At 40.9% G+C, this 142,143-nt stretch overlaps 2 protein-coding genes across 8 annotated transcripts; one reads left to right on the top strand and one right to left on the bottom strand.

Moving 5' to 3' along the window:
* Window positions 1–33,474: 33,474 nt before the first annotated feature.
* CAPN7 (calpain 7) lies at window positions 33,475–68,878 on the top strand. 7 transcript variants are annotated; one of them, XM_074900625.1, is made up of 21 exons: window positions 33,475–33,979; window positions 38,210–38,318; window positions 39,977–40,134; window positions 42,373–42,440; window positions 43,405–43,605; window positions 45,127–45,213; window positions 46,068–46,194; window positions 46,886–46,971; window positions 47,877–47,970; window positions 49,562–49,708; window positions 51,409–51,515; window positions 52,630–52,750; window positions 53,023–53,167; window positions 54,991–55,090; window positions 56,747–56,882; window positions 57,335–57,410; window positions 59,718–59,863; window positions 60,563–60,625; window positions 63,257–63,387; window positions 64,585–64,677; window positions 64,755–68,878. In XM_074900625.1, exons 1-21 carry the CDS (start codon window positions 33,878–33,880, stop codon window positions 64,897–64,899), a joined length of 2,442 nt encoding a protein of 813 aa, XP_074756726.1. In that variant the 5' UTR covers window positions 33,475–33,877; the 3' UTR covers window positions 64,900–68,878. The 7 variants fall into 7 exon arrangements, with proteins under 7 accessions (XP_074756726.1, XP_074756732.1, XP_074756728.1 ...); XM_074900624.1 differs by lacking the exon at window positions 33,475–33,979 and adding an exon at window positions 34,304–34,665; XM_074900626.1 differs by lacking the exon at window positions 43,405–43,605 and having other exon boundaries at window positions 33,796–33,979.
* A 1,128-nt stretch (window positions 68,879–70,006) lies between these two features.
* Window positions 70,007–124,221, bottom strand: SH3BP5 (SH3 domain binding protein 5). The gene is made up of 9 exons (XM_074900632.1): window positions 124,071–124,221; window positions 121,894–121,956; window positions 111,746–111,874; window positions 90,051–90,215; window positions 82,221–82,351; window positions 78,315–78,357; window positions 76,131–76,350; window positions 72,188–72,445; window positions 70,007–71,464 (listed from the first exon to the last, which is right to left on the bottom strand). Exons 1-9 carry the CDS (start codon window positions 124,149–124,151, stop codon window positions 71,283–71,285), a joined length of 1,272 nt encoding a protein of 423 aa, XP_074756733.1. The 5' UTR covers window positions 124,152–124,221; the 3' UTR covers window positions 70,007–71,282.
* Between the last annotated feature and the right edge of the window lie 17,922 nt (window positions 124,222–142,143).

Genomic DNA, 142,143 nt, shown 5'->3' with positions numbered 1-142,143 from the left:
AAAAGCATAAAAAAATTTCCTTTTTAAATTATAACTACGCTACATTTTAAACATTAATCACTGTTTTAAACACCAATTTTTTGCTCAGATTTTAGTTTTGCTACCATGTGTCTTTTATATCTCTCTCCCTTTCACCATTCAACAATAACAGTTCTTAAAGAAATGGAAAATACATTTTCTGTGAATTTTGCTGTTCAGCATATGTATTGAAAGGGAAATACTATTTCTCTTCAGTTTTGTAGCTCCTAGAATGTTCAATTTCTGAACCAGGTTTTTGGAGAATTAAGAGTTACCAGAAGCATAGCTTAATCAAGAAATAACTCTCTATTCAATTGTTCAATGACATAAAACCAAGACGTTTCCTAAAAAAGGCTCCACCAGTTCTATAGAAGTGAAATTGAATGTACTTCATAGAATGTGTGAATCTGACCATTAAATTCTTTGCAATACATTAAGGCTCAGCTTCAGAGAGCACTGAACATTAGCTTGCCTTCTTATTTTAACAATTAAACCTCGCTGACTTCAGACACTGAAATGTGTTAAAAAGAACAGGGATGTCATCCTGAACTGCAGCTTAACTCAAAATTAGCCCCATTGTTTTCAGTCATGTTACATGACAGTAACACTGATGTAAACGACATCACAAGACCTTTGGGAAACTTTTGCTTTGTAATCAAAAGTGCAATACCAAATTTGAAAACGCTAAATCCTGTGACTTATCTTGCTTTTGGTGGTCTTATAATTGTAAGAGATTTTCATTGCTTTTTAAAATATGGAACCTCAGCATGCATGAACAAAACCAAATTTTAATAAGCTGTTGCATTTAATTTTGCAGGTTTTTAGGACAACTCTCCTATCCTAGTTTAAATATATGTATAAAAACATACCACGTTATCCCTAGTTATACAAAGAATAAACTGTCATCAATTCTTCATCTCCCTCTGGCACTGGGTATAAATGGAAAAAATTAGTTTTGCTATCAACTTGAAGAAGAATCATTTCTTTAGTGTATTACCAGTCTGCTGTGCATCTATAGAGCAGAGGGTGAAAACAAAGAGCAGAACAAGAAGTGGTTTCCAGTCATCCATTTTGAAAACTTCCCTAGAAAAAAACAAACAAAGACATTAAGAAATACAAAGCATAATTTCCTCAGAAAGAGATTTTTAATTATGGAGGAATGGGTAATTACATTTTACTAACGACATGGAGGCTTACTAGCTGTGTGCAATTTAAAGAAGCACTTTAAATTCATATTTTCTTCCCTCAGCTTTTAACATACAGGCTTTGAACACAGAGTTGTTAGAGTTTGACACTGATGTACAGCACATAACCAAAATGAACTGTTCACTGCTCTGCTCTCACAATCGTGCTTTGTTCTGATTCACACAGCTATATTTACCACGATCCAAAATTCAGCTAAAAGCAAGCTATTCATAGTGCAAGATTAATGGGAGTTATGCTTCTACGATTCCCCTCTAGCCTTGAAATTTCCCACCCACACATCGATTTAAAAGAAAAGTTTGGTGGTAGTATCTATGTACAATACACATAGAGAAGAACAAGTATTCATTTACAAATTAAATATGCCAGTTGGCCAGTAATGAAGACACTTGCCATATAATAGTGCCACAACTCAATACTGTGGGAAATGGGAATGAAAATCTCTCTGCAAGAAAGTACAAAATTAAGCCATGTTGAGCTTAAGTGCACTAAACAAGTGAGAACAAAACAGTTTTGAAAAACTTTCAGTTCTAGAACATAGGAATACTAAATAGCTTAAAGAATAAGAAGAAATAATAAGCCAGAGCCTTGGAGGCCAAGCATGCAAAAAAGGATGAATAGGAAAAGATTTCATATGTTGTTTTTCTTTGGAGCTAAGTTTGCTTTCTTTTCTGACTAGTTCCAGATGCTCTTTTCCTAGTTCCACCCTCACATTCTGTCCAAGATCAAGACTGAGCTGTGTAGCACAAAGCTGATGTCAGCAGGTGGAAGAAAAGATTTTTGTTAAAATTTATGAATATAAAGGCCAAATACTTCTGCATGGTGACATAAGTAGCAGAGAATCAGGTTGGCTGGATATGTTCAGCAGGAAAGACAAGAAAACCAGGTATAGTGTTCATTTATTCGATGACCTTTGATTATTCAAGTATTTAAAACAGAGGAGTAAAAAATTCCACTGCTGCATTTCAGCTAGGCAAAGTCACTCTTTTCATCAGCCCTTTGTAGCTGGTTCTCTGTCAACTGAGATCATATCTCTTCTTGTTCTAGGGGAAAGAATAGGTTGACAGAGATGCTGTCCATGTTGTATTTTTCCCATGGATGTGCATATCAGAGGTAATGCTGTTCAAATGTTGTATGTAGTCTCTTCCTCAGGCCTCCAAAACACACCTGCTGGCAGCAAGGATTCTGTGGAAATTAGACTGAAGAGGAGTGACTGAGGAATAAGTGACTGTGGAGGGCGAGATAAAATGCAGCAAGTTGTCATAACTCAGATATTATGCTTAAATGCTCAGTGACTGAAATCCCATTGGGGCTACCCTAAGAATTTCATACTTAATACTGCCTATGTTAGAGGTATACTGGCGTGGAAGATGCATGACTTATGTGCTACCACATGTTTATTACCAAAATTTTATACAAAGCTCTGCTGAGCTACCAGTAATATAGAATAAGCCAAACACTGATCTGTCTCAGGCTAACTTTTGAACCTATTGGTTGATGCTGGCAGACATCAACCTGAAATGAGATCAGAAGAGATACCCTAAGACACTTACACTCCAGGCTTGGTTTTGACACAGAGTGCAACCTCAGTAAACCCAGGATCATGGCTTGGCTGCTTTTTTATATTTGTAAAGGTTTCAGGGCTTCTGGAATTCTGAGAACAATTAATCTGGAATTTCATTTTGGAGCTGATTTGCACACAAATTTCTGTAGCATCTGTGTCTCTGCCATTGCTTAACATCTAATACTTACATTGGCATGAATACTGCCTAAACTTGTAAGTAACAGAGAGAGAAATGTATGTGAACACACACAGAAGCAATCAGACAGCTTGGCAAAACCCAAGCTAGTTCATCCTTCCAGCAACTGGAGAGCTTCCTAGGCACGCTTGTTGGAACCCAGGAGCATCCTTCTCAGAATCAACCAGTTGCAGACATAGAAAAATTCACCTTGTGGAAGAATGTGGGACTGAATCTATATAGATGGAGAGGCTATCCAAGCGATGGCTACAGCATAACAGGTTAATCCACACATTAGTCTTCAGTATCTTCAAGGTATGTGCTGGGGGCAGGGTATCTACTTATACATGCAGATTTCTCCTCTTTATTTCTGTCACTTCTGTTTGATAAACTTCCCTTTACCACTAGTCATCAAAAAAAGGACTAGTGATCAGAACAGAAGGCCATCTTGCCCAATCCCTTATCTTTGACAATGGTCATTAGCTTAAGGAAGGAGCATAAAAGGAAAGTTAAGGAATGTAGGCATCTTCTCCCATACAGACTGGTTTAAAGGTTTCCAGGTTGTATTTGGGTGAAGACCATACTTCCACAAATTCTTCTAATCTCTTTTGAAGACAGCTGTACTTTTATATTAAAATCACAAGCCAATTAGATTATCAAATGTTCCTGTTAACAATTCATTATACTGGTTTTTAAACTATACTTTGGATCTGCAAAAACAATTTATGGAAAGGCTACAGCTGGTCTAACGTCATAGCACAGGGTTCAGTTCCAGGTTCTTAGGGTAACAGTATGTAATATTACCCTAGATCTTGTAAATAACAAAAAGTAATGAATAGAAATCATCTGCTTGAATGTACTTTCTACCCTCAGGCAATAGCAAAACTTCATTTCCAAGTATCACCACACCAAGCCCCATTGTAGCTCCTGAAGGGTTCTTCGGAACCTTCTTTTGTGGGGAGGAAAAAAGCCACATTTCCTATATTTCAAGATATTTCTCTCATACTGGCACTCTTTACTATTATTAGTACTGAAGTAACACAGAGACTCCAGATGTAGCTGAGGTCCCTATGCAACAAAAGAGGTTGCAGGTACTGTGGGGTCCTTCAAAAGTACAGAAGGCAATGCTGGGGTTCCTGCACTGTGGAAACCCTCTTCATGGCTCTGCACATTGCAGTTTTCTTTAATAAGCACCTCTAACATATCATATGTGAAACCATAGAAAATAAAAATGTTTTGCAATCATCTTATGTGCCACTCTCACAATTAAATTTTGTCCTGGATTTAATTAATTTTTCTGTATATATTCCTCAAAGTTACTGAACCTCTCAAGAGTTCTTCTTGATTACTTTGACAGAGATTTGATTCCCAGATATCTATTTTCACTACTATGCCCCATGACATCAGCCTCTTTTTTAGACGTTAGTAAGCAAAAAGCTTATACTGAGAGACAAATATTTTCATGGTATCCAAAATTTAAAATAATCATGATTACTAACCTTCATTACTGTATTACACAGTACGTACTTTGTGCCACTAAGCATCTTGAACTGTTTGGTTTTACTAAATTGCACATAGATCTATAGATGCAGCTAGAAACATACATATTCAAGGGCAAGTAAGTAAAATGCTGCTGGTATTTCCAAAGACTTTAGTTGGTGTTCTGCTCTAAAATTTTCCACCACTGTGAGCTTGTAAAAAAACCTCAAAGGCACCAATATCACCATGTTTCCAGAGTGTATGTGGCTGCCCACCGTCAGAGGAGCAAAATAAGTTGCTGTTTTAGCAAGGAGCTAGGTTTTCCTCAGTAGTGTAAATACTCGAATTTTGTACCAAAGTAGTCTAGCTCTTACTGTTACACCATACATAATAATCAGTGACTATCGAGCTATGAACTATTTCTGTACCTCCCAAGAGCTGTAGTCTCTGCCTCCTTCAGCTTCTTCCAACCTTAAGAGTCAAGAATGTTCCCTGCTCATAGGGTCAGATACCCTACACCTGCAAAATCTTTCCCACTCTTCCTAAACATGAGTGCAAATGGGAACTTATTTCCCACTTGCTCTTTACTTTTCCCCTTTAGTATCCCCTACTGACATCAGGCAGCTTCTTTAAATACACAGGGACACTGCAATTTAAAATTGTGTGCAGACTAATTTCTCTACTTGTACCATTTATCTTGCTTTATCTGCACGTAGGAAATTCCAGTCATGCACTACAAGCTGCATAAACAGAGGTACTTTTAATGGGTATTCTTTATTATTTGTTAAAGTAAAAATGAAAGAAGTAATTTAATGTAAAACTCATGTCATACCGCTCCATAGATACTATGGATCAAAGCCTAAATAAACTTACTCAGAAACATGCTGTGTCACAGAGCATTACAAAATCTGCATATTAAGATAGCAATATGTTAATTCCAAAACTTATACAAACATAAAACAGCATATGCAAGGTCCTAGTATAAGCTACTTAAATATGCATATCTGTAGGGTTTTTATATAAATATATAGACATAATCTACACAAGATGCTAAGACAGCAATATCTAAGACTTCTTTACACTTTAATGCCATTTTCGGAGTCAACAGTATAGAAATTATTAAAAGCCCTTAGAAAACAGTATAAAAGGATACATATTTTAAAGCTTATTTCACTGCCAGCATTTTTCCTTCTTTGTTTCCAGAGACCTACCAATATGTATACAATAAATCTCAAAGGAAGAAAAAGATTAACAGTACTCCAAAATTCTTTAAATGCTTCACAAAGATTGCTTGCAACTATGTTTTGATTATTCTTTTTTAATCAACTAATGTCCCAATTTTATCTTCAGCTACTTCAACATTTTACACAGGTAAAAGAAAGTCATTCTGTAGGTGTTTGCTTCCAGAGCAAAATGCATGGTCAAATGTTAATACACCTCTTGAGCACACTATCAAAAGCATGGATATTTTGAGGCAACATCTGGTTTTCACCTATAACTTATAAACATGTTGCATGCAGGATCTCCCTGCACAGCCTGGTTTGGGGACATTTTCACTCTTCCATTTGTATATACCAAGAGAAGGAACACAATCTTTCTTGTGACAACCTCAAACCCCACCTCTACCAGTGCAAACAAATGTGATTATGTAGCTTTCTCCTACCTACTGAAGTACTCCAGTTAGATTTCTTCAGCCTTTACATGCTTTCATTCCTTCTGAAGTCTTTGGAAAAAGCCTGAGTCCTGGAGTGCAGCAGAGAGACAGCTTCAGTTCACATGCCCCAGTTAGTTATCCCTTTCCTCCGCCACCCCCTTTTCTCTCATTAAAGCAAATTTGAAGCCTGGATTCCATCTGTGGAACTTCCTGGTTTCACCAGATAGTAAAACCAGGAGAAATCCATTCCACCCTCCCGCCTCACCACTCTCCTTTGCATGTCCACATGCTGAACTTTCACCATTAAGACACCTGTATTAACCAGAAGAAGGATAAATGTTGCTGTAAAAATAATGCAAAATATTTTCTAGATGTCAGCTCTTTATGTAACCAACAAAAAGATTTCTTCATTTGTCTCTTCTCTACAGGCACATTTTTTCCTACAAGTACATTACCTTTTCGTTAGCACTGAAATGTCTTAGGACAAAAGCTGCAGCTTTACTTGCTGCAGGTTTCTCAGAGAAAGGACTCTCTTAATGATTCCAGGTACAATCATATGGCCAGACACTGATCCAAGAAAGGAGACCCTGGATGACTTACCTGACTTAGGAAGTCAATGTGATCAACATGAGGTTCCAGATGTTCCAAAGAGTGGTTTTGTTTAGAAGGGCAAGCAGCCACAGCTGGAAAGGATGTGGCCACAAAGATAGGAACACCCCCACACCGACATACGTACATACAAGCACACAACCAGCCCATTAGGTGTCTACATAAATGCAAAAACTGACTGACATTAAAAGTCAATTTCATTTACTGTTAGAATTGGTGTCTGCCTGTCTGCAAGCTAGTGGGATGGATGTTTACATGCTGACTTGATTTTAAAGAATGGAAAGACATAATGATTTTCCATTTTAGTATTTGGTGCACTTTTTATAAGTCTATTGTCTATTTTTCTTTGCTGAGTAAAGCTTAATAATTAGCATGTTATTCTGTTATCCTTAAACATTCATTATCATTCATACTTGTATCTTCCTGATGGCTTAAACAGCACAAATTGCAATGAGTACACGTTAACAGAAAATTTTAAGTGGACCCTAGTATTCTAGTAGCCTCAAACAGCTATTAACCTGCCATGAAATTAAAAATCAAATTATAGGTTCTCTCATCAGTCAGGAGGATCCCCCAAAACCAAAGCATCTATCAGAGAACCCAGCTAATTATGATGTCTCCATATCTGAAGTAACCATACCCATGTAGTCCCTCCTGAAGTCAAATGTGTTGAATGTATTAAGTATATATTTATATCCCCTCAGGATCAAGACCTGAGCTCTCAACACCCTTCAAAAACCTGCTCTACCTACCCACCTTCCCCCAGGTCAGCATGACCAGCCTGCACTTCCCACAACGCGTTGCAGTCTCTCCTCCTCCAGGAAGAGATAAAGCAGGTAGACAAGCGGAGCTGTCTTTGCTGCCTGACAGGCAGCAGAACTAAAAATTCTGTAAGATTCAAACAAAATTTCTGAAATTGTTCTGGTGCCTGGCCCAACCCCCAATACTTTGCTTTTGGGAAGTCTTCAGTGAAAAGTCCCTTTTTTTTTTTTCCCCCCCCAGAAAGCTAATCTTTACCACAGAATAAAATAAAACAAATAGCTGAAAACCCAGTTGGTTGAAAATAAGATCTAACCAGAATCCTTACCTCATCTCTCTAAGATCACAGCTGGCTATTCTGAGGGCCTGACAAGCTTTCACTTCTTCACTTTGCACACCCTCTAAATAACTATTTACTAATCACATCCTCATTTAATTGCTATACTCAGTTGAAGTTAATTAAAGTTTGCCTTTAAGTGTATGAATTCAATGAGACTATACCATGCTGTCATTAAATTATGAACAATACTATACCATGGCTTTAGACTTTTCTCCTGGTTTAGTTTCCTCAAGAAAGAAGTCAGGCTGAATGTTACCTTTCACCTTTCATCCCAGATGGGTGAAAGAATTTGAAAATCAAACCCTGTAAATGGAGCTGTGAAAGTGAAGTCTCTTAACCTTGTTAAATGAGTTCTTACCCAGCAATGACTCATTCTGACCTAGAGCAAGTTCACTTTCAAACTCCTAACCATTTTGCTCTTTGGTCTCAATAAAAGAAGGGCATAAGGGGACCTCATATGATAATTTGGGATTGTAATCAATAACGTGTATATATATATTTCTACGTATTTCACAGCAAGGTGGGTTTGCCTCCTCCTAAGGGAGTAAAGGAGGTCAAAAGAGCTCCTTTGTACAAGGAGTACTTTTCCCAAAACAAGAAGTCCTTATGGAGCAGGAGAAGCATTTATTATTGTTTTTCCCTCTTTCCTGTCAATCCTGGCTTTAGACCTACTTCGCGTGAGACATGTAGTATCATGGCAGTACCAAGGATCAAGTTTGTTTGCTTATAGAAAAGAATACAAAGGTGAGCAATAAAAAGCATTAAAGCAGGAAACCAAAACCATTTGACAGGTCTTGTAAAATGGGCCAGCTAAATCTGGAGGATGATACAAGTAATTTGTCATATCCTTAACAGTTCCTTTGACTGTAAAGTAGACAAATGTGAACAGCATGAAGACTAAGAATATCAACTTTACCCACATGTGCTTCAGTGACTCATTCAGTAAAGGATATTAAGTGAACTAAACACAAACATTTCATTCATGAAAGCAGCTTCTCAAAGCCAAAAGTGCTTAATAAAACTAGCAGATGTGAGTCTCCTGCTCCCAAGAACACTGAGTGGGAAAGCATCCTATACACAGGAGTAAGTACTCAAACCCAGTCTCATCTGGAACAAATTATTTGTATAAAAAGTCCTGCTTTAGAATACAAATAATGTAAGTCACCTCATGTTGAACTACCACAAAGTGGGGAATTCAAAATTGAGGGCAACAGTTTACATGTAACTTCACAGAAGTTTTTGAACCACCAGTGCATTATCTGCTAATATATGCTAGACATAACTTTGAAACGGGACTCTAACAATCTGAGCTTACTGGTGGTGGCAAGATGCAGGTTTTTGCTTTATAAAAGCTTGACATAAGAAAACTGTAACCTTGCAATAATCAATAGATGTAAAACTTCTGCTAACATCACTTGTCTAAAAGAACCTAATTGTCCTCTCAGTTCTAATGCTGAAAATCATGTAGTTTTACCACAATCTACCACTTTTGATAGCAGGAAAACATGAAGCTAGAAAGAACCAAGGCTTTTGCTTGTAAATATCTTCACAAAATCTGCCCTGAAAACAACTGCAAAACTGTAATGTTACAGCCACAAATGTGAGGTATATCTCCTCTTTCTTGCCAGTTCTAGGCTTATAATTGCTTATAACCAGTCTTTTAGAGTAAGTAAATAAAATTTAAACCAAGCTTTCAGTAAGATGCAAAAAATATATACCTCCTGTAATAAGAAATAAAGAAAGCAAGATGTTGTTCATTTTAACATTACCTCTGAAACTTTTCAGTGCTTTTCTCATTGTCATAACTCTCGAAGAAATGAAAAAACAACAGCTTTTCTCATCCTATCTTTCCTTACTGCAAACCACTAAAATTACCATATCACCCATAATTAGCTCAAAGCTCATCATGTCTTGTCAAATGAAATGTCTTTGTAATATCAATAAAGCAGAGATTTTAGCCCAAGGACATTACATATACATTTCTGAAGCATCCTAATATTATTATTAGGTGCATATTTTACTTTGAATCATTTGGAACAAATTTTGTTTATCCAAAGGCTCTTTGCTTATTGACTGAAGCAAATGGGGTTTGTTTGACTGAATGATATTATATTTGGATTTGAATCTATGGAAGAATTATGTAAATTGCATGCAGGCAAATCAGAGCTGAATGGCTTTATGCCTATCATCTTTACAACTACAGCTGTTGCAAAAGCAATGAAAACTAAACATCACTCTTTATTATATATTGCCACATCATCAGAACAAACCAAAGTAAATGCTAGAAGTATGGAAAGGTAACACTTTCTCAGGTGTCTAAAGTACTTATGCAGGTAACTTAGAAAATGCTTTTTATGATACTCACCATGCACTAGATATAATGTAAGTTAATGTATATGCAAACATTTGTTAATAATCCTCAGAAATGGTATCAATATATTGGAGCTCTTAGTAGGCAAAACAGTTTTTCAAGGAGCTAGGGAACTTTAAAATGTGGCTTCACACTGAACCAAAATAAGAGCCAAAAATTCCAATTTCTCCTTGAAGGGAAATGAATCTGAAAATAATTTGGCATCCCTTAAAGCACTGTGTTTTTTCAAAAAGTAGTGTCCACTGATTTTTTGGAAATACTATAATACCAAGCTTTTAAATGCTGAAATGAGCTATATCACATTTTAAAAATGAGCATGCTTTTTGCCTCATTTTACAGAGGGAAGCCAAGGAACCAAATTGTTAAGAAGAAAAATACCTGCTGATACTGTGTACTCACCTTCAGATGTGGCATTTCAGAATACCTAGCAGTCAAAGAACAGCTTTTGCTGACCTCAGTTAAAAAAAAAGCTAGACTCAAGCGTATAAAAAAAAAAAACAACCACAAAAAACCCCACAAAAAACCACGCAACAAATCAGGCATGCAGAGAAAAAAAAAAAAAAAAAAAAAAAAAAACACAAACTCCTAGAACACACAATAAGAGACCACCTGTGAAAAGTTTGTCATATCTAATTATTCAGTATTACACAGGACTACTTGGCAGATGTAGGAGTATCATTTGGGTCTCTAGAGTGGTACTGGAGGTGCTGAGTCCTCTTCCTTCAAAGCCCTGTCCCTTTTGTCCCCAAAAAAACAGCAAGAACTGTGCACATAACCTCCTCTACTACTTTTTTTCTTTTTTTAAATTCACAAAGCCAGTTCATGCACACCAAAAAGTCTATGTAGGAAAGATACCTTGAGATAACATACAGTTAAACACTGGTTTATACTGCATATGCACAGGGAGTCAGTCATGAAATTTGGCCTCTACAGCATCATCTACAAAAAAGAATCCTGTGTTTCCTAAGGACCACACAAAAGAAAACAACAAATATAGCATCACTGTTCTTTCCCTGAGTGATACTAAGATTTTCTGGCCAATGTTTCAGTTCAAGACTACCATATGCCTTTATTGACTTATTGGAATTCTTACATGAGCAATTATGTTTCTGTAAGCTAATTTTGCCACAGAAGGTTGTAAGTTCAGTTCAGTTGCAGTAGAGCTTCTGAACAAATGCTTATACTTTGTCTGATGTCAAGAAAGCCAAAAAACCTGGAATCTTACACACTGTATTGTCCAAGATAGCAACATATGGATAATTTAACTGCAGTTCAGTCCCTTCTTAAAGCATGATAATTATTTCCAAACACTGAAAGCAGAGCTCTTCAGATCCTCTGAAAGTTAAGCATGGAAGTGCATCTCACTCCCACCTGGTGATGCTGACCTCAATAGACAGTAAATAGCCCTTCAATGAAAGGGAGACAGCAACAACTAGGTAATCAAATCTATCTGGATTTTTTCTAGGTAATAAAAATTCTTGTACACACTACAGAAATATTTTCAGACATTTCAAACTTAAATTGGAAGGAAAATGCTGAAAGCTACAGTATTAAAGCAACAGTCTTCCTAGATATCTTTTCACTTAAATACACAGATCACCAAGCTTGTGTTCATCAGCTATGTATAGTACAGCTACATCTGGATACAGCTTTTCTTTCAGATTCTTTAATTAATGGATTGGGGATGGAAAAGCACAAAACTCTTCAGAATTGTTTCCACAGGGGTTATGTTGTCCCTTACCACCTTTTTATAATGTACTCATCAAATGCAGCACTTAAAAATATGTGTCCTGGCTTCCTACTCCCTATTAATTACTCTAGTCTCAGGATACAGAATATGTAATAGTCACATCCTGTAATGCTTGGAAGAGGAAAAAAAAAAAACAAAAACAAAAAAAAAAACCACCCAAACAAAAAAAAAAAAAAAAAAAAACACCACACCAACTAACCAACAAAAAGAAGAAAAAGATCAAGCAGAATGACAGAAATAAAGGACTCATTTATGTTCTGAAGCTCACAGAAAGTTTCTAGAAACCGTACTGCTGTCAACAGCTAATAAGAAAAATCCCAGATCTTTGCAGTCAACAAATGCATTGTATTTCAGAGTTTCAAAGTGTTTTGAGAGCTTTATGAGGAAATTAGAGGTTCATCCATTTAAAAAAAAAAAAAAAAAGAAAAGAAAAAAAACCTGGAAAAACTTTAAAAGATTGACTAGCAGAACAGCAGCAGTCAAGACGTCCATAACTTCATGTGGGTCCATCACAATTTAATTCAATAGGTATCACTTACATGAAAATCCCAAAAGAGTCTACTAAAAATGATAAATTTTGTCAACAAAATCTCATCTGTGGATTAGGGTGATATAAACCCTGTATCACTTATTCTTCCACCTACTAAAGCAGACAGCCTCTACAGTTGTAACCTGACAATTTAAAAGCATAGATATAACTACTGGCTTGACCAAAATATATAGAGATGAAGGTAATCAACTGGAGGAGAATTTTCAGGTCATTTCAATGCTACCTTTTAACAGAACAGACAGAAAAAGTGACCCCAATTTCCAACTGCTTGCTCAGGATATTTCTAGTAACTTGTCAGAGATTTGCTGTGCTAGTAGGGCTATCTTTAGCACACTGTCAGACCATCTGTGCAGAGGTTCTTCTTCTAGAGTTGAACAGCTCTGGTTTGAAGTAACCATTCCAAGAAAAAGTCTGAGGACACTCTCTTCCTTTTGCTCCTGGGAGAACAGGAAGCAGTACTGAAAATGCAGCAGGAGAGAGGCTGTCTCTATACCTTCTCCCAGTAGTAAATATACACAGCACCTTTGTTCCTAAGCACAAGTCCCTTTGAGCTAATCCACTGATGAGTAGATTCTGCAGCCATATGAATTTAACATTTACATCTGTGGATAGTGAAAGCAAAGAACAGCCAAATCTCACTGTGCTCCTTTCCTGAATACTCACAGACAGCTCCCTACCATAAAATCTGAAAATTTAGCATGTTTAAGGCTTTCATATCAGCTGAGGATGACTCCTGCAAAGGAGATAAATAATAAACCCACTGAGATAGCTACGATAGTGCCAATAATTTTCCTGAGCATTTGAGATGCCACTAACTCAGAATCAGTCATAAGTTTCCATCAGGATCAAAGAAATACAAAGATGTGTCATGCACCATCCTAAACCTCATATCACCATGTCCTTGAGCTGTGACCCAGGATTAGGCTCAATATTGGAAACTGCAATTATAACCAGGAAGAGTCAGGAGTGAGCTTTCAGTATCAAATCCGCATTTCCTAACCTGTAAACACCAGGTTTACTCTAACAATCCCACACACAGCCATTTAGGGGATTTTAGGAATGGAATAAGTATTCTACTCTGCTATCCCATATTGGCACGTTTATTATAACAGCTACCTATGCAAATACTAACATTATTTACTCTTAAGATAAACTGTTGCCAAAATACAGTGCAGATGTCAAACACGCACTGCTAAGACAATCAAGCCTACCCATGTAACTTACCAATGCGATTCACATTCATGTTCTTTCTGGTACGCATGAAGATAAACAAGACTAAGGGACATCTTCATCTGTCACATCTCTGGTACCAGTATTCACATTTCAGAGGAACAGAAATTTTTATGAGGAATATCACTGAAGTCATGAATTCAGTGAAGCATCATTTCAAGAATTTTAGTCTCCCTGACCTCTGACTTCAGTGACATTCTAATTTCAACTAACCGAAAAGAGCTAGCTATGATGATGCTCTACAGTAAAGCCTGAACTTAGGCCCACCAACTTCAACTTGAAAGGGTGAGAGTGGGGTGCTTTATCGTAGAAGTAGTCTCACTGTCAAAAATTACTTTTTTTTCTTCTGCAGGTACTTCTCAGCTTGATCATTTCCTTAAGCCAGTTCATCATAAGGCTGCAAAAAGCACTTTCGCCTGATGGGGACAAGCCCCAAAATGATAGCAAGCTGTTGGAGGCAATAGGATTTGGAGGACAGGGATTGTTTGAAAGAGCTTAAAGAGAAGGCACATGGTGCTAACAACTCACAGCCTCTGAAAGGTATTCTTGCTCCTGTCTTCCATGACACATCCTGCACTGTTGACTACCATTGCTTAACTTGCCTCAGACCCTTGCTTGAGCCAAATTCACCCACTAAAATAAACTCAAAAAAAAAGCAGAGAGAAAAAGAAAAAAAAAAATTTAAAGTACAGCTTGCTACTGTTTGAGTGAGCAAAAGTGGCAAATGGAAGCTTCTGGCAAAGGCTAGAACCAATACAGGTAAAAGGGGGCAGGACTATGTGGTCTGGAGTGGAAAAAGGAATAAATGAGAGAAGGGTGGGGGTCATGTAGCAAGTCACCGATGCAGCTGTCGCAGGAGCTGCAGCCTAAAGCATTAGCAACTGAGAATTAGCTATACAATACAAACAGTTCATTTATCATGGATTCCCACAACCCAAAGAAACAGATCACTACTCATCTGAACAACGCTTGTGAATCCTGGGAGCGCTCAGTTAGCGGAGCACATCAGGTAGCTCAGCCTGGGGGACAAGTAAAAGATGCACTGATCACAGAAAGCTTACAGAAAAAGAGGGTGACATCACAGCTACAGAAAACTTTGGGGTTTTTTAAACGGGAGAACAAGATAGTTTCTACACTCACTCGAAAAGTTCTTCCCCTATCTCCTCCACTCTCTGAACTACCTGGGATGTGGTTTTCCACAAGGCAAGGATCTTGCTGACCACTCTGGTAAGATACTTTGCAGTCACCCAGGTATTGTCAGTTATCTCTGAGTACAAATCTATGCACCCATCACTGCCCCAGAGGAGTGGAACTGTGGGAGCCTGTGAGAAAAGAGAAGGGTTTTTTTAACACAATCTCACCAGTAGGATCTTTCTCTGAAGTAAAATACTCTGCAACAAAAACTATCAAAACTTTACTTTTGTGGAACTTCTTATGTATCACCATAGGCCTGAGAAAGACCAGAGCTTGTAAAAAAATACTGTTACAACAGCTTGATAACAAGGTTATTTACATGCTCCACTCCTTCAGAAAGCAATGGCCCTACCATATGATACCCCACCATATTTTCTACTTCCTGAACAAATCATATCTCAAGTTGTTTGTGGTAAGGGTTCTGGAATTCAACAATAAGCCTGTTTTCGATCATTAAGCAATGTTTTAAGGGATGGAATTTTTCTACAGTGGAATATAAAACCATTTAAACTACATTAATAAGCTTAACTAATAAACTTGTAAGGTTGTCTCGCAGAAAACTTTTTGATTTTGAAATCATGCTAAGGGTCACAACACACTGTCTGCATAGAGCATTTACTCAATGAAGGGAGAAGGCTGGAATAATCACAGAATAGTTTGGGTTGGAAGGGACCTTAAAGACCACCTAGTTCCAACCCCCTGCCATGGGCAGGGACACCTTCCACTAGATCAGGTTGCCCAAAGCCCCGTCCAACCTGGCCTTGAACACTGCCAGGGAGGGGGCAGCCACAGCTTCTCTGGGAAACCTGTGCCAGGGCCTCACCACCCTCACAGGGAAGAATTTCTTCCTTATATCTCACATAAATCTACCCTCCTTTAAGTTTAAAACCATTATCCTTTGTCCTATCCCTACACTCCCTGATATAGACTCCCTCCCTATGTTTCCTGTAGGACCCATTTAAGTACTGGAAGGCCACTATAAGGTCTCCCCGGAGCCTTCCCTTCTCCAGGCTGAACAACCCCAACTCTCTCAGCCTGTCCTCATAAGGGAGGAGCTCCAGGCCTTCTCTTGACCCACTTGAGCAAGTCCCTGTCTTTCTTATTTTGGGGGCTCCAGAGCTGGACACAGCACTGAAGGTGGGGTCTCAACCAGGGTGGAATAGAAGAATAGAATCCCCTCCCTTAACCTGCTGGCCACACTTCTCTTGATGCAGCCCAGGACACGGTTGGCTTTCTGGGCTGTGAGTGCACGTGGCTGGCTCATATAGTCAGTTTTCCATCCACCACTACCCCGAAGTCCTTCTCCACAGGGCTGCTCTCAATCCACTCATTGCCCCGTCTGTATTTGTGCTTGGGATTGCTCCGACCCCAGTGCAGGACCTTGCACTTGGCCTTGTTGAACTTCATGAGGTTCTCACAGGCCCACCTCTCCAGCCTGTCCAGGTCCCTCTGGATGGCACATCCCTTCCCTCCAGCATGTCAACTGCACCACACAGCTTGGTGTCATCAGCAAACATGATGAGGGTCCCCTCAATACCACTGTCCATGTCACTGACAAAGATGTTAAATAATACTGGTCCCAATATGCTGTAACCCCATTGTAAAAGGGCACCAAATTTGTCAGGCACATTTTGCCCTTAGTGAAGCCATGTTAGCCACCACCAATCACCTCCATATTTCACATGTGCCCTAGCACTGTTTCCAGGAGGTTCTGTTCTATGATCTTACCAGGCACAGAGGTGAGACTGACCAGCCTGGGTGTTCTTTTTTTCCCCTTTTTAAAAATGGGGGTGGGGGGCGGGTGTACATTTCCTCTTTTCCGGTCACTGGGAACTTCATCAGACTGCCACAACTTCTCAAATATGATGGACAGTGGCTTAGCCACTTTATCTGCCAGTTCCCTCAGGACTCTCACATCCATCTCATCATGTCCCATGGACTTGTGCACTTTCAGGTTCCTCGGATGGTCTCAAACCTGATCACCTCTTAAGGTGGGCAGTTCTTCATTCTCCCAGCCCCTGTCTTTGAATTCTGTGAATTGGGCAGTTTAACTAGAGCACTTGCCAGTGAAAACCAAGGCAAAAATGTTGTTGAGTACCTCAGCTTTCTCAATGTCAGTTGTAGCCAGGTCTCCCGTTTCTCTCATGGGGGCTGAAGGGGTTGGGGGGTGCGGGCAGGCAGCGTACAGTTTCTTTCTCTGTTGTCTCTTTCTTTGTTGCCCTACGTACCTGAAGAAACCATTCTTGTTATTTTTCACATCACTAGACAGGTTCAGCTCCAGCCGTGCCTTGGGTCTCCTGATACCCTCGCTGCACCCTGACAATTTCTCTTTAGTTCTTCATTTTATTTTCTACTTGCTTTAACCTACAGCTGTGTCATCTTGTTTTCCAGGAAACATCTTGTATGTATCAGAGTCTCAAAACCCACACACTTTTTGTTTTCTTCTGCTTTATAGCAATCAGCTGTCTCAGGAAATACAGGCAGCAATTTTGCTTTTTTCCAGTTTATTTCCTATTCAACATATCCCTTGGGATATGAATCAGCAAAGGACCACTGACTTCAATACCAGAGTTTACAGTAGACAAGGATCTGGCGTACAGATGGAGCTTTCATTCCAACCTCTCCAGTAATCTCTTTCCTTAGAAGATAAAAGAAAAGCTATTGCACTTTAGACTGCCTGGCACTGGCAATGACCAGCTATTGTAAGACTGACTCTACCGGCCACACTACTTCAAGGTACCAGAGAGATCTTTTGGTTCATTTCCAGTGAAAGAAAGATTCAGTAGAAAAGCCCATGCCTTCTGAACACAGTAATGAAAAGGTGTAAAAAGCAGGATGAGATGCAGCCATAATGTGGATGAGCTAGTAATGTTACTGTAAGCAACCTAATGCTGAAACAGAGATCACAGATTCACCAGAAACATTAACTATCTCTGCTCACATCACAAGCTGATCTACACAGTGTGGACTACAGCACACTAAGTAACAGGGCAACTGCACTGTTGGGTTTTTTTTTAGAGAAAATGTAGTGCTTTTAATTTAAAAAAAAAAGCATTCCTTCCAGTTTGCTGGCAGAAGCATGCCAGTCTGTGAGATGATGATACAAATTCTTCTACTTTTGGATTATGGAGATGCAAAAGAAGGAAATTTCTTATAATGAGGCAAAAGAAGCAGTAAGTTAAACTATGTAGTCCACTGCTTATAACAGATTTTCCTAACTGAGAAAAGAATCCCATCATGACACAGATTCCAGGCCCCAGATTTTAAGTTGTCCTTCTTCATAACTCTTCTTTTATTCTCTACATACTCAATCCATCAAAACTACTGCTGTCATCACTGTCAACTTAAATTTGGAAATTTACATGCCATGGGCAAAACTACCACTAAATTTACAAGCCTGAAGGCTGGTCATGAGAAAAACTAGCTAATCCACTTGAAAAATTTAAGAATGCAGAGAGAAAGGACTAAATGGTGGCAAATATACACTATCTCTGATTAAAACATCCTTCCTGTGACTGCACATTCACATAGGTACACTTCTGCAAGTCTACTTTTTTCATACTTCATTTACACCACCTTTTTTTTCATGAGGCTGGGCAGATCTCAGACAGCTTTTAAGGTAGACAGACAAACAAGTACCTATACTTAAGGAAGCACATTTAAGCAATTTTTTGTGCTCTCTTTCTGCGGAGATGTTTAGCAATGAAAAATAGGTCACAGCAAATGAGGCGAGTCTGCTCAGGATTCTGCTAAGTAGTTTAATATTTTACTTAAGGGACACTGTAGTTGCCCAACACTGTTCAGGATCTGCATCAGAATCTTTAACCCCAGAGTATACCTTTAAATGCATAATATTTTTTATTATTTATTTTTTTAATCAATGGACAAGATGAAGATATATCAACCAAGCATCTGGAAGTGATAAATCACACAAATTTTAAGTTGGACAGAAATTGTCTCAGTTTACATGACGATAAGTACAGATGTGAACAGACTAAACAAAGTAAAAGTTTTGTGTTTATTAACTTCTACATCTGCCCTCAAAGGGCAGCTTTTGCACATGTACATGTACCACGTATAGTACAAATGCACATGAAGACAAGGCCCGTCAGTCTGTCACAACTGCTTTGTTTTAGACAGCTCAACCCTAACATGAACTTGAAACTATGAGCAAGAGCATCAGTTTATTAGTCAGAGTTGCATCATTAAGCTCACCTAATAAACTCCATGTGGTATAATTTCTACTGTAGTTTCATCTCATTTCATAAACCCTATTTATAGAATAAATAAAATCGAGGCTAAATTAAAGGATAATGGAAAAACTATCTTCCTTTTTTCCTGTAAATCACAAGATACCGGTCTGTCAAAGGTGGAGAAGCAGACCTATAACCCATTCACTAAATGCCAATTTCCTATAAAACAATAAAAGTACTGATACAAATTTGAACTGGCAACACTATAGTGAGCTACAAAGTTTTCTAAAATCAATCTGACACCAGGTAACAACAAAAAACCGACATTTGCTCCAAGGCAAGCTTCTCACCTGAAAGGGTGATGTTCAGTTTCATCAGCCTGACGCATCACCATTTACACTCCATTGTCCTAAAAGATAATAAAGGCTCATCTGCCATCACTTTCATTCCAAAGGCATCTCAGCTCTATCACTAGCTATAGCAGGCTAAATTATTATTGCAGCACAGTTTCTATTTTATTGTGCCTTTTATTGAACAACTGATTTCAGGTCTCAAAACTATAGCGGTTTGCTACTCTCTCCTCTACCTGGGGGGTAGGGGGCCCACTGGTCAGTGCATGGGACTGGCACTACTGAATGTTTGCCCTTCCCAACAGATCATTCAAACTGTACCTACCAGCAGAATACCTGAAAAAGTTTCTGGACAACAATGGTCCTGTGGCACATTCATGGGATGACAGTACACAAGTGGTGCCTTAATTCTGTAGAGATAAATCTTCATTCCCTAGAAAAATCATATTTGATACATCAGCAAGGTGAAAATTCTTTATAAAAACACATTTTAAAAACTGAATTTTTAAACTTCTTACAAATATCACTGGCTCATTTTTCAACCCTGCAGTGACATCTCATGGCTTCACGGTAGTTCCAGCAGCAACTGCATGTTGTCAAAGAACAGTGACAGAAGTGGGAAACGTATATGTAGGAAACTGGGTAGCTGCCATTACTTGGTAACACCAAACTCACTGATCCTCCCAAATAAAGCCAATACAAAATACTGCCTGTTACAAGGGACTTACATCTATTTGCACACAGGGTTACATCACATGTCAAGAATAACAGTTTTAAATAAAAAGAAAGAATGGATGAGGTGAATGAAAGTATAAGAAACTAGGCAGGGCTTAGTGAAGTTAAGGAGCAGGGCCAGAAGAACAATATTAGCTGCTGGAAAAACTTTCCCACCTTTTCTAACACAGACAAGATACCATGCCAACAATCTGATGCCTTAGGTGCCCACCTGATTTAAGTAGAAGAAAAGAAGACAGTCTCATAGTTCCAGAAGATTGAAGCCATCACATGAATATCATTACAGGGGGCTTTTCTATCTGCATTGCAGAAGTCAGCAAGAGATTAATTACTGCTCTGTATTAATAAAGTTAACGCATTCTTACGAAACAATTTATTAAAATGCTCCATCAAAACTAAGTCCTAGGACTAAACCAATTCCACTCTAACAAATCACTGCATCTGTATACTCTTTCAGTATTAAATGCAAAAATCAGTCTTTATTCCTTAATTAAAGCACAGTATTGTTTTCTGGGTCAGAAGAAAACTACTATAGAATTGATTTTCTTATGATGAATAGCAAAGCTTTTAACTAGGTCTCTTGGGAGCTTGGTTTCTTCTTGCATACGTTGCTGGAAATGTTAATGTACTTCACAGATAGAAGCAAACTGGGGCGGGGAAGTAACAGGCAGGCTTATCTTGTTGTTAAGGTTAGGCTTTGAGCTCAGTACAATTTTTGTGTGATTATTTGTGACAGGATCAAACTCGGGCTTATGGTGAAAACTCAACTGCCCTTATCTGCACATTACCATGCCCCCCCTGCATCATTACATTTTCTCTCCAGCAAATTAAATCTTCATCATGTGTTTAGGGTCTTGATCTGAATGCATGTGCACCATCTAAAAGAACATATATTGAGCTAATAAGCTATATTTCCATTTGATTAGTTTTGTGTCCTACTACAGATACTGAAAAGTCTGAGTATTTAAAAACAGGAAATGGTAAAAGTAAAACCTCTACAGCTTTAACAGGGGGGAAAGTATTCTAAAATTTAAGGCTATGCATTCTACACGATCTCTAAACTCAACTTTTGAAAGAGGTAATTACTGAAGTCAAACCTCATTGTGGAAATTTTTGGTATTTACTGACTATAATGGGGACTTCAACCAGAGGACACAAAAAAAATCCTTAGACATCCCCATCTTTTACGGAAATATGTTTTCCTCCTCTGGCAATCAGTAGTTTTCATACAAAAGAAAGGAAATTAGAACATCTGGCAAGATGACCTTTGCAATGTTCCTAAAAATGAAGGGCTTACTGAGTTCTTTTATATAAACTGGAACGCTTCCGATTTGATTGGTACATAAAGATGAAATGAGACAAGATCAAGTTAATAAAACATTCACAACAGCACAACCTTACTAGTCTCTTGATTTTCCTTTAGTGTTTGACAACCCGTATTCACCCTCACCTAAATGTTGATTTTGCTATTTTTTTACTTCTGTTCTTGTGACATTGTTTTTTTATACTTAGATTTACTGAAGAGCCTAAGCTTATCGCAGAGTGTCATATGAGAAAGAAGCAGCAGTGTTTGCATAGTTGCCTCTAGTTATAGGAGAATTTGACTGGACAACTCTGACTTTTCAAGCCCATGTGTTCTTTTTCCTGCTCTTCTTTTCTCCCACATAATGAAATCTCCATGTCTCCAGTGGAGTAAAGTAACAGTGACTTCACAAACAAGCAATAACTCAGCCAATTCATCTAAGCACAAAGCAGGGTAAAAGGGCTAAATGAAAGGTATAGAAAGACTTCCGAGTGAAAAATGTCTATTCAGTCTAGTGCAAAAAAGGCAACTGAGTAAAGATATGACATATGTTTATATAAAGCCATGAGCGGCTTGGAGACAATGTCTCTTCAACAAAGGGACAGGATATCAAGGGAAGCTAGATGCTGACAGTTCACAGCAAGCAAAATGGAGGCTCACACATTAGGTGGTTAAGTTGCAGCAGGATGTTATGCATGCCAAGACTTCAGATAAGCACAAAGTAAGAGATGATAAATTGAAATTAAAGTATATCAGAGGTCATTAAACCTAAAGATGCCACAATTTAGTTCTAGGAGTCCCTGATCCTGAATATCACTACATTTCTGCTGTGTTCTTGTACTCTTTATAATGCTGCATTTGTTTGTCAGAGACAGGATAGCAGCTTAGAGAGAGGCATTTTGTCATATCAGTTATTGCCATTCACACTTTTATGCCTAGTTATGCAAATGCTGAAATTGCCATAAAAAGGTAAGCAAGCTGTCCAGCCCTGTGGATCAAGTACATCCCTGTTGTAGAATTTTATTGCCTCTGAAAAGCAAAAGAGTATGCCTGTTAAAGAATAACACTATTTTTTTACCAAATGGCACTCATGCCTGCCTAAGAACAAGAGCTCTTCTAGCAGCACATCCCTCACACAGACTTCTGGGAGCAGGGGGGAATAATTGGAAAAATTTTTGCTAAACCAAGGATCTGATAAATTTATCATCATACAGAAGGATTCCTTTTAGAACTCAGGTTAAAGATCACCGCAGAGAGCCCAAAGTTAAGCTCTAAAACAGTACAGTCCACTTTAAAAAAAGCACATGTACAAGTCACTTATAAAACAGAGCAGAAAGACAATTTCCTGCAAAGAACACTGGGGATTGTGTCCTAAACAGTTATAACTTCCAGACTGCTCCAGTTCCAGCTCTAAACTGCTCTTTTGTCTGTTTCTAGGCAGCAAAACAGGCAAAGAAGTGTTCATCTACCAGTATTGCTGGAGGTCCCAGTTCTGGTTTCCAGACCGTGTTCAGTGCCAACTTCCTTGCCTTCAGTACTTAAAAAATAAACAAAGCGCAAGAATTGTCTTAGTTCCGAGGGACATTTTCATATCATACTTCACTCAGTCTTCTGAGGTAGATGTTATTTCACTGAAAACCAAATATCCTTTTGGCTTTACACTTTAAAATATAGAATGCATAAGTAAAAATGCAATAAAATGAGACAGTCATGTGCAAAGCCACCACCAGGAGGAAAGGTTATAGGATATGACAGCCAGATTGGAAGTAACATTTCCAGGTAACATTTTTCTATCCTTAATTCCTTCTGACTGTACTCACCCATTTTATTTTGGTAGTTCAGAGGAGACATCCTGTAACAAGAAGGACGATAAAGCCCACTACATACTATATTCTACTCAGTGTTATTTTATCACACAGTTAAATACTGCACAATGGTCCCACAGGACTAAAGGGAGACTCTGGTTATGTACAGAAGGAAAAATAAAAGCTGGCTTTTCATTTGTAAAACTGACTAGATTTTTTTTTTTGGCATGCTTGTTTTATTAATAGCTGGAGAGTTATGGTTAAGGGATTCAAATGTAGTGTACATATCTTTTGTTCCAGCTGTACAAACACTTATGTACATGATCAGCTTAATCCTAGTGAAATTTTCAAGGACAAAGTAAACATATAGAATATGCAGCAACTGAATGAAGTCCACCATTACAGTGGTACTGTCCCCAGGACTTCAGTGTCATCATTTTTTCTGCTGCATTCCTCTGCAGTGCAAATGGAATTATTTTAGCACATGTTGTGAGATCTGCCTGCTGCCCGCCTACTTACCTGCTTACAACAGTGTGTCTGGCCTTCTGAAAAAACAAACTCCAACAAATCATGTCACTTGCTCCTCCTTAAAAATGGAAGTTATCTACAGTAAAACACAGCTTGACTGAGCGCAAGCCTATTTATGCACATGGGGAAAGGTGAAGATACAGGCTTGGTATTTACTCCAAATGATATCAAGTTAGTTCTCTACATTGATTCACGAGGACAGTGAACTTTCTCAGTAGAGTGACAGTTACCAAGATGGGTCAAAATGGTCTTGAAGCAACTCCGAGGCATCCTCCCATTACAGTCATTCTGAGCAGTTTTTCCTCATTCCCTCATATACATTTCTTCATTCCTCGATATACACCTTTGTTCTTTCCATCTAGATTTTATAGCACGAGGACATGAAAATGTTTTTACCAGAAAGGTATCTCCAAAATTAAGTCAAATGTCATTAGTACAGTAATGATGTTCATTCCTGAAGGAAAAAGATCCTCAACCATCCAATGTCTTGCTTGCCCTGGAAGACAGCAATAAATAGTATGGGTATTTTATGAAATCCTGCAAGAATTGACTTTACTGAAGAAGCATCCTTTTAATTAAAGCAAAAATTTGTTTCTTAGAGTAAGCATATAGAGCAAAAGAATCAAGATGTTTACAAGGCAATGTTTATGGATCAACTTTATCATCATATTGGCAGGAGGATAAACTAACCAGTCTTCCATCAAACACCAGCTTACTTGTGATCCATAGAGACCATCACTGTGATCCCAAGGATTTCCCAAGAAAATCAGTCTCCCCACAGTCCACAGAGCTGACCTTTTTAACGAAATTCAAATTTCATGAATTTTCTTCAAACCTTCCACATTGTTGGGCACTTTCACACTTAAATGAAAGTTGAAATTTAACTCATTTTGATATATTTGTAATCGATTAGAAGCGTTAAACATGCCTTCAAATCAGAGAGAGTGATCAGAGCTTGAGTACAATGTGATTTGTCTCTTCCTAAAGGGATATGATACAAGTCTTGCAACTGGATGTATATAAATCAGACCAATGAATTCCACCTGCCCAGATTCAGCTGCAAGATTAGGAAGCACCTTTTCCAGGTTCTGGAGTCTCTTTTAGAATGTGTATGCAGTCTCTGAAAAGTGTTTTCCCAAAGTGTTTAAATGTTCGTTATCTTTGTTTTCCAATACCCAAATCAGTAATTAAACATTTACATTAATGGAGAATAAATTAATTTAAACTCCCCAACTGGAGCCTGTTTTGCCAACAGCCGTAACTGGTGAATTATTTCCTTGTCTTTATTTTGACCCATAAGTTTTCTCACTCCTATTCTTCCCGTTTTCTATGTTCCTCTCCCAGCCCTGTCCTGCTGTGGGGGTAGAAGCACACAAGTTTGACTGCTAGCTGAAGCCGACCCATCACAATGAGAAATGTGTATAAAGCTTTAAATTTATAATTCCTTAGGAACACAAATCTTACAGGATAACAAGTTGTTTCGGTAAAGGACTTGCTTAAATTTAAGTCTCTTGAAAATAACATTATTCATGCCAATTAAAAACCCTCAGCAGTGATAAGAAAATAAATAGCACCAAAAGAACACCTTAAAAAGCTCCCCCTACCACCCAATGCATAGAGTCTGAATTATTTACTTTTCTTCAAAAAGGAAAAAAAAAAAAAAAACAACCCAAAAAACAAGCCAATATAAACCCTTTAGGTGTTGCTTCTGGTAAAAATTTGCTATCCTGTAATGATTATTGTTTTGTTTACAGAAATGTTTTTCAACAGATGAGAGAAATACATTTGAACATCTATTTTAGAATCTTTTTGTCCTTTAAACTGAGAAAATTAACTGGGGCTATGATCACCATTTTGATTACTTCTGGCAATTTTGAGGAGTAATGTGGCTATTAATAGCAAGAAACTATCAGTGCTCAGGTGTTAGTTTGTTTCAGAGCACTTCCTTACTGTATAATGCAGCACACAGGAAGGAAAGAAGGCTGCTGAGTGACAACCCAGCTTTTATTAATACACTGTGGTATATACATATCTATTGCAATTCATTTACTGAATGGAGAAAATTAGCATTAAAAAGTAGACAGCGATTGTGATAAAAGTCAGAGGAGATAGCTCATGGCAAGAAACTGAACTAAATTACAAAAAACATACTGCCCAGCATGCTAGATACCTTTGGTGCACAACAGAGTAACTCTTCTGGTCCCACATCAGCACAAATAAGTGAAAAACAGCATAGGAACTACATTTCACCTTTATATTGTACTAACTCTATCGTTACCATACCTGTCACGTCACACTCAAAAAAGAAAATAGCATTTAACAATTTATTTCAGCACTAATGATTCCAGCTAGACTCTTGATTATCAAACACAGTTAAATTAGCCTCTCTCACAGTCCCTAAAAAGGGAAAACTTGTCCCTGGCACAGTCATTCACCAGACTCAAAATTTCACCTCAGTTCAATACATTCATGAAGTGTTAACACATCACAGCTCACTTGAACAAAACTTGGATTCCTCTCCCTACTGCAATCCATAATATTTTTGTATTAGCTTCCTTTAGAAAGCACAACAAAGGTTCTGGCTCTGCTTGGTCAACAGTCTGCACTGCTTCTTAAAATGTTACCAAATTTCATGCAATCCAAACCCAAGTTTTGTAGACTCCTAAAACCACATAACTCATCTTTGAAATCTAAGTAGAGGGGAAAGGACTGAAAGAGTTTCAGGACAATTCTCTGATGACTAAATTCAGAGTCACTAATCCAATAATATTCTGAGTAAATTGAAAAATGCCACCCTGCCATAACTCACTGAAGAAATTTTTCTTACTTTTTATACAAGATTACATCAAACTGTGATCCATGTGATTAATTATATATATATGCATAAATAGCATGTGGAGAACTCTTAATTAATGCAATAATGCATGGGTCATTGGTGCCTGTCATTAAAATTTTGTATTAAATAAATTTGAGTTCATTAAGCTTCTTTTCCTAGTCAACCGAGTCAGAAGAAAGAATGTGCAGATGCAATTCCCAAAGGAAGCGTACTTACTAACTATGAAGGTGAAGAATATTGTTGCTATCAACCTACATTTCTCACTCTTATTCTCTCTTTCCGTAGTTAGGATCACAGTTCCTATCATAGTGACCATTTGCTTCCAAACAGGTGCCACAAATTACAGCCTATAAAAGTTGAGAGCCAATGTTTTAACTGTGTAAGGAGGAACTCTTTACTTCTAGAGAATCATAATACTTTTTGTAAGAAATCAACCTAAGAAATTTTGGAAGACTGCAATAATACCTGCTGAAACAGTGCTACTTAATAAAAATAAATGATCTCCAGAATTGCAGTAACATGATTTTATATTTCATACTGCTATTTCTCTAGTCTTCAGGGAACAGCGAGACCCAAAACTTGTGGACAGTCTGAATGGACTGTAAAAAACAAATCTAAATCTCTTGACTAATTCAAGAAAACTTCAAAACCAAAATGAACCAAAGCTACTTCAGCCACGCTTGTAACTAAACCAGAGCCAAAGTAAAAACATATTTGTTCAATTTCTGTTCTTTTAACCATGCAAAAATTTCCAGCTTCAATCTAACAGTAGATGGACATCTAGTGGTATAATATAATTTACTCCTTTTATCATGTAGCTTCATATATTCAAAGTCTTATCAACAGAAGTGTTTTCTAGCATATTAATAATTACACACACACTTAAAGGTTTTATTTTAAGCTATGTTTTACCTGCCTTCTTAATTTCATGAAAGTACCATCAGTAGAAATCAGGGTTCAGCATTAAGATTCAGATTCCTTTAAGCAAGGAAATTTTCATTTTGGAGTGAAAAGAGTTTAACATAATCAACAGGTGAAGGTTCAGCCCTGAAAACACAACACTTGGGTACTCTATGTAACAATATATTGGTGATATTTAGCATAAGTCAAGATCAGATAGCTATTAGAGAATAGACACAAACTCCAATCATCTGTTAAAAGAGACTTGCTTTGGAACAGCCCAACCAAAGCAAGTCCACAAATACAGATATAAGGAGTTGCTCCTACATAGCTGATAAAAATATAAGCAACATTTCTCTAAATTACTGCAGAATCCATTTAACAATTGTTCAACAACTTACTGATTAAACAGGTATTTTCAATGATGTTCTGAACAAACAGCAGTTATTTAGTGAGCTATTTTACCCTCCTTAACTTCTTGTCACTTTGGTGTGTGCCTCTAAGTTCAAGGTTTTCCCAGGTCTTTAAAATATTAACTATCACATGCCTAAATAATTTTACCTGGTGCTTACTGTACTGAATCAAACTGGATAACACAAACCTACAATCTTTTAATGTAGAATAACAAGATTATTCAACATAATTGACTAAAATAGTGCAAACGACACAAAAGGGGAGGGGTCCAATACAGTGATTAATTTTATTGTTTATTTTACAGTAGTGACAACTTCTATCATAGTCTTGCTGTATTTGGAACTGTAAAAACAGAAGGAAACTACCTATAGTCTGACCAGACATAAAACTGTACCACCCACCAAAGCAATGAGATAACGCTATCCTAGCTATCCAAGAGGGCCAGCATACAAACAACATTTCATGTAGAAGGTTTTGAAAGCACCTTGTGAAAGGAGAGACAAGAGAGTAAGAATTTGGAAGGCAGTTAAATACATTGGGACTTAAAGGTTCCCATACAGTGTCTTTCTTTAACAAGATGACAGAGGAAAATTTAATCATCAATAAAACATATGGGATGCCAGTTCTTAAAATGGCAATGAAGGAGGTCTCTATGGAACTGAACACAGCATGTACAACTTCTGTTTCCAAACGAAGTGGTCAACTACTGTAAAAACTAAGAAATTATCTGGAAACGGCAGGAGATAATAAGGTGAAGAGGTACGCCAGCGATACAAATACTTTGGGTTGTGAAATCCTACTACAGAAAGTTGCGCAAGGATCTCATATCACTGTGTATGTAATAAACAGCCTGTGAAATTAAATACTGTTAAATCACAGGGGAGAAAACACCACATTAACTATATAATGACAGATGCTAAACTATCCTTTCTCAGGAAAGGTGAGTCATTGTGGAGAGTTCTCAAAACTACAGTCAATGCTCAGCGGTGGTTACAAAAGCAAACAGAGCGTTATGAGTCATTATGAAAGAAGGAACAAAACAGTACACCAGGATACAAAATTAATGATACAACTCTAATAGTGTGCACCATTCTAGTCACCCCATCTCAGAGAAAACATAGAGGAGATTGAGAAGAGTCTCAAGGATAAATCAAAGGTATTGAGAGGATTCTGTTCAAACAGAATGTATAAAGAAAGAAATAACTGAAGAAAGAGATGTCAAAGAACACAAACTTACAGGCATCCTAAAAGATGTGAGAGAAGTGATTATAATTTCTTATAAGCAAGGGAGAAGGGACAAAAAATTAAACTTAGCAACAAGAGGGGTTTGGGGTTTGTTTGTTTGTTTGAAGGGAATGTTATTGCATATAACATGTATACAGCACATTCCCACAAAATGTTTTGGATGTCAAAATCAAGATGTGCTAAAGCAACAGTTAGACTAATTCATTGAAAATAAGCCCAGCAAGAGGTAACAGAAGTGATGATGTGCATTCAACCCACAGGCTGCAGGAAGTCAAGACAAAAATCTACTCTGAATTTGCCCTGTTCCTGTACTCTCTTGACAAGCATCAACTACAGAGGAATACAGGACTAGAATGGCCCATGTTACGACTCTGTATTGCCATGATAGACAAAGTCAAAGTAACCATGGATGAATTCATACACAGACACCTGATAGCAATACACATGGAAGACCAAATTATATCAAAGTTCTAGGGCTTTGTTTTTTAATGCCTAGGAGCATTAAAAGCTGTGGCTGTAGTCAAATGAAAATAGGTAAGGCAGTATGAAAAACTTGGGTAAGAACCATCACCAACATGCAAATGTCTACCCCTGCAGCGTATGTTTGGAAAAATGAGGAGAAGAAGAGGCAGAGAAGCAAGAATCAAAATCAGAAGGCTGGAAGAGGAGCTGGAGACAGCAAGTTATAGTATTATGGGAGACAAAAGGAAAAATGGGCTGAAAACATCTCAAAGAGGAAGGACAAATAAGAATGAGCTGATTCTGTCTAATTAATAGCAAAGAAGCATGAAAGAGAAACAAAGACCTGAATTTCTTCGTATGATACTACCTCTGCAAAAAGGCAAAAGCTGGAGGGAGTATGATAAAGACAAGATATACAGCCATGATCTTCTCAGAGCATATTGACGGCAAAAAGCAAGCAGGAAGGAGAGATAAGAAAGCAAGCATTAGATGAGGTTAGGGAGGAAGGCACATAAAGTAAATGGTGGGAAGCAAGGGATACTCAAGCAAAAATATCACCAAAGGTAAGAAAAACTGAGGAAGAGGAGGACCTGGATGTGGAATCTGGATTTGCAGCAGCAGAGAAAGTGATATAACAGGAAAGAATGCCAGGAGACCTGTAGGGATGTTGGAATAAGAATTATAACAATAGGGAAATGGAACAAATTGTGGGGCTGGGGGGTGTGTATAACACTATAATACAAAAGTACAGGGTGGAGAAGGATTAGCAAATTTAAATGCATACAAGCTCAAAGAAAAATAGGGTTCCCCAATATCTGTAGAACAAGCCCTTACCAGGTAGGTGGAATCCTACCCTTGCAGTGAGAAATGTAGGACAACAAGCAATATCACAGGCAACAACCAGAATTTGCTTCTCCAGAGGGTGCTCTTACTTATGGCTGAGTTCTTATCACAGGTGCATGTACTTAACACTTTTTCCAGCCAACATCCGAGTAACTGAAGCAATGAAGCTTCTGCCCATCATCATCAGCCCTAATAATATTTGTCTGCTTCCTATTCCTGCGCAAACAATAACACCATGGGATACTTAACAACCTTAGTAACCGCACAATATCTTGGAAGACAAGAATTAACCATAGATATAAAAATTTAAATCTCTGGGATCCATCAACATCAATGGAAAGAACTGACTCTTCTTCAGCTACAAACAAAAGCATCCAATTTTAATATCTGACCCCAAAACGAAAATGCTACTACAAGCAAAAGGCAAAAACTGATACATATTAAGTCTCAGCCACAGTCAAGACCTCACTAATTTACTGAACTTTTTGTACATTTAAAAGCTTCTTGCATAATTTTACAGCAGATTAATAAGAAACAGAAACACACAGGCCATTTATTATCTGAAGAGGGCCAATCACCAGTGGCCATTAATTAGTGAAAAACTAATTCTCCCAGGTAACATTGCTCAATCCCAATTAGCTAAAAAAGATCCTAGTTTAGGTTACTGAATAAATGTTTTTGACATGCAGATTTAAATAAGGAGTAACATTATTCATTGTTCTGCCCAGTTCAGTCTGCTTTTCATCTTGCATGTCACTCTGGATAACTTCACAGCTCCATTTGATCTGTAAATGTTTTAGTCTGAAGCCATATATACAAATTAATTTTAGGCTATAGAAGAGTTACGCCACTATGTCTGAACATCAAATTGAAGCAGACTTTGACTGAAATTCCTTGTTCATTTTCATGGTGTCATTAAGTAAATATTGAATCAATACATCTTCATTCAGAAAAATCCTTTAGTGTATTCTGAATCTTTCCTGTGCTCAGATAAATAGCATAAAACATACTTCAAAAGGGGAAAAAAAAAAAAACAACCCCAACAACATTATCAGTAGCACAACCACAAGCAACGCTACGAAGAGTACAAGAACTGCCTCTTACATAGCAGATCACAAAAACCAAGTCATCTCTTACACAGAGTATTACTGCATTTTATACCAACACAGTCTGTAAAGCACAAAAAGGATAAGAAAGAGAAAATAGAATGGGAACACTAACTCTGTACGTAAGAAAAACAGAGAAGAAAACTGATAGATTTTAGTATTTCTGCATTTAGCTGCACCTCTTACTAAATCTATCCTCAGAAAACAAGTTGAAAAGTCACACGCTCATAAAGGAGAGCTTTAGAATAAATTGCTAGGCAGTATTTTTACATCTCACAAAACCAATCCCTTGCAATAAGCTGTATTTTCAGGCAGAAATAAAAGCCCATAGAATCACAGAATTGCTCAGGTTCAAAGGGACCCTGAAAGATCACCCGGTCCAAACTTCCATGATAAAAAGAGCATAGCTGAGATGATCTAGCAACCTGCCCAAATACCATCTTGAAAATCTCCAGCAATGGGGACTCTACCACATCCCTGGGGAGCTTGTCCCAACGAATGGTCATTCTTACTATAAAAAATTTCTTTCTTATGTCAAGATTGAACCTCTCCTGATGCAGCTTGTTCCCATCGCCCCATGTCTTCACCATATAGCTCCTTGTGAAGGGACCACACCCCTCAAAATAAGTATAAATTCTGAAAGCACAAACATATGGCTGAAGGGGTTTTCACACTGAAGTGCAATTCATAAATTCACAGACACGTCCCTTCTAGGGCACCTGTCGACACTGCTTCCAGAGGCCTACAGACCAAGGCTTCCCAGCACAGGGCACAGAGCAGCCTCAGGAACTCATCCTGCAACACAAGCTGGGAGAAGGGGAAAGCAGCTACTATCATGAAAACAAGAAATAAAGCACTGGCGACCACCTCCCAGTGAGGGTGGTTTTCCCCTGAACTACTCATGAGGAAGAAAGAAAATATCCTGAACGTCCTAGATAAGAGATCTAGGTTACAAAACCTGAACCACACCAGGGGTGTTAATTTAAGAGGGTCAGTACAATACACATTTTCGTATTTGCTTTCTATTTTATGCTTGTATGACATACAGGTATACACTGAAAATGCTCTCTTTAAGGATAGAAAAGCTAGCCTCAAGAGCAAAACATTAACAATGAACCGGGACTAACACCCACGGCAACAGTTTAGGGCTGCAAAGAACTTACTACGTATTACAAGCACAGGAGAGGGGAAAAGAGGAGAGGGGAAAAGAGGGGAGAGAGAAAAAAAAAAAGAGGAGAGAGAAAAAAAAAAAAGAGGAGAGAGAAAAAAAAAAAAGAGGAGAGAGAAAAAAAAAAAAGAGGAGAGAGAAAAAAAAAAAAGAGGAGAGAGAAAAAAAAAAAAGAGGAGAGAGAAAAAAAAAAAAGAGGAGAGAGAAAAAAAAAAAGAGGAGAGAGAAAAAAAAAAGAGGAGAGAGAAAAAAAAAAGAGGAGAGAGAAAAAAAAAAGAGGAGAGAGAAAAAAAAAAGAGGAGAGAGAAAAAAAAGAGGAGAGAGAAAAAAAAGAGGAGAGAGAAAAAAAAGAGGAGAGAGAAAAAAAAGAGGAGAGAGAAAAAAAGAGGAGAGAGAAAAAAAAGAGGAGAGAGAAAAAAAAGAGGAGAGAGGAAAAAAAAGAGGAGAGAGGAAAAAAAAGAGGAGAGAGGAAAAAAAAGAGGAGAGAGGAAAAAAAAGAGGAGAGAGGAAAAAAAAGAGGAGAGAGGAAAAAAAAGAGGAGAGAGGAAAAAAAAGAGGAGAGAGGAAAAAAAAGAGGAGAGAGGAAAAAAAAGAGGAGAGAGGAAAAAAAAGAGGAGAGAGGAAAAAAAAGAGGAGAGAGAAAAAAAAGAGAGAAAAAAAGAGAAAAAAATGAGAGAGAAAAAAAAAAGAGAGAGAAATAAAAAAGAGAGAGAAAAAAAACGAGGGGGTGAAGAGGAAAAGAAAAGCTCACAGCGCGCCACCGCCCCATCGCGCGGCACGCACGCGCTCCCGCAAAACCCGAGAAGGCCGCCCCGCCCGCGCCCGCCGCGTGCCCGAGCATGCGCAGTACAGCCCTCCCGAGAGGAAAAAGCCCAGGACCCTCCGTACGCATGCGCAGTCGCTCCCCGCGGCGGCGGGCGGGGCGCGGCCGGCCTCGGGTGCCGGGGCAGCCGCTGTCAGGGCAGGGGGGCGGGGCCAAGGGGGAAGGCGGCCGGGATGGGGGCGGGGCCTGCGGCCGTGGCAGGGTCAGGGAGGCGGGGGTTGCGGTGCGTGGGGCGCTGCCGCTGTCGGCGGCACCGGGAGGGAACCGGCCATGGATGCCGCCACGCTGGAGTTAGACGCGGTGAAGTTCGCGCAGCTGGCGGTGCAGCGGGACCACAGCGGGCGCTACCAGGAGGCGGTCTTCTACTACAAGGTGCGGGGCGGGCGGGCGGCCGGCTGCCCGGCGGCTGCCGCCGGTTCCCTCGGGGCGCCGGTGTTCTCTTTCCCCTCTCCGCCCTAAGGCCCCTGAGCTACCGGTAGGTTTGCGCTGTTCACCTCAGCCCTCGGCGGGCCGAGGGAGGGCGGGGTGCCCCGCCGCGCCCCCGCAGCCCGGCCCTGCCGGCTGTGGCCGGTGTGCGCTCCCTCCGCCGCTGCCCGCCCTTGGCCGGTACGGCCTGGAGACGGGAGCGCTGCTTGACTCGGGGAAGACGTGGCGGATCCAGTCGAGAAGGAAGCGGAAGGCCGGGCGTGCGCGTCGAAAGTTTGTGGTATCTCCGGAGTAGCCGCGTCCTTCAGGGAGGGTTGCGAAAGGCGCTTTCCCTGCGTTTTATTTTTAGGTGGGAACAAGCAGTGCCCGTGCGCTGCTGTGTACCGACGGGCGTAGGGGTAGCCCCGCAGCTACGGTGCCCGAGAAGTGGGTGCGGGCATTTCTTCCAGCTGCAGGAGACGCAGCCCCGTCGGTGCTTCTCAGGAAGGCGCGTTGTAACCGGACTAAAACCGCCTCTGCCCCGCTGGTGCTCCGCTTCCATTCCAGGCCTCTTCCCCTACCCCCGCTAGGCCTGACAGACTGTGCAGTTTTATGTTGGAGATGTCAGCACTGAGCGTTTTGGAGAACTGCAGGTGGGCATACCGCAGCTCTGGAGGGTGCAGCTGGAAACTGCTCTGTTGTGTAATCGATCATCAAATAAGTAGAGAAGTACACGGTGAAGTACAAGCTGCTCAGTAGTAAGCTACCTTCAGATCACTAGCAACCAGTGATTCGCTTTTAACCACAGGTGAATATTCTATTAGGGATCCAGTTTTATTATTTCAATACAGCTTCAGATTGGTGTAACCAAGGGTGTGGTGAGGTTGATTCAGTGTCTTGCCCGTTATCTATAGACTTACTACTGATAATTAGTGCCTTCTGTGCAACCATTATGCATTTTTCACCTGTGTAAATTGTCTCTTTTTGTTGGATTTATGTTTTGCAAAGTTACATTAAAGTTCTGTATCCCACTGGCTTTGCTTCTCACCTGTGAGAAGGGCTTTATTTTTTGAAGTTTACTTTATCCTTGTTGCACTAATCATTCCACGTATTCCATTATCCTGCCAAAGTAATTCTGTTCTGTTAACTTGCTACAAACTCTGTAGTCAGCCTTTTACTTCATGAGTACAGGGTGTCTTCGAAATATGTAAAAAGCATAGTTTTGTTATCGTGGTAGCCTATGCATGTAAGTGTGAAGGGATAGGAAGAGGAGTATCTTTTTTTTTAAACCTGGCTGTTAATGTAGAGTGAGCTAAGTTTGTCTATGTAAAGTATATGCAAAAGTTCTAGTTGCCCATAATAATTCTGATAGGCTCTGTGCTTCTGGGCAGCAGTGTCTGTGCAGGGTCTGACAGCAATGCGCAGTACTACTTTATTACAGCACATTTCTCACTATATCTGGAAGAAATTGTCAAAGACTTTTCAGGAGAGAACCGTCTTTTTATGCAAATAATCGCTCTTGTACACTTTTGTACAGTGTATGGAAAATCTTTATCACTTGCTGCACACGGGTGATGTTCTTTCTAAGCGTGAAAATGCATCTCAGGCATTCTTGCCACACATTCTCGCTACACATGATGAAGAGTGTTATCTAGACTATATTTTCTGGTATGCAAGAGCTGGGCCGTGGAGCAGCACATTTATGGACACTGATACATAATAGGAAAGCTTTGAATCACAACTGCAGCTAACGTTTTTGGTATTCAGACAGGTGACTTGGCAGTCCAAGATTAAGTATTGACTCGTGTCAGATTATATGTGAAGGTGTTGGTGTTCGTGTTCAAACCTATTGCAATCAGGAGGAGTGAGAGCAAACTCACCAGATATTGTTAAAGCAGAATTCTTTAGGTATGATTTAGCCTACAGAGGTTTGACTTTCCAGATGTTGCCTAATCAATGTTAGATTAAACAAGAGTAGTTACAATATATCATCTAGTATTTTGGCAGTACATTATGCATTTTTTTGGACAGCGCAAATTGGCTCTGGCCCATCACCAACTTTCTTATCCACTGCTCTAAGCAGTTCAGAGCTCTCTGGTGCAATTAATAAGCAAATGGGAAAGCTCGAGTGCTGTAAGAACTTTGACCTTAAGGATGAAACATGGGAAATGTGACAGTTTGTTGCTAACAGACAACAACAGCCCTGTCTGAATGGAGTTCTAGGGCTAGCAAGTGCTGTTCACTTCCTACTACCATGTCACTTTGATAGATCCCTAGAGGAAGGCTGCATGTGAACTGGCTTAAGGTAACTTGTTAATGGTGCTCTACAGAAATGTCAGAAACTTATTTGGGCACCTGATGACTTCAGCAAAACTGCTGAAAACTTGCTGACTTTAGGTATTGACCGGCACTTAGTAACTTGCAAGCTGATGATCAGTAGTTAGCTTAGTGTGACTGTGGCACACTGCTCCTGCCAAAGAACAGTAGTAGTATTGAATAGATCATAAATTCTAACTCTGAATTGTACATCCGTCTTCGGCGTGATGGTTCTGCACGCAGTTGGTCAACTGCTTCAGTCCTTTAAAGGCTTAATTTTAATTTTAAAGGCTTAAAATACTGTTTTCATTGTTTACATCTTAAAAGCAGGCAAAACAGTAGTGTTTGAAATCACAGAAGAAACATCAATTATGCATTGGTTTTGCAGCACTGATTTGAAAATCTACATTTGTTCTTTGCTTTGTATGTAGACAGCATTGATACAACACCTGTTTTGTCAGTCTGTGTTATGTCACAGACAAATATATACATCCTTTGAGCAAGTATCTGTAGTGTATTTCTTTTCCCCGCAAAAAATAGTTGTGTGCTACACCTTAACGGTAGTTATTTGATACATATATATGTAGCGGTACTCCTATTTACTTTTCTGTTGCTGTGAATATTTTATGTGATGTAATATGGTGATGGGTGTTGACAGAGAGTATGTGGTACTTAGTTCTGTGATGGTTGGCAGTGAAAATCCTGATAACAAATACAGGTGGTGTCAGGATCAGTTTTAAGCTTGGGCAGACTAGCTGATGTGTATGGGAGCAAACTGCAAAGCTGGACAAAAATCATGGCCATAAAGCACACAAGAGAGCCTCTGGCCATGGCTCTGTGCTTGCGGTATACAGAGCAGCCTCTCAGAGCATCGTCTTTGTGGAGCAGCTCTCTAGTTGCTGTTCTGCTTCCTACATACTCAGCCAGCTACATGACCACCTCCTCTCTTCTACTGCTTCTGGGAAGACAAGCACTGTCACAAAAGTGTGGGGTTTTTTCCATGCCAATAATGAGGACAAAATAAGGTTTTTATCCTCATTTTTGTGAGATTTCAGTTCTCCACACGCTTCTGAGACTGTGTCATCTCCAAGTGTTTATTACAGCCCTGCCAAACCTCACGTGTTTTTCATAAGTTTAGTGAATGGATAGACAACTTATGCAACTTAAGGCAGTGTTTCTTGATAGATTTGTGCAGAATGAATAAAAGTCTTAATGTGAATAATGTATTGTGCTTCTGAGCTGGAGGCCTATACTCCCTTCTGGAAGTAGACTTTCAGCAATATCCAATGTGTTGTGTACATACAAACATTTAAAAAACAAAGTTTGAAGAGGTAAGAAGCTTCAAATTTATAGACTTTCCAGGTTTGATAGCTTTATTTGAGTAATACTAAAAGGAAATACTTACTAAAGCAAAATTCTGTGCATTTGATTTTGAAAAGCTTTTATTCTGGTTTACTTTCATTTTTATTAGAGTAAATGCAAATACCTTAAGTGACTCCCCCCCGCCCCCAACCTTAAATCTGCAGCTTTAAAAATAAAAGGCATTTTGTGGCTTGTGAGATTTATTTAACTGATTTGAGTGCATGCTTGAAAAATCTCCTAATTCCATACATTAATATACAGACAGGCCTAAGATCTGGCCTTACAAAACCTCAGAAGATTTTTTGATGGTCTTATACGTTGTCCCATGGGTGAGAAATTGAACATGATCTCATTTATAACTTACAACTTGTTCTTTGCAGCAGAATTTCCCAGCAGCCGCTGAGTCTGCAGCTGTAGGGACTTGCTCTCATGCAACTCATGGCTGCTCTAGGCCCTCTGTTTAAAGAAAGTAATTTTCTAAGCAGCAAACATTAACCTTGTTTCAAATTCTCCCTGCAGGAAGCTGCACAGGCCTTGATTTATGCTGGGATGGCAGGGTCCAACTTGGAAAATATTCAAGAAAAAATAAATGAGTACTTGGAGAGAGTTCAAGCTCTCCATTCAGCAGGTGGGTAAGGAGCTTTCTAATTAAACCCCTGCTTAAATTAATTGAGTGCAAAGCCTTTCAGTGTTGTGAGATACGTGTCAATTATATTTGCTCTGTTCTTCTTCATTCTAATTTTCTTGTCCTTTGTGAAGAACCAAAAATACAATGAGCACATCAGTGCTGTTAATTCTGATACATCAGAAATGAAGCGGAGACTTACTGCCTAAGCACTTGGGTGTGGGTATTCTTTCTTTTTAAATAATGTTAGGAACCACATCTGCAAAGCAAACCTGAGAAAGTAATTAAATACAGCAACAAAAATTGATCATCCACAAATCAGCACTTGCATCTAAGCCTCAGCTGCATGATGGATTTGAAGCAAGTGGGTTCTGGTATTTATGTAGAATAGCTAACTTTGAGAGGGCAAGAGATCTCTTTGCCTTCATAAGGGTTTCCTTGTTTGATCCAGTTTCAGTGTTTGTGCTTAGACCAAAATCTCAAATTTTTGCACACCTGCAGTTTTCAGTTAGAATCATAGAATCATTTGTCCCAAAAGGGACCTTGGGAGGTCTGTAGACCAATCACCTGCTCAAAGCACGGTAGACATTGATTTTTGGACCAGTTTGCTCAGATCCCGAAAATGCCTAAGGACAGAAATTCCCCAGTGCCTCTGGGCCCCTGTTCCAGGGTGCAACTGTCTTTCCAGTAAATTTTTTTTTTAATATATATCTAGTTGGATTCTCCCCTGTTTCAGTTCATAGCCACCAGCTGTCATTCCCTTTCTTTGCACCGCGGTGAAGAGCGTGAATAAAAATTTTTCATAATCTCACAGTTACTGTCAGGTTGCTATTAGGTGCCGCCAAAGCCATCTCTCTTCCTGGCTGGACAAACTGTGCTCCCTCAGCTTCCCAAAAGCCTCAACCGTCATTAGGGACCTTAGATTGGATGCAGTATTCCAGATCGCCTACTAAGTGCTGAGCAGAGGGTGGTAATCACTTCCCCCATCTCCCGGCTGTGCTCCTGCTGACACAGCCCAGGGCACTGTCAGCCTTCATCGCTGCCAGGGACCTGCTGGCTTGTGCTGACCCGGCTGTCCCCAGGACCCCAGGCCCTGCTCCGCAGAGCTGTACCCTGCAGGGCGTTGGTCTGCCCTAGATGCAGAGCATTTGTCCTGGTTGAATTTTCTGTGGTTCCTGTTAGCCCATTACTTTAGCTTGTCTGTGTCCCTTTGAATAGCAGCCGTGTCCTTGAGTGAATCAGTTTGGTGGGCTCTGCAGCCTTGCTGAAGGTGCACTCCATCTTCTCCTTCAGATCATTAACAAAGGTATTAAATAAGAGAGACACCAAAAAAATTTGTTTATTACCATAGGTCATGTTTTTTTCACAAATAATGCAATATTTTACATAATTAAGCGTCCTTGTCCTTAATGTAATGTGGAAGAGAATTCATTTACATTATTTGTCATGTGAAATACGCTGAGAGAGTATCTCTGCTTCAGAGGGGTGGTGGTGATGTGTTCTTGTACCTGCAAAGATGTTTTTAGCAAAGTTTAGAAAGATTTAGTTTCCAGCTGAGAAAAATAGATATTACCCATCTGATTAGAAGTGCTAGTACCATGTTAAGGATGATTTTTTGTGTTTGCTGCTGTAGAAAGCTAAATTCTTCCTTTTGCTTTTAGTTCAGTCACAGAACACAGACCCTCTGAAATCAAAACAACAGTTGGACTTGGAGCGTGCTCACTTCCTAGTTACACAAGCTTTTGATGAAGATGATAAAGGCAATGCAGAAGAAGCTGTAGAGTTGTACACAGAAGCAGTGGAACTCTGTTTGAAAACAGTATGTTAAGCTACAGGTTAACTTGGTGGAATTATGTGATGGTAAGAAATTCTTCCACTTACACAGTGACTGACCCTTAAAGGCTGACTTAAAAATGGAGTACCTGTATTTCTAAAAGCTTTTTTTAATCTTTTTCTCCATTGTTTTTTTAGTGTTTCTTCTAGTCTTTATGTTATGTTGCTATTCAGCACTGTAAATTTATGGGGACTTGTGATTTATGTGTTTTCCCTGTATAATGTGGATTATACTAAAAACTAGAAATATTCTGGAACTTTTTTTCATGTTAATTTTTGCCCTGGAGTGAATGCAACACTAAAACAGAAATTAAAAACAGTTAAAACTGAAGATGAATTGCTAACATGTCAGCTATATTACTTTCTGACTACATTAAAAGAAGTAATTTAAGGGAAATTTTTGTTGGTAACACTTTCTGAAAACAAAACGGTCTACTGATGCTAAAACTAGTAAAAATATGACTTGGTTACTAAGTGCTCAACATTAAAGCTGTTACAAGTTAATTCAATTCATGCTGAAATTAACAGTAAGGGTGAATTGGCCATTACATAAATGATGGAGAATATAATTACAGGTACTGCTTTTTTTCCCCTTAAGTCCAGTTGCCTTAGCTAACTTCTTACAGGAAGAGCTCACCATCATAATGTAACTCCACCAAGTCTGTTTTTCTTTTTCCCTTCTTTTCCCTTTTTATAATGTAAATATATGTGGGTTGTTGGGAGGGGAATGTTACTTTTGCTGCATGTTAGAGTAAAATCTCATTTTCTTCGTATTCTATAAACTGGTTTTATGTAGGCTAAAAAACCCTTGTGATACAGTGCAACCAGATCATGAGCTAGTAGAACTGCTCTAGTTCTTCCACATGAGCTGTTGGAGCAGAACATTTCCAGTCTATTACATAAAATATACTGCAGCAGCATACTGGTTTTCCTCTGCTATGTTCCTCCTTCTGTTGTCAATGCATGCAAATATTACTTACATATACTGAAGTTAGTCTGAAATTATCTCATATTAACAACTGCTTTTATCGGGTATTTCATCAGGTACAGATACTTCTGAAGTTTCTTTTAGTCTTGAGTAGCATATTATTTTAAGATGATGGTAGGCTTTATCCCTCCGGGTGATCAAAAAGTACCTTCTTCCCAGGATGAAAGAAGATTGAAGGAACTCTGCTATCTTGAAGCTTTGCTTCTGTCTTTCTCCTCAGTATGTTCAGGTGTAGAGATCTGTTTCTTCCTTGCCCTTGAAGTACTCAGAGCAGCCATTCCTCCTTTTCTGTGGCTGACTCCTAGATGAGTCTGCTGGTGTTTCATTTCACTGCTTACTTTCATACATCTTTCAAAGTCTTTTCCAACCAGGAACTTTGGAGTGTAATTTATTTGCAAATGAAAGTAGTTGCTTATAGAGGGTGTTTCCAGTCCTGTTTCTTGGCATGAAAGTAAAGCTTGCCTTTTGTTTCCTCAGTTGACCTAGCTGATCTGGGAGAATTGGTCAATGTACAAAGCTAGAACTTGAAACTTGCTTATGGGTGTCGCAGGAGAAGTCATACTTCATATTGTGTCTCTTGCATATCGCTTAGCTGCAGTAGCCATGCTTCATCTGTAAAGGAAAACAAAAGCATGAACTGGTTGTGTGAGTAAGCTATTATAGCTGACCTCCCAACTGGGAACAGAAGTTGGCACTCTTAGTAATCTGGTTTGGTGTCCTGACATAGATTATTTTTTGCCTTAGATGTGCAAGAACAAGATTATTAACTTGCAAGCAATCTTGTTTGTTTGTATTTTATGAAAGTAAGCATTCAAAATTATTTTTTTGCTAAGTTACCATTATTATTTTTCACTCATTTGGGGAAAAGAATTGGATCACATCTAAGCTCAGTAGTATACCTAATATTTGTTTTTGTCTTAGTCCCATAGTATTTTAATATAGTTAATTCTTCTGGCAGTTTTTTTGCATATACAATGTTGCCCATGCTGGAGAATTTTAAATATCACTTTTTTTCCATGAACATTCACTAGAACAGCAAAATGATATTTGCTTACGTAGTATGCTTTTTATGCTGAGATTTAAAAAAAAACCAACTTGCTCATTTCAAAAGGGAATTGGTAAGAATAGCTATTTACTGTTAACTGTAAGATGTAAGTGTGGAAATTGACAAGCTGAGCCTAGAAAACCTGTGGGGTTTTTTGAGTGTGTAGCTTTTTCTTTTGTATTACACTTAAGGCTACTGAAACATCAGAAGCAGGTCTCCAATCAAAACTGAAACAGCTGGCTCGACAAGCACTGGATAGGTGAGTATTGCCAGTGTTAGTAAACATACTTGCTGTTAGGAGTAATCCACTCTGAGTTGGATTCTCAGTCTAATGTGTCTGTTCTGTACTGCAAAGAGTATGGATTCTGGGCAGAGTCCTCCTCCTTGGAGATAGCTGCCAGCTGCTATACCACTGAATATAGCAGCTGTTCTGCCAACCCCTCAGGGAATCTTGGGACATGCAGAATTAGGAAGGGAATGTGTATTTGTTAGTACCAATGCACTGCTTCAGTCTTCAGGGATGTAAATTGGAGTACTCTACTACAATTTTTGGCTTCTGTAAAAATGCTGAATTCAGGCCAGCACGAAGTCAGGGTGTCAGCATCCCTTCATAACGAAGACAGTTTGGGAACTGGGAATGGGTGGATCTCGTGGAGTGGAGTCTGTATCTGAAACAAGTTACATGAGTGTAAGTTTGATGTAACTTTTTAAATTAGCTGTACAATGGTGAATAACGGATTATCTTGGGCTAAGTTTCAGTATAAGCTGTTTTTCAGCACTTCTCAGACTGTGTTCAAAAAAGCCCCCATATTATGCTTATGTGTAACTATCCAGCAGCTTTATGCAACGACAACAGAATATGGCTCCTGAATGGACACAAATAATTTTTCTCTCTGTGTTTTAGTGGTCTTGTTTTGAGGTTCCAGATAATGAACACTTACACAAATTCTCCTATTAGCATAACTTAAAGGCAGCAAAATATGATAAGTTCTGCCAGAAGTAGCTTATGTATGAATTGGAAATTTTAATTTATTCTATAACAGGAAAATAAAGAAGTACTGGCATCAGATATTGATTTTTCTTAGGAAAAGTGTTATTGGTCAACTTGGACATTTGTTTCATGCGATTTAACCTGTGTGGGAATATGAACCAAGTAAATAAAAAGTTGAACCGTAACTGTTTTTATCATTGTTGTAATCAGAATGCGTTTTTATTTGCTTTAGAGCAGAAGCACTGAAGGAATCTGTGTCAAAGTCATCTCAGAAGGAGAAGTCAACTACAGTTAAACCAAATCAACCAGTCAGAACATTCTTTCCATTGGGACCTGATTTTTCTTTAAATGATAAACCACAGACAATAAGAGCAGTACAAGCTAGTGAACCTCAAGGTCAGAGGTACACTGCGGAGGAGATTGAAGTACTCCGGTAAGTTGAAGATGAGTGTTTCTAAAATGTTGTTATTTCTGCTCACGTCCTTTGTATATCTTACACCGTAGACTGAAGTAGCTGAAGTATGGGGTGTATAAACAGAGATTGCAAAAACACCTCTTACAAACCCCGTTCTGGTATTATCTACACATTAATACATTTTTTGTGTTCTCTACCATAATGTAATTAGTGTTTTTTATTCAGAGCATACTTTATAGTGTGTATTTAGAAGACAGTTTCTTGTAGCTGATTGCCAGGATTATTTTTCATAGCCTTATTTTTATATGTTGCACATAGCCTACCTGACTAAGTTCATGAAAAATCTGTCTCTGAGATGCCAAGGTACAAAGATGTGTTTATAGATTATACAACTACAACTTCACTGGAAGTTGAGGAAGCATAATATTTTGTAAGACTGTGATTTTTGTTACATCCGGTTCTTCTTGATTTGATTTTTATTATAGGTGGAATGGGCTACAAATAATCTATAAAACCTTTAGCCTAAATCATGAATTTTGAAAACTGTTGGATATATCTTAAAAAAAAATAAATGCATTGTTTGATAGGTGTTTCAACCTTCCCCTTCCTCCCCATGCAATAAAAAAGATTGTGACAGAGGTGATGCTCAACACTGTTCGGGATTTGATCATAAAACATTTAGTCTGCTTGTTGACTTCAGGGGACTTAAATGGACTGAGCATATAGTCACAAAGATAGAAATCTACCTGTGTCTGAAAAGTTGTAGAGCGTTAAAAATTGCCTTATTAAAATTTCACTTTTTGCTCTCGTAGTGCCTGTGCAGTGAATGTTTCTGGTTTTGTGGATTGTTTGGGGATTTTTCATGCTGGTTTTTGGGGGGTTTTTTGTTTTCTTTAAGTCTTGCAAGAGAACTTCAAGTTGTTTCGCATCTTTAATCATTTGATTTTAAAATATTTTGCATGCCTTTTTCAGTTAACTTCTTGTTCGAAACTTAAATTACATTCACATTTAAATATGATTCCCATTTTCTAGAAAGTGTTCTGTGTGCTTTAGTCAAAAATGTACTAGTAAACACATATAGTATTTTTTATTATTGTTGTTTGACAAAGTGTTCCAGAATACTGCCCCAATTAGATGAAATCTAAGTGTTGCTAATTGTTAGTTGCTGTCAACTTAGGATAAGACTGTCTGTAATGAGCGGCTTATGGGACTTGAGAAAGTCTGTTTAGACAGAAGTAGTTTTAAAAGTGAATTCTAGAACTATGAAGAAGTTTGAGGCTGATAATCATTTCTATCTTGGCGTGGTGATTCATCCACAGGTGTGTACTTACAGGATTAGTGACTGAGCCATCAAGTACTGCATATTTCAGATCCAAATAAAGTGATGGTTTCATTTTCAGAAAATGAAAATGCCTTGGTTTTGGAAGAACTGTGTCTTGTTAGTTTTTAAAAATTAATTTTGTTGTTACCTTCTGGAACTTAGTCTTTGGAAGATGATAGATAGGTTTGTAACTATATTTTTCTTTTTATGACTTGCAGGAAAACTTCAAAAATTAATGGCATTGAATATGTACCTTTCATGAGTGTTGATCTGAGGGAACGCTTTGCCTTCCCTATGCCATTTTCGTAAGTGTAATTCAAATACTGAATTTTTGGTTCTATTTCCAAAGTTTCCTCATATTTGGTATTTCTGTTTTTGCCTTCAGAGTTTAAAGTTGTTTAAGTAGGCTTTTAAGTGTAATTCCAGCAGAGGTATTTAAATACTACCACTTCCTTCTTCCAGTCTGATCTTAAAGCTGTTTAATGTAAGCTGCTCCTGCTCTGCAGTGCTTTTGCATTTATGTCTTCAGGCCTGTAAGGACAAAACTATATTTGGCTTTTTGGAGTATTGGGCTGGGTTGGCAACTTGAGTCCGTTTCCTGATTCTGCTGGATGCTAATGAGTTGAGCTCCCTCTGCCTCAGTTTCCTGTAAAATTAAGGCGATAGCTGTTTCCTCTGTAAAGGTCTATTCCAAGAAAGAGTGATTATGTAGCTGCTAGACCTTCATTCATGAGCAATAATTATGTGTTAAGGTTTTTTTCAATTTTCCACTGAAGGCTTGTCAATCAAGCCTCAGTATTTTTAGAACTAAAGAAACTTTCTGTTATTAGTTCATCACATTGAAATAAAGTGAAGAATTTGAGTTTCTATTGGTGTAGATGGCTTTTTGGGGGTTTCCTTCACCTTTTCAGTCCTGTCTGAAGGATGCTTTTGGGTTTTATTTAATGTTTTTAATATTTCGGCTTTTTTTCCCTAAAAATCACAAACTTAGCAGTAGTGTTCTTTGAAATTGTTTTACAGCTCTGTAAACAAAGATGTGTAATTGTTCTGTGCATAATTTTGCACCATCTATCAGATACGTATAAGACTGGACATACCATGAAAAGCTTTTTCTAAACTGCTCTTGATTTACTTCTACTTTTTTCTCTCTTAAATCTAGTGATAAATGTGGGAAGTTACCATTATCTCCCAAACAGAAAGCGATGTTTGCCAAGTGGGTGCGACCAGATGACATAACAAATAACCCTACGATGATTTATACTGTATCAAGTTTCAGCATAAAGCAGGTAAATTATTCCTAAAGAGAAACATGTGCTGTTAGCAGTTTATTGCAGGGGATATAATACATTCTTGTTCAGAAAGGAATCCCCAAATGTGAGAGTGCTTTCCCTGGCTCTCATGAGATTAAATGAAAATGGTATTTCTTCAGATTCCACACAGAATATACAGGCGTGTTAGCAGTGGAAGTGAAAATCAGAATTTGAATTCCAGCGGAAAATCCTGTTTTCCAGAAATAGTGGTGAAGTTAATATGAAATAAGGCAAGCTGTACTCTGTGGCAAAGATTTTTTTTAAATTTTTATTTGACAGGAAGCAGTGGCCCATTGAGAATAGTGGAAGTGTCTTGTTTAGTGTTAAGTTGCAGATGGCCCAAGCTATTCTGAAATCAGCAATAGATTATGCCACTGGATATGGCTTATATTACACAGTGTGCTTTGTGGAGGAGGGAGTAATTATGAGTGGATGCTGAGGTATCTGCACTTGCCTCTGTCATTAATAATTCTAACTCTGGTTTGCTCTGTAGGGGCCTAATATTGGGCAAGCTTGCATTTCCTGCCTCTTTAGTAGTAACTTGGCTTGTCTTGGTTCAAATCCTTTCCCTTTTGAAGGGAATTACTGACCATTTTCCTTCCCTTCACACACCCTATTTGTCTTTCAGTATATGAGTTATTAGTAAATGTCCTCTTTTTCTTTACAGACAATAGTGTCAGATTGTTCTTTCGTGGCATCACTTGCTATCAGTGCAGCATACGAAAGAAGATATAACAAAAAATTGATCACAAGGTGTGTAGCTGTGGTTTCCTAAGATCTTTTCAGACTTAATACTGCCAAGCTTTTGCAAGATGTTCTCTGACAGTTGGACACAGTAAAAACTAGCATTTGTTTCACCTTCATCTCCCGGGGACTCAGGTGGCTTTAGCACTTCTGAGAGGGAAACCAGCTTTATATAGACGTTGTATGCAGACACTGGAGTCTAACTTGACAGGTGCTTTGAGTAGGGATAAATAGTTTGGAAGGTTTTGTTTGGTTTTTAATAGAAATTTTACTTACAGTGCTTTATATGTTTATTTTCCTACTTTGCTATGCCAGCTGTTGTGCAACAGGTGGTCCATCTTGCATCTCATTGCAGAATTAATGTTAATAACATTATCTTAGTTGCACTTGACTGGCGCCCTGTGATAAATTTGGCATGTGTTTGGCAGACTGCTGGGAGCCCATTGCCGAACCAGTGTTAACGTTTTTGTTTTAACCTGTACTTGTTAGGACTGAACTTGTATTCTTTTCAATAGCAGTGAGTTCTGCAGTCTTCTCCTTCTTCACATGTTTGGCTTGTTTGGCAGGCAGTTACTGTATTTATACTACAGATATGTAAATACTGTTTGTTTAATGGTAAGATAAGTTTGTTGCCTTGCTTCTGTTGGAGAAACAATTAGGTTGCTTATGTTCTTTTTGTTACTATATTAAGCAGAGAACTGCAGCAAGAGCCAGGATTGAAAACTAAAGGCTATTTAAACATCACTATCATTTTTACTAAATTTGAGTTTCTCTTTTCATGAAAAATTCTGTATTTATGTTCAGTGTAAATTTCCAGGAGCAGATTATGTTAATCCCACATTTATAGTGATCAGTGTATGTACAGCTAAGTCATTTATGTCACAATTTCATTGATTTTGGTTTTTTCTTAACAGTATAATTTACCCTCAGAATAAGAAGGGAGAACCAGAATATAATCCATGTGGCAAATACATGGTGAAGCTTCATATCAATGGTGTACCTAGAAAGGTAAATGGTTTTGTGGAGACTCAATACTGTTACTGTTTAAGTCATATATTTTAAAAGCTTGGTCTGCTTCACTGAAGCTATGCCTGCATAGTAAAAACTTCAGATAATTTTCATTGGAAAGTGTTTTTTAATTGTTAAACCTTTTGAGATGAATTTTGGTTGTGAAGTATGTAAAAGAATGTAAGTATTTCTTCTACAGACATTCATGAAAGTAGCCTTATATTAAATGCCTGAAAAAAAAAAAAAAATCTATATTGCTGAAAAGAATTATGAAAACCACCCAGGAACAAAATTATGCATCCCATATTTATGAATAGGGGGTGCAAGTAGTCTGCTTTCCACTCCATCTTAGAAAGGAAGTTACAGAACTAAAAAGTACAGAGAGGGATGTCCTGAAAGAGTATAGACATGGAATGGCATGACTGTGGAGGAATGACTAAAAATGACCACAGACTTTTAGTAAGGGGAGGAGATGCCTGAAGATGCATGAAAACAGCTTCATTTTTTTTTTTCAGTGCAGTGAATAAAGGGCATGAAATAATGTATTTCTTCATATAGTACTTAACTGTAGCATTGATTATTGCAAATCATAGTGATTGATGAATGTTTATGGGAGTTCAAAAGTTGAGTGGTCATATTCCCAGAGCGGGGGAGTGAGAGGAAAGTCCTGAGGCTATTCATGGCTAATATATGACCTCAGGGTCAGGAGGTCCTTGAGTTGCAAAATTCTGGCATCTGAAAGAGTGTTTCAGGGAAGTATCATTTATATACTTGCCTTGCTCATAATACTCTTTCCAAAACATCTCCTAATGGATGCCTTTTTTAGGATGAATGGCCATTTTCTCTTCAGTGAAAAGGAGTATTCATTCCTGCTCGGACAGGATTTGACTAGAAAATGTACTTTCTTGGTAGCCTGTATCTGTAATGGACTAATGTCAGCGTAAAACTGAAACATCTGTTCTGGGAAACTGTTTCAGACCACTACAAATACTGCAGTAACAATCTGCAATAATGCCAAATATATTCTATCTAATTTAAAGAAGAAATGTTAATACTTTCACAACTGCTGCTTTGGGTTGGGCTTTTTTTCCTTTCCAGAGAGAAGCCATTTAAATCTGAAGTAGAGACTATGAAAGTGATGTGACAAGTAATTGATTTCCTCATAGATAAATGTTTATTTTTCTGCTGGCTACCAAGCACAGTCCATACTCTATTTCCTAATTAGGTGAGGGATATTGTTAGGCTTTTCTCTCATTTTTCTAATGCTGGTAATTACACTGAACTTTTCTGTGGCTACCTTTTTCAATTACAAGAGCATATGGTCATCATCCCCATTTTATATAAGGGAAAGCAGGGCAGGTGATCGCAGGTCACCCGGTGGACCAGTGCAAATAAGAACCTGCGATAGAATTTCTTGTTCACTTGGGCAAACCACTGCAGGAGTGACAGAGGTGTCCACATGTAAGAGCGATGGTCAGATCTGTCTGTCTGAGAAGCTGTATGTTAATGAGAGTTTGGCTTTATTTTTTGAAATACTTCCAAAATAATTTATTAGCTTTATGATGATTTTTCACTTGTTTATTTCACACAGGTAATCATAGATGACCAGTTACCTGTTGATCATAGTGGGGAACTTCTCTGCTCTTATTCTAACAATAAGAATGAGTTATGGGTATCACTAATAGAAAAGGCTTATATGAAGGTCATGGGAGGATATGATTTTCCTGGATCAAATTCGGTAAGTACTAAATTATTTCTAAGAGGCAAAAATTCCACTTGGATAATATTAGGTCAAATAGCTTTCCTTCTAGTTGATAAGTAAATTGCTTGGGGAGACAAGTATTGGGTTTGACGTTTTCTTAAATTTTTTTCTATTTCTTTGTTTCACAAATATGCTTAGTTGTACTTGATGAGATTTATTCCATCAAAATAGAATGAGCAAGACATCTTGATGAGCAGAGTTGATCTTAGTTCTCTGACTGCATATAGAGTTATATAGAGTCTAAGTTATATAGAGTTATATAGAGTCTAAGTGAAAGTGTTAGGTAAAGTCGTATTTTTTTTGCCGATAACAATATTGCTGATTTTGGTTTCTAGCTGTCATTCAATAAATAGGGCAGTTCTCCCTCACTGGGTAGGGGAGCCCGCTGGGAAAGGAACGGGCTAGTCATTTAGTACATGTCAATAGGAGGAGCAGGTACTTTGATCTGTGCAAGCTGGTTTATCAGATTGTTCCACTCATTTACATAAATACATATTGGATTCCTATAATGTGGTTACTGAAGAAATAGTCACTGTATTGCTGTTAAACTGATGTGCAAAATATTCTTTCAAAGAGGGACAGCTTACTGAAATGAGTAGCCCGCATAATCTTTGTTCATTACTTAGGAATTATTTCTGATTTTAATTTAAAATTCCTTAAAATTTTAACAGTATATTTTTTATTTCATGGTGCTGATCGCATTCTAGTTGATGTCTTGATAATCGCATTCTTGGAGGGTATACTAGGTAATCATCACCTTTTGAAAACTGATTATGGAGACAAATGTGGCTTTGTATAAGAAGTAAATGTAGCATATGTTCTATGTATGTTTATGTCAGTGTTGGGCTGCTTTGTTTTGGAGGGCAGAAGCTGGTGAGAATAGCTGTGTTTTATTCCCGTTGTCCTACTCGAACTTGCTGTCTGGAAAAACAGCTTGACTTGTGACATTTAATCTCCACCCTTCCCGCCCCGTCTGCTTTCAACTGTATTATACTTCCCTTATATAATCAGGGTTACTTACTGGCAGTGTTGTACTTGTAATTCCTCAAGTTCCCACCCACCAGTGGGTGGTTATTGACACTTCAAGCGTTTATAGTCTCTGCTTTTACTTTGAGGAGTACAAACCAAAAGAAAAGGGAATAAGCAATATTTCAAGGAGATGAAATGGGGAGATTAAAGTGTCTTTTTCTGGAAATACATGTCAGTGTCAGCTTTACCAAAAAGAATAAAAAAACCCCAAACCCTGAGCCTTAAAAGTAAAATTTAAATTATTTAAAATTCATATATAATAGCAAGGTTCCGAACAGGGCTTCTGAGACTGTGCTTTAAAAGTCTGTGAATCAATTAAATAAATAGAACACATCGTAGAATTGAGCACAATTGATCATTCTTTTATGCTTCCATTGCTCTGAAATTCCAGTTTGTTTCATCAGTTCACTTTCCAGCTCCTTTTTTTTTTTTTTTTTTGAGGCTATTTGGAAATGCCCTAAACTAATCAAATTTTTGTTTGTTTGTTTTTTTTAATATAGTTTTAATCTTGAACCTTTTATGTGTAGAGCTATATCGTAACCTGTGTACTTGATTTCTTTCAAGGCACTTTTATAATTTGTGTACAGACACCATATGCTTATAGATGGATTATATATTCTGATTTCTTTTGAATGCTTGCATTTCAGAATATTGATCTCCATGCACTGACTGGTTGGATACCTGAAAGAATTGCTATGCACTCTGACAATCAAGCTTTCAACAAAGATAGTACTTTCAGAATGCTTTATCAGAGGTAGAATTTTGTTCTTTCCTGAGTAATTAAAATGCTTGCGGGGTAGTAGCTGTGTTACCACTGTAAAAGCAGTACAGTCACCACAGATCCTTCGATAGCATTTTGGTAGTACTACATATTATGCTTTAGAAAACCTCCATATGCTCTCTGGAGGAAGAAATATTGAGATATTGATGGCTTTGATAGAACAGAAGAGTAATATATTGTGTAATTCTGTTTGAGGTGATATTTCTTCTTTATGTATGAAGAAAAAAAACATAGTAGCCCATTTCTTGATGAAGAAAACAAAATACAGAGTCAGAGAACAGCAGCTTGGAACCAATATACAAGTTAAAAATATTTTAAAAGTAGAAGGAAATGTATTCTGTGTTCCCATACAGTTCACTAGAACTTTGGCATTGATCTGCTGTCCTTAGCAAGCAGATATAATATAGTATTTCTAATCATATCACAAAATCTTGGATATTATGTATGCCCCATTAGTAAATCTCCTAGAGGAGCAGCAAAAGTCTATCAAAACTGCAGGAGTCTGAACTGATCTTCAGGCCTACTGCAACAATTCTATTCATGGTGAAAGATATACTGTAATTTATAAATGTCAGCTACCAAGTACTTTCATTTCTTTCAAAATGGTTTTGTGCAACCAGTTTCTTATGCATTTCAATGCAGTAGGAAGGGGATATTCTGTTGATTCATGATGAAAGAGCGTGGCTTTTTTCTACAGTGCTTTTGCAGTTGATTAAGAGCTCACAGTTGTTGTCAACAACTTTTCAGATATTCTGGCACTGCAGTTTGGAGGTGTGACTGCAATCAGGATGGGATCTAGCCATTATGGCATCACTACTGTTCACCTGTGCTAGACTGAAAATGTGTTGATCCATAGTCCAATGACCCTGTAAGCTATCTAGGGATGCTGAGTATGTACTTGGATTTTAGCATGGGCTGGGAAACATGCTGGTGTGTTTTTTACAATAATTGTTACAAAATCAACAATTGCAATTCAGAGCAATTGCAGAACTCAGTTCTTATGAGTTACTATTACAGTGTCTGGGAAATATTAACTTGCAACTTGCGATATTTTAATTAAGTTTATTTTTTGCCTCTTTTTGAACAGATTTCATAAGGGAGATGTCCTTATCACAACAGCAACAGGGGTGATGTCTGAAGAGGAAGGAGAAAAATGGGGTTTAGTTCCAACCCATGCGTATGCCGTCTTGGATATAAGAGAATATAAGGTATCAAGTAAAACTGAAGATGTTTTCAAATGCCTGTTTGAAACCTGTCTGTGATGGGCAGCTATTTTTTTTGCTCCAATTGCTACTATGGTTTATTTTGTCTTGAGCTCCATTGGGAAATCCCAGAAAGCTTAATGATGCTGTAACTTATTTTTTTTTTAATCTATTGATCCATATTCCATGTTATATAAATATATATATATGTTTTATATATAAATATAAAAATTACCTTGACAAGATGAATCCAGCAATTTGACTTTGTGTTTCTTTAGGGACTTCGATTTCTTCAGTTGAAAAATCCCTGGAGCCACTTGCGTTGGAAAGGACGATACAGTGAAAATGACACAAGAAATTGGACCCCAGATTTACAAAAATACTTGAACTTTGATCCAAGAACAGCTCAGAAAATAGACAATGGTAATAAGGTTTAAAAAGTCACTATCTTTTCAGATAATACAGATATTTGAGGTGTATCCCTGCAGAAAGGTGGAAATAAATACTTAAGCTCAAATGCTAGAAACTAAATAGCACAAAAGTTTAGGAAAGGTTTGTGTGTTCAAGTCTGTCACTTCATTTTTGTCTGGGGTTTAAGTAATTGCACTGTTTAATATATCTCAAATTCATTGATAAGAAATTACCTCCTTACTTAAGTGTTGCTATCTTGGTATCTGGGCATGGGGGAGTGTAGTGCAAAGATAACTTTCTGACCATAAGCTGTGTAATGCTGCTTTTTAATATGCGAGTAGACTTTTTGTGGGGTTTTTCCTCCAAAATTCGCAAATATCTGTCAACATGTTTACTGTAATCAGTATTTAAATTTGTCTTGCCTGTATTTGAGGTTATGCACTGGAGGCAAGTGGGTTTTTTTTCCCTTGCATTACATTACATTAATAGACATATAAACAAATCTTTGCATACACTCTGTTTCCAGCTGTAAGGGTAGATTGAGATCCGTCTTTGAGACAGTGGTACTACTACATCACTGTCCAGAGAAACCCCTCGGAATGGTGCCCAGTGTTCTTCTATCCCATCTTCCCTAGGGAGCAGCAGAGTGTAGCGTTTGGAAAGTCGGTGTGGGTTTGCTGGTGGAAGGGCAGGTTGCTGACAGTTTAGAAATTCTGCAGAAGCTGCATTTTACATTCAGAAAGAGATGTCTGCTCTTTTTATAGTATCCTAGTTACTCTCTGTGTATCTCTGTGAGGGAGCCCTTTGTTTAGTGCTGCTTTATTTTGATAGCAGCATGCATCCAAACCCATTAAATTATAGCATTGATTGATAAGCCTCATGCAAGTGCATAAGGAAGACTTTTGATTTAAATATAAGAATAGCAGCCCTGGCTTGGTCACAGTTACAAGAGATTAGCTCATTATTTATTTACCGGTTCACTTAGTAAGGAATTTATATCTGTAACATCTAGTAGTTGAAGTTTATATAATTACATCAGTAATTTTAAGGGAGTTGTTTCTTCTGACTGGATTTACAATCTGGTCTTGTTGCCTAATAGCTAGTTATTATCTAGTAGCTAGCATGTGGCTATTATGACTGCTTTTTTTTTTTTTTTAGTGCTGTAAGATCTGCACTTGCATGTGTCAGAGACTTGAGTTATAAGGCCATTATCTTTTTGAGAGTTCATTTCATCAGGAATCTCTCAGCTTGCAGGCACTGTTGTTGGTTGGAGTTGCAATTAAGGGAGCTATGGAGAATTAGAATAAATGCATGAGAATGCTGTAAAGGTGAAGCAGATTCAGAGTGCCAAAGCAAGTCACACAGGTGTGGGATGAGGAAGTGTCTTAGAAACACATTCAAATGTGCTCGCATGTTGATTGAATACATGATTGTTCTGGATGACTACTGAAGTAGGTTGTTGAACTGGGGACTGTGGTATTACTTTTTTCAGAAACCTAGGAAAGGGGAATGCAGGTCAGAATCACCTAATGTTGTCTCCTTCAAAACAACAGATTCTCTCATACCTTCTGCTTAGTGCTTGAAAATGAAAACATTCTGACAGCTTCAGAAAGTTTTTGACTATGAGCAGAGACTAACTTGTTTGTCTTGGTTTAATGTGTTTATTTCAGAGGTTAAGTTTAAATTTAGGTATTTGGGCAATGCAGACATTACTACTAAGTTTTACAGAAATGTTGGTTTATATAAGAGATATCATTTGCCTGGAAAGAGACTTTTGAAAAACATGTAAAATCAAGGTGTCTGGTAAGGAAACAATAACAGCATTTCTTTTTTAGGCATTTTCTGGATTTCCTGGGAGGACCTGTGCCAGTACTATGATGTTATTTATTTGAGTTGGAACCCAAGTCTTTTTAAAGAATCTACGTGTATTCACAGGTTGGTCCAAGAGATAAAACTTTTGTGTCGATATCTCACTAAATGTTCTGATGTTTCCTTCCTTCCATTCTTACTAGTTAGAGCTAGAGGTTGAGCTCCAGCCACACTCTCTTGAGCCTGACTTGTACTATGAAATTCTCAGCCCAGGCTTTGTTTTTGACTATTTCTGTAACATTGTTGAAACTCTGGTGACCGTTGTGGTGCTGCTGTGAACCTAGGGTTGAGTAATCCGATTCTCACCTCAGTCCCACATATCTCTATTGGATTAGAAATCAGATTTTTGTACAGTCCATCTTTAAGTGACCAGACAGCACTTGGGTGACCTAGTTTTTATTTGGAATTCATTTTCCTGGCCAGTTGCAAGTTGTTTGTGCAGTGTGTGTTGTCTTTACAGGGTGTATTCACTGATGTCAGAGTAGTTTAATTCTGGTTTTTACCAGTTGTAGTTATCATAAGTAATCTTCCTTGCCTGCTGATTTTTTTTCTGAACACAATAGTTGTCTCCTACCTAGTGTCCATCACATTCAGTCTTTTTGTCACCCAGTTTGGGGATAAGTGTGTGTCTGGGTTTCAAAAGCAAGGGTTTTTCTATTTTCCCACTCCACTATGCTGCCCTTTGCCACTGCTTCCACACTGTTTCTGTGTATGTTAGCTTTGCACAGGCTCCTTCATCCATAGTGCAACTGTTGAGCATATCTGTAAAGGCTCCTTCCATCTTTGTGTTCAAATTAGTTCTAAAATACACGGTGGTGATGTAGCAAGATCAGGTAATGTGTATGCTAATCTCAAAACTCATCTGCTAGTCTGTCTTTCCTTATATTATTAGTGATTGTTGTACCCCTGTGTAGGGAAATGCCTAGCACAGTGGCAATTGCCATAAAAAGTGGAGTAATTGTGGTGGTAATAATATGAAGGTTAGTTGATAATGCAGCCTTTCACATACGCTGTTCAGTTTTAAAAGTGTGGGAGGGTCAGTGGGACTTAACCAATAGTATTATCCACTTCTGTTTCCAGCGTGGCACACTTTGCATTCAGTCATCAGCACTTTTTATTTTTTCACACTGTATTTTCCTTGTCTAGACAGTTCATGAGGCAGCAGGCAGATTTTGCAATAGGGTACCTCAAAGATCTTTAACATTCCAAACCCGAAACAGATCAAATTTTAAAATAAAAATTACCTCAGTAAAACACTAGAGGAAAAAAATTTGGCAAGTTTCTGAAACCAACCATAGCTTGTATATGGATTTCTGTAGTTACAAAAGTATAGGTGTATTTCACTTGCTGTTGGTGTCTGCAATCATGACTATAATGGGGTAGCCTGGGCTCCTCGAATGGTTCATGTTTTTCTGTGCTTTGTGTTGTTGCAGTCACCATTTAAAAAAAAAAAACCAAAAAAACCAAAAACAAGCTGTTTGTATTTAGCATATTTTATTATCACACTTGTATTGTAGTGAAGTCATTTTATAAAGTTGTAGGATAATACTTCTGACACGATTGTATTATGTAACCACTGTCATAGATTCCAGTAGAAAATCAGCCTGGGGTAACTGTGTTACAGATAATAGGCAGCTCTGTACGGATGTAGGGTTTGAGGTTAGTTTTCGAAGCACAAAATAATATCTCACTCATCTAATAACATGTCTGTATTACCTGCAGTACTTGGGATGCAAAGCAAGGTCCGGTGAAGGATGCCTACAGCCTGGCCAACAACCCTCAGTACAAGCTAGAGGTCCAGTGTCCGCAGGGAGGTGCTGCTGTCTGGGTTCTGCTCAGCCGCCACATCACAGATAAGGTGCCGGGTCCTTTTTCTGTATTACGAGTTCTGCAGCATCTTGCTGAAATCTTTCTGTATAGATTTCTGTTATTAGTATATTTACTGCTTATGTATTCATGTTCAGGTATGCCTGCCTGTGTATATGTATGCATTTTAAATTCAGCATTTACCTACAGACAAGACTGTTGAAATAGACCCAGCGTAAAAATTGAGCTAAGTGATTATATTCCAGGAAAAAGTAGTAACTGAAGTAACTTTGAATCCCGGGGCCTGAACTGTTATAATTGAAATAAGTGGTAGTTTATTTACTTCAAGTATTTTGAAAAGAATTGGATTGGGTATCTCAATAAATGCAAATATCAGATCATGCCATGTGGTGATCAGAGGGGATGACAGAATGTGTACTTGATTCTGATTAAGCATTAGTTACATTCCACAGAAGTGTACAACTCAACTTGTGTTTTTTATAGGATGACTTTGCACACAATCGGGAATTCATTACAATGGTTGTATACAAGACTGATGGCAAAAAAGTTTATTATCCAGGTTAGTGTACCTTAATTGTACATTATGTTAGAAATAATGAAGAATTGCAAAGGATTTTGTGGAGAGGAAAGGCACTTGCTTTAAAACTAGATGCCTCGCTCTAAGAAGTCAGTCTTCTAAAACAGTTTGTTAGCTCTGTTTGACCACATTCAACAGTCTGTGCTGAAGGACTGAACCAAGCTGTACATGCTGGAAGCGTGCTAAGAGGTCTGCATAGTCCTGCTGACACTTTTGCTGCAGCATTTTCTTTATTATTCTGTTTATTTTGCAGTGGTAGTAGTTAATGCTTAGAGGGAACAGATGTTGTGCTTCTGTTTACTTGACAGCATAATTATTTCCCACACTTGTGAAATTATTTCAAGGTTTACAGCTTCTACTAAATGAAAATAATCAAGGTTAATTTTTCTGTGAACTTGGCTTAGTAAAGTACCTAAGCAAGCTCATAGATACAGCTGAACACTTCAACATATTTCAAAGTATCAGGTATGGAATGTTTAAGAAAAACATTTAGATGTTCAGATTTTGTCAAAGTATTACTCTTGGTCATTATAGGTCAGATTCTACTCACCTTGAGAAGGGGCTTGGCTTTTGGAGCTTTGTTGCAGCTGCAAAAAAGCCATGTATGTTTTATTTCAAGACATAGCAGATCTGAAACACAGGTTGAGACACAGGAAGTAAAGGTAATGCCCAGATTGAATGGATAGGGTAGGTTGCAACTTTAAAGTAGAGCTAATAATACCATATTTTTATTATGTAAATAATAATATTTACATCAAGCAGAGATCTTTATAAAAATATCACTTGGAGTAATTCAGTGAAGGTACATCCTAAGACGGGTAGGATTTGGCCTGTCGCTTTTACAGATGGGGAACCTCTTTAGAACCAGGGTCGCATTCTAGTAGCTGTTCATGCTACGGGCAATAGCAACAGTTAGAGAGTAGCTTTCAAAGCTCTTTTCACCAGAAAAATTTGCGGGTTTTTTCCTGTTGGAATGGCTGGTAAGGATTTGCATTGTTCATCTCTGGTCTTGTTCGGTGAACTCTGCCGACCAGTCCCCTAGAATCTTAGCTGTCTTTCTGCAGAAAGCAGTTGTTGAGACCTGACCAAACCATCATCTGGTTTTGTAAGAGCTGATCTTGTTAAAGCATCTGCTTCTCCTTATAGCCTAAGACTTGCTCTGGTGTCACTGGTACTTGTAGCAGTGCTTATTTTACACGTCTTACAGAAAACATTAAGTGGGCAAACCAAACACATTTGTATAGTGGAGGGAATTGTTCAGTTGTGCTTGAGTCTTCCAGCAAGAACCGGATGATTCACAAGTTTTGTCTCGCTACTCAAACTCTTTTATAAACTCTTAATCTTGCGAGCTCAAACTTGTTTAAAACCTTTTTCCATGGAAATAGATTGGTCAGGCTGCTGTATTATTTTTACCATCTGTTAAAATGGGATGAGAATAAAGCGGGTTAATCCTTTGGCAGTGTGGCCGAGATTTCCTATTCCTAAGCTTCTCATTGTTTTACATTAAGCCTTTCCCCATTCCCATGTTGCTTTGTAGAAGAAAATAAAAGGACCTGATCCTGGCCTATTGAAATAATTGGCTAGATTCGTTCCTGCTTCACTGTAATGAAGTCTGGAAAGAACCAACTAGAGACCAAATAACAAATTACATTGTTTATTTGTAAAAGCAAACATTTGGAATGTTTCTAATAAGTACCAAATGTGCATTGGTACTAGGATGCAACTACATCTGGGTAATGATCACAGAGTTGGGGAGAGAGAGAGAGAGGGAAAGTATGTGTGGTTTAGTTAAAGAAATTAATGTGTTTTAAAGTCGTGTTTACTCAGTGGCCAAAGATTTTGTTAGCTTGTATTCCAGAACTGTCCAGCCAACAGAGAAGGAACAGAATCCTTGGAGATTTTTTTTTAAACAGTGCTTAAACATTCCTTATCCTCCTCTTTAAATTTCAGTACAATCATAATAGGTTGTCTTTGAGTAGAGACATTGGTGGGAGATGGATAAGCAGTTCTTGCAAGTCATGGAATTTAAGCTGTCCTTTCAAGTGCAGAATTTGTTTCCTGACATGTGAGATGTCCCTCGCCTGAAAGTGATACTTGCTCATAAGATTATCTGACATTTTTATGATTAAATCCTGAGACTCTATTCTTCTGAGAGCACTCAGGTCTGCTTAGAGTCTAACCTTAGTACCAACAATCTGACAAAATTCACTGATCTAAAATGGCTAAGTTGCTTACCAAGCTGGGGGATTTTCTGATTGGGGGAAAAGCGTTCATCCTTTTCTTTTTCAGCTGATCCTCCTCCGTATATTGATGGTATTCGGATCAACAGTCCTCATTATCTGACCAAGATAAAGCTGACCTCTCCAGGGCCCCATACATTTACCTTAGTAGTATCCCAGTATGAGAAACAAAACACTATTCATTACACCATCAGGGTATGTACTGTTGGTTTCATAATGATTGTAAACAATGAAACTATAAAGTGTTCTTTTTTTGTAAGTTTGCTAAGTGTACTTCTGGACTGATAGGGTTATTTTGGGGAGGGAGGCTATGAATGATAGAGCAGAACCACTGGATGAAGCATTTGATAATGTTCTCCATTTGTAGCTAAGACAATGCAGTGTGTGTGGTTTTTAGTAATGAAATTTTAGTAATGAAATCAGCTAAAAAATAATTTTATTTCATAGAATAAAAAATTAGTATCTGTGTACAGGCAGAGCATCGGCGCTCTACGTATCCAAATTAAGCCTGGTTTAGATCCCAGTTAAGATTTAAGGTTCATTGACTTCTCTAAGTTCTTGGACTCAGTGTTTGGGTTTCACTGTAGCTGCTGAGTCATGTGATGATCAATGCCAGATGTCTGTCTTTGATACTGAAAAAAGTAAAATTCAAATTGTTTCCATTTTGCTTTTTTAAAGAAAAACTAAGTAAAACTAAGTCTTGTTAGTCCCAGCACTATTCTGGATTTTGAGTTTCAGATGGGGTCATCAGATGAGTAATATAGGCATGTAGTGAACAAGTATCTAAAAATGATGTGTAGGCAATTCTCCTTTTTTTTTTTTTTTTAACATGTCATGATTTCGTATGAAAAGTGCAATATGAATGTGTGACTAGCTTCTTATTTTACAACACAGGTGTATTCCTTGTGCAAGTTCACCTTTTCCAAGATTCCTACACCTTACACCATTTCCAAACGGGTAAAGAAATATTTTCTTTTATGAGTCACTGGATGATATTTCTGATTTGGCTTTTCTGTATTTGAGACGTACAAGGTTTTTAAATATATTTTTATACTACTGTTCAAAAATGCCAGCTTAGGCCATATTCTAACAAATGAAACTTCTTAACTAAAGCTTATTCTAAGCATCATTAGCACAAGACCAATCCTGTACTCAAGTTGAGTATGATGTGCCCCACAATTAGGTGTGTTAATATAATTCATACCAACACAGAAGTCCTTGGGCTGTCTCCCTTTGTTCACACGACTCTGTGTGGATGGTGCCTTAACTTCCACTGCCTTTTGGTACGTAAGTTCCACCTTCATTGCAGAAGGGTATTGTTACAGCTCTACCACAGCAGATACACTGTAAAGCCTTTGTAGAATAGACTGGCCTAACAAGCTCTGCCCTAATATGTAATTATTCTGCAGAGATCAGATCGTGCAAGTGCTACTGCAGGGTAAAAACCCTGCAAAAGTGTTGCTCATTTTCCCTTGAGAGAATTGCATGATTTTCTTGGAAAAAAACTCTTGGCATGATGGGACAAAATCAGCAATAACAAACCAAAGGCACCACTAGCGTGACTGTGACAAATGGCCTTAAAATGGCAATATCACAGTACGTTACGGTTTCTAAATTTTGTGAAGACATCTCAAAAGTCTGTATCCATTGGGATGAGCACTCATATTGCCGAACAGGATCAGGGCAACATACTCATGGTACAGTTGATGTAGAAGTGCTTCCTGAGAGTACAGCAGCAGGGGCAAGAGCAAAAAACTTGACTGAAATTAAGTCAGAAGCCCAGGCAGTTTGGGGGCCAGCTGCTGTTTGTATTTCAGCTGTCAACGTGAGCTGCAGTTACACCTTCAGCTAAAGTATAAATATAGCCAAGAGCTCACAGGCTAAAGTAACTTGCATGTATTTTCATCTATTAGCAATTTTATCCTCCGGAAAGAATAAACCAGCAGCTGTTAACTTTAAGCTCTGTACCTACCATGTATACCCTGGGGAATCCTACTATAGGCAGAAGTCTTCTGTCCAAACAGTAACTTCTTTAGGAAGAGAGAAATAGGGCTCTGCTTGGAGCCACAGTGGAACACTCCACTTCCTAGGACGCCAAGGATTACGTTACTTTGTGTGGTCAGGGGGACACACTGGCTTGCAGCTAGGCTCGTGAGGTCAGTGTTTCATATCAGCTGTTATTTCTGGAACAGCCCCTTGAGGCCAGCCTGTTCTGGAGAGCAGTGAGAGCCTAGAGAGATTCCTGGGAACAGTGAGATGATGTGCTTGGTTGTTCCTTCTTAGCTCTTAAAAACTGGGCTTAGTCTGGGGGAATGCTTTAAGAGGTCAAAAACCTCATGGAAGGTGACCAGCCTGTTTGAGGCAGTTTTATGTTGTATTATGTTTCAAAAGAAAATTACGTGGAAACCTCCTGTTAATTATTTGAAGATGCCTGTCTAGTATTCAAAGGCATGTTCTATCTATCTAAGACAAGCTCTATCTTCATGATTCAATACAAAAAATGTTGCCCGTGCCTAATGCTTATTTGGCACTTGCTTAGCTGTCATCACACTTAAAACCAAGCAGAATTCACAGTTTACCAGTAAAAGCAAGTTCTGTTAGATGTCTTATACTGAAGTTGAGTGGTCACCTCTGGAGCTCACTGACCCCCAGGGGGATTCCTGGAACAAAGTGCTTCGGAGACGGAAAAGGCCTGGAAAGCTAACAGCAGTTTTACTTCCTGGGAAGTAGCATGGTGGGGGAGAATTCCCCCTTGTTTCCAAACTTGCCATGTTTGAGGCTTTTGGACACTGAGTAAAGAAATTAAATCACAAGAAAAAAATGTGCTCCTTACTGGTTTGAAAGGGGAGGGAGGTAACAGGAGAAATGGATCTCAGCTATAAATATGTGTGAATGCCTGGCATGTCTTACAAGTCTAACCTTTCAGTTTAATGACTAGCAGGAGGAACTTGCAAGCAGATGGCCTGTTTCTCAAAGCCTGAGCAGCATTTTTCCTCTTGTATGTCTTTGTCCTTACAGAGTCTGTCCTTGCATGTATTTTGTCTCTGTACTGCTGGTTCTCAGTGCCTAGAGGTGAATGGACAGGGCTGGAGGCAGCAATTTCAAAAGCAAAGGTTACAACACAAGTAGTGTTGTACTTCCTATACCACTGGTTTTTCTCATTTAGAGCAACAGAGGAATGTCTGAGTGAAAAAACCAAAAAAAACCAAAAAAAAACAAACAAAAAAACCCCAACCCCTGAATAGTCCAGTAGTCATGGGATAGATGGGAATACTGATCTTCTGTTAGATGCAGTTTGTCAGAAACAGTCACTTGTTACTTATTTAATATAAGCTGCAAGAATACACTTCTAAGGGAGCTAAGGCTTTGATCAAGTTGTGTGGAGGAGTGCAGTGAAGCTTTCTGAATACTTTACTGAATACTGCAACTTTACTGAACACAGTCTTTCATTTGCATTTTAAAAATTAGGAGAGATTACTAAGGTCAGTGACTTATAAAGCAAGAGGAGCCTCTAATCTTGTTTGTGTGTATAAATAAGCAATACAAACCCTCAGGCTATTAGGTATTTTCTGCATTTTGACTTTTCAGGTTAATGGACAGTGGAAAGGTCACAGTGCTGGAGGATGTGGCAATTTCAGAGACACCTACAAAAATAACCCCATTTATCAGTTCCAACTGGACAAGAATGGGCCCTTACTAATTGAGCTACGGGGACCAAGGTTTGTAGAGAATAAGTGCATCAATACAGTGAGAGCGTGACGTGCTAAAGATAAAGCTTTGTCAGTATCCTCTGTGGGGAGGGTGGGAAGCTCCCTGAAAATCCATGACAAGATAGGGGAGGTGGCTCAGCTTTAGTACTGCTTACATGTCTAACTTCACCATCAAGAGTGATTTAAACCTCTGCATTTGCTGCTGAGGAAATCTGTGGCCTACAAGGAAAACAGCAGCCTTCTTTCTCTTTACTTTTGGGGTCTGAGCAAAGCTAGGCCTTGCACAGGAGGGAAGAACATACAAAGGACTTTCTTCGCCTTAAAAATAATGACGATCATAATTCCTTTTCTTTTGTAGTAGAGCTAAGATGCAGGATATTAAACCCCAACAGCCTCTCAGACAATGGCCTGTGCAGCACCTTTAGCTCTGAAAGTGCATTTACTCTGCCACCAGCAGGCCAGGAGAAGTATTGGATGTCAGCAGACCTACACATGTCAAATTTCTTTGGCAAAATTAATATTCTACCTCAAAGTACCAGTATAGAGCGCTTCTAAATAGCAACATCTCCTGCCATTCAGTCAAGTGTTTACCTTTTGCAAAGCTGTACGGTGGGCCACACTAAATGGCAGCACTTTTCTTGCCATCCTCTCCCCTTTGTGGAAAGCCTTTCTCAGGAAATGGAAGATAATGTCAAAGGTACAGCTATACTGTTCCACTAATTGAGCAGCTTTTTATATGCAATTTTTTCTGCACTTGTAGATTATATTTAGGTAGTTTGAATGTCAGGGGCAGTAGTGCCTATCACATGCTTTAACAGGTATTAGACAAACTGTCCTAAGTTATAGTGCAACATGAGAAATTGTGCTGAGATCACCAACACCGATTCCTCTGACAGCAATCAGATCACACCCCAGGATCTGTGGTACAGGACTGTGCCACCACAAGTTTCACTACTTCAGTCCACTCAAATGCAGAGGCAGACATCGAGCAGGCATTTTCTGTATAGTCTAGTTTCAAACCCGAAATGTGTTCTGTCTTCCTCCAAATTCTACATTTATGGCACGGTAAGTTTGACTTAATGCGTCTGTCACAAACGTAACAAAACTTTTAGATGTTTTCCAGTTATACTGGTAGTTTTTAATAAATGGCCCTCTTCCTAGTAATCCTGATGACCCAAATAACTAAGTCTGCCATGTCACTTGCAGGCAATACAGTGTTGGTTTTGAACTTGTCACAGTCTCAACAGTAGGAGATCCTGGTTCCTGTGGCTTTCAGAAAAAGAGCAGTGGTGACTACAGGTAATACTCACTTAATGAAGCCTTAGAGGTTTGAAATGTATATCAGATCTTAGTTCTAACAGTTTCTTTTATCATAGGTGTGGATTTTGCTACTTGGAAGTGGAGAACATATTTGCTGGAGTTTACAACATTATCCCAACCACATTCTTGCCTCAACAAGAGGGTCCTTTTTTCTTAGACTTTAACAGTGCTACTTCTCTTAAGGTATCACAGCTGCAGTGAGGAGCCAGGTCAATGCATTACTGTTTGAGGTGGGTTTGATCTGTCCTAGAGCCTGAGAACAGGTGAATAACTCTTACTACACATATGCATAATAAAAAATGACATCCTAAGTTATAGCCAAAAGCATGGAATCACCGATGGCCAGTTAGTTGTGGTGGACAGCTGTGAGTTTTGCTGCTATGGTATGGGAGTGAGTGCTGCTCAACAGGCTTGTGAATGGGCTAAATGATTCTATTCAAATGAACAGGCAGAACTCAATTTATTGTAATTTTTCCACAGTTCAAATCAAAGTCTAGTGAGTTAAGAGAAAAACTAGCATTGAAATTCTCCCAGAACACAGGGTATATGGGTTTAATATTTTTTTATTCTTAAAAGTAAACATGTAAGAAAGAAATATTCTTGTGTATTCTGCTTATTCAGCCTCAGGACCAAATAGCTTTTACTACATATTTGTGCTGCTGTCTTAAATGTTTTCAGTATTGAACTAGTTCTCACATCTAAATGTAAACTTACTACTGCTAAGCTTGTAGTATTCCAGACTAACATGTTCAGCTTATCTAGAATATGTATATAGGAGTAAAGGAAAAGGAAGACTTCAGCTTTAGCTGTTTCTAAAAGAAAAACAATGTCTTCACTCATCTTACATGTACTCTGAGAGCTGTTATTTCATGTCTGAATTACTTTAGCACATAACATTACAGCACAAGGCACTGTGGCTTTCCTCCTACTGGCTGCAAGACCTGCTTGATGCAGATCAGCAGCAAGAAGAGATGAGCCAGCAGTAGTGTACAGACAGTGCAGCACAGCCTGCGTTTAGCAGGTGGGGAAGGCTTTCATCTGAAGCTGCATTGTAAGATTCCCCGTATTTACTGAGGTAGCCTCATTTGCTGGTGCGAGGAGGTAGGGAACTACCCATCACCAGCATCCCAACTAAGAAATGTTTTATTATTGTCATTTTCGTAAGTACTCAGCCTGTAGGGCAAGGATCATTTAAACCTCTCCCCCTAATAAACCACAGCTGCAAGAAATGCACTTGCTGATCCCATTATGCAAGACTTATTTGCAAAGGTACTTTTTTTCATGTAAGTTGAAACCAGTGAATGAGTTGAGTACTTGGCTAGTGTCATTAAAGAGTCAGAGTTCTTAAGAAAACAGTGGAAGTGGGATTACTGCAGAACAAGATTCTTTTTAGAAGCCTGCTGTGTGTGCTTTTCCTCTAGAAGATCTATATACTTTGTATCTGAAGAGGATTAAAGATGACATGAGTTTTTAATTTAAATACTGCCTCACTGATCCTAAAATGCATTTTTTTGTCTTTTTACAAAGGACAGCCTTAAAATTCCACTATATTTGACAGCTGGGGGAAGAGGGTGTTTTTAAAACAGCCATAGGAAGTTCTTTGCCATTCAGGTTGGTTTGGCAGTTTTCCAAGTAAAAAGGTAGCATTTAATTCTTATTTTAGAGCCCAGGTGCCATTTGGTCATTGGGAAATGAGCACACGTGCTACAGGAGCACCAGAAATATTATTTGTGGGCTAAAGCTCTTCTGATAGAAGTCTGCTATTAGCCCTCTCCAGAAAGTACAAAATCCTTTTGTTTCATTTCCTTCATCAGCCAGCTGTTTAAGAAAGGTCCAGCTTTCAAAGGGCACTGAAACCACACACCTTAGAACTGCAGTTCTCTCTAAGACCATCTGGGCTAGGAGATTTGTGACAGGTTTGTCAGTATTGACTCAACTTACCTTCTTTTGCAAGGAAGTTTCTGATGATTATTGCAACAAATCAACAGGGGGAGCAGCATGGGCACAAACTGAGCAAAAACCAAATGGGGTTCTTTGTAGTTATCCTTGACTTGTGGGAATATGTGCCCAGGACTGCTTCATCCCTACAGAATTAAAATTTCATTTAACTCACATTTTCCCTACAAATTTGTGTTAAGTTTTTAGCTCAGGCTAAAGCAGAGTGGCAGTGGAGTCTTGCATCTATTTTATCACCTAAGACGTGAGAGGCAGTTAGGAAATCTCAACTAAGTGTGTTTTTGACAGTACAAAAGGCAGATGCCAGAACTGCCAGCTTTCAGTACTGAGTTCTTGCACATCCTCAGCTGTTTGAGATCAAGCTGGTAGACTTGCCTACAGTACAATCTGTTGTTGGTCTTCTATAGTTGATTTCTACTCTTCAGGAAGGGGTTTTTGTAGGTGGGTTTTTTTTTTTCTTTTTTCTCCTACAGGCACAAGTTTGTGCCAAAAGCTTATGCTGGGTGAAATGAGCATAAGGCTCAACTTCCATACTGCACTGAACTAAAAGCAAGGAATGTGCTCAATGCCAGAGAAAGGCATTAAGGACAAAGGATCCTGTCCTCGCCAGGATACGCTCACACTTCCTACACACATACAGTACAGTCAGGGGATTGGGCTCATCCCTGTAACTGCTCAGTGCCCTTTATAAGGCAAGTCCTGTTCAAACATTGCAGCTACACAAGCTACCTGGATACCATCACTGTGCCTCACCCTTCAGATGTAAGACAGAACACGCAGGTGGAGTGTTTAAAAGGAAATGCAAAACATTCTTAAAAAGTCTGCAGATTCTGGTTGTGGCAAAGTAATTTTACAACAAAATTTTCTTGCCCCTTTTTCTTAGAAAAAATTGTTCATGTAAGCACTTAATATTTGCTTTGATATTTTCTGTCAAATGAATATATTTTTTCAACAAATAAATCTGGAAAAATTATTGAAGACTGAACTGATCCTTAGATTTTATAACACAGCCTCAGACCAAGAGGTAGGTTAAGCTTTTTTCTCCCCTACACTATTTAGCATTTTTGATCCCTATGACAGAATATTAGATGCTGATGTAAGCATGGAAGTGTTATGCAGAAGACTTACAAGGCAGGTGTGTACAAAAATTGAAGTAGCTGTACAACAGCTTGGCCTGTACCACAGGTACATCAGTCGTGTTACTTCCAGACAGACAGTCATGCACCTCTTGACCCTTAAGTCTTCTCTGCTTGTAAACAAGCGATTCAAGCTTTCAAATGTTAAAATACAAAGCCGCATAAAATACACCACTGGGCATCCTGCGCTCCGAAAGTTGTTGTCACAAACTGCGCAGTTCTGAGCTACAGACCAAAGGGGACAAGTGACAAAATGAAAGCCAGTTGCTGTAACAGGCTTTAAGAGGATTTACATTTTCTTTCATTCACTAAGGGAAGACTACTAGAAAGAAATTATTTTTAATTCTTGATCAGTGGTACAGAGGGATAACTGAGATGATAGCCTCTTCAGAAGTTTTGACATTCTCCTTATTTAGGCACTGCAAAACCTTTTCTCTATTTTTTTTTCTTTCATCATACTTTAAAGCTCCATACAAGACCCCATAATGCTGCTGTTTATAGCTCAGGGTGAGACCCCACCCAAACACCCCCCCATCAGTGTGGTTTGGTTAGGGTGACATAGGTCAGCCCCTGGCTCCACCCATTTCCTAAAGCCTCTGTCAGAGGCGGTACCATGGGTGAATGGTATCAACAGCTTCTGCCCCAGAGTCTGACATTCAGCCGAGGTTTTCTGTAACTGTTTTGTACAGTAATTACACACCTGACCACACCATCTCTGTGGTGTTTGAACAGCAGCTATTTGGAATTAAGTTTGTGCACATATAGTAGAGGTTTTCATCACTTAGGCGAAAAGGAGATTTAAACTGTTTGATAATACCAAAGAGAAGTAGAATTCCTAGGTTAACATTCGCTTCGTACATTCTCACTTCAGGGCAGCTAAACTGATCACATATACTTTGATACACCAGAGGCTTATTTTTATACCCATGAAGGCAGCTACCGTCGTGTTACACTTCAGAACGCATAAAGAGCTCCAACAGAAAAGTAACTGGAGAAAGCTTGTTCGTTTGCCTGTACTCCCTAGCACTGTATGTTCATTTAAGTTTGTCATATTTATAATTACAGCTTTTATGAAGTTTAAAATAAAATGAGTTTTCCATTAATTTATTAGACGCACAGTTGTGCCTATTTGCTTGCATGTTTGAAGGGTGACTTACCTGCTGAGCCTGGGGGTTGTCAAAGGAAGAAGGCTGCAGCAAGATCTTCAAACAAATCTTGCAGAAGTGTGGTGTAAAAGTAAGGGTGTGGTGAGTTCCACACCCTTCGTACTTCCTGATCACTGGATTTGCCTTGCTGGGAGCTGGACCCAATCAGGATGTGTGCAAGGCAACGCACACAGCTATTTTTATATCCTGATGAATATAAAATTAATTCACTGCCTAAATGCAGGGAGTTTGGGTTTCTAGTCAGAACTGGCAAGATGAGAGGAAATCTGATCACAAGAGAGGTTAAAAAAAAAAACAACCAACCACACACACAGCAAACCCCATCAAAAAAAATCCAAACAACGCAGAACAATGTAATAGGGGTGACTAGCAAGTCTGCAGAAATAAGATACTCAGCCACGCATACCTCTGCTAATTTCTCTAACTGTATACAGCACAGACAGTAGCTTAACTACAAAAGCTTAAGCATTTAATACAATGTGGCACTACTACTGCTTTTCATTTCATATTTAACACTGTCAATCCCAGCTTTTCCCCAAGTAATGGTCACACCAGGAGCTGGAACTGCTGACTTCTTTCCTAAGCATTTATTGGGCTGGGAAATGCTAGTGGTGACAGAGTTCAGCCTTTCAGAAGATGTAAATATATAAATATTTAAAGCTATTAGAGCTTAAAAGCTACAGTGTGTTGAATCTAATGTTTATGAAAACAAGTTTCTTTACCTCCAGTTCTGCATGGCCTTACAGCAGATTTCAGCAGCATTAAGTACAGAGGTGTTCAGTAACAAAATGCCTTCCTCTCCTGCATACCATGGGATTTTGGAAAACTTGACCAACGCTGTGATCTCACACAGTTCAGAATAAAAAAGTGAACCATGGATGCAGGGATTCAGGAAGCCGGAAGGAGGTAACATACTGCAAAGGAATCTAATGACAAAGAGGAACAGCAGGCTGCAGTCTTCAACTGGAAGTGGGTATTTAAAGACTAAACTTGCTGCAGAAGATTCGGTTCTTAGCACTTGAGATACACTTAGCTTGCACAGAGTCAAAATGTGGAAAACAAAAATGTTTACTGTAGTGTGAAGAATTTTACATTAACTTGGAGAATAGATACACAAGCTGTGGCAGGGACAAAATACAACAGGACTGCAAAAGCATAGAATAGAAAATACTTGGGGGGCAATACTAAAATTCCCATCAAATTAACAATATAAACTGACATCTTAGATAAAATGGTGCTTTCAGAAATGCTTAGCCACCGAAACTGAAGAGTCCTAGGATTTTTACTACCACTTATTAGCATAATTACCAGATACTACTACTGCCTAACAGCTGCTGGCAAAACATGCCTGTGCCCTTTCTAGTCTTATTGAACACTTTCTCTAGTGCATACTAAAATCCCAAGTCCCTTTAACAGTTATAAAACCCCACACAGTACAACCTACGGGGAAACTTAAGAACACATCGTCAATCTACACTGGCAATTCCTTTTCTTCATGCATATTTCAAGGGCGAATCCCTTATCATAACAGTCCTGAAAACATCTATGACTCCCATTTTCGAGCGGAAAAAAAAAAAAACACCACTTAAAGTGCTGAAAAATAATACTTCACTTTTCAGGGGAGGGGAAGGGCAAGGGGCCAACCAACTCTTTTTGGTCACTGGCATCACCCTCAGAGTCCAAGACAGACTTGGGAAGGTGGCTACAAAGGGCCTACCACCACTGAGCGTTAGCAGCCCCCTCTCTGTCTGTCTGTCTCTTGCTGCCCGTTTTTATAGGCATGACTCATCTTTACCCTTTCTGTGAGCACCAAAGGAAGAGTGAAGGCTTTTAGACCCCACACATGCAACAGCTTTCCTGTATACAAAATATTTCTACAGTTTCAGCATAATACAGACAAATACGGATGTTTAAAGTATATGCCACTTATACTCAAGAGATCCACTGTATCTAAAGAGCATTTCATTCTACAAAACCGAAGCCAAACCGCCCTCTGCAAATGTCTGGCTTGAATTTCAGACCCCCTTCTGGCATGAATTTACACAGGAACATAACGAGTTATTGCTTCAGCCAGGCTGCTACAAAACAATTTACAAGTCTGTGTAATAGGAGCACAGCTTAAACATTTGATAACTTGTCCGGCCTACAAAGGATTTACTGAATAAAAACTTCAGCCCTCCACATCAATTAGACTTCTTAGTGCAGTTTTAAATTCTTAAACGCTTAAGATTTGGCATATATTATTGGCACAATGTTCTTCAAACACTTAGAAGTTCATGTATAAATATTTATACTCCCATTAATCAGGACAGGGCACAAGGAGGACTCAGCCAATCTGGGCAGCTTTTCTGCCTGCGCATATTCCCTCTTTGATTTTCATGCACTGAAGGGAGAGCTGCTTCAGCCGGTTATCCAAAGCCAGCCCTTCAGTGGAGCTGCTCCTGTTGCTGCTCCTGTTCTTGTTCACTCTGTCGCTTGTCTTGTTCTCAGCCCCTTCTGCCCTATCCCCTGCAAAGAAAGGATTAAACTAGATGTTAAACCCAAATTTTATTCTGCAACTTAAGCTTCAACTGTGTGCCTCTGCAGCTTCCTTTGCCAAAGTTAGAAAAAAAAAAAAGTATATATATATATATATATATGTATATATATATATATATATGAGCAGGAGCAAGATGTTTTAGCGAAACTGAAGTTGGCCTTCCTAGCCATGCTCATCTTGTGCACTGCATCAGCAAATTACAGTGTAAGCAGCATTAGGTTGGTGTACACAAGAGCAGTGGTAATCCTCTAGTCTGAATTTGTCAGCAAGGACTGGCAAAGCCTGTAAGAGGTTCCTTTTGGTTCACTATTTTTTCCTGCAAAGCAGGATTTTCAGCAAGCAGGATAGTAATTTAAAAACAAAACCAAAAAAAAACACAAAACCTCAGATTTTCCTTTAAATTAACATACCATCAGAATCCCACTGATCACTTATTTCATGAGAAATCTCGAACCTGTCCACTGAGCCAGAACTGGGGAACTTTCCCAGCCAGGAGAGGAACAATTAAAACATTTTAGATGTCATTGTTAACCGTGGGACGTGGGGCCTTCAAGAACTGCCTTCCCCATGGAAGCAGCCAGCGGGTCAGAGCTCAGTGAGCTGGTGATACACCTAGGGCAGCTGCGAAGGTTTTCCTGCTCCCTTTATAAAGCTGAAAAACATTGGCCCGGGGTGTATCCAGCCGTGCATACCTCTTTCCACTTCGCACTCGGGGGAGGATGCCCCGCTGCATTCGCTTCGGGGGCCGAGGACAGGAAAGATCATCCCAAACTCAGAGAGGGATACAGAGCTGGGCAGATCCAGGCTTCCAGGTCGCGTCGCAGGAGGAAACTGAGCGGACACCTCACAGGGGCTCGTAGGGCCGGAGCTGAAGCTGGACACTGACTGAGTTTCTGAATCTTCAGATACAAAGCTGCTGCCGTTGTCATCCTCAAACACTTCTGAAGCCACTGCAATGTTTGAAGAACATCCCATTAGCAAACCTATCCCCCTCGGGCGCCTTCCTGGGCAACAGCAGTGTCTCAGGTTTGGGTCTCCTGTACGTGCATGTCCTGCCAACCCAGAAGCTGCCTCTTCTCATACTCTGCCCCTTTGCAAAGCCCGAACCCAGCATTTCGTAGGTGGAACATGAAGGCCTGATTCTGCTTTGAGGACCAGCACACCTGCTAGCTGTGTCCTGCAAGACCAGCTCTATGCTAGCTACTGCTCCTCATGCCAAGACACTCTTGGATTTTCACTGCGGCCCCCTGCCCAGCTGGCCTTGTTCCCTTGACTTCAGCATGTAACTTGGGCCAGGGCCTAGTCCCCTGTGCCCGCTTTAGCCGGCAGCATCTTGATCCCAGCACAGACTCCTGGTTATTTAAGGCTCTAATTAGAAGGCAGATTGCTTTCACCCTATCTTCCCACTTTTGCAGTTAAAATCCAGCATGAACTTCTAAGATCCCTTTTTGGATGAGGATCACTAAGCAACACCAAATTAAAAAAAGCCCCACCCACATGTATCATTTTCCCTGCTCATGTTTGCTCAGATCTGAATCATAATTAAAGCAAACCAACTCCAAAGTGTCTGGCTACATTTAGTAGCAGGCTCTTTGTTAGCAACAGGAAGAGGAATCCATCAAAGAAGGTTCCATTTTGTGCAACACAGGGGTGTAGATTTTGCTAAAATTCAACATTTTTCAATCTTGGCTCATTGCATGATGGGAACCTATGAACCAAAGATTTCTGCAGACAAGTAGGCTCACTGGGATCAGAAAGCTTTTTACATGCATCCGTCTCTGCACCACAAAAGTGTGTGCTGGAGCCACACTAGTCTGAAGAAGTCCCACAAATAGCAAGACATTTACAGTGACCTGAAGTAATCTTCAATTACGCCTCCTTGCAATTCCTGCCATTGTTAGAGAGGCTCAGAACTGCCTTGAAAGAGCGGCAGGAGCCAAGCAGCAACGTTAATGAAATGGCTCAAAGGAGAAGATTCAAAGTAGTTCTTCCATTACCCTGGCAGCCTGGGGCTCACGTGCACCGCTCAGACACAAAGGGTGCCAACAGAGGCAGCTACCGGCCTGGTTACTGCAGACATGTTCAGCCTCTTCCTGCTGTATTTGCAGACTGCAGAACAGTACCTACACATTGCAGAACTGACCTAAAAGGCTTCAAACGGAAAATGGATAACAGCATCATCCACCTTCCTTAGCCCCCTCTCAGACACATTTTTACTCAGAGTCTCTCAGCTTGTTGTGATTTGGGTTTTGTTGTTTTGTTTTTAATAATGTCAAACCCAAGACTGTAGAGTGGTCTTTCTTCTCACACATTGTGTTTTATCAACATATGGTGAGCCATACAGATAACTTTGCAGAGGGTGAAAGCAAAAAATGGTTGGGCAGAACAAGGTGTTTCCAGTTACAGGAGCCCTCTGCTTGGCAAGAGGCACTTACACCGGCTAGTCTACAACAAGCACGACTTAAACCATAGCTTATTTATCTCAATCTAAACTTACCATACTGTGAGACACGATTTATAACTCCTTGAAACAAGGACTGAGAAGAACAGCCTGAGAAAGAGAGGATGATGGAGAGGAGTGGAGGCCCTCCAAGCCAAGGAATGTCTCAAACACTCGCCAGTAACAAAACTACAGTCACAGGGCAGATAGGGTGGAGTCTGGAGCTGATCAGGCTGCCTGGGTAGCACAGGGTGCAGCTGGAGGAGGGAGCCTGTGGAGGCAGGATGGTTCTGCTTTGGTGCATCCGCTAGTTTCAAGGCCCATCTGTCCCATGAATGACCTTTGCTTCATTAACCATGAAATGCATATTAAAGTTGACACCCCTGCTTATGCTAATGAAGATTAACAAGATCATGCTAATTACATCATCCCATGAAACACCTTGCCCCTCCCCAGACATGGGATACGTAGTCAGGTGGATCAACCTAAGGAAGGGACCCAAGGAAAGTGTGTATAAACTGGGGGGGAAGGGGGGGAAACAGGAAGTGAGGAGTGGGGAAAAAAAAAAAAAAAAAAAAAAAAAAAAAAGTTGTGAAGTGAAAGAAGATGGATGCATCCTTGAACCTTCGCCGGTTGGACTGACATAAGAATCCAGGCTGGTGATCTCTATTTCTATCTATCTCTCTTCTTTTTTCCCTTTTTCCTTATTATCATTAGGTAACACAAGGCATACTATATTATTTGCCATAAGTCATTACATAATTAGTCAATTATTGTGTATAATTAGTGCATTGTGGGAAATTGAAAAAATATCTGGATGTTAAGACTCATCTCAATGTTGTCCACTCCATTGGGGATTTATGAATCTAAGTCACTTGTCTCCCTCATTTGAGCAGCTGGTGACACGTACCACCCAGGAGCATCTGCTAGGGCCAAAAAACTCTTGCTGATGATGAGGTGTTTTATTCAACTCCAGCAGACAGAAATCAAGATGTAAAGAGGCCTTGGCGGAACCTCCCACCATGTTACAATGCACGAGAGCTTAACCTGTCGAGGCTATTTTGGTTATTATGTCTGTCAGGCTGCTAGTCCTGCCCTGTTGTAACCCAGTTCTGCGCTGGCACTAACTGCAACCTGGAGTCCTTCCACAGATGTCAGACTGTGCAATGCAAAGAGAGGGATGAGCCCATCCTTGCCTGCAGCCTCAGCAGCGGCCAAGAGAGCCAGCAAGTCCTTGCTCTGAATTCACTTTCCTGGCTCCTTCTGCTCCTACATACCATCCCCTTGAATTCCTTCAGCACAGGAAAACCCTCACCACAGTTATACCTCAGGCTCCTGGGAGGCATTCGGGTATCCAAAGAGGTAATCCCTGCCTAACTCAAAAGGCTCAACCTTGGGACTTTAGGGAGCCAGAGGATACAAAACCCCACTAGATCAGCGGGCTCAGACACTGTAATTGCTTGCTGTGGCAACTCAGGCCCCAGGGACACAGTACTGAAGGAGGGAGCTCCAGCACACCAGGCAAAAACTCCTGCCACTGTGGAGGATGGAGGCCAGCCCAGCGCTGCCTCCCAGTTCCCATGGCACAGCTGGGATGTACCACAGACCTACAGAGCCTCGGCACTGGTACTCACAAGGGCACTGCACATTCAGCCTGCAGGTCATGTCATTATGAACTCCTGCAATCCTGACCTAGACTTTTCCCTGCAGAAACGGAGCTGCAATAGAAATTAAACTGGGATTTGTGGGACTGAGCAGAAAAAAAAAAAAAAAAAAAAAAGACTTTCTGCATCAAGAAGGGAAGAAGGTGTCCAGGAGGAAGGAAAAAGTGGGCCACATGCAATGGCCATCTATCCACTTTCATCTGGAGCCAGGACAACACCAACAACAGCATCACTGGCTTAAAAATCAGATGCATGCTGTGAAGAGCATTCATTTTGTTCCTTTCATACAAGACTACAAAACCCAACAGCAATGCTAAGAAAACAGCTGACGCTCTTCAACTCATATTCCTTCCCCTTGAAAACTGGCTACTAAAGAATACAATCAGCTGTGATAAGAAGCATAACAAGCTAGCCAAAGTCCCACAACAGCCAGCAAATTTCGAACTGCAGAATACACAAAGCAACCTTCACCTCAGCATTTCTTACGATGCCCATGGGATACTCCCAGGCACGAGAGCACTCTGTACTCACTGGAGATGGTGTCCGACTCTGATTTATTTGCTGACAGGTCTTCCACAGAGGTATTGCTCCCTTCAGCACCCACGCCACATCCTCGCGGCCCCATGGCAGTGGACCGTCTCCTCTCATGAATCTCATCTGAGATCATCTCCAGGTTTTTCAGGGCAGTCTTATACTCTCCCTTTGCCAGGGCCAGTTTTGCCTGAAGGTCATCCACCATCTTCTTCAGTTGCTAACAAGAGAGACAGGTATTAGATGTGCTTTCATTATGAACAACACACAATATGAAGTTCTCATTACATGTCTACCTGACCTGGCTGTGCACCAGCAAGCTAGCATGAACCAAGGTTCATATCGACATGATGGGAGAGCTCCTAATTCAAAAGCACCCCTGTACAAGCAGTGGCACTTGTCCAGGAGACAGCATCAAGGCAAACCACGGCAGACAGGAGCTAGGACTGCCTCTGGGGTGTGGTAACGCCTCCAACTAAGCACAGAGCAGGGGTCCCTTGGACAGAGCACAGAGCAACTAAGCACAGAGCAGGATCTCTTGTTAACATGAGTGCAGCTCTCAACAGTATGTCGCTGCTTATCCCACAACCACCCCAAAGGACTTGCTGGCAGCCCCTGTCTGCATGGCACAGCATGGCTGCGAGTCATCCCTAAAGGGACTAAGCCTCACTCTGCCCTGGGCACCAAACCTGTCACTTCTTGGTCACTAAACCTGCAAACCAGAAAGCAGCAAACCTCAAACCCTGACAGCTGTAACACTGTAAATCCTGTATCCTAGACACAAACCCCACTCTAAATCAAGGGCAAAAGTGTTGTACACCCTATCCCCCAAAGGGAAAACACCACTTAAGTATCTATAGCTGTCTCAACTCTGGTTTATATTGTACACTAAAAGCAATCTGTGATGTCTTTTGTATTAAATTTTACAAAGCCGTTCTTCAGGAAGGCACCGAGCAGCTGTCACGGAGAAGCAACAGGCTCCCAAACAGCAGGCCTTCGCCCATGGAGAAAGAGAGATTTCTCAGAAGGCGGCTATAGCCAGAAGGGACAATCGGGCTGGCACCCAGCCCAGGACAGGTGAGGGTTTGGCTCCATGCAGCGGCTGCCGACCACAACGGCACAGGCAGGCAAGACAGAGGAGCAGAGGGCAGCCCAAGCCTGGACCCTGGCAAGGAAAAGGTGCACACCTAAGTCTCTGTGGCTTATAAAGAGCTGTTGCATCTCAAGCAGCCCAGAGAAGGGCTCACAGAGGTGGTGTGGGACATACCTTGCATCCCAGGCAAGGAATGGGAATCTTCTAGCTAGGCTCCTTCTGACCTAGCACCCTGCTGGAGCCTTCCTGCACCCAACAGTGGCCAACAGAGCAAGGCAACGTACTCCACTCAGACCCTGTGCATGTCCCACACACCTACAGCACCAGCCACTACCCTTCAGCTTGGAGCCAGGCTCCCAGTTTCTGAGGGCCACATGCAGCAAAAGTCACACAAATAGAAACACAGCGATTCCTGCATTTGAATTTTTAGTGCAACTTTGCTCTCCCACCCCTGGCAGCTCCAAGGCTAAGGACTGCAATAGCAGGGCTTACCATCCCGTGCACAACTGCCATGCCCACCCTGGGGCCACTGTGCCCTGCAAGGCACATGCTGTGCCCAAGCACTGGCTAGACATCATCTCACCACACAAACTGCTGCAGAGAGATGCCAAAAAAAACCCTGGCAGCCTATCCAGCCAAACCCAAAATCCCACTTCTGCCAAGCCCAAAATCAGAAATTCACATCTGCGTGATGTTTGGGAACTACAAGCAGGTCACTTGTTCTGTTGATTCACCCAACCAGTGAACAGAAAAGAGCCCCCCAAGCACAGTTAAACAGTCTGATGCATAAAATATAGGAAAACAAACAAATCAACCAACCAACCCCAGAGACTTCAAACTACAAGTAAAGACAGTCAAACTGTATTTGTTCAGTTCTGGCACTAAGCTGCAGGGTTTGAACACTCTTAGTTCACACGAGGAAACAAAGCCTCTCTTAGTCTTTTATCTTTAAAATGTGCTTAGCAAATTGCTCAAGAGGCTTTGAATTGGTTTTGTACAGAAATGAAACACAGTTGTTGGAGCACTTTAGATGTAATTTCATATTTACCGTAAGCAGTAGTGTTTCACAAGGATCTGAATTACATACGTACCTCTAGTTGGACATAGTACTTTGCCTTCAGTTCAAAATAAGGTCTGTGGAAAAACAAAGAACAATTGTTTACAATCACTGGGATTGAATGCAGAGTAGTGGAGTGGGAGTTGCTTTCTTCGTAGCATTAACATAGCTATTCTCTGTTTTGCTGCAATCCCGGGAGACTACTATCTAGATGATAGAACACCTACATGTTCTCTCAATGTCTCTCTTTTCCCCTCTAATATATCTATTTCTCATGAGTCTTTTGACCTAAATACAAATTGCAAAATTCCAGTTTTTAGAGTGGACAGTATAATTCCTTCAGGCCTGGATTCTGCAAGATATTTAAATGTAATGTTCAGCTTCAGGCATAGGCACCCTCCCCGTAACCATCTAATTTCTGAGCTCGCAGCACATGTAAATTCCCCACTGAAGGTGAACCTTAGACTTCCCCATGTGCAGATGGGGGTGTGGAGGGACAGGTCTTAGGTTTTTCAGTGAAGGAGAGGGAATGGAGGGAGGTCAGAGCACCACGTGCAAGGGCACAGCACTTCCCACCAGTGGTCCACCAGGAGCTTCCCTTCCGCTCTCCAACAGTTTGCTTGGACATGGAGGACAGTGTCACACCCAGTCTGTTTCCCACTGCAGACAACAAAACTTGCTTGTATGGTTGCAGGAGGACAGGGACACAAGAGGTAGAGTACAAAGGCTAGAAACCACATCCCAGCTTCAAAGTTTTGAAGCCCACAAGCCAATATTGCCTGATTTCTACCCTGACAGCAAGCTTCTGAGCTGTAAATCCTACTGCAGCTACATTTTCGACTGTGCACCAGAACTCAGGAGCATAGAACTGTGGCTTTCTGATCCTGTATGCTTTGACAAGTTAAATTCACTACACAGTCGTACACAAAATAACAGAGTCACATTTCCCTATGATCAGATTATTTTGTAGCTTCTATATTTTTAATCAATGCCCCTATTGCCACTAGGAGCACACAGCCAAGCCTTGATGTTTCCAGATCTCTGACCCACTCAAACCGCACCTCTTCCTTCCCTCTCTGGGACAAAAACCTGCCAAAGTCTACACAGATGGATCTGCCAGGCACAGTAAAACATCGCAGCTGGGAGTCTGTATCCAACAGCTGAAGGACTCTTGCAGCTGTACCCCAAAGCGACAGGAGGGCAGAGACACAGACAAAATGGTGTTGTGGGGAAACATGTGCAGGGTGAAACACACTCACCTCAGATGACCTGATTTTCTCCCTTCCTTACCCTAGTGCCAACTGGGAGGGAATAACCAGGCTTGAATCCTAACCTCCCATCAGCTTCCACAAGCCTTGGGGAGAAGTCCCCTTTCTATCAGCAAACAAGCATGTGTGTGGTTGTGTGGTGTGAAAAAAATAATATAAACACATATGCATGGATGTGTGTGTGTACAGACGTGTAGGTATACACAAATATACACACACGAGAAGGCATGTTTACAGGTAACAGACAAGCAAGATGCCACCTAAGCCAGGAAAAGGATACCAACAGCCTGACATGTAGAAGCTCAAATGCAAGCACTCTTCCTCACTCATTGCTAACACACAGCCGAGCATGTGATGCCAGCAGAAGGCAATGCACTGGCAGGGGAGGGGCTCGCATCTCCTTGGGTCACTACATTCTCTTACATCCACGACCCCGTAACTATTGAGACCTGGTCCATGACACAGCAGGGCCAGGGAATCATTCACAGATGAAATCAGCATCTTACGTCATCAGTTGTCAAAGTCCAACGCAGTGCATAGCCAAGCAAAGTGCTTTTTAAGTAGATGACAGGAAGAGCGAAAGGCACTTTGCCCGAGTCACTGGAGCAGAAAGTGACTTCCAAAAACCAGCTAACACAAGCAAGTTCATTACCCAGAGGCATTAAGCCAGAAGATCTGGCGACTGTTAAGAACATGCAGCCGTATGCACATTCATAGCTTACAAGCAAGTAAGCACCCAGAAACAAAATTAAAAGCAAAAACCAAAACAAAACAATCCAATAATCATCCACTCATCAACTTTACATCGCAAATCCATCTAAATTACTTTCCTCCTGGCTATCCCAGTCTTACTTTCAAATAGTAATGCTTTAAGCATCTCAATCCAGACTGAAGTGAGGAGCAAATGCAAATCCTTTTTTGCATGGAAGAGCAACTCATTCAGCATGCCTACTCACGGGTTTATAGAGAGAGGATGGACAACATGGGCCTGAAAGGCCCAGATCTTACAGCCAACACTCCCACACCACCCAGCGAGAAAGGTAGAGCAGTTTGCTGGGGTTAAATCCCTCCCAAACAGCAGCTAGTAGCCAGTTACACCCTACAATATAAGCAGCCACAAATTCAGCACCCTCATTTCCCAGTTTTATGCAGCCACTTGACAGCACTGATGTTGTCAGCTCACTTTCAATTTTCTTTTATGTGAAGATATGCTGAGAGACGACTGACATTTCTAACATCCCTGTCACATGACTTCAAATACATTCACAATAAGCCTGATTGCGCATCTTCCACTTTAATACAAGGTTAGAACTGGTGTTTCTGTACACCCCTTATTAAAAGATCTCCAAGCCACCCTACCTAGGTGGTTTATGCTGCAGTCAGCCCTGCTGTGAGACAAAGGAATATGTTGCGATCCTTTCACGCAAGTGAAAACCAGCTTGTCCTGAGGAGAACGACACAAGAAAACACCCCCATGAGGGTAGTTTCAGCAAGGAAATGAAGACTCAGAAGGCAAATCACACGAGGCGTAGCTGGGGCTTCAGGCTCAGCACCATCATTGTTATAAAAAGGTATGTAGGACCCCACTGACAATTTATCAGGGTCTTTATTTTAAATCTTATTGTCAGGAAGGAACTCCTAGCAGCCAGACCACTTCTCAGATATTGCTATAATCCAGAGGAATCTGTCATTTAGTGATCTGATGATGTTTTTCACAGTCCCTGTGCAGTGCTAGACAAACAGCATGCAGCTCATTCTAGGAAGCCACACTGCTGCACTCTTTCAGCAAACATGCTTGAATCTTCCTTGAGAAGTGCTAATCCTTTCTTGAATTGAGCAACCACCAATCAAAATAGATCTTTAGTTGACCGATTTCACCAAAAAGTCATTTTTAGATGGAGGGATTAAAAGCCAAATACAGCAAGCAGATTGTTTAGACAAGCTACAGTCTGGAAATATAACGAAAGCAACTGTGAAACATAAAGAGGATTAAGAATTGGTTGTAAACAGGGCCAAAATTTTGAACAGGTTCTAAGCAAAAAGCTGTTTCACTTCTCTGCAACAGAGCAAAATTGCACATCAAATGCAGACACATTTAATAATGACACTTGCTGCTTATCTATGCTCTCTGAAGTGCGTTGCCTTCCCCAAGAACAGCTCTTGGACAGCTTTGCTATAGCAGCGTTAGGAAGTAAACAAGTCTGATGTACAGCATGCTACTCCAATGCAGTCTCGCACCTTTCAGGTTTCTGTCACTTGCTTTGTTGCTCTCCTAACTAAAAATAAGAACTAAACTGCAAACAGGCCTACGCTGCAAAACATCCACACAGAGCTCTGTAGTTCTGTAGGCAGCATCTATGGGAATCCCTTGAGCCTGTTTCTCAAGTCACATGCCACCAAAGGGTTCAGTGCACTAGAACAAGACTGAGGATAAGCCCAGAAAAGGTTTCTTACCCCATTTAGTTCATCTGTCTATCAAGTCAGGTGCTTCAGAAGGCACTTAGAAGGACAAATGCAAGCACTAATACCCCTACCTGTTGTGCTGTGAGGCTGTCACAGGCAGACAGGAGCCCCAGGCAACACGCTTTCACAAGTTTAAAAAAAAACCAAAGAATCGGTATCTCCCACAGACAGATTTCACCACTAAACTCATCTCCAAACGTAAAACCTACTTTGATTTATTGATGGCTCTTTTCAGCTTCTTCTCCAGCTGTTTCATCCTTCCCATAGCAGCATTGTATTTGGCTGCAGTCTCCTTGTGAACCAACTCACTTCTTGTTTTGGTCTGTTCCGCCTCCATGACCTTCAAGAGGAAAAATACAGGTTGAGTGGCAAGACACAATGTTTCATTTCTTATTATTTTTTATTAACAGCATCTTTATAATATCTCCAGTCAGCTCATGGCAGGAAAGTGAGGGTGTAAAAAAAATTGCTTTCAATGAACCTACTAACAAGTCTTTCCTGAAAGGAGCAGCAATATGTCAAAGTAGCGAATGCTGTGCTAATTATGACAGAGGCGATGCAGCTTCTTGCATAATAGCTCTTACCGGAAGTTCAGAAGAACCTCAAATTTTGGGATCATCCATTTTTTAACCCAGTTAGATATACAGGAGCAGAACAGCACTAGGAGAAGTCACCCAGTTACATTTAACAGCGCTGTTTGTGTTCCCTCCTGCTTCTCTCACGGGAGCCTGCCTTCCCCAGCGGAGAGCTGGCAGGCTGCTCAGCCCCCGGCTGCAGTCCCACCACTTTGCAAAGAGCTGAAAACCAACCACAGCAGTGGGAGGACTGAAATGCAGTTCAGCCTGAAGCATCAGTCACCAGAAAATGGAGTGTCCAGTGACTGCCGGTTTGCAGAAGGCCAGGAAACAGGCTTTTCTCTTAAAACGGCGGACCAGCCTCAAATCATGGTTTTAACACTGAAAATGCACAACGGCTCAAGCCCGGAGCTGACACCCCTGTCACACAGACAAGGGGAGCTACGCTGGCAACCAGACCATTATCCAGGCAGAGAGATGCTTCACGCGCAGCAGTCCCAGGCCCAACACATCAGCTGCTCTCCATGGCCAGTCTGGGCCTTCCCTAGCCAGTCAGGCTGCAGCCCTGCACACAAGCTAACAAATTCTATAAGAAATCATTTCTTCAAAGCTCTATAAACAAACGCTCACTGCTGTGGCATTTTGCAGCTATTAGGAGTCCTCAAAAGCAACAGGAAAAGTAAATGTCCCTCTACTAGCTGCTCTGCTGGTATCCCATAGTCACGCTTTGCCAGTAATTCTATCCAGGGTACTTCTATTGTGCAAATTTGAAATGTCAGAACTGTAACTCATAAAATCTGTCACCCTTAATGCACTAGCAGTCAAGATCCAGCCAGGGAGGTAACTGATTTGTTTAAAGTAAGAAGAGTGGTGTCACCTCTCCATTGGCCTGGCAATGAGAAGAAAGCAGGCAGTTTTCAGGCTCCCTCTCTTGAAGCTATGAAGGTATCCATACAGACAGTGGCAGGACTCGATCTCCAGTACTGAACTTTGAAATGACTCAGCTGTGAAACCAACCACTCCACAACTTCAAGCAAATTTGCTCCAACTGGCTCCAACCACCAGAATGTGCATCTGAGCGCTCCGATCCAGAAAGAGAGAATATTCAAGATATCTTGATTTTAAATAACCTCATCCATAAAGGTCTAATTTCTTGAAAGTGTCCTTGCCCTCAGGCTAAAATGAATAGGGAAAAAGCACAGTCAACTTTGACTAGCTTGGAGTGCTGCTCCTCTCAGAAAAATGTCATGTTGTCCTTTCTGATGCCTAAATGAAAGTGGGAAACTGCTACATGCCAAAGCTGAACTACCATCAGCATCAACTAGAAGCTCTTGCTGCCACAACTGAAGGCCACAGTTTGCTCATCTGCACACACCACTTATTATTAAACAAAGAAGTTGCTACAGAACTTTACACTACAAGAAAGATTTCCAAAGGCTCTTTAGGTTAGATATAAAATAATATCCTCAACTCCAACACTCTTCAACTATTTTATATATAAATAAGGCATCCACTTCCAAAGAAAGGTCAAAAAATAATCTATCAGATTCTTAACAGGCTCTCACCTGCATCCTGAAAACAAGTTGCAGCCTCTTATCTTGAACTACTGTTCAAAAGCTAGGTTGATGCAATGACTTTCCCTAGCGAAATATGTCAGACAAGGCTGGTTTTAGCGTGGAAGTCTCTTAAATTAGAATGCAGTCTCCAAAGACTGCACAGAAGCTAGTTCGCCTTCTTTATAGCGTGGCAAGGAAACTGCAGTTTCAAAATGCTGGGAGCTACAAAATAATGGAGCGGCTGGAATTTGCCAATGCTCAATTAAATGTCAATCCCTCACATCCATTCTTAGGGCAAAATCAGCGTCAGCTTTGATATCTGAGATGAACCACATGATAAGTACCACCAGCATCAGGGTCATAAAGCAGGTTTGGTATCCAGTACCGTGTTGATTTTGCACATCTTTCATACCAAACAGCACAGAAATGCTGAGCCCTGAAGAACTGGGATTTGAGGATGACAGATCGTACATACCTCAAAATATCTGACAAAATATGGAATTTGCTGCCAGCCATATATACCCATGTTCATTACCCTTTCTAGAAAGAAAAAAAAAAAAAAGGTTATATACTTCATCCTTTTGAGAAATCAGTGACGTAAGGAAAACCATTTCCCCCCACTGCCTTGTTTTCCTATGAGCATTCTGTCATCATATTCACATTATCCTCACAAGTCTGCAGAGAGGCCAGAGACAGCCTGAAGGTACACTGAGGCTGAGAACAATATCTGGAAGACTGTGAGGTATCTCTGTGGAGATCCATCACCGGGCCAAGATGCATTTAAGCTTTTCATTCAGACAAGAAACAAAAAGATCAAACACCCCTCTGCAAAAGCCAAATGGCCTTTAAATAGAGAACCTGTTCATCAGGGCAGGTGGATAGAAACAGACTGCAAACCATGCTGCCACCTCTATATCTGGCAGGTTCAGTGTAAGATCAGATAGGGAAACCCCTCACCTTTTAAAAAGGTCTTAGAGGAACGACCAATAAGGCTTGTGTGGGAAAGAAGTACTTTTAATCAGACCTAATATGGCTGGGGAGAAAGCAATCTTATATGGACTTGTAAACAAGCTTTTGGCCACAGTTACCATATAAGCTGTTTTCTCTAGTAAAAGTCACTATCGTCTATCACCAGCCTTGCCTTGCTGATGGTCCTAAGCCATCACAGATGCAACAGCGTCGCTTAGAAAAAGGCAGAGATAAAAGTGAGGATGACACCTCTTCAAATTAAGACTGCTCAAGACACACCTCTCCTCCTTACGTTGTACCTGCTGTTCATACCCTTGGGTTGAGCAGGGGACACTCTCACACAAAAACATCCAGAGTGGGTCAACTTCTAGGATGTCCACACATTCACTAGACATTTCTGTAGCCCACAGCTGTCCTTAATTACTACATCAATGAATTACTACTGTTTCTCTCTCAAAAGTCTTAAACCGATGGCTCTTCTAGGGAAAGAATTAGAAATAAAAGATAAGAGATGATGCAAGCTCAGTGAACCAGGGGGGGCAGAATCAACAATCCAAGGGATTACATTTAACCCCTGCATTTCCCGGGTGAAGTGACAGAGAGATTAGGGCACGGAAGGATGTGGATATTTTGTTGTTTCCTTCACAGACTTTTCTTTCCTCCCGCTCCTTTTCTCCACGTATTTCTATCTACAAGAAGTATCTCTTCTCTCTACATCATGACAGCACCCACGCATCTTACACCGACAGATGGTACTTCACGGTGTAATATCAAAGGGAGCTTCACAAGCCAAATTAAACCAAGAGAGAGCATGCCTCCGCCCTCTTCACTCTCCCCTTATCCCTTCCTTTTTAAAATGTCTCATGATCAAGAGCCAAAACATTTCTTCTCCCTGCCAGAATTTATGAACTGAACATATCTCAGGAAAGACTGTAAAAGCAGAACCTTTTTAAGATTGCAGATTGCATCAGCAATTAGAAATTAGCAGTTTCTCTTGAAATTCATAAAGGATCTTCCTTTCTGCTCCAGCTTGTCTCAAACTTGAGGTAACACATCTGTCAGCACTCTCCTTTTGTAGACATTTATGAATGATTTTCAACAGGAGTATAAATGCAAAGATCTCTCTCCTTCAGCCCTTTTATAGCCCTGCTCTCTGCACCCCAAACCACAGCATTATAATTCAAGGTACCAGCAGATAGGCAACACACTTCCTCTTCCCAAAAATATTTTCTCCAAATTTTAAAGACAAACTGCAGTTACCGAAACCCTGGTAAGCCAATGGCTAACAGTGAACAGTACTTTTCTTCTCCAGGCAGCTTAGGAGCTCATCAAACCTGTTTACGCACAAGCTAGGTGACTACACTTCCATTATAATAAACAGAGAATTCATCTTACAATGAACTTGCCCCTCTGGTCATATAAACTGTTTTCCAGACACCATCTACTTATTGATCAGACCTCCTTTGACTATAATGGAAGTTTAGGCAAGTAACTGGGACATACAAAATAATGTTCTAGACACATGAAACTGATGAACTAAATCCCAGCCTAAGTGTCATTATACTTATCTCAGATCTGTGAAGAAATGGACATCTAGGGAAAAAAAAAAAAGCAACACAGGAATTTACCCAAAAACAGACATCGAGCGAAGAGTAGAAGTGGGTGAAGCAACTGCCAGACTTGCAGGATCGCACCACAGTCCTGTGCTTCACTGTGGTCAACACAGACACGGGCTCAAGTACAGACATCTACAGAGATGAGCTGCATCTCTGCAGTACAGGCAGGCAGGCATCCAGCTCCTATTTAGGCACCCAGCTTCCTTTGGAAACACAGCTCAAACTGCAAGGTGAAAAAATTGCTGAGTGACAGCCTGTACTCCCTGTACCTATTCATGCTGGTCCTGTCTGCACCACGAATAAAGAAATCTTCCACATGTTATGCTTCCAGCCCACCCAGGATAAGCAAAATTTCAGTAACTCTCCCATTTCTTACCAGTCAAATTATATCATTTTCTATATCAGTGGCTACAACAGCCTTATTTACAGTAACCAGTCAGACTGTCACATTAAAAATAGCGTTAATAGCTTTTCAGTTTATGAACAAAAATCAATTACAACATGCAACCTTTATCTCCATTTCCTTCCAGCGAGGGTCTGCAAAGAGCATTTCCTGTTTGGTACTCTGGAACCCAAGTCTTTGTCCACAGCCATTGGGTCAAGTGCAAAAGTAACCTGGCAGTATTTCCATACATGCCTGTATAAAAAATAAGCATCTCGTTTGTTCTCTTGACTACCCTTTTCCTTTATGCTCTCTGTTTGTATTGTTTGTCAGCTACCAAGCTCCTACAGGGCTTGGGGTTTGTTCCAAATTCCAGATTAATTCAACAGAGCCTGCTACCTCTGCCTAAGAATAGCAAATAAAAACACTATTCTTGCCTGACATTTCTGTCAATAAAGAAACAAATTAATTAGTAGCCCACCTCTAACATTTGGCATAGAGGTGCTTTTCTGCCCTTGATTCATTGCTGTACAAGGCCCAGTGCAAGATTAATCTCTGCCCAATGCAACTGTCGTTATAAATGTAGGCAAAAAAAGCTAGCAAATGCAAACAACTAGAGTACAAAAACTATCTCCAAGAGTGATTTTATACATGGAAGTAGAGTAATTCTATTGCTTAACTCTCAGACTTCACCCTCAGAAACAGTTTTTTCCATTAGTAATTTCTAATGTAATTAATAGTTAACAGTCTCTGTTAACAGGAACACTGTGGCATTCAAGGAGGACTTTTGTTCCAGTAGATCTCATCCCCCAAGCTGTTTTCATTCATAGATTGGTAGGGAATTATGATGTTTTCTGCTCCTTGAGACATCAGTTATTCTGTTTACTTCACTGAACTCCAAGTACTTCACTAATTGCATGCACTGAAACCAGGGAAGTATTCACTCTCCTTCTGAAGAAGTTATAAAACTCAGTCAAGCACTCCAAACAAACTAATGCTAGGTCTGTTCAGTCAGGACTTCTAACAGCATTTTCACTATTCTTGGCTCTGGTCCTAGCCTAAAGACCTCCAGTATGGCCAATGAAAATCATGAGGCAAACTTCCAAAATCTTCAGTACCCTGGAAAGGTGCAGATTGGTGCTTTCTGGGCACAGAGTTTACCCAGACTATTTTAAGCACCAGGAAGAGTTGGGTAACACACTTTCCATTCAAGGAGCCATCAGCTGCTCTATACAATCCAGTCTGTGCCTAGGAGATTTTATAAGTGCAGCAAATAAATCGAAGGTTCCTATTTGCTGTTCAGCTGTAACCATCAGAGACATTATAGTTTGAATCAGTTCCCTGACAAGCAGATATTCCACATTCAGTGATGTTATATATCAACGCCACCAGCACGACTCAACCAAGCACTGTCAGCAGCCATCTTCTGCTCTAAATCACTGGGTTTGCCCATCTGAGGTGTACTCCTCTCACAGACGGTCAGGGAAGGATTAAGGGTTGTAGAAGGATACAGGGATCCCCTTGAAATATCCAAGGAAAAGAGGAATCCATTTGAACTCTTAAAATTGCTAGCATTTCTTTTCTCACCTACACCAACACAAATTTTCACAATGCCTGCTAGAGGCAAGTGGCTGATACATGGTTGCTGTCACTCTCCACCAGATCTCAGCAGTTTAGCAGTCAGGAGCTCTAAGTGACTCCCTAGATGCTTGAGTTTTCTCTCTGTTCTGAGAATCAAAAATTGTGTATGCATTTCTGGACTTCACTCATATTGAAAAGGGATAACAACAACTAGGGAAAATGACAGCTGCTGGTGTCCTGGTGCACATGCATTGCAAAGGTGGGACTCCCTTCAGAAGAACGCCTAGGCTACTAGAGGTGAAAATACCTAATGATGACTGGGACAACACAAACAATACCCTGGAGTTTGTTTTCTCTTTTTTAATATATACCAGGTTTTCCATCTCTCCCCTACACACAGCCAACACCCTTTTTGTTCCCTGTTTCTTCATCAGACAGCTGGTTTTTACAATTCACTCAGAAATAGAGGCTTTCTTGTAACTGAGGAGCTTCTGCAGCAGAATAAAGCTACAGTATGGAGGACTGCAAGACAATACGAATATTATATGGCATGTTAGCATATTTGGAATAGCAAGTTCAGCTTCACTGGCATATTAAGGGAACTCAGAACAAAGGTTTTTAACCAGGTTTTGATTCTTTCATGTTAAAAAAAGATCTTTTCTGCCTTTTCTTTTTTTTTAACAGACAGGAAAAAAGAGACACAGCAAATGACAGGAAAATTCTTTTTGACAGTTTCTAAAATGATTATCTCCTTTCATTGTTAGATGGTGCATCCCTTTTGTAGATTTAAAAAGACTCTACAAAGGAGGTAAGACCTTGTCTAAATTTGAAAGTTAATTCAAGATAGAGCAGTATGCCAGCTTAAAATGAAACACACATTTTTGAGTAATTCTACTTTCAAACACATGTTTCCGAAGCAAAGTGCCTTGTTCAACTTACTTCTAAGTACTAAGAACAGGTTATACTTAAAATTGGTACATGTCCCTGTTTTTTCAGAGTAAGAGTTTCCACAACACATGTATTCAGCAATAGCCATCCCTATGCAATTATTCTGGCATAAGTCCAAATGCAGATATGCCTTAAGACATTGTTTATCCTATTATATAGATGTTTTGGGTTTTTTCTTTAGAGAGCTACTTCAGTAGCTACACTGGCACAGCCAGATAGAGAACTACAGTTGTCCCATTAGTGGCCCAAATCATTTAACCTTAAGTGTCACAATTTTTGGTGGCTTCTTTTCATTCTACATGTCATGTATCTGGACTGATACAAAAATATGGCCTTTCAAAAACTAAGCGTCATACACCACAGGAGAACACAAAATATGGAAGAGGCAGATGCTGGAGCAAGTTTGTATTACCCTCTGAGTAGCATGGTTGAGCATCTCTTGCCAAGCAGAATCAAACTGACGTTTGTCATCTTCCAGTAGCCTCTGCTCAGCAAGTGAAATGGTCTCTTTTGCAGCACGCAGCACTTCAGTGGCCCTCTGAAAATCCTGAGTCGCCCTCTGAGCTTCCAGCTGTGCCTAAAAAAAAGGAGAAGTTGGGATCAGAGACAAAGGAACGCTCACACTCTCGTTTAGAAGATCTACCACACTAATCCCAGGACTTTAAAACCACCACACCAGCCTCACTGTTTCCCAACCTTTTACTTGGAAGTGACACATATTTCCTCACTGGAGTTAAGTACTGCTAAGACAGCAGTTCCCACCCAAACAGGTAATTTGCAAAGAACTGTCTCACAGTGTTGGTAGTCAAAAAAACCACAGCTGATGGCCTACAAATAAGCACCTGACCCAGAGATAAATATCTTATACAGGTTTAATCACTGAGAAACAAACCAAAAGAAAACGCAATAGCAAACTTGTAGCATGTCAAGAATACATTGAGAACGGCACTCCCTGAGTTTAGTCAGGGTGGATTTTTATCTGGTGCACCATTAATCACACTGAGGAAATGTTTTGGAAATAATACATTGCTATAAAACATAAACAAGTTTTCTGAGAAGGTGGCTGCTAACTCTTTGGGTCTTCTACTTTACTATCACTGGGACACAACTGGTGCAGCAAGTCCCCAGTACACAGACACAAAGGTACCCAAGGGCACTTACAATGCATGTAAAACACAAATAAAGGCCCTGATATGTGCTTTGGAGACTGCTGCTTCTTTTCAGGAAAATAACACAAAGTTTAAGCTTGAAGGAGGCACTTTCAAGTGTCTGCATGGAAGCAGAGAACAGGGTCGTCTGGTGAACAATATGGTTCTTGCTGTGAGAGCAAAGACTCCTCCAAAACAACATACAACCTTCCCAAAGCAAGCACATCTTAGAAGCCATCTAATCAATAAACTGTGATCTCTCATTCTGGACCAAAAAAAGTTCTCCAAGACACTGCATTTACAGACCTTCAGCTCTCCTGAAGGTTTTAACAAGGTCCTCATGATATCCAAATCCCACTCTGAACAGTCCTCACGTAAAATGCTCACGTCCCATCTTGCACCACCTCCATTTTTCACAGCTGAGCATCAGTTCTCCAGGTTCCCTAACACAGCAGCAAGCCCTTGCCTATTCAGCCCAAAAAGAGAGAGCAGCCAATAAAGCAGAAATAATTACAATCATGCTGCAGGTTTCAGTAGTACCATGGTGACAAAAGTCATCACAGAGTTCAGCAGTCTGTAGTGGTTCACTTTATTACCTGTGAAAAGTCTTAAATGTTCAAAAGAAGTGACTCTGCAACGAACAGACAAAGAATATCCATAAGCAAGTTACTGGTGTTGACTCAGTTTTGGTTGGTTTGTTTGCTGTTTTTTTAAGAAGATAGAGGTATCCTCTTGTTTTATGTTTATCACGGAATGACTAGCAATTTTAACATTCAGACTTTCAAATATGCAGGTTTCCCATTGTTTTCTCTCATCAGAAATTTTTAATTTCCGAAGCTTTTGTGTTCATTTGCTGTCTCTTAACTATAGCAGGACTTTACTGCCCCAGAGCCCTTGCGAGGTTGATGCACAAATACCTTGTTGAGCTCAAAAGTAAAATCTTTACCTGAACTTTTCTATATTACGTATTTTATAAACTTCTATTTAAAGTAGTATTTTTGAGTTGTTTCACACTGAAACAGCACCCTTCAAATGTAAGCTTCACATTCAATTAATTGAACTGTGTGGACAGTTTTTGTTTACACTTCAATGATTTTTGTAAAAATAAACTGGAATTACCCAGTTTATATGTATGGGAAATGTCTTTGACCAGACATGACTGACAGAAAAGAATAATGAGAAAAAATTTACATGTTATGATATCCAGAGGAGGAGTCTGAGGCTGAAACAGGGGAAAGGACTCTGACATACAGAATACTAAATTGAGGAAGATGAAGTCTTATGAATAAAGGAAGAGGTTTTAGTGTGAAGAAATGGTGGTCACTTGGGAAGTGGCTAAAAATCCCAGATATAAGATGGGAACTAAGTAGAACAATGGTAGATTTCTCCAGCAAACAGCTGGCTACACCTCTTCAACACCAGCTGCATCAAATACCTTCACACTTAAGACACCACAGCTATTTGTAAAGATAATTGAAGAAACCCTTCTCTCCCTGCCCTGTGGCAGGGGAGATGGACTCCTAATTTAAACACAGATCTCAAAAGGAAATAAAGCACACCAAGTTTCCTTCAATGTCCTGAAATAGCAGCAAGCTCTTCTTACTTCCTTCCCACTACAACACAGAGGTACTTCACCCCAGTGTTCATGGAAAAACAGGAGTTATGTGTCAGAGGTCCTTCAGTCCAAGCTGGGGAGGGAAATCAAACTCATCACAATCAGTGCAGTGATTTCCTTCCAACCAAGGTCCTTGATGCACTTCCTTCTGAAGTGGCTGCTGGTGTTTTCCACAGAAGAGAAATTCATCTAACCATGCCCTTTGCTGCTTTCAGGCACCCTGCACCACATCACTCTGTCTAAAGCCTTTGTGAAGAGTCAGGGCACTAAAGTGTTAATTTCCATGCAGGGCTGCACAATGCAAAGCAGCACAGATCTTTGGGCCAATATTAGTGGATAAACATCATTCTGGTGTAAATTCATGGTTAATACGGTCTCGTAGAAAGTTTAAGAAAAAAATCCCACACATTACTTCTCCTCACGACCCCAGTCACCAGCTGCCTTAACAACATTTTATAAATTCAGAATAAGCCTGACTAAAGAATAATTTAGCCACTAACCTAAACCATGGTAACCACCAAGCACAGGAAGTCCATCTGAGGATCTTTAAACAAGGCTCACCCAAAGCTTCCAACAAATGATACAACAACAAGCCTGAATCTTAGTTCCCAAACTATCCTCTGCTGAATTCACAACTTTTTTCTTCCACTAAGTTTGAGCTATGCTATTAACAGGATCAAATGCAAATAAAAGCCAACAATTTTCCATAAAAATAGTTTGAGATGGAATTTTTAAAAGTGAAATAGAATGCAAGACTCCAGTAAGAGCCTGCACCAAGTACTGCAAAACAGTGCTGCGGATGTTGGGAAGAGAAGAAGGGCTGATTTTCATGGAAGACCTTCCGAGAGGAGACCAGGTCCCAGTAACTTCCAGGCAATAAGGCTGTCAAAGCCTAGCCCCAGCAAAGGCTTCAGCTCCACGGCTGCGCCACTGCAGGAGTGGGCCTGCCTGCACAAGAAACAACTTAGAAACACAGGAAAATGGCGTGGTGACCCATTCCTAGCACAGGCAGAACCGCACCAGCAAGTAACTGCTTTCGAAACTCTAGTAAAACCAGATCCCAAGGGCAATGCAAGCACAGGAGAAGTACAGATTTCTCACTGTAACTGCATCAGCACTTGAAAGTTTCTGTTGGCACAGATACCCTGGTCAGAGATCAACACAACTAAGCCAGCAAAATGTCTGCAGAGCATTAGGAGCAGAGTTACTAAATCTCCATGGAAAACAACATTTAGTGGTAGCTTGCAGTACTAGTAGCTCTTCTGATGAAGCCTCTAAAGCATAACTGGCTGCACAGCAGGAAAATGTTATGATAAGAAAACCAGAAGCTAAGTTTACAATTCAGCTAAATTTCTGCTCGCACCTGGACCTGTAAGACACTTAGAGCTGAAGCTGCTACCAAGTAGGCCCATAACTCTGGCCACGTTCAATTTCCTGCCCCACAACTGCATGGGCAGATGGAAAACTGAAACAAAAGTGTATATACTCTCTCCCAGCTGCATTTATTGAATGCTACTCTGCAACAGCAGTTTGGAAACACTGTTTTGGAACACAAAATGGGTTTTGGTTTAAGCAAAAGAGTTCGTCCAAATAGCAATTTAGCTTCAACAGTTATCTGAAGTCAGTCTACAGTCTTTTATTTTAAGCATCTTACTGAAAGCCTGGGAAAGAAAAAAGACAAATGCTTAGGTAAAGAATGACACATTTGTCATTACAGAAACATCAACAGGTTTGTGGTTTTGCCAATGTGAAAGAGGATACTCAAACACTTTTTAGTTAGTATAGTTACTCAGTAATTAGCCTTCATTTAAAACTCCCTGCAGCACGTACGAGGTGTTCTGCACCATCACTGACAGATTGCTCTCACGCTCTCAGTCTCAAGCCTGCAGGTCATTCAGTTTGATGGAACAGAGAGTAGCCCTGTTCTTTACGTACTTTTAAAACCATAGAGAAAAACAGAAGCTCACGTCTCCATCCAAGCTCCTGACACTGCGTATGGATTTCTTCATTTTAGACAGTGGCTGTTTCTCTCAAGAGACCAGAATTCAAAATTCAAATGAATGACTAAAAACTAGGTTATTTTGCTTTTAATCACAAAATTATGTTCGAGTTGAGAGAGGTTTAGCTTTGGGGTAGCATTAGGAAAAGTATACTAGAGATGAGGACAAAAATCTCCAAGGGAGGCTGGGGACAAATGGGATGTCAACTTTCTGCCTGTCACCCATATTGCTGGAGCTAGATGGAGTCTACCCGACATTAAAGTGAGCATCTCTTTCAAAAAAGTCAGAAGGAGCTATGCCAGTAAAATCCTTTATTAAAAACAAAACGAGAAAGTGTTGAGACCTTAGGATCTGGAGAACCTGTGCCCAACTAGTTGCCAGTGAGGAGGAGCTCATTGTTCCTATCCATTGGTACTTTCTGCCAGGAAACTCAACCAAACATCCTCTCCGCTGCAGACCCTTCCCCTATTAGCATAGCACGTAAAATAGGACGCCATGAGAAATGCAATTAAGCAGCCACAGGGATCTCAGCTAAGGAGAATCCCACCATCACAGCAGTCTCTGTCACACGCCATACGCACAGAGCACCAACTCTTTCTGCCACTGCATTCATCCCTCCTCTGCAACTCAGTACTCTGCAAGCACCCTGTCACGAACAAGTCTCCCACAACAGTAAAACCCTTCCCTACAACAAGCAGCAGCACGCCCAAGAGTCCTGCTCTGCCCACTCAGCTCCCTCCTCTCTACCTCTCCCTGTGGCTGAGAGCTTCCTCTTTGCCACTATCCATCCACCCTGTGCTCCTCTGCACAGGTGACCTCCTCACCAGGCTCATCCACTGCTGACCTCCCTCCCTGGATCCAATACGCACAGCCCCGAACTTCCCAACCTGCTCCCAAAGACCCAGAGGTGACACACAGTAGCAGTGCTCGCAGAAGCAAATGGAGCTATGCGATATAAAATATGTCAACTTTTAAAAGAAAGAATGATGTAAAGTTAAAGGGGTACTGACAAGGTTCATAATTGCAAGCTATTAATGTATTGCTGAAAGGAGCTCAGGCCTGAAAAATCCCTTGGTGGTGGGATAAAAGCTGCACCCTCATGGGCAATCCTCTGCTTAGCCTACACAGGGCCTTTCACAGAAGGGAATCACGCACGACAGCTGGATTAAGTTGTTAGCTAAAGATAGTGATGAAAACAAAAAAGCTAGGCCACGGCAAGATAATAGAAGAAAACAAAACCAGGCACTTTTTAAAATGCAGTCATTCTTCTGGAATTGGCAGCAGCATACAGACAGATTTTCAGGCTAGCACAGACACATCTGCTTGTCCACTTTCAAAGCAAAAAACCCTGTACTCTTTAATTAGTCCATACAATTTTCTGTTTAGTCCATGTATCTTTTGTTGCCCCAATCCCCCTTTGTAGCCAGACCCCTTGCCCAGCTGACATAATAGAGAATTTTTCCCACCCTACCTACCCTTGAATCTTCTGCCTTAACATCAAAACATATACTTCTCTTCCTTGTTTCATCTTATCTCCAATTTTTGTTTTTGACTACCTATAGTGATATTTGCACAATATCACTGATGCCAAAACACGGTGCAACACAGCTATAGCATTCCTCCAAGGTTAGCTGACATCTAATATACCACGGTAGGTACTGCTCAGCCTCTGACCCATGAGCACATGTGCACACAGCTAACAGCCAAGCCAGGCTGCCAAAAATAGATTCAGAGGGTACTTTTTCTGGGGCTACAGAATTTCTCTCCTCAGCCAGCCCCCCCTCACCAGATGACCAGCCCACAATTGTTGAAAAATTAATGAAAAGGTCATTGCTAACACAACCAGCAAATTCCCCATTAGAAATGGCAGTCAAAGATCAGTTAATTTTCAAGTATTTACAAAATTGGCTTCTCATTTATCCAGGTGAACCTATCTCATCCTGCTCTGCCAAGGCCTTGACACCCACTTTACTTCAGCATCTCTGCATTATTGCCAGTAGAAGGCATGAACAATCCCCTTTTGTCAAAATCACTGTAAGATGGAGCGTGAAGGGAACACACAGCTGCTGCTCAGAACAAGGCATCAGCACACCACGTGCTGGCCCAAGGCCTTTGCTCTAAAAGACGCTTGTTTGTTACTGTGAAACCAATGTCTCTCCCACTCATTAATCTTTAAAACAATAGTTGAATTGCTACCAGCAAACACGTACTTGCTTACTACCAAATAGATAATGATTAACTGTGTTCCAGGCACACTCCTCAGAAGGAAGCAAGTTTCAGATGTTTTCATTCAGGCCCCCTCTCATTCTTTTAACAACATCCCACGGTTAATTTGCCGTGCAAAGTACAACAGGGAACATGTTTTAAAACAGGAACTTTCCTCCATCAGTCGCCCACCAGAGTTGCCGTAGCACTGTCTGTCTTCAGGGATCCAATAGCAGTGACTGCACTGCAGCATCCTGCACAAGCTTCTGGCAGAGATGAGGACAACAGGATCACCACCCATTGACCACGGCATACGTGTCTTGCCCACCACTACAGTGGACTCAGTAATTCAGAAGCCTAGAAGGTAAAAGCAGTTAAGTGCTCGCTGCAGCATTCACAGTAACTAGCCATTGAGCACTGCTATTTTTGGCTGCAGTTTTCCTCAAACTGTTTCAATGCAGCTGGCAGCCAGTAACAAGAGGAGCATCCCAGATGTCAACACAAGGGTCCATAATGCTCAATATCCTAATAACAATCATGATACTGGCACAGCTGCACCCCCAGCAAATCTGCAGATGATACTAAGGTAGAGGAGGTGGTTGAAAAGGCAAATGGCAGAACCTCAACCCAGATAGATCTTGTGAAACTCCACTGGGCCAAGAGAAACCCCACAAGGTTCAACAAGAAGTGTGGAGTCCTGCACCTGGGGTGGAATAATCCCATGATCAGCACAGATGGGAAGATCAGCTTTGCCAAAAAGGACCTGTGCATTACAACGGGCACCAGGCTGAAAAAGCTGAAAAGGTGCACTTATTGCTATGAGGCAAACCATGTCCTGGGCTACATTAAGAGGGCCACAGCTGGCCAATCATGATAAGTTATCTTTCCTCCTGACTTAGTGCTGGTGAGGTTGCACACTGAATACTACATCCAGGCCCCCCCCCCAATTCAACAGGGATGTCAAGACAGGGTCTAGAGGCCTACAAGGAGTGCTGAAGAATATGGGATTTTTTAGTCTGGCAAGGAGGAGACTAAGGAGTAATCTAATCAGCTGCCAGCTAAAGTCTGAAGGGAAAATGCAAAAATGACAAACAAATGCTTCTCAGCAGTATTGGATGATGCAACGTGGAGCAACAGCCACAGACAGTAGCTTGGAAGTTCAAGTTGCACATTAAAAAAAGTCTTTCTTACCAAGAAGGCAGTGTGACCCACAGACAGGTCATAAATTTCAATCTCTAGAGGTTTTCAAGACTTGGCAAAGCCATTGTTGATGCAATCCAGCAACAGTGACAGTTCTGCTTTGATCAGGAGGTTGGGATCAAAATGACCTTCAGAGGTCCTGCACAACCAGCATTTCTATCAAATACCACATTTATTTCTTAGTTCCTCAAAAACAAAGAACATAGCTGCAAAAAATTTGCAGTGATGCTGAATATTCTTCCTGGATTCTCAGACACATACATTTAATTTGAATAATCAGACTACTGGTGCAGTTGGGGAGTGGGGGGGTTGGTTTGCCTTTTTTAAGGACCATGACCTTCCTTTCCCCTCTCCCCACAGACTAAAAACTCCATGCCAAACCAGAACTGAGATATAGCAGGAAAGGATTTCTGTTTTTTTACTACAGGTCGTGTACAGATGCTTATAAACAACTTATAAAATCCAAAGCCTTGGGAGTGAGCTCATTTTGGCAGATCTATGAGGCTTTGTGAGCTATATATTAATCTGTGATGACTGCATTACCGACAGAAAAGACAGTCTCTCAAGAGTCTGAAACACCCTTGTATTCTTTAAGCTGTTTACTGAAAAGCCATAAAATTATACATGGGTTAAAATCTGCTTTTTCAAAAGCAGATTTGAAGACTTTTATTTGGGTGGAGAAGGCAAAGGGGAGGAAAAGGTGAAAATAAGCCTTGATAGAGATTTTTGGAGCACAAACCATTTCTTCCCTGCTGCATAACTAATCAAACGTCTGTGGAATACAACAGATGTCCCTTAGTCTCTGCTTTTGATTAGGTGTCTTATTCATGTGCTGTGCTTTTTGGTCTCATCCATGCATCCACCCTTCCTCTTCTAACAGCTTGTTATAGAACTGACCTGACTCCTGGCTCTGTTTTATTTTCCTGGTAAATCTGTACTCTATAAAAAGGACCAGGAAATAAGAGCAGACCTACAAAGCACATTCTGAGAGATATCTAGCTCTGTGCTAAAGTTAGGCAGTATGTGTAACTCCCTTAGACAGGATCACAAGCCATATTCCAAGAGACAGAAAAGTGCAAGGCACAACCAGCAGCTCACTTCATTAGCTACTTCTGTTACCAGCATACAGGCAGTAGGTGTCCTCAAAGACAGAAACCCACCTCCCTTCTTTAGGAGCTATGGAAGGAAATGAGAAAGAAAATATTTAAACATATGATTCCCTTAAACACTATTACAACCAATCCTGGACTGGACTGAAAGTCAGCTGCTGGCTCTTCTCTGTTCTTTGGTGGCTCCCATCTAGGCTGTACACTAGGATCTTGTGAAACTAGGGCAAGAATATAACCACTGATCAGATCACCTCCACTGTGCACTCAGTCATTTGAAACCTAGTGGACTGCTTGCTGGTTTTAACTGATCTAGCTCCTTGCTTCACAGTAGGGAGGTGATGCTCATTTGGGCACAGATCTTGTACAGGAGATACTACACCAAGCCTTTTAGATCTCCCTCATTTTTCATGAGGTGGTTGCAAGATGTTGGTCTGCTTGGAGTTACTCATACTAATTAACAAGTCTATGGCACCAGAATAGGACAAATTGTTCATCCTAATACCATCCAGACACAGCCTTCTTGGGCACTCACTGCATCTGCTTGTTAGTTGTGCACTTGTTTCTGGCCAAAATTATAAAGCTGCTGCCTTCTGGAAGAGGGGACCATAGAATATGTCCAGGTTTTTCTCTTCAAGGTAAAATATCTTATTAAGAGAAAGATATCAAGATAATCCTCCCCCCAATATGCACCTGCAATCTGAGAGCTTTAGTGACTCAGGGAGTCTAGAGTTTACAGCTGGTTGCTAGGTTTACAGAGGCTCTACATGCTCATCATCTGCACCTGACAGCAGCCTCCTTTGCTGAAATCAAATATAGAAGCAAGGAACAAACTCCCACAAATATACGGTGCAAAACTTACACCACCTGCATTAGTGGATTTTGCTAATTATCCAAGATAATAAACATTCAGCACACACAGATGCAGCAGATAACGTTCAGAAGAAACACCAGATCGTTGCCTCACCCAGCTGCCACCAAAGCAGCAAATGTTTGTAAATAGAAGTTTCCAGAGAGCAGGCAAGGGATTGGCAGCCTGATTCTGAAAGCACATTTTGTGCATGCATGCATACCAGCATAAGCAAAGACAAGGTGTGCGGGTAGGAGTTTCGCTTGGGTGATGGTTCTGGACACCTTCTCCCTGTCGCAGAAAGCCTCACACCCACCAGCAACTGCCCATCCTCAACAGCAGGGACATGCTCTGGAAGAAAGGCCCAGGCTGACCTTGTACATCTTTGACTTCATGCTCACAGATACTTTTGAGCCAGCCATTTTCCTAAGTGACCTGTTAAAGATAATTAATCTACTGACCCTCCAAAATTTTTCCTAGTGGAATTATACAACTCCACCGGACTTGTGAATAACAGGCTTGCTTCACTTAAAGGAAAAGGTTGGGGGCGGTGTCCTGGACAAATGAAGGGCTAAGTCCATTCCTTGAAGGAAAAAGTTTAGTTAGGAACAGACAGAACTTTAATTCCACTTCACAAGCACCCTTTAAAGTGAAAAAACCCAAACATGAGAAGCAGACACAGCTAAAAGAGGTGAACACTTCTTCCACATCCTGATAGCAAAATTTATTTTCTAACAGCACAACTACAAGTTTGCAACAATTAAAAGAGATTTTTCTTACAGAAACTGAGTCAGTGCAGAGCTGTTTCCACACAAGCTACAGAGAAATTAAACTCTTTTAGAGTCTTGTTTCTTTTCCAGCAAGAACAGACAAGAGCTCATAAATTCATACTGTTTTACTAGAAGTCATAACGAAACACACCCAGAAGGCAGTAACCAACCTCCACATCAGATCTGTTTTGGCAGCAGCATGAGCATTTATCACATCATAATAAACTCCCACCTATTTAGACCACTGTACACAAAGATTGGGGTGGCTAAATGACTTCCCAAAATTGCAAGACTTGTGCTACCTTCAGCAGTCATCCCTGAGCAATTACCATGCAAAACAGGTACATAGGATATCACCCTGACCTCAAGTCACCCAGGCTCAAGTGCCAGCTACTATTTTTAACAGATGATCCCGTCAGTGGCTTACAATCTCTTAAAATAGCCTTTACTAGTGGCCTGAAAATATTGGGAGCGGAAACAGTAAAAGAGAACAAAGAAAGGCAATCCTGCCTTTAATTTTTTTTTTTTTTTTAAATGCTGTAGATTTGCCTTTTGGCAATGTGCAAAGGAACCCACAATCTAAATCTCTTGGGCTTTTCCAAATTGAAGAGGATGCAAAATTATGTTAATCAAATCTTCAGACAATAGCAAAGGAAAAAGGAATTAACCTCTATTTTCTCATCCCACCAGTAAGAACTACTTACAACTTCCCACCAGTTCCAGCATCTGCCATTGCATCTGCGGCTAAGCCAGACACCTGTATCACTTCTTTCTGCCTAAACCAGCTGACATCTAATGAAAAACCCCAGACTTTCCTGCCATAGCCCTCTCCTTGTTACTTCAAAGAATGGAGGGCATTTCTACACCAACTTACCCCAGTATTCCAGTATTTCAGACTTACTTGCGCAACAGTTCTAGTATTTCACAACAAAAAAAGAAGAGGAAAAAACATTCTTGAAGGGTATGGAAAATAATTAGGTCATTGCATTCTTGAAATTAATGGAGCAGAGGTGAAGAGCTAGCTGGCTTTGTATCGCTGCCATCCAGAACAGCAAAGAACTGATGGATGCTTTGTGAGGTGGAGAAAGCAGGAGAAAGAGACACCAAAAAAGAGAGAGTGATTTTTTTCATGTCTCCTAGATAAATTCTTCAAAACACTTAGTTGAAAAGAATATTTTCTTCTACTTCTGAAAAGAAAAGCAGAAGAGGGAAGAACCTGTAATTTACAGTGCACAGCTAACAAATTTAAATAACGGAGCCCTGCAAGGCACGTCTACTAATGATGTGAAGACCAATTACACTTTTAGCTTATACAAACTAAGCATCCATCAAGAGAATAGTCCTCACACAAAATGAAAATGTAGGATGTACAAATACCAACCTAAAATAACCAGGCCCATTCCCTGAGGCATAGAGAGCACAGAAAGACACAGGTCACCTAATGTTTAGAGGGGACACATTCACGTGCAGAATTTATTGCTACAGGTATTTCAACAACCAAGTGGCTAAAATTTAGTTCCTACTATCCAAAGGTGCCAAGAACACAGTATTTGCAGATGGTGTTGCTACAGATGCCACGTAATCTGCAGGAAATAACAGAGCACTAAATATGAATCAGGTAAGGATTTTTTTCAGTTCATCATCTGCGGAGTAGCAGCTGCTAGTGTTCCCAAACACAGGGCAGATTTCCAGCTGCTCAGGATTAAGAGGGTAGAAACCTGCCAGTCACACTGACCTACTATCCTGCATTAGCAGGATTGATGGGAAGACAAACATGTTCAGGAGCTTTCCTTCACAGATCAGATCTTTGGCAAAACTTTCCAAATCTAACCAGGCAACATCTGTTTTCTCAGCAGTTTAAGGACAGCTAGTTTGAGATACTCTAACAACACACTACTCAACCAGATGACAGAGCCAGAACACAAATGTAAAATTGAGGTCTTAAACTTTAAGTAAATAAATAACAATACTAATAAATCAGGCAGGCAAAACCCAGCTGCTTGACCCAGGTAAGTCTCCCTGAACTCTCTGCTTCCTAGACTTCATCACAACTTTGGCCTGAAGGAAAATGCAACAAAACCATAATGCAAGACTTAAAATACAGTTTTCAGGTTTTAAGCATTCAGCTGGAGCAAACAGAACACACCAAGCACAAGCTCCACCTGGCAGCAGTGAAACACTGAGCCACGTGTACCTGAACGCAGGGTAGCAACTCCTGCACACTACTCACAGGGTTTCAATCACAACTGTACAAACATGACAAGAGTCCACAAGAGGCACTCCATCAAGTTTTCAGTGTGGCAAAACATTTTTCTTTACTTAACCCAAAGTGCATCCTACTTTAGAAATAAAGCTTACAAAACTTGGTGGATTCCCTGGTGGAAATCCAGGAAGTGACTCTTCACCCCCAGTATTAAAATTACTGATGTCAAATTCACTTGCTTGGCTTATTTCCCTTTCAGTTGGGTGCCTGGCCCCACAGTCAGCCACGCATAATGTAGAAAAGGATATGAATATACTGAGAACGCCCCTGCGATCACAGCAATGGGAACTACACATTTCACAAGAGGACTGACGTCACATTGACATGGTTTCCCCAAGGTTTAATAATGTGTTTCGTAACAAAAAAAAAAAATGAAAGAGTTGGTGGGAAGAAGGGGTTCAGGTCTAGAGCATGTCCACAAGGAGCAGAAAGGGAAAGGGGACACACAAAACTTCTCAGGCCATCAGGTACAATCCACAGCCTCCATGCTTCATCCTGGCAGGCACCACTTCTTGCCTTAACATTTCTTTATAGCGCTGGGCTCCCCAGTTTCCCACACGGCAAATTCCATGTCTCCTTCCCTTTAGAGCACCCCAGCCATCTCTCTTCCCAGGCAAGGCTTGTGCTGCCTCCCTGCCTCTGTCCTGCACGTGGCCGTCCCCAGTGCTAACCAAGGCCATCACATCAGCCTCCACGCCACGGACAAGTCTCTCAACCACCAACAGGTAAGTCCCAGTTTGGTAAGGGAGCTGCTCCCCTGCCACTGAGCAGCCTCTCCACCCCACCAGCTTAAGTAATCTAAAACCAAATCACAGCCATTTCTGCATGGTTAATTTACACACCCGGGGAGCAAGCTGCTTCTCACACCATTCACCCCACCTTCCTAAACCAGAAATCATTACCTCCTCTATTCTTACACTACTGTGAGGCTCCCCAAGAGCCACCAGGGCAGCATATTCAATTAAAAGGGCAAACTATTGGCACAGGCAGACGAAAACTAACATAACCTATATTACCAGCCTAGACTGATCATTGCAAATGGCTGGAGGAGCAACATCCATATATAATAGGTATAATAATACCTTCTACTGGCTCCACCACCACAAACATGAGTGGAAATGCTCTTAGGAGCCTATAGCAGTTACTGACCCCATGATGACGGGAGCTGTTCTCATTTGATAAGAGACACTTCTGCACACAGTGTTTTCTAATGCTTTTTCCACATGCAAGATGAACAAACCATAAGAGAGACCAGAATTAACAGTCTATCAGCAGCAGTGCTGCACAGATGATCATTACCAGTGAAAACAGAGCACTGAAATAAAGCCATGGAAAGCAGTCAAGGGTTCTGGGTGTTTGAGTTTTTTCTTAAACAGTTGGAAAGACTTGTAAAAGCTTTGACAAAGTCAGTTTTCAAGTTTCCATATCCTTGCTTTGAAAATGGGAATCCATCAGATAATTTTTGGGTTTCTAAACAGTTAACCAGAAACACTCCTTCAGCCAGGAAGGTCAGTTGGTTGTTCCACTGTAACTGTTCCAATAATTTTGCTTTTTACTAGCTCCATGGCAAGTTGCCAGAGAATAATGCAAGTCTGTCACAGTTCTGCTGACATTTAAATTTTGCTTCTCATGTTCCCTCTCCCTCCACCTTTTTTGCCAAGATAAGCTTACCAGATAATACAAATCAGTCTTAACTCCTTGTTGTCTTAAACAGGAGCATGAGGACTTCAGCTCATAAAAGTAGGATCAAAAAGGAGATTCCTTATGGCATGGCTACCTCCGATATCCTGATGGATAAACACATCTAGTGCCTAGGAACCAGAGGGGAAGACCTGGATAACCACCACTCTTGGATCTGGACCCAGGAACTGTCACCCACACTCAATGCTGCCCTCCTGTCCACAGCAGAGCCAGCTGGTGCTGTGATCTAATTAGCTTTCACTCACTGAGCGAATTTGGATGGGAAACTTGGGTGCTGCAGGAAGCGACACTGGCAAGACCACAGTTTCTAGTTCCTAATTAATTTTTAAGGGTGATTGGCAGTTTTGAACCTCCAAGTTATGTGAATTTAAAAAGCTTTTGTCTCCTGAGTTAAGAAAGTTACCATCTGTAACTTCCCACATTTGCCACACTACTTTCAGACATCTCAAGCTAAACACCTAGAAACTGAGATGCAACAGCCACTTTGGAAAGTTTTGTTCATTTATAGGCACTACAATACCAACTTCTGCAAAGAATGGTATCAGTCTCATCTGCTGAGGAAGTCTTCCAACTAGGTAAGCATGCTTTTATCTGCTTACACCCCTCCCACCTTCATCATCAAGTGGCTCAGTTCCTGTTCTGCAAGATTACAGTGGCTACTTCTTATCCTGATTCACTTTGGATATAAGATTCATCGAACCACTTGATGCAGGATTCATCCGACAACTTTCAAATGGCTAAACAACCCAAGACAAGATGTCTTAACTCCCTCTGCATTTCAGGAGAATGCACCTACCTTAGAAGGCTTTTCACATGCACCTACCTCTCACCACTGACTACAGTCAATGATTAAGGGCTCTAAGTTTTGTGAAGACAGGCACAATGGAGACCCGGGGTCTGAATATCTGAAAGCTTACCCCTAAAAATTCTCTACCCTGTCAGCTGATTTCTTCTAACATATGTGGCAATCCAGTATATTACATGAGAGAAAGATTATTAGTGAGGTCAGGGGAAGGTCTACTACAGAAAAAGTTGCAGTGAATGGGACAGGTTAGCGGTCCTTGCTGAACACAATCTACTTGTCCGTCAACTGCATTTCCTCTCTGGTACACCTAGACTTCAGCAGGGAAGAACCGTTGTACATACTGATTCCAGCTTGTTTTTCCAAGCCTTCTGAGATAAAAGGGTGCTTCTTAAGAAATTATGCCAACAACACAAGAAGAATTAGTTATAAAGCTGAACCAGGAAGAGTGACCCAAGAGGAAGCAGAACATGCATACCCTTCAACATATTGCGCTCTGAACACTTGCTACAGATGGGTCCCTTAGTGAGACATACATATAGATGTGACCTAGCATAGATCTTTTATCTATTTTTGCCTGAAGCAAGTTTTCTGACACTCTTTGGTAAAAGCTAAATGAAGCAGGGGGGGAGGGAGGAGAAAGAGGAATATCACAAAGCAAAACTATGTCCCTCCCAAATAAGCTCAGTACTAAAGCTGAGCAAAGCATCTGCACCTACTCTCAATCTGAGCCAGTACTGGGGTCTAAAACATAACTCCTCACTCTGGGGAAAAAAAAAAAAAAAAAAAAGAGGTCAATGATAGGAGCTAAAGCTTAATTAAAAGCAACACTCCCAGGGTTTTTATTCAGCTTAGGGTCATTATAAATGCATGGATTATTTTATATTTGCGGGGATGGGCGGAAACACATTTTTATCAGATTTTTTTTTTCTGGTAGAAGGAAAGCAGACAGGCAAGTCCTCTGGTTCAGTTTGTCCCTGGGTTCACAAGTGATGACGTACGATAACAGTGTTTTAACGGCACCTCTCACCCAATGACCCCAAAGTGCTTTTACTTCTCTTAGTAAGCTCAGCTTGACAGCAGCTTGACAGCTCTATTTTACATGGCAACTAAGAGAAAGATGAAGTAATTTGTCTACACCATACAGCAGAACAAAATCAGCTCCTACCAGACCAGTGATTTACGCAACAGACCACGCTTGGTTTTGCACAGCATCCTGTCCCAGAGCATGTTGTCGTTAGGGAGGTAACACACTTCTCAGACTCTACCACCTGCTCAGATACTACTGCAGACACTATTGCGTAGGTGCTTTTCAGCCCCAGTCCTGCAAAAAGCTAAGTCAACAGTGGCTTAAGACACTCCTTACCTCAGAAGTTCAAGACCTAAACTGTTGTTTACATTATTAATGTTTCCTGGCAACTTCACCCTTCTTCCCCATTAGCTTTGGGCAAGAAAGTCTAATTCTTTAACTAGTCAACCAGGGAAGTAGATTACTAGCAAAAAAACCAACCCACCACCACCACAAAAACAAACAGACATCAGAAGATTGATCTTCCCAACACTTAGAACCTGGATCACCTTCTGGATTATAGGAATTTCATATTGCTGCAACATGGTCATTGCTTGTGTACAATCCTCCACTATATGCCAAGGTTCTTCCACTGAACATGTGCGTTATGGCATAACTTAAAGAACATGAAAAGACAATATGCCAAACACAAAAAAAGCCCTTGCAGCAGAAATACCTTAAGATTTGATTAAACAGATTTGTATCAAAATGCTCCAAACCAGTAAGGCTTGTCTGCAATCAACACAAAAGGCCCACTAGTCTACCAAATGAGGAATCACAAGGTGATTCTGCCTTGGCAGAAGTTGCATGAAATCTACAGGGGCAAGAATATTAGCCAGCTCTCAATTCAGTCTCAGCAAAAGCTGAATATCACTGCTTTGGTGCCAACAGACAGCATCCTGATTCCCTGCACCACCATCTCAGACGACAAAGCACTCAAATCCTAATGTTGAGGGACCATTGTTCTATTAAAGCAAAGTTTCACCCCGAGATAGGCCAAGCTGAAGCTCTCATCATATGTTAGATAAACAGAACCACAGAATCATTCAGGTTGGAAAAGACCCTTGGGATCATCGAGTCCAACCCTCAGCCTTACTCTGCAAAGTTCTCCCCTACACCATAGCCCCCAACATCTCATCCAAACGACCCTTAAACACCTCCAGGGATGGTGACTCCACCCCCTCCCTAGGCAGCCTATTCTACTGTCTGACCACTTTTTCTCTGAAAAATTTTTTCCTAATGCCCAGTCTGAAACTCCCTGTTGCAGTTTAATGCCATTCCCTCTTGTTCTGTCACTAATTACCTGTGAGAAGAGACCAGCACCAACCTCTCTACAACAAGATGCTACAGGACTTTTGCATGGGAGAGTTAATTTGTTTTGGAATTCACCATCTTCTGGCAACACAGGATTGCACAAGATGGGGATAAGGGTAAGTAAACAAAAGGGCTCAAGGTCCTAATGCTTCTCCAGGGAAGTAACTTGAGTTGTAGACCTGATTTTTGCTGACCCCACATCAGTGCCCTCATACCTTTTTAATGGCATTTATCTTAATAAATGAAACAAGTATTTCCAGAAGATGTTCATGCTGGTGCCAAGTGAAAGTAAGCTCCTTGATATAACTAAATACAGCTTGCATCATGCAAATCATCCTACAGCTGGCATCTTAAATGCAAGTAACTCTGGACAACTCCAGCATTTCTGGCAAAACAGATGTCATTAATTATGCAGGTCTCTGCTCCCAAAAGACTTCAATTTATGGGTCAAATTTTTACTTCCCTTTACTGAGAACAACAAACAAGAATTTACACTTCCCCTTCTAAGTTCTGTCCTGCGTTTTCCCCTTATTGTTTAATTAAAGCTTTTCCAATCACAGAGAACTTTGTGTCTGTGTTTTCAGAGGCAGCTTAATGGCTCTAAAATAACTGTAAGGACAGAAGGAGGAAGACAGTCTTCAAAGGCTAGATGTTATTATCAAGCTGTTCCCATGATTTCTCTACAAGTTTACAAATCAAAGTAAAAAGAATGATGCAGACTAGCACCTAAACATATTCATATTCTGGTACATTCCTCCAGTTTCATATTTCTCTACCCACTTACCCCTTCTCCCTGATTTAATACAGCAAATTTGGTCCCAGTTAAATGGAAATTTTCTAGACTAAATTAAGACTAGAAAAACTCTTCAGGCAGATGCTTTACTAATGATTGGTACCAACACTTCCAATCTCCTGGTTTCCAAATAAATTTGCTTCCTTCAATGTCTTTCTTGGCCCTCACATTTTCTGTTTCAAGATTTTATAAAACAGAGAGCCAAAGGGAAACAGGAGACCATCTTCCAGCTTTGTCTGCTGAGCAGATACAAAGAGGGAGCTCTGTTCCATGACCGGCTCATAACACGAAATGGAAAAAAGTGAAATGAACAGTTAGAAAGGGATCCCTGCTTAAACGAACAAACAAAAATCAAACACAACCATACCCTCCCTCCAAAAAAGGCTATCAAGGAATTAAAAGAAAATTGAGTGTGTAGCAAATTAGCAGATCTGGGATAAGAAGCATTTCAACTTAGCTAATGACAGAACAGATTGAGAGAAAAATATGGTTCTAACAAGCCCAATACCGGAATAGGACCTTAAGTGGTTTGGGGTTTTTTATGCCCTTGCAAAGCACCTTTGAAGCACCATGACTGAATGGATTTCAGTGGCAGCAAAGATGCAGGGATAAAAAAAAAAAATCCATTTTCAGGACATAAGCTGCTGTGAGAGACTACTTGAAACTCCCCAAAATAGGGCCTGAAATGAACAGGCCTGTGAGAAACAAGAACTGAGAAAAACAGCCTGAGAGAGGATGATGGGGGGAGTGGAGGCCCTCCAAGCCAAGGAATGTCTCAAACACTCGCCAGTAACAAAACTACAGTCACAGGGCAGATAGGGTGGAGTCTGGAGCTGATCAGGCTGCCTGGGTAGCACAGGGTGCAGCTGGAGGAGGGAGCCTGTGGAGGCAGGACGGTTCTGCTTTGGTGCATCCGCTAGTTTCAAGGCCCATCTGTCCCATGAATGACCTTTGCTTCATTAACCATGAAATGCATATTAAAGTTGACACCCCTGCTTATGCTAATGAAGATTAACAAGATCATGCTAATTACATCATCCCATGAAACACCTTGCCCCTCCCCAGACATGGGATACGTAGTCAGGTGGATCAACCTAAGGAAGGGACCCAAGGAAAGTGTGTATAAACTGGGGGGGGTGAGGAGTGGAAAACAAACAAAAAAGGAGTGAAATGAAGAGAAGACAACAGATGCACCTTGAACCCTCATTGGCGAGACCAACTCTGGGGCAGTGATCTCTATTTCTACCTCTCTCTTTTCTTTTTTCCCTTTTTCCTTATTATCATTAGGTAACACAAGGCATAATTCATTATACACTTAGTCAATTATCATGTATCCAGTTTGTACATCGTGGAAAATTAATAAATGTTTGGACTTTGAGACTTGTCTCACTGTTGTCCACTCCGTTGGGGGTTTACAAATCAAAGTCACTCATCTCCCTCGTTTGAGTGGGAAATGACAGCTTCCAACTTCAGGACAGAGGACAAAGTTCACTGCTCTCAGTGCCTGATATTACAGTCCTCAGTCATCTGATTTTTTTGTACTGCAGAGTATGCATTTCTACCATTGACTTTTTCAAGTATAACTCTAGAAGCCCTATGCATTCTGTGCTTTACATTGCTATTTATAGTGATAGAAGTATAAGATCACACTTGAGGCTGGATTTGGGAGATTTATTTAAAAAAATTTAAAAGACAAAAATAAAAAAATATTTACTAATTAACCCAACACAAACAATTCTTTGGTCTTTTTTTACTAACTTCCAGCCTTTCTCTAGCTCACTACTGGTTCATCTCTAGCACACAGCAGAGGGCCCATGAGAAGGGATTGCTTTCAGAGCAGTTACAGATGCGTAGTAGATAGCGCGCTTACTGTGCTTTGAAGCAGAGTTTACGTATTTGTCACGCCACTACTAGTCTGAAGGATTAAGCCTAATAGCCCACACACATCATCCCCACTGCCTAAGACAATGGCTCCAAAACAATGCCGTGCAATTTAAAGGATCAGTATGGTCACATATTATCTTGCATGTCACATCCCATCAACCCAGTTCCTGCTTCAGCAGCTTTCAAAGCAATTCATGCCTCCCTTTCCTACACCCTGCTCTGACGATGTATTCTCTTCCCTTCTCTTACCCTGTGAGTTTACTCTACACACACCTACACTACTTTTCTCACCCCTCAACCTCATCCCCTACCCATTTTTACAAACAAAATCCTTCTCCTGTAATTTTTCTATATTTCACACATACTATTCCATCTCTCTTTCACTCTCCCCTTGAACACAGTAGCATCCTGGTTACTCAGCCACAGATGTCACACCATACATCCTTCCAGCCAAGCACAGAAGCAGCAGCTCTAGGCAACCCTTCCCCTGCTTCTGCCTCTCCCTGCCTTGAGAGAAAATAGAAATAGCACCCAGGAACAGCCTCCCCACTGGGGAAAAAATGAAAAGCCTCAGACACCAGCAGAACCCATCACAGACTCCAAGCAGAAAGACTGCCTAAGCCACCACACACTCAACTGTCAGCTCCATTTTCCCTAAGGTGAGAAGCTGCCTGACATCTCCTAAGCTTTCTCATTTCCCCTGCAGCCAGTAGATCACACCCTTACTTACACTCCTCATCCTTCCCTGCCTCAGTCACACAGGCCCCTTCCAAGCCAAAAAAAACTATTTTAGGTGCCTATCAGTAATCAAGTAGTAGTTGGGGCAAGGGAGGTAAGGTCCTGATGACAGTACAGAAAGCAGAGCTCAGTTTCTCCCCAAATCAACACACTTTAGAGCCACTTTTAGCACATTCCTGTTTCAGCACAACCTAATCAACACCAAATCCTGCAGGCTTCCCCAGGTCTGCCCCACTCCAGCCTCCTGCCCAGCAGCTGCCACTTACAGCTGCTTAGCTGCTGAGCATTTTGCTTTAAGAGGAAAAAGCAGATACATGAAGCCTACACTATATTTCATACAATTACAACTACTGATAGTAAAGAATGGGGCTCTGAAAGGCCATTGATAATGAAGGGGAGAACAGAACTAGTCTTTTGCTATTGATAGTTTATCTGCTGTAGCTGTTCCTAGAACTGAAGAACATGTGCAGCTGTCGCTCCAAAGAAACACATTTTTGTCATTGATTCACATGGCTGACATGCAACTCAAGACATAGGCCAGTGTCAGCCAAGTGCATGTGCTTAAGATGCTATTAATAGCAGGAAAGCAATGCAATCAGTGTGTGCTTTCCAACTACCAGCACAAGTTTATAAGACAGAAAGTTCTCACCTGCTTGGCCACCCTCCGAGCTTCCCAGTAAGGTTTAGAGTCTTCTACAGCTTTTCCAATCTTCTTCACCAGTTCATCCAGTTTTACCGTTGCTTCAACCAGCACGGAGCGGAACTTCTGGCGTGCATCCTTCAAAACATTGCAGAAAGGAAAAAAAGGACAAAGACAGATTAGTGCTTTAGAATTTATTTCTGTTTGTTCCTAACTTCAGGTTGTTCTTTAGATTCACGCAAGGGCTGGCACATTCAAAACAGTTACTGGCATTTGGACTAAGCCAGAATTCTTCAGTAGAGGTGATTATGAGAATCCAGAACCACACCTGAAAGCTAGCATGCTGGACATCAAACCTTTGTCTTTCAGAGACAGCTTTTATACGAAGTTCTAGGTGTCACCTCTGGCAGGGTTTCTCAGAGAGAAACAGCTTGTAAATTGCTCACTCAGTGAGGAGGTAAACAGCAGCATAACAGGTTCTGAGAGGGAGTTCAATGGCAGACATCTATCTCATCTAGACGACGCTAGAATGGGGCTAGCAGGCAGGGCAAATCCCCACAGCAGGCTGGCAAATCAGCTGGAATCAGCATCTCCTAAACCTTAGCATGTCACACCCCTAGTACTGTTCCCCCCAGAGACACCATTTCACAATGCAAACGAGGATGGACAGGATCTGCTTTCTGCAGGAAAAATCTGGACACTTCCCACATGGTATATTTTCAAGTCAGCTCCTCTTTCCTTTTATAAAGGCACCCTACTTACTTTAATAGCAGCAATTCCAGGTCTTTGTGGCAGGACTTCCTGCCATAGCCCATTTTGTCAGCTGTGGCTTGTATCAGTGGGTAAGGATGCCTACTTTCCATTTGATTTTTATTATTTACTATGTTTAAGAAAAGTAAATTCCAGCTACTTCCAAATTGGATGAGTTTCCCTCTTTACATGATTAGCTGAAGCAATTACAATATTTTCTCTGCTCTGCTGAAATTTCCACACCTTTAAGCAAAGTGATTCTCATTTTCATCTCAGCATCCAACACAGACTCTAAATCAATGGAATTATTGCAGAGAGATGCAAATCCAGGCTGGGACCTGGCCCAGGATTTAAGGATACCAAGAGCAAGGGCCATGTGAGCTCTCAACAAGTCTTGTAATTCTAATTAGAGAGCAGGATTTACACAGACTGTTGGAATGACATGATTATCAGGAAGCAGCTGGCTTGAAGAAGCGCTCTAATTCAGGAGCTTTTTGTCATTATTGTTGAGGATTTCTAGAATGCACAACTGTTTATTCATTGGAAGAATTAAAATACCTTGGAATCTACCACTATGCTTTCAGAAATGGAAAAAAAAAAATGCAATAATACATTCTTTTTTTTCCAGAAAAAGCAACATACTACAGTAAAAGCTTCTTTTCTTCCTTTTTAGTGCTATCTAAAACCTTAACCAGCATTGGTAATATTTCAGTCCAATGCAAATAGCTTTGGAGTACCTTAGGAATCTAATTTACTCTAAGGAAGTATTCAAAGAGGTAACAAATGCATATGGACTTACTATTTTATTAACTCCAATCCAGTCAATGTCATTTCTTAGTGAAAGCCTGAATTGCATAATTCAAGTAATATGTATCAAGTCAATGATTTTCACAGTGAGAAGAGTTTGAATATTTCCAATTAAAGTACTGGACGATATATGGTTTGCTGCTTAAAATGAGTTTCACAAGTAACTGAAGTAAGACTGCAAGCATGCTGACTATATTGCAAGAAAAATGTTAAATACTGAATTATATTTAACAAAAAAAAATTTCCTACAAGTGCAAGAACAAAATTAAAAAGTCATTTCCAAATGAGCCTGTAGGTTTGTTTTCACTTTCCTTGTGAAAGCTGCAAATTAAGATACTAGTTGTGGAAAGCAAATACTTAAAAGAAAAACATAAATGTATATGCAGTGATTCATCAAAAATATTCGGTTCCCATGTTTGTGAGATAAGCTCTTGGAACAAAGAAACCATCACTACCAAGTCTGTGCTTAGAGACCTACCCCAAAATTCATTCATGTAATAATTATGTACACTCTTGTCTAATAAGAAAAAGAGGACTGGTCTCCACACGAAGTTAAAAAAAAAAAAAAAAAAAAGAAAAAAAGAAAAAAACAGAAAAAGAGCAGTCAAACTAACAACTTCTGTGCCCATTAATCTCCCACCAACACAGATGAAGCACATACAAATGACTGAACTGTAACTAATCCTGTAACTGGCACGTGAGGCACAGGTCTTGCAAATGGTTAAGCACATGCTTATCCATGAGCACAGCCCCACTTCACACAGTTACACTGGATAGGGAGCTTCAGCTGAAGAACAGACTGGCATGAACTTCCAGTTTATCATTTTCCCCAAAAGATGCCTGATTTCTATTTTGAGGCTTCATTTGAGTCTGGCCATCTTCATTTTTTCCTAGTGAAGAATGATAACAAAAACCAAAACACCCCAGAATTCATACCCATGTCATCCAACACATGGTGTTTTAGACGACATTTATTCTCGGGCTCCTGACTCTCAGGAACACAAGCCTGGAGGCTCTGCCATCTTCTGCATGAGAGAATAAGCAGATGCTCATACTCTGCTGGGATCAGTTCCCCCAGCCAAAGGCTTCCAGCCATCCCCTTTGGACACATCAAGATGCTGAGGTCTTTGAGAAAGTGTGATGTTAAACCCATGTCCAATCCTGCACTACACACGACACTTTTACTCTCCACTAGCCCCAACTACACTACAAAAGCAAATGATCCCACATTGTACACCTGCACCATGTGTGCTCCTGCAGTGACTCAGTGCCTTCACACCAGCCAGCCTCCTCAATCCAAACCAATTCAGCTTTCATGGTCTCAGTGACCGAGGCTCCTACGCGGGAGCTATGGCAACACCTCCCGTGAGCAAGGGCACAGCTCCCTGCTGCAGACACGCAGCCGCACTCAGCAGGTCAGCTCAGCGTGTCAGCTCTGCCACGCACTGGCAGAGTATTTGCAAAAGCCATCACCCTTGGGACAGTGCAAAATTCCCCTGGTAAGTACCCCTGGGGAAATTTACATACGAAATACAGGTGCTGCAGCTATTTTTACTCTTCATGTGAAAGTGGGGAGATCAGAAGCACCAAGACAGTTGCACCAAGAGCGCTGGGCTTGGTGCACTTGCTACTTACGTGACGTGAAAAGTGCATCTGTGTTTCACAGAAAGGATGGGCCTGTGGTCAAGGCAATAACTTGAGAATCTATTTAATTCCCTGCTCTACATCCAGCTTTCTGTGTTACTGTCAGTGAGACATTTCAACCCACATGTGAAGTGGTTCAAAGCTGTAAATCCTCTACATGGTGTTTTCCATAAGAACGCTCACGTCAAAAGCTTAGAGGCTCAGGAACAGCACAGCAGTGCAGTTCATCCATGGTCCTCAGCACAGGGGAAGCCCTACGATTGTGTTAGGAGACAACCACATCACCTTCAATTTACTTATCAAATCCTCTGGTGTGATGTGCCTCCCTACAAGTGTTACCATGTAACTGCAAAACTCTTGCTTCATTCAGACCTTTACCTAGCACACATGGATAATAGAGAAGGTAGAAGATGATAATTCCTGCAACTCGCTGGCATGAGCAAACCAAGGCAGTGCAGCATGTGCCACGCAATTTTTCTAGCACAGTCCTCAATTCCCGGTTTCGTATTTCGGTTCCTTGAAAGATGATGCTTTCCCAGCAGAAACACTAGTTATTACTAAGAGCAAGTATGCAGCCTTAGGTACAAACCCCGTGAGTCACACTCACCATTTCAGGGGGGGGTTGAAAAAAACCACATGGGATTGTTTTTCTCATCACTGCATTGAATATATACACAGACCAGATAAACTGTAACAGAATCAATGCAACTGACAAAACACTCAGACAACATTTCAAAAGCATGTTTTCACCTCTATTTACTCACAATCTTCCATGATCATTTTTGAGAACACCTTGTTACCGATTTTGCAAACAGAAAGGAGATACTGAAAGCTGACTGGCTAACATTTCCAATGTCTCCTCCCTCCTATTAGCTCAAATGAGATGATAAACCTTTTTAAAGCTCTGCAAAAGCCGATTACAGCACTTCGCCCTCAGCGCAAGTTGCAAAGTGAAGAACAAAAAGAAGTAGCAGTTGAAACTTCTCATTTAAGTTATATTCTTAGTAACTAGTCTCTCACTACCTAGGTGCTTGTCATACAGATGCACTAGCAGGCATAGCACTTAGTGCATCACGTGAACATCGGCAGTTTACTTTTCAACATCTTGTTCTACAGCTGCAAGAGCTCCACTCCCATCAACTTTCTCCCTGGAAATCCTTAGCATGTTTCTCCCAAATTATAGGTTTCACAAGCACAGTTTTAGAGAGCCTGACAGACTTCTACCCCATATATGCTTTTGCTGCAATATTTCATTGCACAAAGCAGGCTTTGTTTCCAGTAACTTCATATGCTGGGCAGCTATCTGCTACTGCACTGAAAGAGGGACCACACTTAATGACAGGCCATCCATACAGCAGCATTTCGGAGATCCACCCTTAAATGTGGAAAGAAACTAAAATATAATTTTACACTTACCCTGCATGTGTTGGAGAATAAAGCATGCTCATTTTCTTTTCCCACAAGTGATGGTGATGAGCTGGTGTTAGATGCCAGATGACAGGCAAATAACTATTTCTGCCCATCAAATGAAGTGTGTATTTTCAAACAATTTTCTTTCTAAAATGAACTTAACACATCAACTGGATATGAAGCATCTTGGTACCAAGCACATCTAAAATTCATTTACAAAGGTTGTCCTATGACCTTTCTGACAATCTGGCGTGCAGAACCTCTGACAACCCATTAAACCAACCTGGGAGGTGCATGGGAAATTAAATTGCTGACTGAGAGACAAGCTTCATCTATTTCCAAGAGGTAGGCAATATCCATAACTGCCTTCCTCTGCTGAAGAGACCTACCAGCTGCAAAAGCTCATTTCCAAGTTAAAATAGCATCAGTATCAACAACCTCCAAGTGTGAAAGCAGGTAGGCTTCCCAATTACATACACATCAGATAGATGTACTCAGAAATCTGCCCGAGAGCATCAAACAGGTTAATGACATTTTTACATCGATTTGATGCCTGAGCAATTCAAGTAAACCAAACTGACTACCAAACCTTAAAAACAAAGGGCAAAGAAGGGCTTAAGTAACATCTCAATTTTTAAGCATAGGGAAAATCTTCTCTTCCACACAGGTACTAATTTGTTATCTAAGAACAATAAAAATTGGTATTTGGAAGTTACTCTAACCTCCTGCTTGCAGACAGTTACAGACTGAGACTACAAATACACTGGTATTTTTAGTCCTCTTAGAAGCAGGGAGAGGAAAGCAGGCAGGGGAAGGCACTGGGTGCTCCTTCCAAAACAAGATTTCTCTGCCTAACCCTTCCTCTTCCCTTAGGCTAGAAATCCATCTCTGCTTCAAGAACGTGAATGAAGTAAAACCCTTTGACTCACTCAGACAACAAAATCTTTCCACAGCCACAGCAGAGGAAGGAGCCTTTCCTTACTCATCCATGGATGAAAGCACAAGGCAAACAACAAGCAGTCCACACACAGGAGCCATTTCCTATGGAAACAAGTAGATTATAAAGAGACATGGAAAGATTTGTCCTGCTAGTGCTGGACAAATCCATCATGCATGTATATCACACTCTAAAAAACATCTGGAACACCAGCCAGTGAGCTGCTTCACCCTGTGTACTCTTTTATGGACACTAGAAAATGCTACTCAGAGGTGCTGATAAAGTGGCAGATGTTTCTACGGATAGGCATTTCCCCAGGCCAAGCAGGCATGCTCAGAATGAGATTCCTGCCACTGACAGGCCGTTTTTCTAAAACTTGAAAGATTGAGAATTATTTTTTAAAAACAAATATTTTAGTGAGGAAGTAAGAAGAGCAACTCTAAATAAAATAGCTCTTACCCTTCTGAGAGGGGTTCAAATGCTGAGAAGGCTCACAAGTGAAAGAGCATCACAGCTGACACAGCCTTTTCCTTTGACTCTACCCAACACCAACCCAGGGTGACCTTCAGGATAAATCCAGGACAAGTAACACCAAAAGGTAAAAGTCTTGCAGATCAGGACTAGAGGACCTAGGAAAGCATATAAGAAGGATCCTAATCAGGCCCTACTTACAACAAGCATGGCTAAAAGCATCACTGTTCCGCTCTAGTTTTCATGTGCAGTCACCTCCCCTTAACAAACGTTGGCAAGCTCGTAGCTCCAGCAACACAAAAACTCTCTCTAACAAAAACCACATTTGGGATAGCTGGGATTCCAGTGGTAATTTTAATGGTATGTGCTGTATTTCCCCTCCCTGCAATGCTGCCAGAGGAACCCCAAGTGAATTTGTTACATCTGAATTGTACTTTCAGGAGCCAGTGAAAGACGTGTATGAGTTAGCTGAACAATCAAGTCGTGCACATTTGCTAAGTACATTTTCAACTCCTGATATGAGTTCAGATGGAGACGCTTTTCCAATAAACAGGAAAAAAGCTCAAATAGCAAGGCGCTGCTCTAACTTGCATTTGGCCAAAACATACTTGTATCTCCACTGCAAGATGTTTCCCCCACCTCTTCACAGACACTTTCAACATAAACAGGGATGTTAGCGAAGCCAAGTGTTAAATCCCTCAGAGGACCCTCATCATCCTTTTGCTGTGTCAGTAATGCTCAGTGTTGCACTTAGTATGAGCAGCATTATGGATTTTAAATCAAGCCTAATCAAAGATTCATTAACAGGCAATACATTAACGCAACATATAACTACCAGCCACTCAGTGCCCTTTAGCAGCTCCACAACTCCTGAACAGGCTGTGAGCATCATCAGGTCAGCATATTTCTCCAGGGTTTAATAGGATAGGTCAAAAGAGCAAAAAATGAGTAATTATATCAAGTAAAAGAATAGATGTAGCCAACTTCAACGTATATGTTCAATCCACCCCTCCCACATGTGGTTTGGGTGCAGAACTTGTTTTAAAAGATACAAAAAAAGTCAGGCAGATCAACTTAAAACAGAATTCCCCATTTTGTCACCTCTGGGAGCAGTAAACACCAATATTTTCTACATCATTGAAACACAGACATGTCTGTGGTTGCACTAAGAGAGTGGAGTCTCAAAATCCTAGAAGCCTCTGGTGATTTCAGCCCCATAACATTTCCGTCAGGTAAACCAGCATTTTTACTTCAATTTTTCAGATGTAGACCTGAAGCACAGTGAGAACAAAAGCATAGGGTTTAGAAGCATTTAGCACCTACAGCCCTTTTCCCGGTTAATGGGAACTGGAGACAGTCAGCAGTCCCCTTTACAGCAACTTGTGCAAAGCTACAGGAAGTCCAGAACATACTCCTAGTACTTAGATGCTACAAGGTTACTCTTCCTGTTTATCAGAGAGTACATCAAGTCACAAAAACATGGGTGTCTTTTTCTGAATTTCCTTCAACGAAATAACACCTTCTACTCAAATGCTCCCATTGCTTTTCCAGATTATTCTTGGAAAAAAATTCAACAGTGGGAATGTATGGCCCACAAAGTAATGCTTCAGGAAGCTGGCCATCAGCATCTTATGCTGCAAATAGCCTAATGATACTATGTTCCCATTAAAGTCAACTATGACCAGATATTGACAAGATTAAGAAAATAAGAATAGAAGAATAGGATAAATATAATTCCATTGTCTGGTTAAAAGCCCCTACACCTTTCTTCTAATGAAATACTGTGCAATAGCAGCAACACCACAGACTAGGAAGGGGTAGCAAGAAGGACCCAAAGTAGCTAACAAAAGCCAAAAGCACATCTTCAAAGGCAAACTCAGCATGACCCCCCCAGAAGCCGACGTTTTCAGCAGCATTCAAGGATTTTGGAAGTCTTTGAAGCAGAATGATGCCAGTTCTAAACTCCCCCTTCCAAACTCTGGATTCACCCTATAAGGCTGCTTGGCAAAGCTTTCTTTTCTTGTCCAGAGTATGAATGCAGGGATTTTCTTCTAACCACAAATGGTATTGGTTTTTTAATATCTTTCCTGTAGAAAGGGCATAAGTCCATTTAAAATGCATTTATCAACATGTATATAAATTAATCCTTGCTTACATCATCCAACTGCATTTGTCCTTAAAATTTAAGCGGATCAAAAGTAATGAAAATCTTTCTGGATTAAAAATTATGCAGTTGCACGATACCACAAACTGGCTTCAATCCAGTAAGATTTTCACATGAAGAGTGAAGAAGAAACATTCATGAAAGCATACTGTCAGTGATATTTCCATTTAATTCCATCAAACACTGCTTACAGTAAGTACTCCAGACTGATCTGCACTAAACATTTAATGACACAGAGGTAGGAAGCATCATATAATCATTCCCTGCAGTATCTTAGACTAAGTAAAGTAAGCAACAATATAAGACCAAGCTAATGTGGAAACACTGCTCTTTTATTTACAATGATATATCCAGGAGCCTTTCGGCTTTTACAGCTCAGCATGTGTCACACACATAGTAGCTACAAATCTCCAAGCTCTACAAACACTTGAACACATGAATAATTTTAATCAAGCAGTAAAATCCCATCTTCAGTCATTGGGACTTATTTCATGAGTATGCATTTGCATTATTATTACTATTCTATCTGCTTCATAATATGTCCTCAGTGCAAGGTTATGACAAGATTAATGAAAATCAGGCAACTATCCATAGCACCATCTTTCAATTTCAGTACCTCAGCATGAAATCAGGAGACTGAAAAGACACATATATATAATGGGGTTTTTCTAATATACGTATATAAAGAATCCTGAAGTCCATTTAATTGGTACTGTTGCAGACTAGCATACTGATTTTTAAAGTTCATGCATAAAATTTAAATCAAGCTAGTGACACTTAACGGTTTTCACAGCTGAAATATAGTTTAATTTTGCATAACAAGTAGTCCCCCATTCCACTAAGTTTATTTGCCAATAAATTAATGATCTACGTGCCACAAAGCACAGAAAATGCAAACAAGTAGAAGAAAATAGCTATGTGACAAGGCCGCTTTATTTCCAAAGAAGTTCATAACCCTGTATTCTGTCTGGTGCATGCAGTGGATATTCCAATATTTTAAAATACTACTAGGAACCACCCCATGCTCCAGGTATCCATCTCATGAAAACAGACATATGGGGGGGGGGACACAGGACCCACATACTTTGACATTTTGAAGACACAGAACAGAAATCTATAGATGTATTTTTAGAGTATGTTCATGACTGCAATCTCAGCATGTTTTGATACAATATTCAAAATATTGTCAAGTTATCAAAATTATTTAGCATATAAATTAGCATTTTATGCCAGTTTTCCCTTAGCAGCATATTCATCTTACACTTCCACTGGCTTTACCCTCTTTGTTTTGCAGTTAACAAAAGAAAATTTAGACACACAAGTAGGACAGCTTGTTTGGATTTGTTATTAAATTAATAACACTGAGCCTTCCAGAATACCTACCAAGGAGCTGAAGCTCAGATTTGGGGCATTAGAAACAATTTCTTCAGAACTTTCTATTAGATTTTTAAGTGTCCAGGAAAACCTCTTTTCCTACTTAGGAAGTCTTTTCCTTCAACTCTCCTTCATTACTTTCCTTACTCAGAAAGCAATGGCAACAAAAGCAAAACTAACGAGCTAAAAAAAAAACCCAAACAAACAGCCACCAAGGAGGAGATCCTGGCAGGTAATTGTACGGCAAAGACCTCTTAACCAAATAAACTTTCACTGTCTATAATTACAAGAACACAAACCCAAAACAGGGACTTGTAAAAACAGAACTTGTCTAAGTTTAGTTTAAAAAACTAAAAAGGGGGGGGGGGGGGGGGGATATTCCTCCACATTCGGTCTTCACACTGTCAGCATCCCTCTACCTTCTCCCTTTCTGTTCCAGCTGTTAGCTCAGTTCACACCTTTAAGAAATCATCACCAGACTCTTGCTGCCAAATTACCATTCAGGATAGCACAATTCAGATGGGAACCTACTCAAAAATACTGTTGTTGTTCATAAAATCCAGCATGCACAAAAGGAAAATGCAAGAATGAATGTTGTACCTCCAGCTCCGTCTCTCTTCGATTGATATCATCTGTAGATTGATTTAGTTTTTCCAGCTCCCCCTAGAAAGAAAAGTCAAATACATGTTAAGGAATCAGGGGAAAAAAGTGTCTGAGAAGGCTCATTCACCATGCCCACTGAAAGCTCACAAGGACAGTAGCTTACAAATTCAGTGAAAAGAGGAAACCCTGAGACATTTAGAATAACTTTGCCACTGGCCTTCTATTATGCTACTTACAAGAAAAACAATCAGGGAAGCTCTATAGTTTTATTTTAAGGCATTAGATTTCCTATTCTGGCTTATTCCTTATTATTAAAAATAAACAGAAGGTACAGTGAGCTCTGTCTTGTTAATCAGTATAGTCACTATCTGCTAGTTTCCAGTGAGATACACACACACTGCCCCCCCCCCCCCCCCTCAAAAAAAGGATAAAGTTGGTACTATCACAGGAAAGAGGCAGTGAAAGCACTGCATTGATAAGAAACATGTCTTGCAGCATGAAGCAGCATTTTACTTTGGATTTTGGCAAACCATTTTAGAACACAATCAGTCGACAGGACATATGATTATGTTTACTTAGTCTGCCTTCACGCCAACATTTTGATCTCTTAACAGCAAAAACAAAGGTGTTAAATCCGTTGAATAAATATTTACTAGAGGTGGTGTTGGCATGAATGAAGTTACCGTAAAAACAAAGCTTGTTCTTAATGACTTTCTTACCACAAAAAGCAACCCTCGGGAGCAGATGCCAATAGCCTCCTCTCTTTTGAGCAACATGTTACTCCATGTGAGATCTTATGATTTCAGCAGGAGTGTTCTCTAACTCAAACGTTATTTAATTTTCAACCAGTGTAACAGAATCCGCCTTGAAACGTTTAGCTGTATAAACCAAACACTGTAAATTGATTGTCACTTGAGCGATTTCCCACTAGATTACCAGAATGACTCTGGTTACAATCAGGAAGGAATTAATGCAACAGTTTAGTTCTCTTATCCTCCGAGGTCAGATTTCATTTCCAGCTCCTAGGATTTGGAAGATACATATTTGCATATCCATGTTTTCTGAAACAGACACTCCCACAGAAATCATCTAATTGCCTTTTCTATACGGCTGAGAGTGCTGCGGCTCTCACACAGCTAGACATAGTATCCTGCTTTTTCAACCAAACAGAAAACTCGACAAAAACACTGTTTAACCAACAATGAGCAAATCAGGTATGTGGAAACATGTTGCAAGCTGAAGAACCCAAGGCCAAAATTAGATCAATAGGCACGAAGGGAGCTCAGCTTCTCAAAATCAGGGCAGCAAGAGCCTATCTTTTGGCTGGGGGCCTCGCTCTGTGTAACCATGTTTTGTGAATTTTGTGATTGCTCTGCTCAGCCCTGGAAAAGAAATGCTCAGGATGGAGAAAAGAATGACAACTACAGCAAGGAGGGCCCCATGCCAAAGATCCATCCTCTCAGCAATGTACACACATGCTTATATTCACTCATGACAAACGGTCCCAGCAACGCCAGAGGCAAAAGCCATAAATCTGCAGAGATCTAAAAATACAATTCATTTCAGGGACCACAGCGTGCTGAAGTTTGCACCAGGCAACTGGTTATGATTTTTGGATGTGATTTTGTGGAAAAAAGCTTTGTTTAGAAACCATGCAAGAATAAAAGGCGTTTCAGAAGGCATTCGGAGAGAGGAGACACCATCTTCCACTGAAGCTCCTTTTATAACCAACTAAAAATAATTTAAAAACCCCTACGTTTTCCCCCATTTACGGATTTCTGAGCGTCAGCTCTGTTTCACGAGCAAGGTCACGCTGTCACGGGCAAAAATAAAAAGGGAGGGGGAGTTCAGCAGCAGCAGCAGCAGCAGCAGGAGGACGGCCGCCCGACGGAGCCCGGCGCAGAGCGCTGCCCGGGGCCGCGGGGTAACAAAGGGCTGGGGCGCCCCGGAGCCGCTTCCCCCCGCACCCGGCGGGGGCCCCGACACCCGCCGCTGCTCCGCACCGCGGACCCGCACATATATGGGTGTGTATGTACATATGCATTAAACAGCGACGGTAAGGGCAATCAAAAAGGCCATCGTTAGAGCAGCTATTACATACACTACATACATATCAGAATCAATTGAAAAACGAAGCCCCTCAGCAGAGGCAGGCGAGGCGCGGCGGCCCTCACCTGGATGCGGGGGTCCACCTCCTCCTCCTCGGGGCGCGGGCCCTCCTCGGCGGCGCGGCCGCGCCTGCCCCCCGGCTCCATGGCGGCGGCGGCTGCCGGTGCCTCCCGCTGCCGGCGCCTCCCGCTCCGCCGCTGCCGGCTCTGGCGCCCCGGTCCGGCCCCCGCCCCGCCTCCGGGGGGAACCCCTCCCTCCCTCCCCACAGCGCCCCCCCTCTCTTTGTGCATTCGCATTGCAAGGAGGAAATGAGCGCAAAATTGCGGGGTTTCCTTTTTATTTATTTATTTTTAAACCCTCCTTCCCTCTTCCCCACCTCCCCACCCCTTTTTTTTCTGTGTGTGTGTGTGTGTGTATGTGTTAACGCCCGCGTTTTGCCGTGCTCGGCGCTCGCCCCGCCGTCCCCCGCGCCGGGCAGACCAAGCGCACGCAACTGCAGTGCGTGGAACCAAAAGGAGTAGTTTTGGGTGCAGGAGAAATGCTAACCATGCCTTGCCTGGCTTTTTTACGATTTCCCCCCCCCCTCCTCTTCTTCTTTCCTCTTTTCAGGCTCTTTTTCAGGCTGACGTGTCTGTGGAGAAGAAAAGGGGAGAGAAAGGGAGGAAAGAAAAATAATAACGGCACTTTCAACAACCCTGAAAATTCAAATAAACCCCACACTTCTATTGTGTGGCAGCTAGGCAAGCAACTACGGTACCTACTGATGCAGCAGAAAAAGACGTACTGAAGACATGTGCTTCTCTGGTCAGTGAAGAGGAACGTCTTGCAAGAAGCACTGATACGTGCATGGCCCCTGGCTAGCAGAGCACTTCAGATTAGGGCCTCCTTAATCCTGGGGGCAGCACCCAGACTGGCACCCAAACACTAATAGGAAAAGAGCAGGCAACCCTTCTGACGAGCAGCGTTCCAGCAGGAATTAGCTCCAGTCCCTTTTCATCTCACTGGCCTCGGTCATGGCTGAAACTCCTTTTGTGGGCTGCAGTGAAGAAATAAAATTTTAAACAATTTTTTTCTTTTCCCTTCTCACAGCAACCCCAGAGGGAGACTAACAGTGCATTCCCTCAACGCTGACAAGGAAAAACATGACGCTTTGTCTTTTCCCTCCTCAAGACACAGATAGTCCCACCAAAGCACATGGGTCGGGCTACCCAGCTTTGAAAAACAAGACAGGAATTGGCAACTGGCTGGGCCAAGGCCCTTCCTTAAATCACACCAACCACCACACTGAACTGCTTCTTACTCCCTCTGGGTGGATAACAAGTCATTTCAAACGGATGTGGAATATATCTCCACCTTAAAAACACCACTTCTGATTTAACTCCATTTTTGTTAGAAAACCCCTAAGAAGATTAAAAAAAAATAAAACAAAAGATTAGGTGTGGTAAAGAAGCTTCCTTTGTGAGATTGAAGATGAAAAAAAAAATCGCAGCAAAGCACAAGAAGATAAAAAAATTATGTTCCTAAGGTAAAAAAGGAGACAAAAGAAAAGCAGTTAAGCTCTTCCAAACCCTGTAAAGCAACTGAGAAAAAGAAAAAATGTGAGGAAGAGGAGAGTGACACAAACATTTGAAAATAGTATAAACATGCCAAGTGACACCAACAAACTAAAATAATCAAGGAACAGAGGAGGTGTTGCAGAAACGCAGATGGGTTGTTTGCAACATCTTCATTTCTCACAGCACAAGAAATCATGTAAAGGGGAAAATAAACCAAATCAGCCAAAGCCAAGTGTTTTACTACTGTCCATTAAATGAATTCAATGTGTACACACAGCCAGAGGTTCCCTGGGCCCCGGTGTCTCTTATCCCCAGTGTGCTGTGGCTCATGCCAAGACCGTGGTGGTCAAACGTCCAAAGTTCTCATTGTCCTAAAAGAGCACAGGAAACACAAAGCAGCATACAGAAGAGTTAGTGCTGGCAATCCCGCTGTTATCGCTTACATTTCTAGAACAAGGCTACACAAAACAGCTATCGTGTCTATGTCACATTTCTCCAAAACCTACACAGCCTGACCCACGGCAATGTCACGCAAAGCACTGCCCACAGCGTGGGGTACAGAAATGCCCCCACGCAGATGTGCTCTCCCCAAGTGATTTGTAATGTTTGCGCAAGGACCCTGTTCTTCCATTGCCACTATGATACTCCCTGTGATTGTCACAGCTCAAAAAACCTCCAGCCAAATTCATCAATCTGCTACCAATCGAGGCAGAACAAGCTGTTTCTTTCCTCAGTCATGGAATTAGCATGTTGGGAGAGCTGCCTGCAGAGTTTAACACTGTGCAAGAGACAGTATGAACACACAGGCCCCTTTCCCCACAGATCTAAAATCTCACAGAGCCCCAAGGCCACTGAGATCATATTCTATCAAACCAATACATTGGAAAGATTTATATATTTAAAAAAAAAAAATCACTGAAGAATGCACAGATCATATGTCTGTCATCACTGCAGACATCACTAAGGCATAAACAGAAAAGTGGCCTTAAGGGAAAGATTTGCTGGAAAAGGGACAGGGAGACTATTCAGTACACATGAAGATCAATAAAGGACTCCAGAATATTATTTGCATGCTCAGTTTTTTCTCTTCCCCATGAAGAAGTTTTGGCTGAAACCACTGTTAAATTCAAAGGGCAGCAGAGCCCTGGGAGTATCCGAGGAAAAATCCTGCACAGCACGTAGGCAGGCTTCATGCTCAGCCTAAGTCAATACGATGCAAGAAGTCAGCTGCGGATGACGGAGTTTAGGTATTACTTTTGCCAAGTCATGAGTGATCTCATCCTAGCAAATTTCTCCTCCATGATCTGTTAAAAGCCAGATACCTCCCCAAGCCCTCCCCACTCCCAGAAAGCCAGTCACACTGACCTTTTCGCTTCCCCCGCAGGTCCCACATGCACCAAGGCAGCTGAGTAAAGCCTGCACAAGGCTTGACTGAGACAGCCTGTGCTTTCTCCTGTATCAATATTTCAAAACCCTGGTCCCAAGCATTTAATATTTGAACAAAGCACTGTGAAGTTAAGGCAGGAAGAAACATCTTGCTCTTTCACTAATGGGATTCCAGAGTGGCCACAGCAGAGAATAAGCCCAGACCTGCTGGGCTAGGCTGCTGCTCAACACGAGTCAGGCTGGAGATGGTACAGCTCACCTAAAAAGCACAAGGAGAGGTACCGCTGCAGGTCGAGCCGTGATCCAAGTTACATCAACAACCAATTTAATTGCGCCAGGCAACACCTCTGTGTTGCCACATTACAGCAGGCATTTGGGATACAAGCCTTGTCATTATCACCAGATCCTGGAGCACAGAAAATCCTGGGCAAGGGTGGTGCTCTGGCCAAGAGCACCGCTACAGTCTTACTTTGGGGGGAAGTTGCTCGATAACCTCATTTTTTGGTCCCACAAAAACCCTCAGTGTACAGGCAGCATTTGCCAGGGGAAAGGGGAACGTCTGCGCTTTGAGGGAGGAGTGCAGAGAGGAGTTCTCCCCCCTGTTCTGGAGGATGGTTTGTAGATTAGGTGTTTTACCTCTGAACAGATGTTGGGGGACTAGAAGTTGCATTTTAAAGAAAATCAGCTAGGAAGAAGTATGCATCAGTGAAGAACTGCTTGGGGAAATGTACTAATGACTGCAGTTAATTTATGGGGGAAAAAAATCAAAGTGAATGGATAGTGTAATTTTACATATATTTGATAATTGTACATTCTGAAAGGATTTTAAGAAAAGGTTGGAGTTTTCCCAAATCTCATCTTACATTCAAATTTCAGTTCATAAGTGCCCTCAAAGCTTGCTTCTGCCCAAGCACTAGAGGCAAGGACCTAAAATACAAATCAAAGTTGCATTTCCTTCCTCAGAAACAAGTATCTCCTCTTTTTGAACACCAAAAGCATATTGAACAGAGTGCAGGACTAATTAATGCACATTTGATGACTGAAGATGCATTTGCAGTTCATGGAAACCTTTGTGGAGAAAACAGCCTGAGAGACAGAGCCTTGCTTAAAGAATCCTGCTTCTCTCCTCAAGGGGACTGGAGAAATAGTTTTGCTCTGAAAAATTCTTCTACTTTTGTCGATTATGATGCTAGAGGCTAACTTCTAATTGGCCTCGAATATTGCACTGTTGCAATTTGGTTTTAAATAACTTACTGTCAAACAAACACAGAGGAAGTATAAAAAGTCCAATTCTATGGGGAGGAAAAAAAAAAAACCAAACATGTCCCCTAAAATACATTTATGGACATAAAACCCTCCATGTAATTTCTTAACTGAATTAATCCTGAAGACCACTTTACCACACTGGTTTTTGCAATGTTACACCAGAAATTAGTGTAGCTCAGGGAACGTCTCATTTAAAAACAAAGCCACCATCTCCTTCTTCCAAACTGCAGCAAAGACACAGTTCTGCCAACATTCAAACCCCATATGCTTTCCCGGTTTTCAGAAGTATATTGCACATGTTCAAAACATTTTTAAACATTAAGTAGGATCTCACCCACAGCCACAGTACATTTGAAGATCCGGTCCTCCATATCTTAATCTCTGATCAGAGGATAAGCACATGCATTTTCTGAAGGTATGTTCTGTATTTATGGAAGATTTTAAATTCCCTGGATACACATGCAGGGTATTAAACACTTAAGAAGTGGTCAGAATCAAAATTTCCTCTGGCTTATTTCTGAAGAAAATTTTCACGCTTCCATACTCACAATGGTTGTGGCATGCATGTGCTCTGCATTTTAGAAAGCACTAAAAATCAATTATCTTTTTTACACCAGTTTGTAAGATGCTATCACCTTATGAACTTGCATACAAATGATGCACACAAAGACACATTAATGGAGCTTGAGAATCTATGGTACAAACAATTGTAAATTTCCCCACCTACAAGGAATGTATTTAAAGAAAAGCTACATCCCCAAATACCTTTTAATTTCACTTCTTTTTAACAAGCACAGTTTAGGGATGATTAAAAATACCCTCTAGGCTTCACAGTGCTACAAAGAAAGGAGGCTCATTTAAAGAGGTATGATCTGTTTTCTAGCCATACTAATCTTAGTATCTTTCATAAAAACTAAATACAAGGATTAGCAGCTGCTGGGCCAGTTTCTACTGGAAATGCATTTATATCCCATGAGCTGCTTCTCTTATTATTCTGAAGCCAGATATTGATGATGTTTTATATGGACAGTGTGAGTATATACACACTCATATATACTATGCTATATACATATTTTTATATATACATAAAAAATGCATGACTAACAGCTTGATGGATTTCCCTGATTCTTGTTTCATTGGGAAAGAACCACCATCATCACAGGACTTATCTTCTCCTCCTCCAAGCTGTCCTTTGGCAAGGCAGATGACGGGTGGAATTTCCCACTGGAAACCATCAGTACAACGACACTACATCTGCAGAAGAGCAGAGCAGTCCTGCTGCTCATCTGGCCAAGTACAGCATGCACTGCTCTTGCAGATCTAGAAAATAATAGAGTAACAGGAGACTCTTCCTCAGATCTGCTGCTGAACAATAAGGAAGATCCCTTTTACTGTGCTTCATACTTGAACAGGGAAAATATGCTATACTGCACCATTTTAAGTTGAATATATCCACCCAGGTTCCCAGTCCTGCTGTCTGCTTTCCTTGATAAGTAGTGTCCCATCAGTTTCGACAGAATCAGGATCAGATGCAAAGGTGTTAGTCTGTACTCAAAATAAGGCCTTAGACAAGAGGTGTTAAGAGCCAAAATGAGATGCAAGTGCCATTCTCTTCTACCCAGCCTGACCATTCAGTAAGGCTTCCGCAGAGGTGCAGATGCATCATTACTATTCAGTACAAGAGTACCCACCCTCGTCTTTTATTTTTTTATACTTAGACATCTATGCAAACCACATTTAAAATATTTATTTAAAGAATCACTTCTAATTTCCAAATAACATTAGCCACTTGCAAGAATACATCTCATTTTTCCAGTCCTTTGTTTGCTTAATGTTCAGACTGACTCCTTATTTGTGGCTATTCATTGGTAGGTTTCTCACTGGTAGATTTAAAGGATAAAACCCCTCTCACTGGTCTCTTGCCACCAGCCCACCCTGCTCATGACACCAAACGCAACACTGATAGATGAAGGCAGAAGTCCCTGTGCTATGAAAATATAACAACAAACAAGAATCTCTAGGTAATGAAGGTCCTGTGGGTCTGGCTCAGGGTATTCATGTGTCCAGTGTATTTCAGTGAGAGCCGTGAATGGTTGCTCAAAGGTGGGAGTTGCCACAACCCTTCCCTCACAAGCATGGCTACTCTGTGCACTCAGCACAGTAATTTTCCAGCTCACCAGGAAAGGGTCTTGTTAGGTGTTGGAAGCATGAGGAAAGCAAACCAGTAAGAAATCTGTAGAACACACATTTATTTGACACAGGGTGCCCAGAGCAAGCACAGGACAGGATGAAGGTCCACTGATTTGTGTTTGTCATGGCACCAAGGAGGAATGTGAAGCGGGGTGTAGGCCTCACAGTCCCATTCTTTCACTCATTTCAAGGACAGATTTATCTCCCGCTCTACTCTTTTCTCTCAAGGGATGATTTTTGCAGTAGCCTGCTGACCTTGTTCTTCATCCTCTCTTTTGTGTCATAAAACCCCAGCTGCACCCCTGGCATCAAGCCAACCTTGTTTCGCATTCTTCCTTTATTCCCCACAAAAAACATCTGTACCCTGGCACCAAAGAATGTGCTGTGTCCTTACTCAAAAGATAACGGCTTGACTACAGTCCCACCCACTCACACATACAAACTAAGATAAATACTACGCCAAGTTTGTACCTAACTTGGAGGGACAATAATCCGACACCAAATCAGAGGGACAGGTCAACGGGTTTGTGCTCTCACCCCCCCTCCAGAAGTGACACCTTCTGGTAAGATTTCCTCAGCTACACTGAGTGTATACCCGGGAAGTGTGTGTGTGATTGCAATTGTTTTTCTTTTGTGTAGTGCCATAGATCCAACCTGCAGTTTGTGCATTTATTGTAAGCAATCTTAAAGAATCTGTAGATGTTGCATGAGAAATAAACCATACTATTTGTGAATCCAACTGCTTCTCTTGAATGCAACCAGACTTACAGCATACAGGCTGTTTGGGCATCTGGGTCAGACCTATAGATACAGCCCCAGTTGACACACCTATTAAGAGATAAGACCAGCCGCCCCTAGCGCCTCTAATCTCTGAGGACCAGCTAGAACGCAAGGGGATTTATCTCTTACCAAATTTACTCTCACCCTAAATGCAACAGGTCTCCTTATGCCTCTCGTTCATGGGCAATGCTCCTGAGAGGTGCCATGTGACACTGTTTGCAGGCACCTTCCCACCACCAGCGAGGCATCTCCTACAGAGCAAAGCTACCCTGTGCGTGCAGGCTGGAGCGCAGCGCTGTGCAACAGCAACCTGGTGACTGCTGAAAGCTCTCTGACTACAGACTTCACTTCTTTGTAATCCTGCTATCAGACAGAAAATTCACCCATATTTTAAGCTGCTGAGCACACAACATTAACACCTTGAGCCTCCAGAACACCTTCACTAGAGGATCTCAGAGCATTTCTTCAAGTATCAGCTATTCAGGGAAGCTTTCCCTTTGGTTTCCTGCACAAATCCCATTTCTTACAGGTGCTAGTTGATTAAATAGAGGGAAACAGCACAGACAAGGATGGTCCAGAGGATCAGGGAAACAGACACCTACTCAAGATGAACTTTCAGACAGGGGGTTAATCAGACCAGGTAGCTACAGAAAGATTTGGGACCATTACTGTCATAGTCATCATTACCAGCTGAAGTACAAACAGAAAAGGCAGAACCCTGGTCTCTATCTAGAGAAACAAAAGATGGGGGCTGGCAACCAAAGGGGAACTCCTGTCTCTGAGTTGTGAAGGCAGACTGGCAGCCAGGAGAGAAACAGCTGGGCAGCCCAGAGATTGTGACAGACCTTCCACAGCCAAGCCTCAATAGCCAGGTATTAAGAAAGGTCTTTTTGCACGGCTCTTTTCCTCCTAACCACATCTGACTGACCCATAAGCAGTGACAAGATAAATAGGAAATGTTTTTTCTACCCTCCTCTTTAGTTTCCTTTCCAGGCCCCTTACAGCCTAATTTACCCTGTGCTGGAAAATATGAGCTTATCAAGTATCTAGACACAGAAAAAAATGTCAGTTTAACAAAGCTGAGTTTGATGCCTGTAAGATCAAGGTCCACACTTCAGATGTGTCCTTCCAGTATGTATGGAAATCCACAAGCCCTGAAAATATTCAAATAAAAGAAATCTGTCTCAGTTTTGTAAAAATGAAATGCTTTCTTTGTACAAAGCCCTTTTCCCCTCTCTTCTACCATTAATAGCAAGATTTTCTGCCCTCCGCTGCCTGGCAGAAATGTACTCTTCAGTGCTTCCTGTTACATAAAAATGGAGAGACTGAGCACATTGTGTGTAGGAGTGAAGTAGAGTCTGTTTTAGCACCCAACTTTATAAATCAGGAGAAGTAGAGATTATGTGCATTCCCTCTCCTGCCTTCCCTCATGCCACAACCCGCAGGGGCATGCTGCTGCAGAGCCACATCCCTGCATTTCCACCTTGGTGCCCAACAGCAGCCCAGAGCAGCGCCAAGGCTGTGAAACCTGCCCCGATCCAAAGTCAGTCACACAGAGCAGGTTTTGAAGCCTCACTGCCACAACCATGCTGCCAGCCGTATCTGACCAAGTGCCTCACACCTCCAAGAGTCAAATAAACATTTTCGTTTGCAATGCAGGTAAGAGGCTCTCCCTCTCACCTCTGCTCCCCACTCTTGAACTCTGTCATCTCTACTTCTCCCTCACTATCCACACTCAGCCTCTTTTTTCCCCCAGGCTTAAGACCTTCCCCTTCTTTCTACCATCTCAAGCATCATTCAAGCCATTGCTTCCCTCCTTCTTTAATTTGTCTTTGTCCTTCATTTCTCTCTTTCCCTTCTTACATTCTCCCCAACTTTATGTCCTGGAAATCCCTCTCCTAGAAGCAGAATTGGCTGTTCCCTCTCCCCAGCTGAAAATTTCTCTCTTATTTCTCTGTTTCATGCCATCTCTCATTCACTTCCCCACACCCCTAATTTCTATCACCAAAACACAGTCTCAGCATTGCAGCCGAGACTAGACACCAATTCTCAGGCTGAAGAGAACATTGTTCCGTTTTCTTCACCCATCCCACCCTTCATCAGCTCTTCCCCACAGGTCCCTCAGCAATGCAGACAAGGCAGGCACAAAGTGGAGGCTGCTGAGGCTGCCTGAGGGACCTAGAAGGGAAAGACAGTAAGTTCTGAAAAAAAACCCCAAACCACCAAAAATAAAACTGCTCACTGCTTTGGGGACTTCTGAGGATTAGGGGATATCCTTAGAGCTTCTACAAATTTACATTAGGTCTGGAAAGTACAGCATAGATATGCAGCAGCAGGCAGGGGAAAGGATCTTCAGAGTTTTGTGACACTGAGTGGTTCAGATCTCCATCAGCTGAAGAGCTCTGAAGGCACAAGACCAAACCTTTAAAGCTACCAGATAACAGATACCTGCACATCACGCTTCTGATTTCATTATTACTTGAACTGGTTCTGATTTTTCTCTTTCACCCGCAGGTGCAGACAAGTTCTAGACCTAGGTTTAAAAATAGTAATTCAATATACCAGCAAAAATCTGTTGCCAAGGCCAGACTAGCTATGGTCATTCCTGGATGGTAAAAGCAAGCGCTGTACCAGAGAATGCCAACAGAAGCAGCTTTGGGTAAGAGACTGAGAGAAGATCTATATTAGTATTATTGCCGTATCTACTTTTCAGGCAAAGCCATGAAGATATAAAGAGGCCAAATGACTGCAAAAAGGTACATAAGAATCTTATGGCAAAATTCAAAAGCAGACCCCAAGAGTCGCTTTTTTAATTTAACCTCTCTTCCGGACTCCCCTTTTTGGCACTTCATCTTTGCTCTAGTTCTGCAAAAGGCCTTTTCTCATCTTGAACTGGAATAACCTATTTAGGAGCCATGTCCTACTGCACAGTCCTTTAAAAAAACCTCACTAAGATTTCTGCAGAACAAGTTACAAAACTAAAAAAAGTAATTCTTGCTATGGTAATAAATTCAAAAACAAATTTCCTTTTTTCATATATAAACTGTTGCATAGCACTTGCCATTAGATATGGTTCAACACCAGTGTTTTTCCAAATGATAGAGTTACATCATTTCAACTCCCACTTCGGGGTCATGTTTGTTGTCTGTTGCAGAGACTGGATAACTTTTTCAGTACTGTCTGGAGTATGTTGAACCTCCCCAGAGCAGACGAGTCTCTTTTGCCACAGAAAACATTCTTAACCCTAGGAAAGATTAACATATGGTGCTGCAAGCTCCTCCACTGGAATCTCTCCAATATGAAGGCACTCACTTTCCACTGAATAAGAGGTCATAGGAGCAGAAGTGAAGCATTACACCTTGGCAGTCCTTGCAACCCTCCCACCAGTCAAGAAACTCACTTTTTTTTTTTTCTTTTTTTTTTTTTTAAGATGCCCTCTAGACCTCCAGTGTAGGGAGTACCATAGGACTACTATGTGCCAGGTAACTGGATTTAAAAACTGCTCCCTTTCACCCTCAAAGACCCTTCATTGTTCCGTTTTCTTCATGCCGTTGACACAAGGAGGTAAGGTAACAATTCCTTTATTCTCAGCCAGTGACTGTATCGGAACAGCTATTTCCCAGCTCAAATGTGCAGGCAGGCCATTTCCCAGCTACAACAGGCATTGCCTACCCCAGAAACAAGCACCACAACAGCAGGAAGAGATAAGAGAGCACGCTTCAGCCCTTCGGAAAACTCTGCCCAAGAGGACCATGGGGAGCCTGACAGATTGCCCTTCACTAACATGAACACAAATCACTCCACACTGGGGACTATGTTCCGCTGATCTAAAATATGACCCCTGAGCCTCCCTTTTAGCTCCTCTGGCCTTTCCTCCAATTTCCTCCCATCTTTTAATTTCCTACCCTGCCACAGGGTAACTCCTTGCAAGGGAGCTGTTAGCACCAGAAGCCAGCCATACACCCCTGCACCCACATGTCTGACGAGCTACCAAGGCACAAGCAACCCTCCCATGATGCAAAATATCTGAATTTGCTGGAAATGGTAGGCGTGATGAATACCTGGGGCAGATTCTGGGTAGGACAGTAGGATTTTACATGTCCGAAATCTGATCTGAAAGGCTACCTTCATTTATCTAAACTTTTCTACAAAAAAAGGCAATGTGAAAAGAGGTGTGCAGGCACTGCGTCTAGGAAAGGAAAGGATGCCTAGGTGATTTGTTGCCAGGACCATGACAGCAAATGGACGGAATGGCTCAGGAAATCAGCATGGTCATCAGCCAAAATGCAGATAAGGAGGAAGGTAGTTGAAGGGGTTTGTGTTTGACAGTTGTGTGAGGATAATCCAGCCCTTGTTTGGGGAAGGATCCACATATTGCAAATTATTCTGAAAATGTGTTTGACATACAGGTCTCTTAAGAGCAAGCCTACCAGAAAGCAGAGAGATCTGCCTCCTTAGTTACCACCACAAGAAAGGGTTCAGTGTGCTCACACCCTGGGGACCCAGAAGGCTTGTCTCTGAGATTTCCCAAGTGAATTGGGAAGTGTCAACAGTGCAAATGCAGTCCTGACACACGGGGACAAAAGTTGCTCTAACTCAGTCTGGCATCCAGACCACTTCCCAGTCCCAGCAAGCAGGACTGCGAGGGAGTCCCAGTATAACAATAGCTGCAGCGGCACAGTCAGCCCTCCGCCTGCCGTTGCACAGTGGTGGGGATGCATGGTGGGGTGCAAGCACAGGAACACCCTCTCCAAACAGCAGCAGATGAAACTGATTTTCAGATGCAGGCATTTTGCAGAGTGAGCAAAAGGAACAAAGCAGATGTCAGGTGGTCTGCAGAACAGCTCTCCTCTTGCAGGCACTCCTTTGGAGCATTAATTCCTCCAAGGCAGGGAAGGGGAGAAAAAAGAAGCACCCAGCCGTGTGCTGATCTTCACAGACAGAGCAGCTTTAATGCTGTCTAATCCTCCAGAGGGAGGAAACAGCATTTCCTTTGTGCCAAGGATATCAAAATGGTTGAAGGTAGCAATCTCCACTGACATTAGCTTTATTAAAGGAGGGGTATTTCCACAAGCCCTGAGAAGGCTTACTCAAGAGCCAGCTGGAGACACATTGCTATGTAAACATCTAGTCGTAACAACAGAAAATAGCAGGCAGTTGGGAACTCCTGAAAGAATATATAGGCATCAGGCATGCACACAAACTAGAGATTGCATATCACAGCCATACACATCAGTTATACAGCTATCAAACAACAGCACAGCAGTGGCAGTGTGATGCAGCTAATAACTGCCTTTTACTATTTTTAAATTTGGCTCCTGCATTATTTTGTTTCAGCTATATAATTAACTCATATTCTGAAGGGGGAAGCGGTGCCTCTGGGTTGTTGCTAGAATGCCAAAGCTTCTTGAGCCACTTCCTCAGCAGAGAATGACTTTTCCATGTAAATTGGATACAGAAGTGAAAGAAAGGAGATAAGCATTCTTAGTAAAACTCTGAGTAATAGGAGCCTGCATTTAATTAAACCATACTTTAAATAACAGTAGTACTCATGTTCTACTCATAAACACTTTTCTTGCATTTAAATAACAAACAACTGTCATTTCACAATGGCACTGAAAATAAAGTCAGTTCCTAAACACCTTTAGGTAATGTGCAGGAACTATCATCTGGAATTCACATTGGTATGTCGGTACATCTCAACCAGCCTTGCCTAAAACATCTTAGAAATAGCAGCTTGCACTACATGCCACTGCCTGGATGTTCAGAATCTCATTGTAAAAATCAGCATAGCTCTAATTTATATTTGGGGATCAGATACTTTCGTTATTTACATTTGGTCCTACAGAGTTTCTGAAGTGTTTGTAACAGTTGCACACATTGCCTCCTTGTGCAAAACAGAAAGTTAAAACTCTGAATCAAGGATCTGAAATACAAAACTCTAGTACTGTAACAAAACCAGAAAATACCAATGCATTCATCTCCTCTTCCTGGAGAACAGTTCAATTATAATCATGTCCCCAAGCAGATTTTGCACTGAATCACTGTGGCATCTGCTAGGGAAATGAACACAAATCTATATCTGCATGCAGCAAATATATTGGCAAGGCTGCTATGGGGGGAAGGGAAATTAAGTGTCACTTTTCACACAAACTAGAAGATGACAGCTTGTCACATCCATGAGTAAATACTAGCAGAAGTGAGAGGAGATAAAATGCTCCTTCACCTTTTCCCCCAACCACAGTGTTACAAAGATACAAATTAAGAACAAAACTGTGGCTTCTTATCCCCTGCCTACAGTAACAGCATCTGGGCACGTACTGCCTCTGGGGACACTAACACTAACGGATCATATCTGCCACTCACATAGGTTAGCAGAGCTCCACTGAGTTCAAGGGAGCTATGCCCCTTCCCTAGTTGAAGGGCCCATTCAACATACCAGAGCTGGAGGGGACAGAGGCCAGAAGAGCCTGCAAGGGTGAGGGTGCAGGGTAACCTCCTTTGAATCACTTACAGATAAGGATTGCCCACAGCTTTATCAGCAGCTGCGACAATGTTATGATACAGAAGCAAGGGGTTTAGTCATAACTAAATAATACATAACTAAATAATACATAACTCGCCTACATGCAAAAACCATGCTATAATATAGTAAAACCCTCTTTGTACAGGCAGACAGAATTCCCCCGTGTTTCCCCAAGGGCAGGAGTATGCACACAGACAATTGCTGCAGAGCCACCCACATATAGCTTGCTTGACTGTCTGAGCCTGTGGGCACAAAGGTGAAGACCTTTCCCACCTTCCTTCAGTCCAACATGCAAGGCTTTACCAGTTGCATCACACGGCAGGGCACAAGGTTGGCTCCCAACTGCAGGATGGGGGAATGGTATGAAGCTACTGATAGAAAATCACCTTATAGCAAGAGACCCCTTGGCTCCAAAACCTGCCCCAGATGCACCATAACACTGCAGCATCTCCTCCATCCCAGTCACACACAAGGTTGGAAATGAAGGCAACACAGCAGAGCACAACTGAGACTCAAGTACGTAAGTCTCGTGGAGGATGTACAAAACAGATCTGATCTTACACCCATACGGGGAACAGCAACATTGTTCTAAGCTCCTTTTAAGCTAATGATACCGTTTACACAGGGTTACAGTCACTGCAGCTGTTTTGTGAGGAAACAGGTTCTCTACCAAAAATACATAAATGGGTACATAAATTCTGCATATCATGCCTTCACCTATAAGAAGTGCATTGCATTAATATTTAACAGTATCTCATTGCTGGAGCAGAGCAGCACAGCAACCTTCCATCGATTATGATTTGCTTTCAGGTGCACCTTCCCCACACCCAAAAGCCCATGTTTACAATACTGTACATTCTGGTATTCATATGGTAAGATTAACATGACTGTAAAAAGGGTATTATTTCAGTTTTTTTAAAGAGACATACAGCCTTCCACCCACTCTTCCTTGTGCTTTTACAGTGAGAATTTGTTCCTAATTGGTATCCAAGTGTGCAGAGTCAGATCAGTTCCTCTTCAAAAAGATAGTGCTCCTTTTCATCCTGATGAAAACAGATACTACAGACTTCACTTACAGGATATGATTTTTTTAAAATTACTGTAATCAGGCTTTGATGGAATTACCGTGATAACAGATGTGTGGCTAATGTGTTTCCTAATTTTATGATAATCTGACTACAGACAAAGTAAATAAATGGCTTAAAAATAAGTAAAACTTGAGGAACCTGGACACTGGTGATGAATGCCAAATTCAAAGTTCTGAAGTCTTTTCTGGAATATTATTAGTCCATATCCTCCTCCTCCTCTACAATCCTAATCTTTAAAACTTAAGATAAATGTACATAAAGAAAACTTTGAAATTTGGACTCCTGACCTGAATTTGCTTTCTCACGCAAGAGATAAACTTTAAGCTTTCAGGAGTTACATATTTACAGTCTGATTTCACAACAATGAACATCAATTCTTCCATTCAGTAGGAAAACAAAAACACTCTCTGTAAGAAAGCTTTATTCTACAGTTTATAACGAGAAACTGATTGAAAAAAAAGTAGAAAAGGAGCAGTAGAGGTTTTATTAAGCTATCTAAAGAAAGGTTATTCTTAGAACCACAAGAATTCTTTACATTGGAATAATTTAGTGTGGGAATACAAGGGAAGATTGGCAGGAAGGATTCTAAACATGCTCAAGTGACTTGCAGCTGGGGTGCTGAAAAACACATCTATTTCACTAATTGTTGCTTAGTTCTGTGTTCTTGATGGGTAGAATGTCAGTGTTTAGATAAAACAGGCTGTGATAGACTCAGAGGTACCCTGTCGAACATCTTGAGATTCCTGCCCTGCTGTGGGAGAGATCAAAGCACAGTGGAAAATCACACCTGCGAAAATCCTGGACATACACATGCAAAAGAAGCAGGCCCGAGCTCTTTTCTGTCTTCTCATTTTCCTGGCTAGCAAGGACCAAGCTCTGCAGTGCCTGTGTCCCACTTGTGTGCCTCTGCCCAGGTGTTGCTGTGGAGATCCCCCAGGTCATGTGGTAATGTAAATAATTTTACCCTTTGCGTTTCATCCGCGATTTTGTGGTTGTTCCTGTGTTCTGCCTGTGTTAGTTCACACATTTAGTAGGCACACTGAAATACTTTTCTACTAAACCATGTGCTTCAGCCAGACACTTTAATTTGATATTTTCACAAATCCACTTGGTCTAACTGGAGGGCTGTTGGCTAAAGACATCCCACTGCCTGTTTCAAAACAGAGGTGGAGAACAAGTGTATGTTCTGCCAGACACCTCCTTCTGTGCTTGCCACAGCCTGACCCAGAGCCAGGCAGCTGCTGCCACCCCTGCCTCAAGCACTGAAATGGAAGACTGCAACACGAGCATGCACAGGGGCAGCAAAGAAACACCTGCATGCCCTGGAGGGGAAAAATAAATGCAGAGAAAGAAATAAAATTCAAGTTTTAAAACTACTCTTTCTTCCAAAAGATGTATTAAAAGGGTCTCATAGCTGGTTTACACATAGACTGACAAGCAATAAAAAGTCAGCAAGAAGTTCAAAAGACACTGGTTGCTTTTATCTGTCACACAGACTGCTTTCAAGTCTGCAGTTCTATGTGGTTTCTCAGATGAGCAGATCTCTCTTCTAGGTGTTTCTAACACACCTCCTGACTCAGATTCCTATCCTGCAAATACTAACAGTCATTACATGCATGTATGTATTCTTGTCTGCAGTATCCAGAATGTATTTTATGTGCATTATACCTACGACACCTTTAAAAACCACAAACACTGAAGAGGAAAATTTCATGAAATATTTCTGTTAAAATACAAAATGTCCAGCAGGCTTTAAAATCAAGAAATCCAAAATAGGTTTCCTCCATCAACTCTGGGTAACACAGTACATCCTCCACCTCTTCATCTACAAGAACTGTGCATGGAGGAAGGGAATTCTGCAGCTTCTGCATAGTATAGCCAAATATCATCCTCCTATCAAATCCTCCTCCTGCCCACAAAATGGCTTAAAATAGGTTTCAAGTACAGCCTCATTTTGGGGGGGGTCTTACTATCTTATTTCTGCCATTGTTACAAGCTCTTTAACTCAGAAGACTAGGAATTGAGATCGCACTTCTGGTAATGAGAACTGAGTTAGTAACACAACAGCCTGAACCAGGACTCCAAGAAAAAAAGAAAAAGGAAAATGATGGAAGTGGGCTGCATATTGGGAAGACAGCACGGAGTAGAGAGCTGAGGTTGCACATGAAACCTGATCTCCACGCTCCTTGCTTTTCTCTTCTAATGGTGTCCAAAGTGGGTTTTTGTCTTTCTTGTATTACATTTGTTTCCTACTTTAAGGTCAGCTGAACAACTTTTTTTTTTTTTTTTTTTTTTTTTTTAAGTGACATGAGGAACTCAGGGCAAGACAATGAAAGCTTCCTTGACAGCTAAAGCCAAGTCTTGCTGCATGAGCCGCCCTCTCTATTTACACTAAGAGCTTGAGCCCCATGCTACTGTATGGTATGTTATACCAATAGCCTTAAGCCAGCTAGAGACACTTGGGAAAACAAGAGGGGAGTCATCTCTGCCTGCCTGCAGATCTCAGCCCAGTCTGACACCCAGGCTACACTTCTGCCCAAGAGCACAGAGAACCACAGAGCTGAAAACAAGCAAACACAGCAAGGAAATCCAGCCTCGAGGAAAACCGGAGCCTACCTCCCTCTGGTCCTTTTCTCAAGTCCTCAGCAGACTGCAAGAGCAGCCAAAATACCTTCAGAGCTGCTTAACCCAGCATTTTCTCCCTTGTCTATATCCTCACAGGGCAGCACAGTTGGCAGCCATTAAGCTTCTCCAAACAGATTTTGTGTGTGTAAGGCAGTACCAGCCTTTTGCAAGCCAGCTTTAAATTAGTTAGGCAAGAGTTACCTGGCCACTGCTCAGAGCACAACTAGCAGTAGCACTTACGTTGTCATGCAGTGCTGCTGACTTCTGTCTGTGTTTATGTTATAGTAAGGATCCTTACCTGAAACAACTCTCTAGGTAATAAGTGGCTCTACGCAGGCTTCTCTGGTGGTTACAAGATCCCACAGCTTTTGGAACCAAAGCAGAAACCCCCAGCTTGTGTGCTTTTCCTCATACATGCTGGAGGTAATAATTCAACCAGGCTTCTCCTATGTTTTACTGAACAGCTGAAGCTCATCCTCAAATCTCTCACTTCTCTGCAGCTGGGCTGCTCTTCCTCTCACCTGTACTTTCTGTGGGGAACATGGCCCAAAACTGGGAACTAGGCACTGGTCCTGGCTCTACAGAAAACAGGTGCTTTCTTCGCACAAATGTCTGCAAGCACCACTTGGCTGAAAGAAATTAGAGCATAAGCTTACAATGAATGATGTTTCCTCTCTTTCTGTCTTTTTTTTCTCTGCATTACATGTAGGGTCACAGGCCA

This window comes from Athene noctua, chromosome 2 (assembly GCF_965140245.1).
Source record: "Athene noctua chromosome 2, bAthNoc1.hap1.1, whole genome shotgun sequence".
Lineage (NCBI taxonomy): Eukaryota > Metazoa > Chordata > Aves > Strigiformes > Strigidae > Athene > Athene noctua.
Note: the sequence above shows the minus strand (reverse complement) of the source record. Positions and strands in the feature narration are given on the sequence as shown.

Excerpts from the sequence above, each read along its gene's own strand:
- CAPN7 (XM_074900625.1), top strand. The coding sequence starts at position 33,878 with ATGGATGCCGCCACGCTGGAGTTAGACGCGGTGAAGTTCGCGCAGCTG. Across the intron at positions 46,972-47,876 it reads AACAAAAAATTGATCACAAG|TATAATTTACCCTCAGAATA; the intron begins GTGTGTAGCTGT and ends TTTTCTTAACAG. Across the intron at positions 53,168-54,990 it reads AGCTCAGAAAATAGACAATG|GCATTTTCTGGATTTCCTGG; the intron begins GTAATAAGGTTT and ends TTTCTTTTTTAG.
- SH3BP5 (XM_074900632.1), bottom strand. The coding sequence starts at position 124,151 with ATGGAGCCGGGGGGCAGGCGCGGCCGCGCCGCCGAGGAGGGCCCGCGC. Across the intron at positions 121,957-124,070 it reads AGGTGGACCCCCGCATCCAG|GGGGAGCTGGAAAAACTAAA; the intron begins GTGAGGGCCGCC and ends TTTTCTTTCTAG. Across the intron at positions 78,358-82,220 it reads AGAGCCATCAATAAATCAAA|ACCTTATTTTGAACTGAAGG; the intron begins GTAGGTTTTACG and ends GTTTTTCCACAG.